This window comes from Rana temporaria, chromosome 9 (genome assembly GCF_905171775.1).
Source record: "Rana temporaria chromosome 9, aRanTem1.1, whole genome shotgun sequence".
In the NCBI taxonomy this organism is placed as follows: domain Eukaryota; kingdom Metazoa; phylum Chordata; class Amphibia; order Anura; family Ranidae; genus Rana; species Rana temporaria.
The window spans coordinates 167,559,810-167,703,988 of NC_053497.1; the positions used below are offsets into that span (position 1 = coordinate 167,559,810).

Below are 144,179 nucleotides of genomic sequence, written 5' to 3' on the forward strand. Positions count from 1 at the left end.
CCGTGAGAAAAAGTGGCGTTTGGGTACTTGCCACTGAGGTACTGCACATTCCACAAACTCACGGAAGGGGGCAGAATCTACCAACTGAAAAGGTAGCAGTTGAAGTGCTAGCAATTTTGCTAAGCTAGCATTCAACCGCTGGGCATGTGGATGGCTGGGAGCATACTTCTTTCGGCGCTGCAGCAGCTGGGGCAGGGAAATTTGTCTGGTACTATCAGTAGATTGCCCGCATGTACTACCACTACTACGTTGTGCAACACCTATTTCTACACCTTCGGTGCAGGCTTCAGAGAGGACTGGGGGTCTAGTGGGGTTGGAGGTCACAGAAGGGCAAGGGGAGGTCCGCTTTGGTCTTTGGTGTGGGTCTTTCTGGTATGCCTGCCAACGAGCTGCATGGCAGGTCGACATATTTCTGGACAAGCATGTGGTGCCCAAGCGGGTGATGTTTTGGCCACGCGAGATACGCTTGAGACATATGTTGCAAACAGCAAAGGTACTATATGATGGACATGTTTCAAAAAAGGCCCACACCAAAGAACTTTTGCTGTACCGTTGAGACACAGCAGCACCACGTAATGCAGTTGGTGTGCTGCCCTTAAGCTGACCCCTGGAGGGCATCCTGCCTCTTTGGAGATGTGCCTGTGCCTCGTCCTCCTCTTCCTCCTCCTCTCTCCTATCAGGCACCCAGGTAGAGTCAATGACCTCATCATCCCCTCCCTCCTCATCATCACTGTCGAAAACCTGGCAGTATGCTCCAGCTGGGGGAACATCACTCCCAGATTGTTGTCCCTCTCGGCCACCCCCTCTCCCTGGGCTCACATCAATGCCTTCCTCTATCTGTGTTCCGTCATCGGAGTCTTCAAAATGCTGCGCATCTTCATGTAGCATGTAACCAACACTGTGTTGAAACAGTTCGGGGGACTCTTCAGGAGGACACGGTGGGACTAGGGAAGGATTGTGTGATGCCATTGTGCTGAGGGAAGAGGACGCCTTGGCAGCTGCTTTGCCAGACAAACCATCATTGGTGTCAGTGGGAGTAAAAAAATTGCATTGTTGTCAGTGGGAGGAACAGTGCCCCCATTATTGGTGTCAGTGGGAAAAATAGTGCCCCATTATTGATGTTAGTGCCCTATTTTTGGTGTCAGTGGTAGGAATAGCACCCTGTAACGGTCACCACCGTTTATGACCTTCCATCCCAGTCACGACAGCTTATTGACACTCCAACCAACAGGACCCGATCCCATTTCATTTGCCCAGAATCAAGACGAGACACGTAGCTCTGTGCTTGTTCCAAATGTAATGATTTCTTTAATGATTTCTTCTCAGCTTTTTATATAGTACAACAGGTCACAGAATTTACAGGAACAATCAAACTGTCCCCCCCCCTCATCACACACTAAGGCTAATTACTAAACATTCTTTAATTAATAACAACAAAACCTTCACCCACTCCGTCTCCTAGGCAGACGTTTCGTCTCCGCATACAGAGACAGTGTTATCACACATAAACAGTTTTTAGCATGCATAATTATAGTTCTGAGAGCAGACCTGGGATTAACACCTGTCCATTACAACACCTTTATACAAGGACAATGGACTGTCTCCCAGGCCCTGACGCAATTAGCATGTCACTAGACTGAGTCATAGAATATTGACTGGTTGGGGTCACAATTAACCAACATCTTGTAGTCTCTCAAGATCCTGCAATATGAACTGTCCGTGATATCAAATCTCATGTAATACATGAATTATGATTCACTTGGCACTCCATGCCCAAAGGGCACAGAGTGGACTCAGACCCAAGAGTTATCAGTGACGCTGACACAGGAGTATCCCCCATCCTCACAAAGTCTTTGGGTGTCACGGGTCATTCCGTTACATCTCTCCACTTTCGGTGGGAGACTGACACAGGAGGAGACCCCGAACGGGTTGACTCCGAAGTCAGTCAGTAGATCCAGTCCTCCAATGCTGGTATCCATACCGTACCCCAAATAAATTGCTCCAAACAGAGCATTACTCACCCAGCCAACCTCTGTCTCTCTAAGAGAATCTGCCTGCCGCTGGGGAGAGGCCTGGACTGGCCCTTCTCCCTGGAGTCCTTTCAGCCGCTGGAGAGAAGACAGGGTGACTGGGCTCAGTCCATCATGTGGTTGGGGATCTGGGCCAACTGGCCACCATTCCTGGGGTATTCCAGTGGAGACTGAAGTCCCATCCACTGGTAGTAGAAAATCCCCTGATGCTTGCAAAGAAAAGCCGACATCCCCCTGTCTCTGTGACGCACCATTTTCTGGGGTTGTGTCAGTGGAGACCACAGTCCCATCCACTGCCCCAGGAACTCCCTCTTCTGCTAGGTGAGAGCAGAGACTTGTGGCACTCTGCTCCGTTGCCAGCCCTTCTGCTGGGTCGCTTTGAGTGGAGACCACAGTCCCATCCACTCCCACAGGAACTCCCTCTCCTGCTAGGTGAGAGCAGAGGCTGGTGGCGCTCTGCTCTGTTGCCAGCTCTTCTGCTGGGTCACTTTGGGGGGAGACCACAGTCCCATCCCCCGATGTCAGCTCAAGCTGCAGCCGTGTGCCGCAGCCAGTATCATCCTGCCCTGCTGCCAGGGATTCAGCTGGGGGTAAATGCTTTACCACCACAGCTTGTTGCTGGGGAGAGGGGCCAATTGCCCCGGCTCCCTGGAACTCCAATTCCATGGTGACTGGCATCTGTACCTCTCCCCTCTCTTCAGTTGGTGCTGCTGTGACTTCTGCTGCTGCAGCACCTCTTTGCTCTAGCCAAGTGGCATCCACAGCCGCTATAACCCGGTCTATGATCTCCGGTGGAGGATTAGGTCCATACTGTGCCAGTCCACGTCTAACAGCCCGGTCCCAAAACTCTTCATCGGGTGTCCTGTCTGTTATGCTGGGCCTCTCAGCTCTATCCATTTCGACAAGTTGTGCGATAATGTCCCTTCTCTTACGGTTGCTGGCCGATCTGCCCCGGCTCTCCAGTAAGTCCTTGAGGGAAGAGAGCTTCAGCCGCTCATACAGCGTCTCCATCGTCCTGTGTCCTTGTCGCCGTCCTTTAAGCGATGGAATTATCCCACTGCTGTGCCACCACTGTAACGGTCACCACCGTTTACGACCTTCCATCCCAGTCACGACAGCTTATCGACACTCCAACCAACAGGGCCCGATCCCATTTCATTTGCCCAGAATCAAGACGAGACACGTAGCTCTGTGCTTGTTCCAAATGTAATGATTTCTTTAATGATTTCTTCTCAGCTTTTTATATAGTACAACAGGTCTCGTGCACCATCATTGGTGTCAGTGAGAGGAATAGTGCCCCATCATTGGTATCAGTGGGAGGAATAGTGCCCCATCATTGGTGTCAGTGGATGGAATAGCACCCCACTATTGGTGTTAGTGGGAGGAATAGCACCCCACTATTGGTGTTAGTGGGAGGAATAGTGCCCCTTCATTAATATCAGTGGGAGGAATAGTGGGTCAGATAAAGGCATGTGAAGGGCCACATTTGACCCGTGGGCCGCAGTTTGGAGACCACTGCACTCGAATACCCCTAGTAGATCTCTGTATTTAGTTATTATATCCATGTTTATGTAGCACTACCCCCCCAGGAGCTGCTGAGTATTTTGGGCGGCATGTTACCTCTATTTCTCTTATCGTCCATGGACGGACACAGCTCCTTAAATCTTGACAAGTGGGTTATGTTCCCTGTTTACAGGAGAGGACTAGGCAGAAACATGTTAAATAGTTTGGGGCCTGTCGGTAGCCTCCTTCAAAGCGGTACTGTATGCCCAGTTCCACACCCTGGTTTTCCAGGGGAAATATTGTCCAGGTGGTAAAAATCTCTTGTCTCTGAAATCATTATATTCCTGTGCGCCACCTAGTCAGAGTCTCATCTGAGTTGGTGACAGAGATCCCCGACTCTTCGGTCCGGGAAGTTGTTTCTTCCTTCCAGTGGTCGGTGTTTACGACGGATGCCAGCTCACGGGTTGTGAACCTGGGGGGTTCACAAAACTGGGGGGTCCAGTTGGCCCTGAGTCGCTGGACTTGCGTGGACCTACGGCCACACCTCCCTGAATGTGTCTGATCTCGGTAGCTACCCAGGGTCGGGCCTGGCTAGTGCCTGGTGGGAGACCGCCTGGGAATACCAGGTGCTGTCTACTGTTCATTGTCCTACTATTTTAGGCGATCAGGCTATGCTTCTCCTTGTGGTCGACCGATCTGGTTTCAGCCGGACAACGCCACGGCCGTGGCTTCGGTCTACCATCAGGTATGCCGGCAGGCGGACTACTGGAGTCACCAGATGCTGGACCAGGGCTACTGGTCTTTGTGCTTGGGGTGTTTCGGCTCACTTGCAGGAGGTGAGCCTCACAGGGCATGGATCTCCTGGCCGCTCGTCTCCGCCGCAAGGGTGTCAAAGTTAGTGGCCAGGTCTAGTGATCTGGTACAGACGCGTCAGTCGCGCTGGTGGCCCTGTGGGGTCTGTATCTGTGATTTTTTGCCGTTCCTCGATGGTAGTTGCTTCCTCGGCCGCTCCACAGAGTGGAGGCTGAGGAGATCCCGATGATTCTAATTGCTCCAGATTGACCTCGGCGTCCTTGGTACGCTGATATCGGGCGCCTGGTAGCGGAGGTACCCTGGCGGTTGCCAGGGCAGCAGGTTCCTCTGTCTCAAGGTGCCATACTTCCTCCTGTTGTACAGTCACTGACTTGCTCAACATGGTTATTGGAAGCCAGACTTTAGGTGACCGGGGTCTGTCTGACTCAGTCATCTCAACAGGGCACCGTAGTCTTCTTCCGGAGGATCTACCGTCCAACCTCTCTTGGTGCAAAGGGATGGAGTGACGTCCGCGGACGTACTCAGTGTCCAGGGTCCTGCTGTTTTTAAAGCTTGGAGTGGATCTAAAAATTGCTTAAAGCACCGTTTGGGGGCAGATTTCAGCCTTGGCTGTGTTCTTTCAGTGGCCTTTTTGCGGCCCGTTCCCTGGTGGGTCCCCTTTTTTTGTGTGCAGGGGGTTTGTCCTATACTTTCCCCTCTTGGCCCATCTCTTCCCCCATGAGTTTTGACTCTGGTGCTCTCGGTTCTTCAGGAACCTTCCTTTTGGAAACCTTTACCTCTGTTAGAGGGGTTTCTGAGTTGGCGGTCTTGTCTTGCAAGCCGCCATGCTTGATCCTCCATAAGGATTAGGTGATGGTGCGCCCGCGACCTTCCCTTCTTCCAAAGGAGGTTTCGGCCTTTCATACTTTAGGCGTGGTACGCACTTTGCGGGTATACCAGCCTACTACGGCTCAGTTTCAGAGCTTCTGACTCTCTTTTGTGTTGGTGTCTGTTCCACAAAAGGGCCTGGCGGTCTCGTCGACCACCATTTTCTCGGTGGATAAGGCAGGCCGTCATACAGGCCTATGCTCCTAAGGGGCGGGCCCCCCTTTCCAGTCATGGCACTTTCGACCAGGGCAATTTGGTGCTTCCTGGGGTTTTTTTCCGACATCATGCGTCGGTCTCACAGGTGTGCGAGGCAGTGATTTGCTCGTCCATTCACGTTTTTTCCAGATTTTACATGGTTGCTGTGAGTGCACCTTATGATGTTTTTTTTCAGCCGCTAGTTTTTGCCGGCAGCTGTTTAAAGTTGCACCTCCTCCGTTGAGGAGCTCTGCTTGTTTTGGGGTGAAGTTAAAATTGGTTTTACTGATATATTTCCCACCCCTCGTTTTTTGACACTGCTTGGGGACGTCCCACTTGTCAAGATTTAAAGGAGCTGTGTCTGTCCATGGACGATAAGAGAAAATAGGATTTTTTGTACTCACCGTAAAATCCTTTTCTCTGAAGTCCATGGACGGACACAGCTCCCACCCCTCCTTTTTAGGTTTGTACTGCTTGTTACGAACTGAGGCTGCAAGCTGCAGTGAGGAGAGTTATGTCTGGAGGGACCGCCCCCTGGGCGGGGCTGTTCAACTCTGTTAATGTAACATGTATTTAACTATTTAACATGTTTCTGCCTAGTCCTCCTGTAAACAGGGAACATAACCCACTTGTCAAGATTTAAGGAGCTGTGTCCGTCCATGGACTTCAGAGAAAAGGATTTTACGGTGAGTACAAAAAAATCCTATTTTTCACGCCGTCCAGGGTAGTAGAAGAGAGTTGAAAAAGTTCAATGTCCACACTTTACACTTCTATTTTCTAAGATTTATTTGCAGAACTTGGTAAGAAATAAGAAGTGGTTGAAGGAGGTGGAAGGGTAATAGGTAGGTAGGTTGAGGTGCATGATCTCAATTAGGAAACACTCCTGCTTCCAGCAAACAGTTCTGGTCACCACTCTAGAGTGGGTATTGCTCACCTGGATAGGTCCCTCTCACTGGCCTAGCAGCCGGGATGGCTGGGATGGCTCACGGAATAAAGTACAGTCTCTGCCACAGACCTTCCTTTATGAGGAGACTTTCGATCCAGAATCCCCTGACACAGGATTCAGCACCCGGATCTCTCCAGACTAACTTCTGTAGAACTCAGATCTGACAGGCGATCACCATCAAGCCTCTCAGTATATGGTGCATCCTTCGATGAAGTCTCCAGGCCTCCTCCCGAGATACCAGCCTTTTGCATGGTCCTCTCCCGGATAGGTTCTCCCCTGGTTCACCTCATCAAGCGGCTTCCTCCCGCAGGACAGACAGCACAGGATCACCTTGAAAATGCAGACCCAATCTGACTACTGGGCCTGCTTAGACAGATCACAACCCGGACCAACGTGGTCCCGGAGCCAGGATTCAGGAGCACGCACCCCCGGCCAGGCCGGCCACGAGGTGGTGGAACGACAGACCGACGACCCCGGTCCAATGGTGTGTCCCTTAAGTACCCCTCCCCAGCATGCACAGCAGGATGACCACTCGTTCACTGCCGAGGGGGACACCCAATACACCCTGACTCTGCTGCTCCCACCCTTGGCCTGGGGTGGTAATAACACCCCCAGGCGAACAATAGTGGTTACAGCACAACCATGGCTAGAACAGAGGCTAAATTTACCACAATCATATTCGCCAATATAGTCAATTAACAACTCAGACCCCCTCAAAATTTAAAGCAGCACCTGCCTAACAGGAGCAGGGCGCTACATATACATCTTCACAAATCCATATAAACTGACACACACACACACACACACACACACACACACACAGTATATTACAGTATATTTGCATCTTCCAGATTGTATGTAGCCCACATCCCATCTTTATCTATATTTCTGGAGTCTCAGATGAAACAGTTCTACAGCCATAACTTTGTTATCTTCTATGTTTTCAATCAGCAGCACAAGGAAACCAGCACAGCTACAGAGAAACTCTCCCTAGTAACAAGTGATGAAAAAAGCAAACATTGTGATTGGCACATGCAGAAAAAATGCTCAACCAAGTGACACCCACTCTGCTGTATTTTATGATAATGACTTTGTTTCACTATACTTGCTATATCTTTGAGTGGCTGAGCATTACCAGCAGCACTTGCAGCAAGATGAAAGCAGTTTTATTTTTCTTCAGTACTGTATTACTTCTTCAGACTGACATCATCCATGGAGAATACAGAGCAGGTATGTACCTCCTGAATTTCTGTTTTTTTTTTCCTGTTTAACTAACAAAATAAATGTTGTACTAAACTGCAAAAGGGGCTTAGCAGCTGATCAATGTAGATTGCTTTTTCTAAAATGCTATACAACAAGATGTATTCTTTCAAAATCGTGCATGACTGTTGGCAATTAAACTGAAACTCTAGTTTTAAAAAAACGTTCCATTCAAGTCTATTCTTAACTCAGAAAAGTCCTTTCTCTTGCTCTCAGCCTCCTTCAATACTCCAAATATATTTTTTTCTTCCTGTTAGAGGGTGGCTACGTTCATTCTCTATGGTCCCAGTGTATGTAGGATTGTAGTCACCCTCTCTTGCTTGCTCCTGAGATGGGCTAGAAACTGTAGACCAGGGGTGCCCAACCAGTGGCCCGCGGAGCCCTCTGATGTGGCCCGCGACCTCCTACTCTGGGTTGGCTGGTTGGCAAGCCCAGATTGCAGGTTGCGGACCTGCCACCCAAGAGTATGAGTGTTGTAAATGAAGCCGGTGATAGAGGAAGCCATCAGCTTTTCAGAAAGTGCACCACACCTGCAGGATATAATAGACGTCTATGGCAAAGGGCAGGAGCAGCTTTTAAAGGAGAGGCACCATCTTTGATATTCCATGCTGGCCGTTTGCCGCATGTGCAGTATGGAGGTATATCTACTTTGACCATGCTGATGGTTCATTTGTACTTATCAGTGGTCTTGGGATTAATGCGGGATTAGTGGAGATTGTGGATCTATCTGTGATTTGAATCCTTTTCTTCAAAATCTTCTATAAGATGGGCCAGACTGGTCCTTTAGCCTATCGCCAGCATTCTCCAACACATGTCTTGGTACATGAGTTTTTGACATAGAATATCTTCCCCTCTCTATGGTACACCAATTTACTTCATACAAAGGTTCCTCTCCTTGATGCTGTTCCAAGAAATTTATTTTATACATTCCTTGAATGTTTCAATCTAGATTTTCAGTAGTGCGAGACAATCTCCGGAAGAAGCCAAATTATAGGGCGAAACATGTCGAGAAAATTGTCTATTTGCATTTATGACATTCTATTGAATATATGATGGATTTTTATATCTTTTCTATTTCTATATAAATAAAATGTATTTTTGATATAAATATTTGTATTGTGTTGCACTTTAAAAATCCAGTTTAATTTCCATACCCATTTATTCTTCAAATAAGGGATGTGGTGCCTACCTATAGTTGACAGGTAATTCAATAATTCTCCTTATGGCAAAGTGCAGCTAACCGGCGGAAAAAGCACAGGTACACTGCGCCACATTAGATCGCAGACCATCAGTGTAAAAGCAGTCTTAGGTCCCTTTCACGCGATCGATCCGACCCAATCGGACCCTCCATTCACCTCTATGGAGCGGCAGATGTAAACAGACTTTTATCCGTTTACACCAGCCTACCTCCAATCCGATCTGCTAAAAAAACAGAAGTGGATCTGCCCCGTTCTATCTGATTGGATCGGAGGGCCTATAGACTAGATTGGGCTATGTCTGTGTCTGCTTTGCATATGCAGACTGGACACAGACCTGTCATCTGCCCACTCCACTCATTGTGGCCCGCGACTGGTTACTAAGTCGCCTAAGTGGCCCGCGGCCTTCAAAAGGTTGGGCACCCCTGCTGTAGACTATGGGATTTGTAGTGTACATAGAGCAGTGCACGTGACCACAACCTATGTGTGTGTACTGCTCATTCCAAACAAATGGGAGTGAAGAGGGAAAGGATAAGTTCAGGAGCTCACAGGCATTACAATGAGGAAGAAAGACTTTAAAAAAAGCTTCATATAGTGGAGGATGTGTATAGATTATTTTTGGAGAATCAAGCCTCATACACACGATTCTATTTTTTTGTCCACCGAGCATCCAATTATTGTGACATGCTAGTCTCATGTCGAAAGTGAAGAGGTTACTCCCAATAACGGAATTTTTGTACGACCGAATACAGTGTCAGAAGTGATGTAATGTGTTGAATATTTCTGTATGTATTTTGTTTCTGAGCATGCGTACGAAAACCGTACTAATGAAACGAAAATCAGATGTTGAGATCACATCTGACAAAAAATGTAAAGTCTGCACATTCAGCTTTTGTCTGACGAAAATGTGAAATTGACTGTCGAAAGCACCTTACTAACGATCCGAAAATCGCCAGAAAGCTTGACGTACAAATTTTTCCATCCAGTTTTCGTATCGGCTGTACTGGCCTTAGACTCCATACACACCATTACATATTCTGCAGAATTTGGTCTTCAGATTTACCAAAATCATATAATATGAGGTCACACCTTAAAGTGGTTATACACCCTTTCAACACACTTTTTGCTACAGGTAAGCCTATAATAAGGCTTAGAAGAAAGGAGTCACCGCTCCAGGTGGATCTTGTGAGCAATTAGTGACCTCTCAGGAAACCAAGGTGCTGGCGATGCACAAGGCAAATGAAGAAGATTTGGGAGAAAATGGACAGCCGCACTCCAGATAAACTTCGGAAAGTTGTCTTTATTCAATAAAAGTAAACATACACAGCAAGACACAGCCACAGAAAGGGACAGCCGACATGTTTCGCACTACATTAGTGCTTAGTCATGGCTTACAATAAAGCTTACCAGTAGCTACCCAGGATATATCCTAAACCTGCACGGTTTAGGAGATGTCCCCTGTCCCCTGCATGTGCTGTTGCTTCAGTGAGTGTGCCGTTACCGGTGGCTCCAACGCGCATGTGTGGTAGTGACATCATCGCAGCTCTGGCCAATCACAGCGATGGAGCCGCGATACCGGAAATAACACCCGGGAGTGATGTCGCCGGCCGGTGCTCTGTACAGGCACCACAGCAAGGGCTTTGATCTCAGGTGAGTATTACATAATGAGCTAGTATGCTAAGCATACTAGCTCATTATGCCTTTGTCTTGCAGGTGTTAGTTTTTTTTTTTTTAAATGGGTTTACAACCACTTTAACCACTTGCTTACTGTGCACATAAACCCCCTTCCTGCCCAGGCGAAATTTCAGCTTCCAGCACTGCGTCGCTTTAACAAAACTGCGTCCTAAACAAAATTGACGTCCTTTTTTTCCCCACAAATAGAGCTTTCTTTTGGTGGTATTCGATCACCTTTGCGTTTTTTATTTTTTGCGCTTTAAACAAAAAAAGAGCGACAATTTTGAAAAAAAAAACACTATTTTTACTTTTTGCTATAATAAATATCCCCAATTTTTTTTTTTTTACTTTTTTTTTTCTCAGTTTAGGCCGATACATATTCTTCTACATATTTTTGGTAAAAGAAAAAAAACTGGTTTGCGCAAAAGTTATAGCGCCTACAAAATAGGGGACAGAATTATGATTTTTTTTTTCTAGTAATGGCGGCGATCTGCGATTTTTATTGAGACTGCAACATTATGGCAGACACATCGAACACTTTTGACACATTTTTTGGGATCATTCACATTTATACAGCGACCAGTGCTATAAATATGCACTGATTACTGTATAAATGTGACTGGCAGGGAAGGGGGCGAGGAAGGGGTTAAATGTATACCCTGTCTAGTGTTTCTAAAGCCCCATACACACGGTCACACTTTTTGCCAACCAACTTCAAAATCTGCAAGTTTTCTAATTTGTCTGACCGTGTGTACGCTCCATCGGACCAACTTTTTCGGGTTTTTATCCAACAAAAAGTTGGGTCTGCAAACGGACCAACTTTTCGGCAACAAAAGTCAGATGGTGCCTTGTCTGACTGTGTGTACAGCAATCCAACCAACTTTTGGACAAAGTGCAAATACGCATGCTCAGAACCAATGTTAAAAGCAACAAACAATAGCAGAAGTTAACCAAAGGGTGGCAGTAAAGAGCAGAAAATAGCAAAAAAAACATGTGATGTTAGGAAAGTTTTAGAAAAGTTTGCAGAAAAGTCTGACTGTGTGTATGCTATGGGTGTGGCCGGACAAATCAATTAGGAAAACAATCCAAGGGAAATTTTGTTGGATGTCTGACTGTGTGTATGAGCCATAACTGTGGGGGAAGTGACCGATCTGTGTCCCTATGTACAAGGGACACAGCATCGGTCTCCTCTCCCTGACAGGACGTGAATCTCTGTGATCGCAGGTGCCTGGCAGACATCGCGGCCGCCAGGCTAGCGCATCGGCACTGTAGTGATGCAGCGGGTGCGCTTGCGCGCCCCCCATGGGCCGGAGGAGCGGAGGATGTCTATAGACGAAATGGTTAAAGCCTCGTACACACGATCCGATTGTTGGCTGGGGATCGTCTGCTGACAGACTGTTGTGCTGAAATGCGACCGTTAGTACGCTCCTTCCGACATTTAATTGTTGTCCAACTTTCGGCCAACAAATGTTGGATGGCAGGCTAGTAAATTTTCGGCAGAAAAAAGTCGAAAGTACAAACACGCATGCTCGAAATCAATGCTCACCAAACACGAAATTAGCAGAAAGTGCCCAAAGGGTGGCGCTCAAGAGCTGAAATTCCTCTGAGTACATCACTACGTTCGTGTTTGTTGGCCGACAATTGTGCCGTTAAGCCTCATACACACGATCGGATTTTCATCGGACAAAGCCTAGGACTTTTGTCCGAAGGGCGTTGGCCAGGAACTTGTGTTGCCTACAAACGGCAAAGAATTGTCGGCCAACAAACGCAAACTATGTGGTTATTCAGCTCTTTAGCGCCACCCTTTGGGCAACTTCTACTAATGTTGTGTTATGGTTAGCATTGCTTCTGAGCATGCATGTTTGTACTTTGGAGTTTCGTCCGACGGACTTGTGTACACACGATCGGATAATCCGACAACGCACATTTGTTAAGTCCAGAGACCAAAATGAAAAAGAGGAATCACTGCTCTAAGATACTAATCAGAAAGTCTCCTCACCTGATCCAAAGCCAAGGGTGCTGGCAATGCATGGAATAATGCAAAATGAAGGAAAAAACGTTCTGGACAGCCGCACTCCAAAAATAAATTGCTTTTATTGTAAAATCAAAACAACATACAAAAAGCATGCCACAGCAGATGGGTTAAAAAGTTGCCGCGTTTCGGTGGCCTGGACATGGCTGAGTGAGGACGCTTGTACATTGAGCTCCCGGCCCGATCCCCCAATTACCGGCTAAAATTACCCACACACCGGCATGTACTCGGCCAAACGGTACAAAACCAGAGCGGCGGCAAAGGAGACACCGACTGGCAAGATCTCGGGCGAAATACAGAAGTATTTCAGGTCCTTGCAGGAGACCCCATCCGAGGCTGCTCTAACCACACCACGAGGCTCTCCACGTGGAGCTGAGGGAGAGGCCCGACCACCGGACTGTAGTGAGGCGATCGCCAGCGACACGCACATCGAGGCCCGATCACCGGAGAACCCTCTGGACGAGATGCCGACCCTGCAAATACTGGAGGCAGGGGGGATGGACCAGGATATCAGGGCGCTGTTGCAGGCCCTTCCGACCAGGTCCGACATTGAGGCCCTGATCCTGCGCCTGGAAGAGACGCACAGATGCGACATACAGGAGGTGCGGGGAGAGGTTTCCAACCTCACGGAGAGAGTGGTGTCAGGGGAAGAATCGGTGACCTCCCTGGAAGCTAGAGTGGCCGCACTCGAGCAGGCCCGAGACCACCATCATGAGGCTGCGGTGTCCCTCCAACTACACTTGGAAGACGTGGAGGACCGGAGCCGCCGCAACAACCTGCGGCTCCGGGGTGTTCCAGAAACGGCAGAAGTGGAGGATGTCGGGGCCCGAGTGATGGAGATATTCCGGGGAGTCCTTGGAGAACCGGAGGCCGTGATTGAACTGGATAGGGCGCACAGAGCGCTAGGCCCCAAGCCGACGGACCCGGACAGGCCCCGCGACATTATATGCCGGCTCCACCGGTATGTCCAACGAGAAGCCATTCTTCGCCAGGCCTGGGATCAGGAGGACGCGGAAGTGGACGGCACCCGCATCAGAATCATGCAAGACCTGTCCAGAGCTACACTTCGCCGCAGGGCGTTGCTGAGGCCCCTGCTGGATCTCGCCAGACAGACTGATCATACCTACCGTTGGGGATACCCCCTGGCCGTCACCTTCCGTAGGGATGCAGAGGCCTTCACGCTCCAGACGACGGCAGACCTTCCAGCACTCTTCCGCTTCATGGCGACGGATCCCATACCAGTGCCCGACTGGCTACAGCTCTTGCCTCGTCAGACCGGTCGCTCGGGGATAGCGGCTTACCGTGGTCCCTTGCAACCCAGACAGAGGAGAAACGGGCGGAGGCGCAACTAGGACCAAGACGCAGCTCCACGTGAGTAGGCCCTGGGCCGCACTTTCCTGATCCTGGATTCCCATGACTATCCCCTCTTGTTGGATCGCCAGATCCGCGCCCCTTGTTCTAGCCTACCCTAACGGCCCATCTTCATTAACGCTGCCCTGAAACCGTGGCCTTACACCCCTGGGAGAGTGTGCCCCACTCGAGTATTCTTTTGAGACTGGCCCCGCTCCCCCCCCGATCTGGCCCCGCTGGAGGGAGCCCCCAACGGATCTGCAGCTCTCATCATTGGGACTGACTGTCCCCCCCCCCCCTTTTTTTTCTTTTTTTTGTTACCCCCCCGGCGGGAGATGCTTGCCCCCTGCCTAATGCTGAAATGTTTGGGACTATGTGTGCGGTGGGGGGGGGGGGCACATGAGGGACATTGTGTGGTGCTATTGACTGTCCCGGCGGGATGTGCCTCCGAGAACGTGGGCGGTTCGGCTGACTGGGTTCCCGGGGGGGGGGGGGGTTGGGGGAATTCGGAGGCGGGATGGGGACACATGATCCACGGTCTGGGCGCTGAGGGCAAAGGTATTTGGTTTGGGAGTTAAAGTTGCTATAGGGGGGAAAGAGAGAACTACCATGCACCCCCTGGTCTTGGAGCATTGCCCTAGAGAGAAGGGTGTGTCGGCATTGGGGGAGAGGGGCGGGGGTGAAGGGATGTGTCATTTGTTGTCCCCCTTGTCGGGGACCTTCAGGAAGTTCATCATGCGGCCCGAGCCTAACAACCACAATGTGTGTACCTGTTGCTAAACTGCATAGCTGTTTATTTTCTTTGCCTAGTTAAGTTATTGTTTTACATATGATTGGACTGCCTATAGCCTGACCGGTTAGCCAGTCACGTTGCTGTTGGTATATCCATCTTGCCGAGGTGTGTTTTCCTTTTTACAACATCACTCTTGCATGCCGGGATTGGGTGGGGAGAGTCGGGAGCTCACCTCCTGGCTCTTTCTAGTCCCTACCCCACCTAGGATTGCGCTCAATTTTTGGGTTTTCCCGGAGAGCGTCTTAGCCGTTTTTTGGCTACTTTAGTTTACCCCAACTAGCTGCACACCCTAGTGTACGCTTCTTTTGTCCGTACTCATCTTTTTTCTCTTATCTTCCCTTGCTCTCTTCTTTTTTCTCTTCCCCCTATAGGGGACCCCCCTCTCCAACCCTCCCCGCTCTCTCCTTTCGCGCAGGCATGGACGAACTCACTGTGATTTCGCTAAACGTGAAGGGCCTCAACACACCCGAAAAACGGCGTATGCTGCTCCATGATATGAGACGCATGAAGGCTGATGTGGTGATGTTGCAAGAGACCCACTTTAAGGCAAGTAACCTGCCACTACTGAAAAATAGACACTTCCCCACAACCTATCACTCGCAATACACAGAGGCGAAATCTAGGGGGGTCTCTATCCTTGTGGCCTCGGGGGTCCCATGGAAACCCTTGGAGGTCTGCACGGATACAGAGGGACGATTCTTATTCTTAAAAGGCACAATAGGTGACAGGAAAGTGACCCTTGCTAACTTGTACAACCCCAACACCCAACAAGACGTCTTTTTAAAAAAAAAAATGGCTCAATTGCGGCGATTTGCGGAGGGCTTTCTGATAGTGGGGGGGGATTTGAACATACCACTGAACTCGCCTGAAGACACCTCATCTGGGAAATCCTCCACGCCCCGAGAGGTACGCAGAAGAATAGGAGATGTTCTCCACTCCCAGCAGCTAGTAGACGCTTGGCGCCTGCTCCATGTGGGAGAGAGGGACTACACCTTTTTCTCTAAGCCGCATCAAACTTACTCGCGGATAGACTATTTTCTGCTACCCCACGGACAGTTACAAGCAATTTGAGACATATCTATCGGATCGATCACCTGGTCCGACCACGCTCCGCTTACTTTGAAATGTACCATCTCTGACCCCTCGGGGGGACAGGGGTATGTATGGAGACTTAATGAGAGTCTCCTGCAGAACTCAGAGGTTTTGGCTGATGTGATCAGAGAACTAACACACTATTTCGAAACGAACACAACCCCGGACAGCACCGTGGGAGTGGTATGGGAGGCGCACAAAGCCGTGATTCGGGGGGTGCTCATAAAACATGGGGCGAGACTAAAACGCGAAAGATCCGCACAGTTGGCCACGCTCCTTGCTAAACTCCACTCGCTGGAGACGACACACAAACTGACTCCCACTAGACAACTTGGTGCGGAACTCGACTTAGTCCGATCACAGGTGACAGAGGTCCTACTTTTCAAAGCTAAATCTGCCCTTCAAATCTGTAGGCGAAAAACGTATGAATCGGGCAATAAATGCGGGAGACTTTTAGCAAATACACTTCGCACGCAGCGTCTCGCTACATACATCCCCTGTATCATGTCCAACACCGGTCAGAAACAATCCCTTCCCCAACAGATCACAAGGGAATTTAGGAACTTTTATGAATCCCTATACAATTTGGAGAAAATCCCAACCACCCGAGAGGCTGCTCGGGAGTACATTGCCTCGTCCCTCATGCCCTCCTTGACACCAGAGGTGAGGGAGAGCCTGGAGGAACCGATTGCCATGTCCGAGCTTCAACTCGCCCTGAAAAACGCAAAGACAGGGAAAGCCCCGGGACCTGACGGCCTGACCATTGCCTACTATAGGGCCCTCCTGCCTTTCCTTGGCCACCACATGATTAAGCTATATAATGACCTGGGCGCGGGGGAATCACTTCATGCTGCAACATTACAGGCCCAGATTTCGGTGATACCAAAGGAGGGCAAGGATCCGGCCCTCTGCGGGAGTTACCGCCCGATATCCCTCCTGAATGTGGACCTAAAACTGTTCACAAAAATCCTAGCGACCAGGCTGCAGAAACACCTTCTCCAATTGATTCACTTGGATCAGGTGGGTTTTGTCCCATCTAGAGAGGCGAGAGACAACACCACTAAAGTACTCAACCTCCTACATGTGGTAACAGACAGTAAGACGCCATGCTTGTTCCTGGGGACAGCAGCTCTCCCGCCTTAAAAACAGTTTTCACCTGAGCTGGACGGATGTAGCGTTGAAATATTTAGGGACGCGTATCCCACCTTCCTTCACGCAACTATTTAAGCTGAACTTTCCCCCTCTGTTAAGAGAAGTCCAGAAACTACTTGATCAATGGTCCAACGGCCTACATTCATGGGTGGGCCGCTGTAACATACTCAAGATGTCCGTGCTACCCAAATTCCTCTACCTTATGCAAGCCGTCCTGATCCGCATCCCAAGTAGCTATTTCAAACAAATACACTCGGCCTTCTCGCGCTTTCTTTGGGCCGGGAAGAGGGCGCGCATTCAAAGGTCGGTGCTCTCCCTGCCAAAAATTCGGGGTGGGTTGGCGCTGCCGGAGGTCCGGATCTATTACCAGGCAATACACCTGGGGAGATTGCTGGACTGGTGCCGTCACGGTGCTACCAAACTCTGGACACAAATAGAACAGGGACAGGGAGAGATACCAATACACAGAGCCCCTTGGTGCCTCGAGACACTGCCAACTAAGATCACACGACACGAAGTGGTAGGGAACACAATCAAGATATGCGCACGACTGTTCTCACAACACTCACTATCTGACCAGTCCTCACCCCTCAGACCAATTATTGGTCACCCTAATTTTGAACCGGGGCTGCGAGACAAGGTATTTCTTGACATCCGACGCGCAGGGCTTTTTCAGGCATCCCACTTTAGTGCTGCAAGAAGGTGGAAGTCAGTGACAGAACTTGCGGACCCCACCGGGATCTATGGATTTGACTTCATGAGAGCGAACCAACTGGGCCATTTCCTTTGCAGCCTCCCTCCTCCCCGGAGACTACAGACCCCCCTGACAACACTTGAGGAACTATGTGAGGAATCTGGGGTATTACCCCATACGCTATCACTGATGTACTCCATGCTAATCACTCCCCGTGAAGAATACCAGATTCTGGCTCTTGCAAAGTGGGAACGGGATTTGGGTATTCAGTTCTCGCCAGCTGAGAAACAAAATATAGTCAGATTCGCCCACAAGTCCTCCTTGTGTGCCAAAATCCAGGAGACAAATTACAAGATACTCATGCAGTGGTATAGAACCCCGGACCTTCTGAGTAAAATGTTCCCAGACTCCACAGCCATCTGCTGGAGATGTGGACAGGAGAGGGGCACGCTTCTTCACGTGTTTTGGTCATGCTCGCGGATCAGGGGATTCTGGGGAGAGGTGCGCCGCATTACCCAGAAATTTACAGAACGAACGACCCAGCGTTCTGCAAGGTCGTACAAAAATTCAATTGTGCGCCATCTTCTGGACGCGGCCAAGGCATGCGTACCCCTGCACTGGAAGTCCCCTCACCCGCCGACCATAGCTTTATGGCTCAGGAAGGTTGATGAAATAAGTCTGATGGAGGATCTGATCCTCTCGAGCCAGCAGAGGCAAGAAGCCTACACCAAAACTTGGCAAATCTGGCATGTTTTCAAATTCTCTGATGAGGGACAGAGTCTTAGGAACTCTGATTGACTCGGGCCTGAGGGCCACTTACGCCCCCCATAGGGCGCTTTGGGTAGTCCATGCTTGTGCGAAATCCCCCCCCTTCCTTTCTCTGCTACCCCTCTTACACCCACCGGCCCTTTCTGCTACTACCTGCTATATCCTACTATCTGGAAATAGGAAAATTGGGTGGAGTGACTGGGCCGTTTGGATCCAGCTACACTGGCTCGGTCATAAACGGAGTCAATGCAACCTTGGAAATTAATTGTTGGTAAAGGCCCCATTGGGCTGAGGGCTGGGGAGTCAGAGAGCTCCGGGCAGCTCTCCCGTCCGAGGCCGCGCGACCCCCTATTGGGGGTGGGCGGGCTTGGCGGGGGGTCAGCTGGGATGCTCATTATGTACTTAAACATATGTGTGTTGTAAATGTTTCTTGCCCCATGCTAATGTTGACGTGTTGACTGTAATGTAAGGGTCCGGCCGGACCGGTTTCTCTGTCATAAATAAAAAATTGAAAAAAAAGTTGACGCGTTTCACACCAAACTTTAGTGCCTATTCATAGCGTAAGCTACGTTTTTCCTTCATTTTGCAACACACATTTGTTGGCGGACAATTTTAAAGCATGTTATCCCACATTTGTCCGCAAAAAATCTAACAGCCTGCCATCACACAATTCCCCTCGGATAAGATCCAGGCACGTGCCCTTTTGACAAAAATCTGACGATCTGTTGGCCAACAATCCGATCGTGTGTACGTGGTGTGACGGTATGCGAGGTGCGATACATGATCATAGGTACATTTCACCTCGCATACGTTCCATTATAAGGGACTGAACTGGAATCCGGTCTGGGTTTTACAGCCTCTGGGCCTGGCTAGGGTTCCGGTCCGGATGTTTGGGTCCACTGGAGTCCACAATCAGCTGGACTTTAAAAGACCAGGAAGAGAGCACAACAGGGCTCTGACTTTGAGACTCAGGAAGGGACCTGAGTGAAGGGAGCGCTGAATGTTGGACTAAAGAAAGGTTTGCTTTACTGCATGTTTTGTGGGTGACGGGGACCAGCCCTGCACTGTATAGAGAGGAGACTAATTTGTTTAGTTAGCGCCGGACAGCAAGGATTTAATTTATTGTTTTCTTTATTTTTAACCTGCAAACCTTTTAAATAAAACCTGGCATCCGCCAGACTTAAAAAGAAAGTGCCTGCTTGCGGACTATCATTCAGAAAAGGTGATCCCCACGAGCTAATCTCCCACAGTGGCTAAAGTATTTAAATTTGTATGCAATCAGGCAGGCCCTTTCACTACATGGTTTTGGTAAATCTGAAGACAAAAATCTGCAGAAAATCTAATCGTGTGTATGGGGCTTTAACTACTTGCCGACCAGCCGCCGTATAACTGGTCGGCACGGCTGGGCGAGATCACGTAGCTATACGTCATCTCGCCGTTCACCCAATAGGGGAGCGTGCGCGCCGACCGTGTGCCCCTGATGCCGACGCGCATGCCCGGCAGGCGCGACGCTCGTTACAGAGCGAGAACCGGGAGCTGTGTGTGTAAACACACAGCTCCCGGTCCTGTCAGGGGGAGAAATGCCTGATCTTCTGTTCATACATTGAACAGCGATCAGTCATTTCCCCTAGTCATTCAACTCCCCCCCTTCAGTTAGAACACACCCAGGGAACATACTTAACCCCTTCCTCGCCCCTAGTGTTAACCCCTTCCCTACCAGTGGTATTTTTATAGTAATCAATGCATTTTTATAGCACTGATCGCTATAAAAATGCCAATGGTCCCAAAAATGTGTCAAAAGTGTCCGCCATAATGTAGCAGTACCGATAAAAATCGCTGATCGCCGCCATTACTAGTAAAGAAAAAATATTAATAAAAATGCCATAAAACTATCCCCTATTTTGTAAACGCTATAACTTTTGCGCAAACCAATCAATAAATGCTTATTGCAATTTTTTTTAATGAAAAATATGTAGAAGAATACGTATCGGCCTAAACTGAGGAAAAAAATTGTTTTTTTATACATTTTTGGGGGATATTTATTATAGCAAAAAGTTAAAAATATTCATTTTTTTCAAAATTGTCGCTCTATTATTGTTTATAGCACAAACTAAAAACTGCAGAGGTGATCAAATACCACCAAAAGAAAGCTCTATTTGTGGGGAAAAAAAGGACGGCAATTTTGTTTGGGAGCCACGACGTACGACCGCGCAATTGTCAGTTAAAACGATGCAGTGCCGCAAAAAGTGGCCTGGTCATTGACCAGCAATATGGTCCGGGGCTTAAGTGGTTAAAGTGCTTGGAACCCCCCCCCCCCCCCCCCAAAAAAAAACTGCAAGACAAAGGCACAATGAGCTAGTATGCGATGTATACTAGCTCCTTATGAAATACTCACCTTAGATCAAAGCCCCCGTAGTGGTCCCCGTACACAACTCCGGCCGGCGACATCGCAGGTTTAGGAGATATCGGGGGTAGCTACAGGTAAGCCTTACCTGTAGTAAACAGCGGTCTGTAAGGATTTCCAACCACTTTAAGACCCCATACACACTATTAGATTTTCTGAAGATTTTTGTCTTCAGATTTACCAAAATCATATAATATGAGGTCAAACCTTAAGCACTTCAATTTGTATGCAATCAGGCAGGCTCTTGCACTACATGGTTTTAGGTAAATCTGAAGACAAAAATCTGCAGAAAATCCAGTAATGTGTGTAGCGCCAGGTTACTTTCAGGTACCGGTGCTGTTTAAACTTTAAGGGGGATAAGAGAGTTAGTTAGCTCTTATCCAATTAATCATTTCAAATTGGGTCTCTGTCTTGGCTTGGCTCTGTGCTGTGGGCTCATTCTGTTGTTCCTGGGGTGCTGTTTCAGTGGAGTCGAGGTTTGGGTGCTCTCTCTCGGCAGCCAATCAGGAGGGTTGAGCCTCGCTGGGCATGCCGGGAGAGGGTATTTAAATGACAGACGCCTTTGGTTCTGGTTGTTCTGGAAGTGCATCACCCACCTTTAGGGTGTCTGCACCACGCGCCCCAGCGTTATGGCCTACCAGGCCAGGGTGCGCATGCCGCTCTCGGTTCTGGGACCACGTTGGTTCGGGACGTCTGAGCTGTGGCTGGGCCCCAGTGATCGACTGGGTCCCGACAATCCAACGGGGATCGAGGTAATCGGACACTGAAAGGCTGGACGTCGGTCGCCTGTCAGTCGGTAACCTAACTGCAAACTACCTGAAGTTGATTCAAGTCTATCGAGGAGGATTGTCTCCGTGATCTAAATTCTAGGGAAGGTCTGTGGCAGAGGCTTTTCCCTTCAAAGTTCCGAGTGATATTCTGGCTGCCAGGTCTGTGGCAGGTACACTAAACCCACTCTGGCTAGAGTGGCAAAGAAGACAAAGTGTTGTTGGAAGCAGGACTGTTTCCTATTGTTACGCCTGAACCTGCTATCTCTTCTCCTAATGCATCTTTACCCTTCACTGCAAGTTTTACTGTTTTACTCTGTTGGGTAAATAAAAGCATGAGAAAAAGACACCTGCTGTATGGACATTCCATTATTTTGGCTCTCATCAACTACCCTAGACGGCGGAGTCACAGAGGTAACATGCCACCCAAAATCTAACCAGCAGCTCCTTCGGGGGTGAGTGCTACATGTGGGGGCTCGTCCGGGATCGGCTGTTGCCTCTGACAACGGAACTGTGAAATTTTATTCTGCCATTGAGAGCCAGGAATTGTCGTGGTGTTGAACTGTGCGGTGAGGAAGGAGTTAACTTCAGGTAGTGAGAGTCTGGGCGCACGTGCAGCGGAGTGACGTGTGCCTGCAACGTGCCCAGAAAAGAACAAAAAGGAGGAGTTACCCACCCCTGCGTGATACGTAGGGCGAGTTTGGCGCCAAAGAGTGATTGCCCGCCCACGAGATAGGACCGTGCAACATGTCTGTGTCCCCCGACACCGTTCGAAAAATTGAGGCCTCTGATGTCTACTATTGGAGTCCACCTGATGCCTGCTGTCACCGGAGTTTCACTGGCTGACACCGGGAACCGAATGGGGACGCAGGGGCGGTTCGTGCTGTTTACTAACGGCAGCGTGGAGGCCCTTGGTTTGTCTTGTCCCCGATGTGCGGAGTTGGCTGTCCGACTCCTGCCCTTTGCTTGGTGCAAGAAGTGCCGGGAATATTTGTTCCGAGTGGAACAGCCAACGGAGTCTCCCCGCGAATACCGTGTCGGTTGGATCACCGGAACGGTGAACGTGGAAGAAGAGGTTCCCTGGCCTGCACCTACTACCACTACGACTGACACCGATGCTGTTACATCTACTACTGCTACAGTCACCATTTTATCAGTTGCCACTCCGATGGTTTCGCCTGAAGTAAGTGACTCCGATACAAAGAACTGTGTGCCTGCTTCGAAGGTGGATGCTGCCACCGAGACTGCAAGCATGGCGGTGGTTCCTGCTTGGCCCGCTTCGGGAAAAACGGGTACCGTGAAGGTCTCCCACGGCTGTGGTCGAGGCCTACCTACGCGCAGACCTGAACCGGACTCCAGGGAGAATGATGCCCCTGTCGAGGCCGCAACCAAGGATAAGGTCAGTACATCCACTATGGAAAGAGTGTATTTGCCTGCTGAGGAGTGTGACACCTCCGACCTGGACTCATCGTCCGATGTTGGGGATGACGGGTGGTTTGAACCGGATCTGCCTGAGCTACAATGGGGCAGAGGGTTCCCGTGCTGCAAAACCCTGCAGATCTAAAAGACACTCCAGGGATACCACGTCATGAGCGGATGTCCCACAACTAACTTGGGAAGTCACAGTGCCAAATGCTTGTGACCTTAAAGAGACTGTACCTATTCCAGCTGCATCCCCTGTGATAAAGAGGGCCCCGGATGCCCTTGTTATGCCGGGACTAGGACACCTCCGTACGCTGCCAAAGTTAGCCCGTCTTCAACGTATTGTCATGAAGAAGGTAGCCCTGGATTAGGGATGGGAGTTCCTGTATGTGCCTGCAGACCTGATGCAGGAAATTGAATCAAAGCGGGAGGAATGGTGCAAAGACGCCATCTGGGACTATCTAAATGTGCCAAAGCCTGCCCGCAGTACTGACTATTCCTTTATTCGTGTTTTCCACCGGTTTGAAGGTTGCATGAAGGATTGGAGTCCTGGCCGGTACATTTACCATGACAGAGTGGTCATAAAGAGCCCGAAAAAGTTGATCGGGTCTATTCAGTTACCACAGTGAATGACCAAGGGGACATTATCGCTCTGCCAGATCCCAGGTTTTACCTGTAGGCCTCATGCCTGCATTGTCACTTTAATTTGCTGCTTAAAGAAGTCAAGGACGGGAATGATCACCCTTTTCAGTTTGTTTTCATTTCCACCGGATCCACATTTGGGCCCAAATGTGCAGAACTTTGGGGGGGATGATATAGTTAGTAAGATTAGGGTCCCAACGGCTTCATCATACGCAAGAGAAGAAAGAAGAAAAGTTTCTTTCTCCTGTTACTTTAATTTGAGTATGGACTGCTTATACTGGTAGTACCAGCACACTGACCACTAGGGGTGTGCAATTTCTACCACTGCAGAAAGACAATCTTGTATATATTTTCTTTTAAAGCGGGAGTTCACCCGAAATTTTTTTTTTAACAATAGATTGGGCCTACTTACGGGAAGCAGAATCGGGTGTTTTGTTTAAAATCAATGCAGTACTTACTGTTTTACAGATAGATGTTCTCCGCCGCTTCCGGATATGGTCTTCGGGACTGGACATTCCTATTTGATTGACAGCCTTCCGACGGTCGCATACAGCACGTCACGAGTTGCCGAATGTCGGTGCGGCTCTATACGGAGCCTGTGCACCGACGTTCAGCTACTTTCGGAAACTGGTGACGCGATGTATGCGACGGTTGGAAGGCTGTCAATCAAATAGGAACGCCCAGTCCCGCAGCCCATACCCGGAAGCGGCGGAGAACATCTATCTGTAAAACGGTAAGTACTGCATTGATTTTAAACAAAACACCCGATTCTGCTTCCTGTAATTAGGTCCAATCTAGTGTTAAAAATAGATTTTTTTGGGTGAACCTCCACTTTAAGTTCATGCAGTTTGAGAAATTCTCAGCACTTATTTGAAATGTGTCTCTTTGGGAGGAGAGGAGGCTTCAGCTTTGCTGGGAAGGTGCAGTCTCATTTCACCCTCAGTGACTGTATGTGTATATTTTTGTGTGTGTTCTTCCATTTTGTTTTGCAGGTTGTTGATCATCTATCAAAACTGTCGGAGAATAGGGCAGGATAGATAGTCAGGAATGTTTAATATCATAAATGTATCACTTTTACTATTTACTATTCTTATATTTGTCTATTATTTTCTATTTCTTCTCTCTACTGTCAAAGCAGGTTCAGGTCATGTGTTCAGGCTTGAACACTAGTGGTTGCGGTTTGAAATTTAAGGGGGATAAAGGGATTTTTAATACAGCTTACCTGTAAAATCCTTTTCTTGGAGTACATCACGGGACACAGAGCGGCATATTCATTACTATGTGGGTTATATGGAGTACCTTCAGGTGATGGACACTGGCAATCTCAAACAGGAAGTGCCCCTCCCTATATAACCCCCTCCCATAGGAGGAGTACCTCAGTTTTGTAGCAAGCAGTATGCCTCCCAAAAATGGTCCCCATAAAAGGGGTGGGAGCTCTGTGTCCCGTGATGTACTCCAAGAAAAGGATTTTACAGGTAAGCTGTATTAAAAATCCCTTTTTCTTTCTCGTACATCACGGGACACAGAGCGGCATATTCATTACTATGTGGGATGTCCCAAAGCAATGCTTTACTGAGGGGAGGGAGAAATCTTCCCAAGACACAAGGATTTAATTCAGAGATACTCTCAAATAATAATAAATCCAACTTAGTCGAGAAAAATTAAACTTAAATTTAAATATAACTCAAGGGTGCCCCCGATTCTGAGGGTCTTAAATCGCAGCCTGCAGCACTGCCTGCCCAAAGGCTGTATCTGTATTCCTTCTTACGTCCAACTGGTAGAACTTTGTAAACGTGTGGATTGAAGACCAGGTTGCCGCCTTGCAAACTTGAGCCATAGAGATCTGGTGGTGTGCTGCCCAGGAGGTGCCCATGGCCCTAGTATCCTTTAATGATACCGGAGGAGGCAACCCTTTCAAGCCGTAGGCCTGAGTGATTAACTGTTTAATCTACCTCGAGATGGTGGATTTTGCAGCTGCCTGCCCCTTCTTGGGCCCATCTGGTAAAGTGAACAACACCTCTGTTTTCCGGATCTTCTCTGTAGCTTTAAGATAGGCCTTCATGGCCCTTACAATATCCAAGGTATGCAGCAACCCTTCCTTTCTGGAAGTAGGTTTAGGAAAGAAGGATGGTAATACCAATCCTGGTTTAGATGAAAACTGGATATAACCTTTGGTAGGAAGGAAGGATGAGGGCGGAGAACGACCCTGTCCTTATGCAAAATAAGATATGGTTCCTTACAGGATAAGGCTGCCAGTTCCGATACTCTTCTGGCGGAAACTATGGCGACCAAAAACACTAACTTCCTTGTCAGTAAAACCAAAGGAATTTCAGCCAACGGCTCAAAAGGTTGTTTCTGTAAACTTGACAGAACAAGATTTAAATCCCACGGGCAAAGCGGGGATTTAAATGGAGGATTAATACGTAAGACCCCTTGAATGAAGGTCTTAACCAGCGAGTGGGTGGCCAGCGGCCGCTGAAACCATACTGACAAAGCTGAATCTATCCTTTGATTGTGCTTAATGCCAGTCCTTTATCCACTCCTAGCTGGAGAAAACTTAATACTCTATCAATGGAAAACTTACGAGAAGCCATAGCTTGGACTCACACCAGTCTACATAGGCCTTCCAGACCCTGTAACAAATCACCCTAGAGACCGGTTTCCTGGCCCTGATTAGGGTAGAGATTACCTTCTGAGACAGACCTCTACCCCTGAGAATCAGGGATTCAGCCTCCAGGCCGTCAAATTTAGATGCCGTAAGGCCGGGTGGAGGATCGGACCTTGCGATAGCAGGTCTGGCCGTAGAGGAAGAGTCCAAGGGTCTCCCACTACCATCTTTAGGATTAGTGAATACCATGCCCTTCTGGGCCATGCTGGAGCTACCAGGATGACTGGTATGTGCTCCACCCTGATCCTGCGCAGCAGGCGGGGTAGTAACTGGAGCGGGGGAAATGCATAAAGAAGCTTGAACCGATGCCAAGGGCAAACCAACGCATCGGTTCCGCAGGCCCTGGGATCCCTTGTGCGGGACATGAACCTGTCTAGCTTCTTGTTTAGTCTCGATGCCATGATATCCACGTCCGGCACTCCCCATTTCTGGCAGAGTGTCTGAAAGACCTGTGGATGCAGAGACCACTCCCCCGGCAACAGAGTCTGGCGACTTAAGAAGTCCGCCTGTAGGTTGTCCACTCCGGGAATGAATATAGCCGATATGCAGGGCACATGGGCCTCTGCCCACAAGAGAATTAAGCTCACTTCTCTCTGAGCGGCTTGACTCTTGGTTCCCCCTTGGTGATTTATATACGCCACCGCCGTGGCACTGTCCGATTGTATTCTCACCGGGAACCCCTGTAGTTTGGACGTCCAAGCCCTGAGGGCTAGTCGAGCAGCTCTGAGCTCCAAGATATTGATGGGCAACTGCTTCTCTGCCGCTGCCCAAGTGCCCTGGCGAGTGCAACCATCCAAAACTGCTCCCCAGCCCATCAGGCTGGCATCTGTGGTTACTATCTTCCAGGTCACAGGACTGAAAGACTTTCCCTTCAGGAGATTCTGAGGGTTTAACCACCAAGATAGACTTTGCCGCACCTTTGGTGAGAGTGGCAAAGGAATTTCTAAGGCCTGAGGCCTCTTGCTCCATTCTGACAGGATGGCTGCCTGCAGGATGCGAGTGTGACTTTGAGCGTACGGAACCGCCTCGAATGTGGCCACCATCTTGCCTAGTAGCCGCATACATAGGCGAACAGTTGGCCTTCTCTTGCTTAGAACTATTCGTATTAGCTCCTTGATGGCCTTGACCTTTAATACGGGCAGAAACACCCTCTGTTGTTCTGTATCCAATCTCATACCGAGATATTCCAGCTGCCTTGTGGGCAGAAATGCTGACTTGTCTCAATTTAGGACCCAGCCGAACCTCTCGAGGTACTGGATAGTGAGGGCCACTGCTCGTTCCAGGCCAGGAGACGAGTGGTCTACGACCAAGAGGTCGTCCAGGTAAGCCAGGACCGAGACCCCTTGGGTCCTTAGATTGGCTAGTATTGGAGCTAGGACCTTCGTGAATACCCGGGGGGGCGTAGCCAACCCGAAGGGGAGCGCCACAAATTGGAAATGACGTTGAGCCACCGAGAAGCGTAGAAATACTTGATGTGGCTGAAAAATTGGCACATGAAGGTAAGCATCCCTTATGTCTATGGATGCCATGAAGTCGTCCTTCTGGAGCACGGCGACAGCTGACCGAATAGTTTCCATCCGGAATGAGCGGACCTTTAGGTACGCATTTACTCCCTTTAAGTCCAAAATTGGCCTGACATCGCCGTTGGGCTTTGGGATGATAAACAGGTTGGAGTAGAACCCCAATCCCTGTTCCCGGACTGGTACTTCTACTATCACCTTCTGGCATAGCAGATGATTCAATGCCGCCATCAATGCGGCTCTTTTCACAGGGTCGCCTGGTACTCTTGACTCCTGGTAATGAGGAGGAGGGAATTTTAGAAACTCTAATCTGTAACCTGCGGCCACAGTAGACCGGACCCATTTGTCGGGGATGTTGGCTTCCCAAACCTCTGCAAAGAGGTGAAGCCTTCCCCCCACCCTCATGGGTGGGGGCGCCCCTTCATAAGGCAGACTTAGGGGCTGGCTTAGCTGGTTTGCGATACCAAGGCTTCTTGCCGCCAGAGGCCTGTCCCTGCGATTTACTGTTAAAGTTTGATCGTACAGGAGGCCGTCGGTACTGCCTGGAATTTGAGGGCCCCGGAGCCGGAGAAAGTTGCCTTTTAAACGTAGGCCCCCGAAACTTCTTTTTGACTGGTAAAAGAGTACTCTTACCACTTGAGATAGTCTGAATGTATTTATCCAGATCTTCTCCGAAGAGTCGCCCTCCATGGAAGGGAAAACCTGCCAGAAGCTTTTTGCACGGGGGCTCGGCCGCCCAGTTCTTTAACCATAAGAGTCTTCTCATATGCACTAAAAATAGTGATAAACGAGACGCCTGCTGAATCCTTTATAGCATCCACCGCAAAGCATAGAGCTCTGGGTATATCAGATAGCTCCTCTGCCTGCTGGGCAGGGATGTCCTTAAGCATCTGTTTAGTCTGGTCCTTTAAAGCTTGACAGACTCCGATAGCAGCAACTGCTGGCTGTACCACTGCCCCTGCCGTAGCAAAGGAAGCTTTTAAAAGAGTTTCCAAACGTTTATCAACCGGGTCTTTAAACATTTGAATGTTTTCTACCGGGCAAGTTAGTGATTTATTCACACAAGAGATGGCAGCATCCACAGCTGGGAGCGCCCATCTTTTGGCAAACTTCTCTTCCAACGGGTAGATAACAGAAATTTTTTTAGGCGGCAGAAAAATTCTGTCTGGTCGTACCCAATCCTGGAAAATTAATTCCTCCAATAGAGGATGGACCGGAAAAACTGCGTTGTTCAAGGGCGCCTTTAAGGAGCCCAAAGAGGAAACTGCCGGACCCCGGAGCTCCGGTAAAGGCAACTTAAATGCTGAGTGAACCATGTCTGTCAAAGACTGGACCCACAGACTCTCCGCTTGGGAGGCTGAGAATGGTTCTTCAACAGTAGATTCCTCAATTTCTGAACCCTCTGGATTCTCGTCCAGTAGGTCCTCCTGAAAATCTAATTCCTCCGGCGAGAGAATTTCAGCATCTGAGGATACAAATTTAGGCGAAGGGGATCTAGTCCGTTTCTTGCCTGGTAAAGACTTAGCGAACATAGCCGCCAATCTTTCCTCTAGCCCTCCCAAAGAGGCAGCTAGCATTTCCTCTGTGACAAACACAGGGTTGGGTGGATCTGGGCCAGCCGCCGCACCAGACCCCCCTATTGGCTTAACCAAGGCGGCCACAACTTGGCTACTAGGTGGGGAGAGTACTGGCATAGCCTGACTCGTGTCCTCAGAATCCGAGGGGGAGCCCTTTTGTTTTTTGGCATTTTTTGTCCCTTTTGATCCTGAGCCTTTGGGAGCCATAGTACAATACCGAGGTACCCCTGCATGCAACAACTGACTGTTTGCAGCTAGGAATAGTTAAGAGGTTTAGGGAACAGCAGGATTACTAGTGTCCAAAAACCTCTGGTGAGGCCGAGTATGTTTATTCAAAAAATAAAGGGAAAAAATCTTTTTTTTTTTTTTTTTTTCAATATGATATTATGTTCCTTTAAAATAAAATGTATATATATATATTCTTTTTTTTTTTTTTTTTTTTTTTTTTTAACATACGGCCCCACCAAATCTCTTTTCCAGCCTCCAACCTGCTGCAAAGGGGAATTTTTGGCTTGATAGAAAGAAAATAGGCCAAGCCTAGGATGTACTACCCCTTTCCTGCCACCGGGGGTCACCGGAGTGCCGCTCTGCGTCCCCTCTCCTCCAGATCAGCTCAGACTGAGCCATGAACGCAGCCTGTCTGTTCTTAACAGACGCGAAGGCACGCCTCTTCCTGCGCTCTCCCCGCCCCTCCTCCTGAACGGCGCAAAACCGTCTATTTTGGCGTGCCCGCGCACGCGCCTGTCAGGAAGGAGAGAGGCACATGGAGACGCGCGCCAGGCGCCACAGAGGCAGGGAGAGAGGATCGTGCCGACGGCTGCAGGGCGGCAAATTTGAACCCCCGGACAGGTAGGACACATAACAGAGACTCTAAGGACTCAGTTTTTTGCCCAGAATAGGTCTCAAAAAGATGACCCTATCTGACCAGCAGGGCAGCAGGTAGCCAGCAAAGATTAACTTGGACAGGGGAACCAGAGATGGGGGGGGGAAATCAGATCATCCTGTCCACACACAGACATAGTGATCAAAGTGCCCATGCAGAGCATACTCAGGCTACCCCCCCTTTTGATCCCCCCTGGGGAGCCCGCTGTCGAACCAAGTTCCGCAAGCTCCCCACTTACCTGCTCCATGCCGCAGGACGTTTGCAAGCAAACACAGTCCAATCTTCTCCCATCTCCGTGGGTAGTGTAGTAGACCATCAGGCACTGGGGTCCTGGAAGGAACCGCTGTCCTGGACCTATATAGCACCCCGGCAAACAGGGTACTTTTGGCTTTGGAAAAAAGCTCCAAGTCCTGGGCCCAGGGTCCAGCCCTCCAGAGAGGGCATTATAGGCAAAACCCCACAGATGTTTGGGGCCCGGGCACTGTCCACTTCGGCACTGAGGCACTCTGGACAGATCCGGTTAGCCTGCCTTAAATCCTAAGGATATGGAGGCAAGCTATTCCGTGACCAACACCTAAGACACTGGCCAAAAAACTGAGGTACTCCTCCTATGGGAGGGGGTTATATAGGGAGGGGCACTTCCTGTTTGAGATTGCCAGTGTCCATCACCTGAAGGTACTCCATATAACCCACATAGTAATGAATATGCCGCTCTGTGTCCCGTGATGTACGAGAAAGAAAAGAGAGTTAGTTAGCTCTTATCCAATTAATCTTTTCAAATTGGGTCTCTGTCTTGGCTTGGCTTTGCTGTGGCTCATTCTGTTGTTCCTGGGGTGCTGTTTCCCCCCCGGGACAGTGGGTGGCAGCAGTGGAGTCGAGGTTTGGGTGCTCTCTCTCGGCGGCCAATCAGGAGGGTTGAGCCTCACTGGGCATGCCGGCAGAGGGTATTCAAATGACAGATGCCTTTGGTTCTGGTTGTTCTGGAAGTGCGTCACCCACCTTTAGGGTGTCTGCACCACGCGCCCCAGCGTTATGGCCTACCAGGCCGGGGTGCGCGTGCCACGCGGCGCTCCCGGTTCTGGGACCACGTGGGTTCGGGACGTCTGAGCTGTGGCTGGGCCCCAGTGATCGACTGGGTCCTGACAATCCAACGGGGATCGAGGTAACCGGACACTGAAAGGCTGGACGTCGGTCGCCTGTCAGTCGGTAACCTAACTGCAAACTACCTGAAGTTGATTCAAGTCTATCGAGGAGGATTGTCTCCGTGATCTAAATTCTAGGGAAGGTCTGTGGCAGAGGCTTTTCCCTTCAAAGTTCCGAGTGATATTCTGGCTGCCAGGTCTGTGGCAGAGGCCTTCCCAGGTACACTAAACCCACTCTGGCTAGAGTGGCAAAGAAGACAAAGTGTTGTTGGAAGCAGGACTGTTTCCTATTGTTACGCCTGAACCTGCTATCTCTTCTCCTAATGCATCTTTACCCTTCACTGCAAGTTTTACTGTTTTACTCTGTTGGGTAAATAAAAGCACGAGAAAAAGACACCTGCTGTATGGACATTCCATTATTACGGCTCTCATGAAGTCACAGAGGTAACATGCCATCCAAAATCGAACCAGCAGCTCCTTCGGGGGTGAGTGCTACATGTGTATGGGGCTTTAAGCACGATCGGATTATCGACAACAATTGTGTGATGGCAGGGTTTTGTCGGATAATCCAACAGTTTGTACGCATCATCGGACAATTGTCGGAATTTCCGACAACAAATGTTGGATAGCATGCTTTCAAATTTTCCGACAACAAATGTGTCTTGTCGGATTATCCGATCGTGTGTACACAAGTCCGTCTGAAAAAAATCCGAAGTACAAACACGCAAACTACGAACCAATGCTAGCCATAAGACAACATTAGCAGAAGTTGCCCAAAGGGTGGTGCTAAAGAGTTGAAAAACCACGTAGTTTCGTGTATGTTGGCTGAAAAAGTTCTGCCGTCTGTATGCAGAACAAGTTCACTGGCCAACGCCCTTCGCACAAAATTCCACGGATCTGTCAGATGGAAATCCGATCGTGTGTAAGAGGCTTTAAGGTTTGACCTCATATTATATGGTTTTGGTAAATCTGAAGAAAATCGAATTGTGAGTATGGGGTCTAAATCAGAAGGGGATTGTCGTTTGACAGACTGTTGTTCAAAGTGCTTACTGTTAGTACGCTCCTTTTGACAATTGTTTTCCAATTTTCAGCCAACAAATGGATTGGATGACAGGCTAGTACATTTTTGTCAGATTTTCGTATGGTCAGTACACAAATTCGTCACACAAAAGTCGAAAGTACAAACACGCATGCTCGGATTCAATGCTCACCAAACACAAAATTAGCAGAAGGGGCCCAAAGGGTGGCGCTCAAGAGCTGAAATGCCTCGTAGTACGTCACTACGTTCGTGTTTGTGGCACAAAAATGTGTGCAACGTTAGTATGCAATAAAAAATCCTGGCACACGCCCTTTTGACAAAAATCTGATAGTCGGTTGTCCAACAATCGTACCGAGTGTACGAGGCTTTAGGTTCCTTTCACACGGACAACCCGATCGGGCACACCTGTCAGTTTTTCAGGTGGACCCAATCGGACCGTCCATAATTCCCTATGGGGCAGTAGATGTCAGCAAACGTGTCCTCTGACACACCCGACATTCAATCCAATCTGCTAAAAACAGACAGGCATCTGATCTCCATCAATCCAGCTGGACGGAACAGATGACAGTCGGGTGGAAACGGACAGACGGTCTGTTTCCATCCAACCACCCCATAGAGGACAGCGGGGCTGTGACCGTGTCCGCTCTGCATAGAGGAATGGACACGATCCTGTCATCTGCCTGCTCAGCAGGGAAAGGCGCAGCGATCCCCTGCTGAGCAAGCTGATCAGCTTGACGGGGTCCACCCCATCTAAAAGGGGCCTTACAGTATAATTCAGACTCTGTTCACACCAGTGCGATTTGTCCTGCAAGTTGACAATTCCAAGTCACATAAATCGCACCCCATTGGCGACAAAAAAAAGGTTCCTGCACGGTTTCTGGCGATTTCATGTGCAACTTCCATTGACATCTCTGCATGAAATCACACTAACCTAATGTAGCACTACCCCCGAAAAAGCTGCTGGTTTGTTTGGGTGGCATATTACCTCGTGGCTCCTCCGCTGTCCTAGGGGTGTATGGTGAATGCAACAGTAATGGAATGTCACGACAGGTGTCTTTTTCTGTGCTCTTTATTACCCAGCCGCCGAGGAAGGCCGCGGCTCCGCGGAGCTAGGCCGAAGCCGCGGCCTTTCCTGATGCTGTGACTGCAGCGGAAATCTGCTCACAGGGGCGTACCTAGAGCATTTGGCACCCGGGGCGGATCCTATATGTGGCACCCCCCCCCCCCCCCACCTTAAAATGTGAAAACAAAACACCCCACTGTGCCCCCTGCATACCTCTGTATCCTTCAATATCTTTTTGTCACTACTGTGTACCCCCTCTCCACAACTGCACCTCTTGACCCCTTTACATTACACAGCACCCTGCACCCCTTTACATTACACAACCGTTGTACCCCTTTACATTGCACAGCACCTCTGGACCCCTTTACATTACACAGAACCCTGCACCTCTGGACCCCTTTACATTTCACAGCACCCCCTGAACCCCTTTACATTACATAGCACCCTGCACCTCTGAACCCCTTTACATTACACAGCACCCTGCACCTCTGAACCCCTGAACCCCTTTACATTACACAGCACCCTGCACCTCGGAACCCCTGTACATTACACAGCACCCTGCACCTCGGAACCCCTTTACATTGCACAGCACCCCCTAAACCCCTTTACATTACACAACCCTTGTACCCCTTTACATTACACAGAACCCTGCACCGCTGAACCCCTTTACATTACACAGCACTCTGCACCTCTGAACCCCTTTTCATTACACAGTACCCTGCACCTTTGAACCCCTTTACATTACACAGCACCCTGCAACCCTTTACATTACACAGTACCCTGCACCTCTGGACCCCTTTACATTGCACAGCACCCTCTGAACCCCTTTACATTACACAGCACTCCCTGAACCCCTTTACATTACACAGCCCTTATACCCCTTTACATTACACAGAACCCTGCACCTCTGGACCCCTTTACATTACACAGAACCCTGCAACTCTGAACCCCTTTACATTACACAGCACCCTGCAACCCTTTACATTACACAGTACCCTGAACCTTTGGACCCCTTTACATTGCACAGCACCCCCTGAACCCCTTTACATTACACAACACCCTGCACCTCTGAACCCCTTTTCATTACACAGTACCCTGCACCTTTGAACCCCTTTACATTACACAGTACCCTGCAACTCTGAACCCCTTTACATTACACAGCACCCTGCAACCCTTTACATTACACAGCCCTTGTATCCCTTGTGATAGGAAGTCAGGTAAATCTGGGGGTGTTGTCACAGATGGGAGATACATTTCTGCCTTGTTTAGAAAATTCAGCAATTACTATCGGGTGTCGGCTGCAGAAGTAGCCAGAAAGGTTTAAGGGCCCTTTCACACGTACGGACCGTATGTCCGCATTTTCATCCGTCCGTTTGCGGATGAAAACGGGACATACATGGGTCCCTACGTGATTACGGGTGTCAGCGGATGAACATCCGCTGACACCCGTAATTTGTCCGCCTCCGCAAACATCCGCATTTGCGGACGGAAGAAATTCTATTTTTCTTCCGTCTGCCGGATCGGATGAACACGGACATACGGTCCGTGTTCATCTGATCCCCCATAGGGGAGAGCGGAGGAAACACAGGGCGGTCCCTGCACAGTGTGCGGGGACCGCCCTGTCAGCTGCCAGCTCAGCGGGGATTTTACAGAGGATCCCCGCTGAGCTTTGCGGACACATGGAGCGGATCATTACTGATCCGCTCCGTGTGAAAGTGCCCTAAGGACGTTGGATAGCTTCAGCTGTTCAGAATGAGGAAATGAAGGCCTCTATAAATTGTCCAGAGGATTACTACTCAATGCTGCATCCTGAGGCTTGTTGAGTTAAGGAGAGCAGTGAGCTGAGGAAGACTTCTGAAGGTGAAGTTGTAGTTGATATCTTTGCTGTGTGATAAGAAAATCAAAAAGACTTGTTTTCTGCTGTATGACCAGCAGTGTCTGCCAAGCAGTAGGCTGTGCCAGACTCCATAGGTAGGTTCCTGTGTTGTGAAGGTAGACGGCCCAAGTGGCCAGGGTTTATTTTATGTTTTGTTTATGCTGTTTTGATGCTTGCACTTGTTTCCAGCAATATGGAAGAATAAACCATAAGACCCGGTTCACACTGGGGCGACTCGTCAGGCGACTCAGCCGGCTGACAAGTCGCGTCCCATTGTAGTGAATAGAACCGTTCTAATAGGAGCGACGCAAGTCGCTCCGACTTAGAAAAAGGTTCTTGTACGACTTCGGGGGCGACTTGCATTGACTTCTATACAGAAGTCATTTTGCAAGTCGGATCTGAAGTCGTCTTCAGGTTGCCTTGCCGAGTCGCCCCCAAAGTCGTGCCGCCCCTGTGTGAACCGGGTCTAACCCTTGTTTTTCAACCACCCACAGCTGCCTCTCTGTATAATTCAGTGTGTAGTGAACCCACTCAGGAGGTCACACACCCCGCTACCGAGCTAACCCCTTACACCCTTTACATTACACAGCACCCTGCACCTCTGAACCCCTTTACATTACATAGTACCCTGCACCTTTGAACCCCTTTACATTACACAGCACTCCCTGAACCCCTTTACATTACACAGCACCCTGCACCTTTGGACCCCTTTACATTACACAGCACCCTGTGAACCCCTTTACATTACACAGCCCTTGTACCCCTTTACATTACACAGTGCCCTGCACCTTTGAACCCCTTTACATTACACAGCACCCCCTGAACCCCTTTACATTACACAGCACTCCCTGTACCTCTTTACATTACACAGAACCCTGCACCTCTGGACCCCTTTACATTACACAGCACCCTGCACCTCTGAACCCTTTTACATTACACAGCACCCTGCACCCCTTTACATTACACAGCACCCTGCAACTTGGAACCCCTTTACATTACCCTGCACCTCGGAACCCCTTTACATTACACAGCACCCTGCACCTTGGAACCCCTTTACATTACACAGCACCCTGCACCTCGGAACCCCTTTACATTACACAGCAGACTGTACTAGTGCTCCCCCCCCCCATCATACAGGTGTCAGTGCTCCCCCTCCTCCATCATACAGGGGTCAGTGCTCCCCCTCCTCCATCAGTGTACATGCTCAGCCCCCCTCACACATGTATGCATTCAGCCATCCTAACATCAGTACGCATTCAGCCCCTTCCTCACATCCATACACACTCTGCCCCCTTCTTAAACCCGTACACACTCGGCTTCTTCCTCAAACCCATGCGCACTCAGCCCCCCTCACACGTGTAGGCACTAAGCCCCCTCACATCTGTACAGGGGCTTACCTAGAGCATTTGGCACCCGGGGCGGATCCTATATGTGGCACCCCCCACCTAAAATGTAAAAACACCCCACTGTGCCCCCTGCAAACTTCTGTATCCTTCAATATCTTTTTGCCACTACTGTGTACCCCTCTCCACCCCTTTATATTACACATCACCCTGCACCTCTGAAACCCTTTACATTACACAGCACCCTGTACCCCCCCTCCTCCATCATACGGGGGTCAGTGCTCCCCCTCCTCCATCATACGGGGGTCAGTGCTCCCCTCTCCTCCATCATACGGGGGTCAGTGCTCCCCTCTCCTCCATCATACGGGGGTCAGTGCTCCCCTCTCCTCCATCATACGGGGGTCAGTGCTCCCCCCCTCCATCATACGGGGGTGGGGGGTCAGTGCTCCCCCTCCTCCATCATACGGGGGTCAGTGCTCCCCTCTCCATTATACGGGGGTCAGTGCTCCCCCCTCCATCATACGGGGGTCAGTGCTCCCCCCTCCATCATACGGGGGTCAGTGCTCCCCCCTCCATCATACGGGAGTCAGTGCTCCCCCTCCATCATACGGGGGTCAGTGCTCCCCCCTCCATCATTCAGGGGTCAGTGCTCCTCCTCCATCATACGGGGGTCATTGCTCCCCCTCCTCCATCATACAGGGGTCAGTGCTCCCCCTCCTCCATCATACGGGGGTCAGTGCTCCCCCTCCTCCATCATACAGGGGTCAGTGCTCCCCCCCCCTCCATCATACGGGGGTCAGTGCACCCCCTCCATCATACGGGGGTCAGTGCTCCCCCTCCTCCATCATACGGGGGTCAGTGCTCCACCTCCTCCATCATACGGGGGGTCAGTGCTCCCCCTCCTCCATCATACGGGGGTCAGTGCTTCGCTCCCCTCCATCATACAGGGGTCAGTGCTCCCCCTCCTCCATCATACAGGGGTCAGTGCTCCCCCTCCTCCATCATACAGGGGTCAGTGCTCCCCCTCCTCCATCATACAGGGGTCAGTGCTCCCCCTCCTTCATCATACAGGGGTCAGTGCTCCCCCTCCTTCATCATACAGGGGTCAGTGCTCCCCCTCCTCCATCATACAGGGGTCAGTGCTCCTCCTCCTCCATCATACAGGGGTCAGTGCTCCCCCTCCTCCATCATACAGGGGTCAGTAATCCCCCTCCTCCATCATACAGGGGTCAGTGCTCCCCCCTCCTCCATCATACAGGGGTCAGTGCTCCTCCTCCTCCATCATACAGGGGTCAGTGCTCCCCCTCCTCCATCATACAGGGGTCAGTGCTCCCCCTCCATCATACAGGGGTCAGTGCTCCCCCTCCATCATACAGGGGTCAGTGCTCCCCCTCCTTCATCATACAGGGGTCAGTGCTCCCCCTCCTCCATCATACAGGGGTCAGTGCTCCCCCTCCATCATACAGGGGTCAGTGCTCCCCCTCCATCATACAGGGGTCAGTGCTCCCCCTCCATCATCATACAGGGGTCAGTGCTCCCCCTCCTTCATCATACAGGGGTCAGTGCTCCCCCTCCTTCATCATACAGGGGTCAGTGCTCCCCCTCCTCCATCATACGGGGGTCAGTGCTCCCCCTCCTCCATCATACAGGGGTCAGTGCTCCCCCCTCCTCCATCATACGGGGGTCAGTGCTCCCCCTCCTCCATCATATGGGGGTCAGTGCTCCCCCTCCTCCATCATACGGGGGTCAGTGCTCCCCCTCCTCCATCATACGGGGGTCAGTGCTCCCCTTCTCCATCATACGGGGGTCAGTGCTCCGCTCCCCTCCATCATACAGGGGTCAGTGCTCCCCCTCCTCCATCATACAGGGGTCAGTGCTCCCCCTCCTCCATCATACAGGGGTCAGTGCTCCCCTCCTCCATCATACAGGGGTCAGTGCTCCCCCTCCTCCATCATACAGGGGTCAGTGCTCCCCCTCCTTCATCATACAGGGGTCAGTGCTCCCCCTCCTCCATCATACAGGGGTCAGTGCTCCCCCTCCTCCATCATACAGGGGTCAGTGCTCCTCCTCCATCATACAGGGGTCAGTGCTCCCCCCTCCTCCATCATACAGGGGTCAGTAATCCCCCCCCTCCATCATACAGGGGTCAGTGCTCCTCCTCCTCCATCATACAGGGGTCAGTGCTCCTCCTCCTCCATCATACAGGGGTCAGTGCTCCTCCTCCATCATACAGGGGTCAGTGCTCCCCCTCCTCCATCATACAGGGGTCAGTGCTCCTCCTCCTCCATCATACAGGGGTCAGTAATCCCCCTCCTTCATCATACAGGGGTCAGTGCTCCCCCTCCTCCATCATACAGGGGACAGTGCTCCTCCTCCTCCATCATACAGGGGTCAGTGCTCCTCCTCCTCCATCATACAGGGGTCAGTGCTCCCCCCTCCTCCATCATACGGGGGTCAGTGCTCCCCCTCCTCCATCATACGGGGGTCAGTGCTCCCCCTCCTCCATCATACGGGGGTCAGTGCTCCCCCTCCTCCATCATACGGGGGTCAGTGCTCCCCCTCCTCCATCATACGGGGGTCAGTGCTCCCCCTCCTCCATCATACGGGGGTCAGTGCTCCCCCTCCTCCATCATACGGGGGTCAGTGCTCCCCCTCCTCCATCATACGGGGGTCAGTGCTCCCCTTCTCCATCATACGGGGGTCAGTGCTCCGCTCCCCTCCATCATACAGGGGTCAGTGCTCCCCCTCCTCCATCATACAGGGGTCAGTGCTCCCCCTCCTCCATCATACAGGGGTCAGTGCTCCCCCTCCTCCATCATACAGGGGTCAGTGCTCCCCCTCCTCCATCATACAGGGGTCAGTGCTCCCCCTCCTCCATCATACAGGGGTCAGTGCTCCCCCTCCATCATACAGGGGTCAGTGCTCCCCCTCCTCCATCATACAGGGGTCAGTGCTCCCCCTCCTTCATTATACAGGGGTCAGTGCTCCCCCTCCTCCATCATACAGGGGTCAGTGCTCCCCCTCCTCCATCATACAGGGGTCAGTGCTCCCCTCCTCCATCATACAGGGGTCAGTGCTCCCCCTCCTCCATCATACAGGGGTCAGTGCTCCCCCTCCTCCATCATACAGGGGTCAGTGCTCCCCCTCCTCCATCATACAGGGGTCAGTGCTCCCCCTCCTCCATCATACAGGGGTCAGTGCTCCCCCTCCATCATACAGGGGTCAGTGCTCCCCCTCCTCCATCATACAGGGGTCAGTGCTCCCCCTCCTTCATTATACAGGGGTCAGTGCTCCCCCTCCTCCATCATACAGGGGTCAGTGCTCCTCCTCCTCCATCATACAGGGGTCAGTGCTCCTCCTCCTCCATCAAACAGGGGTCAGTGCTCCCCCTCCTTCATCATACAGGGGTCAGTGCTGCCCCTCCTCCATCATACAGGGGTCAGTGCTCCCCCTCCTCCATCATACGGGGGTCAGTGCTCCCCCTCCTCCATCATACGGGGGTCAGTGCTCCCCCTCCTCCATCATACGGGGGTCAGTGCTCCCCCTCCTCCATCATTCGGGGGTCAGTGCTCCCCCTCCTCCATCATACGGGGGTCAGTGCTCCCCCTCCTCCATCATACGGGGGTCAGTGCTCCCCCTCCTCCATCATTCGGGGGTCAGTGCTCCCCCTCCTCCATCATACAGGGGTCAGTGCTCCCCCTCCTTCATCATACAGGGGTCAGTGCTCCCCCTCCTTCATCATACAGGGGTCAGTGCTCCCCCTCCTCCATCATACAGGGGTCAGTGCTCCCCCTCCTCCATCATACAGGGGTCAGTGCTCCTCCTCCATCATACAGGGGTCAGTAATCCCCCTCCTCCATCATACAGGGGTCAGTGCTCCTCCTCCTCCATCATACAGGGGTCAGTGCTCCTCCTCCTCCATCATACAGGGGTCAGTGCTCCTCCTCCATCATACAGGGGTCAGTGCTCCCCCTCCTCCATCATACATGGGTCAGTGCTCCCCCTCCTCCATCATACAGGGGTCAGTGCTCCTCCTCCTCCATCATACAGGGGTCAGTAATCCCCCTCCTCCATCATACAGGGGTCAGTGCTCCCCCTCCTCCATCATACAGGGGTCAGTGCTCCTCCTCCTCCATCATACAGGGGTCAGTGCTCCCCCTCCTCCATCATACAGGGGTCAGTGCTCCCCCTCCTCCATCATACAGGGGTCAGTGCTCCCCCTCCTTCATCATACGGGGGTCAGTGCTCCCCCTCCTCCATCATACTGGGGTCAGTGCTCCCCCTCCATCATACAGGGGTCAGTGCTCCCCCTCCTCCATCATACAGGGGTCAGTGCTCCCCCTCCTCCATCATTCAGGGGTCAGTGCTCCCCCTCCTCCATCATACAGGGGTCAGTGCTCCCCCCTCCTTCATCATACGGGGGTCAGTGCTCCCCCTCCTCCATCATACGGGGGTCAGTGCTCCCCCTCCTTCATCATACAGGGGTCAGTGCTCCCCCTCCTCCATCATACGGGGGTCAGTGCTCCCCCTCCTCCATCATACGGGGGTCAGTGCTCCCCCTCCTCCATCATACGGGGGTCAGTGCTCCTCCTCCTTCATCATACAGGGGTCAGTGCTCCCCCTCCTCCATCATACAGGGGTCAGTGCTCCCCCTCCTCCATCATACAGGGGACAGTGCTCCTCCTCCTCCATCATACAGGGGTCAGTGCTCCCCCTCCTTCATCATACAGGGGTCAGTGCTCCCCCTCCTCCATCATACGGGGGTCAGTGCTCCCCCTCCTCCATCATACGGGGGTCAGTGCTCCCCCTCCTCCATCATACAGGGGTCAGTGCTCCCCCTCCTTCATCATACAGGGGTCAGTGCTCCCCCTCCTCCATCATACGGGGGTCAGTGCTCCCCCTCCTCCATCATACGGGGTCAGTGCTCCCCCTCCTCCATCATACAGGGGTCAGTGCTCCTCCTCCTCCATCATACAGGGGTCAGTGCTCCCCCTCCTCCATCATACAGGGGTCAGTAATCCCCCTCCTCCATCATACAGGGGTCAGTGCTCCCCCCCTCCATCATACAGGGGTCAGTGCTCCTCCTCCTCCATCATACAGGGGTCAGTGCTCCCCCTCCTCCATCATACAGGGGTCAGTGCTCCCCCTCCATCATACAGGGGTCAGTGCTCCCCCTCCATCATACAGGGGTCAGTGCTCCCCCTCCTTCATCATACAGGGGTCAGTGCTCCCCCTCCTCCATCATACAGGGGTCAGTGCTCCCCCTCCATCATACAGGGGTCAGTGCTCCCCCTCCATCATCATACAGGGGTCAGTGCTCCCCCTCCTTCATCATACAGGGGTCAGTGCTCCCCCTCCTTCATCATACAGGGGTCAGTGCTCCCCCTCCTCCATCATACGGGGGTCAGTGCTCCCCCTCCTCCATCATACGGGGGTCAGTGCTCCCCCTCCTCCATCATACAGGGGTCAGTGCTCCCCCCCTCCTCCATCATACGGGGGTCAGTGCTCCCCCTCCTCCATCATATGGGGGTCAGTGCTCCCCCTCCTCCATCATACGGGGGTCAGTGCTCCCCCTCCTCCATCATACGGGGGTCAGTGCTCCCCTTCTCCATCATACGGGGGTCAGTGCTCCGCTCCCCTCCATCATACAGGGGTCAGTGCTCCCCCTCCTCCATCATACGGGGGTCAGTGCTCCCCTTCTCCATCATACGGGGGTCAGTGCTCCGCTCCCCTCCATCATACAGGGGTCAGTGCTCCCCCTCCTTCATCATACAGGGGTCAGTGCTCCCCCTCCTCCATCATACAGGGGTCAGTGCTCCTCCTCCTCCATCATACAGGGGTCAGTAATCCCCCTCCTTCATCATACAGGGGTCAGTGCTCCCCCCTCCTTCATCATACAGGGGTCAGTGCTCCCCCTCCTCCATCATACGGGGGTCAGTGCTCCCCCTCCTCCATTATACGGGGGTCAGTGCTCCCCCTCCTCCATCATACGGGGGTCAGTGCTCCCCCTCCTCCATCATACGGGGGTCAGTGCTCCCCCTCCTCCATCATTCGGGGGTCAGTGCTCCCCCTCCTCCATCATACGGGGGTCAGTGCTCCCCCTCCTCCATCATTCGGGGGTCAGTGCTCCCCCTCCTCCATCATACAGGGGTCAGTGCTCCCCCTCCTTCATCATACAGGGGTCAGTGCTCCCCCTCCTTCATCATACAGGGGTCAGTGCTCCCCCTCCTCCATCATACAGGGGTCAGTGCTCCCCCTCCTCCATCATACAGGGGTCAGTGCTCCTCCTCCATCATACAGGGGTCAGTAATCCCCCTCCTCCATCATACAGGGGTCAGTGCTCCTCCTCCTCCATCATACAGGGGTCAGTGCTCCTCCTTCATCATACAGGGGTCAGTGCTCCCCCTCCATCATACAGGGTTCAGTGCTCCCCCTCCATCATACAGGGGTCAGTGCTCCCCCTCCTTCATCATACAGGGGTCAGTGCTCCCCCTCCTCCATCATACAGGGGTCAGTGCTCCCCCTCCATCATACAGGGGTCAGTGCTCCCCCTCCATCATACAGGGGTCAGTGCTCCCCCCTCCTCCATCATACAGGGGTCAGTGCTCCCCCTCATACAGGGGTCAGTGCTCCCCCTCCTCCATCATACAGGGGTCAGTGCTCCCCCTCCTCCATCATACGGGGGTCAGTGCTCCCCCTCCTCCATCATACAGGGGTCAGTGCTCCCCCTCCATCATACGGGGGTCAGTGCTCCCCCTCCTCCATCATACAGGGGTCAGTGCTCCCCCTCCTTCATCATACGGGGGTCAGTGCTCCCCCTCCTCCATCATACAGGGGTCAGTGCTCCCCCTCCTTCATCATACAGGGGTCAGTGCTCCCCCTCCTCCATCATACAGGGGTCAGTGCTCCCCCTCCTCCATCATACAAGGGTCAGTGCTCCCCCTCCTCCTTCATACAGGGGTCAGTGCTCCCCCTCCTCCATCATACAGGGGTCAGTGCTCCCCCCTCTCCATCATACGGGGGTCAGTGCTCCCCCTCCTTCATCATACAGGGGTCAGTGCTCCCCCTCCTCCATCATTCAGGGGTCAGTGCTCCCCCTCCTCCATCATTCAGGGGTCAGTGCTCCCCCTCCTCCATCATACAGGGGTCAGTGCTCCCCCTCCTCCATCATACAGGGGTCAGTGCTCCCCCTCCTCCATCATACAGGGGTCAGTGCTCCCCCCTCCTCCATCATACAGGGGTCAGTGCTCCCCCCTCCTCCATCATACAGGGGTCAGTGCTCCCCCTCCTCCATCATACGGGGGTCAGTGCTCCCCCTCCTTCATCATACGGGGGTCAGTGCTCCCCCTCCTCCATCATACGGGGGTCAGTGCTCCCCCTCCTCCATCATACGGGGGTCAGTGCTCCCCCTCCTCCATCATACAGGGGTCAGTGCTCCCCCTCCTTCATCATACGGGGGTCAGTGCTCCCCCTCCTCCATCATACAGGGGTCAGTGCTCCCCCTCCTTCATCATACAGGGGTCAGTGCTCCCCCTCCTCCATCATACAGGGGTCAGTGCTCCCCCTCCTCCATCATTCAGGGGTCAGTGCTCCCCCTCCTCCATCATACAGGGGTCAGTGCTCCCCCCTCCTTCATCATACGGGGGTCAGTGCTCCCCCTCCTCCATCATACAGGGGTCAGTGCTCCCCCTCCTCCATCATACAGGGGTCAGCGCTCCCCCTCCTTCATCATACAGGGGTCAGTGCTCCCCCTCCTTCATCATACAGGGGTCAGTGCTCCCCCTCCTTCATCATACAGGGGTCAGTGCTCCCCCTCCTCCATCATACAGGGGTCAGTGCTCCCCCTCCTCCATCATACGGGGGTCAGTGCTCCCCCTCCTCCATCATACAGGGGTCAGTGCTCCCCCCTCCTTCATCATACGGGGGTCAGTGCTCCCCCTCCATCATACAGGGGTCAGTGCTCCCCCCTCCTCCATCATACAGGGGTCAGTGCTCCCCCTCCTCCATCATACGGGGGTCAGTGCTCCCCCTCCTCCATCATACAGGGGTCAGTGCTCCCCCTCCTCCATCATACAGGGGTCAGTGCTCCCCCTCCTCCATCATACGGGGGTCAGAGCTCCCCCCTCCTTCATCATACGGGGGTCAGTGCTCCCCCTCCATCATACAGGGGTCAGTGCTCCCCCCTCCTCCATCATACAGGGGTCAGTGCTCCCCCTCCTCCATCATACGGGGGTCAGTGCTCCCCCTCCTCCATCATACAGGGGTCAGTGCTCCCCTCCTTCATCATACAGGGGTCAGTGCTCCTCCTCCTCCATCATACAGGGGTCAGTGCTCCCCTCCTCCATCATACAGGGGTCAGTGCTCCCCTCCTCCATCATACAGGGGTCAGTGCTCCCCCTCCTCCATCATACGGGGGTCAGTGCTCCCCCCTCCATCATACGGGGGTCAGTGCTCCCCCTCCTCCATCATACAGGGGTCAGTGCTCCCCCTCCATCATACAGGGGTCAGTGCTCCCCCCTCCTTCATCATACAGGGGTCAGTGCTCCCCCTCCTCCATCATACAGGGGTCAGTGCTCCCCCTCCTCCATCATACAGGGGTCAGTGCTCCCCCTCCTCCATCATACAGGGGTCAGTGCTCCCCCTCCTCCATCATACAGGGGTCAGTGCTCCCCCTCCTCCATCATACGGGGGTCAGTGCTCCCCCTCCTCCATCATACGGGGGTCAGTGCTCCCCCTCCTTCATCATACAGGGGTCAGTGCTCCCCCTCCTCCATCATACAGGGGTCAGTGCTCCCCCTCCTCCATCATACAGGGGTCAGTGCTCCCCCTCCTCCTTCATACAGGGGTCAGTGCTCCCCCTCCTCCATCATACAGGGGTCAGTGCTCCCCCTCTCCATCATACGGGGGTCAGTGCTCCCCCTCCTCCATAATACAGGGGTCAGTGCTCCCCCCTCCTCCATCATACAGGGGTCAGTGCTCCCCCCTCCTCCATCATACAGGGGTCAGTGCTCCCCCTCCTCCATCATACAGGGGTCAGTGCTCCCCCTCCTCCATCATACAGGGGTCAGTGCTCCCCCTCCATCATACAGGGGTCAGTGCTCCCCCTCCTCCATCATACAGGGGTCAGTGCTCCCCCTCCTCCATCATACAGGGGTCAGTGCTCCCCCTCCATCATACAGGGGTCAGTGCTCCCCCCTCCTTCATCATACAGGGGTCAGTGCTCCCCCTCCTTCATCATACAGGGGTCAGTGCTCCTCCTCCTCCATCATACAGGGGTCAGTGCTCCCCCTCCTCCATCATACAGGGGTCAGTGCTCCCCCTCCTCCATCATACAGGGGTCAGTGCTCCTCCTCCTCCATCATACAGGGGTCAGTGCTCCCCCTCCTTCATCATACAGGGGTCAGTGCTCCCCCTCCTCCATCATACGGGGGTCAGTGCTCCCCCTCCTCCATCATACAGGGGTCAGTGCTCCCCCTCCTTCATCATACGGGGGTCAGTGCTCCCCCTCCTCCATCATACAGGGGTCAGTGCTCCCCCTCCTCCATCATATGGGGGTCAGTGCTCCCCCTCCTTCATCATACGGGGGTCAGTGCTCCCCCCTCCATCATACGGGGGTCAGTGCTCCCCCTCCTCCATCATACGGGGGTCAGTGCTCCCCCTCCATCATACAGGGGTCAGTGCTCCCCCTCCTCCATCATACAGGGGTCAGTGCTCCCCCTCCTCCATCATTCAGGGGTCAGTGCTCCCCCTCCTCCATCATACAGGGGTCAGTGCTCCCCCCTCCTTCATCATACGGGGGTCAGTGCTCCCCCTCCTCCATCATACAGGGGTCAGTGCTCCCCCTCCTCCATCATACAGGGGTCAGTGCTCCCCCTCCTTCATCATACAGGGGTCAGTGCTCCCCCTCCTTCATCATACAGGGGTCAGTGCTCCCCCTCCTTCATCATACAGGGGTCAGTGCTCCCCCTCCTCCATCATACAGGGGTCAGTGCTCCCCCTCCTCCATCATACAGGGGTCAGTGCTCCCCCTCCTTCATCATACAGGGGTCAGTGCTCCCCCTCCTCCATCATACAGGGGTCAGTGCTCCCCCTCCTCCATCATACAGGGGTCAGTGCTCCCCCCTCCTTCATCATACGGGGGTCAGTGCTCCCCCTCCATCATACAGGGGTCAGTGCTCCCCCCTCCTCCATCATACAGGGGTCAGTGCTCCCCCTCCTCCATCATACGGGGGTCAGTGCTCCCCCCTCCTCCATCATACAGGGGTCAGTGCTCCCCCTCCTTCATCATACAGGGGTCAGTGCTCCCCCTCCTCCATCATACAGGGGTCAGTGCTCCCCCTCCTCCATCATACAGGGGTCAGTGCTCCCCCTCCTCCATCATACAGGGGTCAGTGCTCCTCCTCCATCATACAGGGGTCAGTAATCCCCCTCCTCCATCATACAGGGGTCAGTGCTCCTCCTCCTCCATCATACAGGGGTCAGTGCTCCTCCTCCATCATACAGGGGTCAGTGCTCCCCCTCCATCATACAGGGTTCAGTGCTCCCCCTCCATCATACAGGGGTCAGTGCTCCCCCTCCATCATACAGGGGTCAGTGCTCCCCCTCCTCCATCATACAGGGGTCAGTGCTCCCCCTCCATCATACAGGGGTCAGTGCTCCCCCTCCATCATACAGGGGTCAGTGCTCCCCCCTCCTCCATCATACAGGGGTCAGTGCTCCCCCTCATACAGGGGTCAGTGCTCCCCCTCCTCCATCATACAGGGGTCAGTGCTCCCCCTCCTCCATCATACGGGGGTCAGTGCTCCCCCTCCTCCATCATACAGGGGTCAGTGCTCCCCCTCCTTCATCATACGGGGGTCAGTGCTCCCCCTCCTCCATCATACAGGGGTCAGTGCTCCCCCTCCTTCATCATACGGGGGTCAGTGCTCCCCCTCCTCCATCATACAGGGGTCAGTGCTCCCCCTCCTTCATCATACAGGGGTCAGTGCTCCCCCTCCTCCATCATACAGGGGTCAGTGCTCCCCCTCCTCCTTCATACAGGGGTCAGTGCTCCCCCTCCTCCATCATACAGGGGTCAGTGCTCCCCCTCCTCCATCATACAGGGGTCAGTGCTCCCCCTCCTCCATCATTCAGGGGTCAGTGCTCCCCCTCCTCCATCATTCAGGGGTCAGTGCTCCCCCTCCTCCATCATACAGGGGTCAGTGCTCCCCCTCCTCCATCATACAGGGGTCAGTGCTCCCCCTCCTCCATCATACATCGGTCAGTGCTCCCCCTCCTCCATCATACAGGGGTCAGTGCTCCCCCTCCTCCATCATACAGGGGTCAGTGCTCCCCCTCCTCCATCATACAGGGGTCAGTGCTCCCCCTCCTCCATCATACAGGGGTCAGTGCTCCCCCTCCTTCATCATACAGGGGTCAGTGCTCCCCCTCCTCCATCATACGGGGGTCAGTGCTCCCCCTCCTCCATCATACGGGGGTCAGTGCTCCCCCTCCTCCATCATACAGGGGTCAGTGCTCCCCCTCCTTCATCATACGGGGGTCAGTGCTCCCCCTCCTCCATCATACGGGGGTCAGTGCTCCCCCTCCTTCATCATACAGGGGTCAGTGCTCCCCCTCCTCCATCATACAGGGGTCAGTGCTCCCCCTCCTCCATCATTCAGGGGTCAGTGCTCCCCCTCCTCCATCATACAGGGGTCAGTGCTCCCCCCTCCTTCATCATACGGGGGTCAGTGCTCCCCCTCCTCCATCATACAGGGGTCAGTGCTCCCCCTCCTCCATCATACAGGGGTCAGTGCTCCCCCTCCTTCATCATACAGGGGTCAGTGCTCCCCCTCCTTCATCATACAGGGGTCAGTGCTCCCCCTCCTTCATCATACAGGGGTCAGTGCTCCCCCTCCTCCATCATACAGGGGTCAGTGCTCCCCCTCCTCCATCATACAGGGGTCAGTGCTCCCCCTCCTCCATCATACAGGGGTCAGTGCTCCCCCCTCCTTCATCATACGGGGGTCAGTGCTCCCCCTCCATCATACAGGGGTCAGTGCTCCCCCCTCCTCCATCATACAGGGGTCAGTGCTCCCCCTCCTCCATCATACGGGGGTCAGTGCTCCCCCTCCTCCATCATACAGGGGTCAGTGCTCCCCCTCCTCCATCATACAGGGGTCAGTGCTCCCCCTCCTCCATCATACGGGGGTCAGTGCTCCCCCCTCCTTCATCATACGGGGGTCAGTGCTCCCCCTCCATCATACAGGGGTCAGTGCTCCCCCCTCCTCCATCATACAGGGGTCAGTGCTCCCCCTCCTCCATCATACGGGGGTCAGTGCTCCCCCTCCTCCATCATACAGGGGTCAGTGCTCCCCCTCCTTCATCATACAGGGGTCAGTGCTCCTCCTCCTCCATCATACAGGGGTCAGTGCTCCCCTCCTCCATCATACAGGGGTCAGTGCTCCCCTCCTCCATCATACAGGGGTCAGTGCTCCCCCTCCTCCATCATACGGGGGTCAGTGCTCCCCCCTCCATCATACGGGGGTCAGTGCTCCCCCTCCTCCATCATACAGGGGTCAGTGCTCCCCCTCCATCATACAGGGGTCAGTGCTCCCCCCTCCTTCATCATACAGGGGTCAGTGCTCCCCCTCCTCCATCATACAGGGGTCAGTGCTCCCCCTCCTCCATCATACAGGGGTCAGTGCTCCCCCTCCTCCATCATACAGGGGTCAGTGCTCCCCCTCCTCCATCATACAGGGGTCAGTGCTCCCCCTCCTCCATCATACAGGGGTCAGTGCTCCCCCTCCTCCATCATACAGGGGTCAGTGCTCCCCCTCCTCCATCATACAGGGGTCAGTGCTCCCCCCTCCATCATACAGGGGTCAGTGCTCCCCCCTCCTTCATCATACAGGGGTCAGTGCTCCCCCTCCTTCATCATACAGGGGTCAGTGCTCCTCCTCCTCCATCATACAGGGGTCAGTGCTCCCCCTCCTCCATCATACAGGGGTCAGTGCTCCCCCTCCTCCATCATACAGGGGTCAGTGCTCCTCCTCCTCCATCATACAGGGGTCAGTGCTCCCCCTCCTCCATCATACAGGGGTCAGTGCTCCCCCTCCTTCATCATACAGGGGTCAGTGCTCCCCCTCCTCCATCATACGGGGGTCAGTGCTCCCCCTCCTCCATCATACGGGGGTCAGTGCTCCCCCTCCTTCATCATACGGGGGTCAGTGCTCCCCCTCCTCCATCATACAGGGGTCAGTGCTCCCCCTCCTCCATCATACGGGGGTCAGTGCTCCCCCTCCTTCATCATACGGGGGTCAGTGCTCCCCCTCCTCCATCATACGGGGGTCAGTGCTCCCCCCTCCATCATACGGGGGTCAGTGCTCCCCCTCCTCCATCATACGGGGGTCAGTGCTCCCCCTCCATCATACAGGGGTCAGTGCTCCCCCTCCTCCATCATACAGGGGTCAGTGCTCCCCCTCCTTCATCATTCAGGGGTCAGTGCTCCCCCTCCTCCATCATACAGGGGTCAGTGCTCCCCCCTCCTTCATCATACGGGGGTCAGTGCTCCCCCTCCTCCATCATACAGGGGTCAGTGCTCCCCCTCCTCCATCATACAGGGGTCAGTGCCCCCCCTCCTTCATCATACAGGGGTCAGTGCTCCCCCTCCTCCATCATACAGGGGTCAGTGCTCCTCCTCCTTCATCATACAGGGGTCAGTGCTCCCCCTCCTCCATCATACAGGGGTCAGTGCCCCCCCCCTCCATCATACAGGGGTCAGTGCCCCCCCCTCCATCATACGGGGGTCAGTGCTCCCCCTCCTCCATCATACGGGGCGGGGTCAGTGCTCCCCATCCAGCTAGTGTGTCTGTATGTGATACAGCTTGTTACTGTCCCCTCCTCGCAACCAGCTTGCGTGTTCGCCATGTCCCGCAGCTGCTGTCATCTAGTTGGAGCTCGTGTCTTCCTGTGTGTAGCCGATCGATCGGCGTGTGAGGGGTTAATCCGAGTCAGCTGTATGGAGCTCGTGAGCAGCTCTGCGCTCGGTTTCTTTTGTCTGAAACCGGCGCATGCGCAGTAGCGTCTTACACGTGATAGTGAGTGTCATGCTACATGCAGTGTTATGGTCTTTCTTTTCTTCCCCGGATTAGGTCTCCCCCCGGTGTTATGGGGTTCCCTGGGCCGTTTATCACATCAGATGTCAGGACTGTATAGTGTATCGGGGCTCTGAGCTTCGTTCATTAGTCCGGGCTGTGTGGGGGTTGGGGGACACACGGACAGATATGTGACACCATCCCGGTATAATATCTCCGCTCTTCATCCACAGAACCCGCTGATTATGTTATTGAAGGGAAGGATGAATGTCACTATATGAACGGCACTCAGAGGGTGAAGTTTCTGCGCAGATATTTCTACAATCAGGAGGAGATTGTCTACTTTGACAGCGATGTCGGATATTACATAGCGAAGACGGAGATCGGGAGACCCGATGCTGAATACTGGAACAAGAATAAGGACATCATAGAACAACTGAAGGCCTATGTGCAGACATTCTGTATACACAACTATGGAGTATCTGAGAATGTGGGGATCACAGGGAGGAGAGGTGAGTGTGTCCTATGGATGTGTATTATATACTGACATCAATGATTGTCTGACATTCTGTGTATACATAACTATGAGACATCTGAGAATGTAGGCATGGGGGGAGGGGGTCCTATGGATGTCTATCATACTGAGATGATGGTTTGCAGACATATTAAAGCAGAACTCCAGGCAGAAATATCAATCCGTCATTGTAAAGGTTCCGTCTTTTAGCAAAACCTACTTCTTTCCATGGATTGCTATCCAGGTAGCGATAAGATCCCCCTAATGGTTTGCAGCACTCTTTCCCCTTACAATGGTTGTAAAGTCAGAAGTTTTTTTTATCTAAATGCACTCTATACATGTAGCAGCCCCCCCTAATTACTCACCTGAGCCAGGGGTCAAGTCCTGGGGGAAAAAAGTGTGGGAACTCACCCAAGATTCCCCACCCACCTCAAAAATAAATTGCGTGTGTGTGTGTATATATATATATCACACACACACAGTGGCCCAGATTCAGGTAGAACCGCGCAATATTTGCGTGGGCAAAGGGCAACGATTTTTGCTCTGCGCCCACGCAAATATTTCGATTTGCCCGCGATTCACGGAGCAGTAGCTCCGTAAATTGCGCGGGCGCTATGCTAATTTGCCCTGCGTAAGGGCGCCTAATGTAAATGATCCCGCCGGGGGCGGGAATCATTTAAATTAGGCGCGCTCCCGCGCCGAGCGAACAGCGCATGCTCCGTCGGGAAACTTTCCCGACGTGCATTGCGGCAAATGACGTCGCAAGGACGTCATTTGCTTCTAAGTGAACGTGAATGGCGTCCAGCGCCATTCACGAATCACTTACGTAAACGACGTGAAATTTAAATTTCACGAGCGGGAAGGGCGGCTATACTTTAGCATTGGCTGCGCCTACTATGAGTAGGAGCAGCCTTACGCTAAAGTCGCCGTACGGAAACTCCGTACCTTGCGTGCGCAGGGCCCGTGCAACTTTTGTGAATCGGTGGTAGTATGCAATTTGCATACTATACGCCGATCACAATGGCCGCGCCCCCTAGCGGCCAACGCAAGAATGCAGCCTGAGATATGAAGGCATAAGGAGGCTTATGTCTGTCATATCCTAGGCTGCAGTCCGCGTAGCGATGTTCCTGAATCAGGGGCATTCGTTACGCGGGAGCAAAACAGCTATTGCGCCGCGCAACCTATGGTTGCGCGGGCGCAATAGCTTCTTGAATCTGGGCCAGTATATGTATGTTTTATGTACTACTTTTTTTAACGAAGAAGCTGCAATATTTATTGTGAAGAGCCAGTTTATGAGTCGAGGACACATCTAAAATTCACATGCATTAAACAAATAAATATAGCACAGAATGTATTGATTGTGGGGGCCTGGGCCGCTCACTCCTCATTGCCCATCAAATGCAGCCTGATCAGTGCCCATCAATGCAGCCTTGCCAGTGCCCATCAATGCAGATTGATCAGTGCCCATCAATTGCAGCCTGATCAGTGCCCACCAAATACAGCCTAGCCAGTGCCCACCAAATACGGCCTTACCAGTGCCCACCAATGCAGTCTTACCAGTGCCTATCAAATGCGGCCTTGCCAGTGTCCATCAAATGCAGCCCGATTAGTGTGCAGCAATGCAGCCTGATCTGTGTCTAGCAATAAAGCCTGGCATGTGTCTGAATCTGGGATTTGAATATCCCAGCGTGACCCCATCCTCCCCTCTCTGTCCACCTCCTCCTCCTCCAGTGGCAGCTGTAACAAAGTCCCGGCTCCTATAATTTACATCACACTGATTCAATTTGCCATTGGATCAGTGTTCCCCCATCACTAGAGCCAGGACTTTGTTACAGCTTCCACTGGAAGAGGAATAGGTGGACCGAGGTAGGGGAGGACGGGTGCACCTTGATGAGAATGGCGATCCTGCTGTGGAAAAAGTACAGGAAGGTCGTTCCCATGCGTTCCCGCAGGACTCGAGCCCTGGGTGTTCACACCCATGCGATCCAATTCCTGTCCAAATTTGCAGATCGCACTGCGATATGCAAACTGATTTGGGGGTGCCATTAAGTTCAGCTCGGCTCGGGTGTCCCCATAGCATGCTGCTTGCTGTGTGGGTCACTCAACAGGAGGGAGGGGCCAGGTTCACAGAAGAGGGACCCGACAAGAGGAGGATCCAGGCTGCTCTGTGCAAAACCATTACACGGAGCAGCATGTTTATTATTTTAATGTAAAACAAAGCAAGACTTTACAATCATTTTAACCTCCATTTCATAAGACCAGTGACTGTTATGCTCTCTATCCCCCTGGCCAACAGTTTTGTAACCTCCTCACTATAGAGCTTTAGACAGTGAGCAGTAAGGCCCCTTTCACACTGGGGCATCGGCGGTAAAGCACCGCTATTTTTAGTGGTGATTTATCGTCGTATTTGCGGGGGTATTTGGCCGCTAGCAGGGCGCTTTTAATCCCCGCTAGTGGCCTAAAAAGGGTTAAAACCACCCGCAAAGTGCGGTATAGCCGCGGTGCCCATTGATTTCAATGGGCAGTAGCAGTGGAGGAGCGGTATACACAGGGCTCCAAAGATGCTGCTAGCAGGACTTTTTTTTACCGTCCTGCTAGCGCACCGCTCCAGTGTGACTGTCCCTCTGTCCGCCCCACTGTCCCTCTGTCCACCCCACGGTCCCTCTGTCCACCCCACGGTCCCCCTGTCCATCCCCCCCCCGGTCCATTCCACGGTCCATCCCTTTGTCCATCCCACGGCCCCTCTGACTACTCTGCGGCCCCTCTGACTACTCTGCGGCCCCTCTGACTACTCTGCGGCCTCTACAGGGCTGTGGCAGGGAGAGAGCAAGCAGTAGTGGAATAGGTCAGCCATGAGGTGGTTGGTGTGCTCTGGCATGGATTAATGGCCATCACTCCTCAGGACTCTCTGCAGGGGGCACTCTGGTGGTACTATCTGTGTGCCTCCAGAGTGCCTTCTTACTTCCTCCCTTTAGTTTCTCCAGAGTGCCCCCTTACATCCTTCGGAGTGCCTCACCACCAAGGTGATGACAGACTTTTAGGAGGTGGTATGGCACTCCTCTCTCCACTAACTACCCCCTCCATACACTCCGCACTCCTCTCCTGTACATATGGCCCACCGCCATACACTCTGCATTACCACATTCTGCACTATATAAGTCATCCCCGACTCTCTTTAATAACACCCCCTTTAAGCCAATATTTAGCGCAATTTAAGACATGTCCACTGTTCACCACAACGCGCTTTGTGCAACATATTGTTGTTCTCCTTGATGCCTAGGGCCCACATTTGATCTTGCACACGGGCCCGCTGATTTCATACACCCCCGCCCCAAAAGTCGGCAAAAAAATATGGGTGTGTGTCCCTGAATGGCAGTTTGGAGATGTGGTCACCCTATTACTAATAATAACAAATAATAATAAAAATGTCATAAATCTATCCCCTATTTCTTTATCGTTACATCACGGGACACAGAGCGGCATTCATTACTATATGGGTTATATGGAGTACCTTCAGGTGATAGACACTGGCAATCTCAAACAGGAAATGCCCCTCCCTATATAACCCCCTCCCATAGGAGGAGTACCTCAGTTTTTACGCCAGTGTCTTAGGTGTTAGTCATGGTTTAGCTTGCCTCCGCATCCTTGGGATTAGGTGAGCTAACCGGTTCTGTCCAAAAAAGCCTCAGCGCTAAAGTGGTCAGTAACCGGACCCCAAACCCTTGGGGTATAGCCCATAATGCTTTTCTTTTTAGAGAGCTGGACCCTGGGCCCAGAACTTAGAAAACCTTTGGGTGCCTAATGTTTTCTGTTGCCAGGGTGCTATATGGGCCCAGGACAGTGGATCCTTCAAGGAAGAAGAAGGTTCCCAGGGCCTGAAGGTCTAGACATCCCCACCGAGATGGGGGAAGATTGGGCCTCTTGCTTGGCAAAGTCCTGCGGCATGGAGCAGGTAAGTGAGGGGAAAACTTGCGGAACTTGGTTCTTAGCAGGTTTTTTCTGGGGGGTCACAGGGGACATGCCTAAAGTTATGCACTGCATCTGGCAAACCAGTCACATATCATAAAGATAGGATGGCTCTATATGTATTATTCCCCATAAGATGTGACCTCCCTTGTAGTGTTGGAAAAGCATTGAGTGGGGCCTGTGTATAAAGTGTATGTGTGTGTCAGAGAGCTGTGCTTACCTGCAAGCCTCCAGGCGATGCTCCATTCAGTCTTCCTCCTCAGAGCCTGCAAAGCAGGCAAAACGCTGACCTCCTCGTGTGTTCCAGGCTGCGGCTGCAGTTTGCTGGAGCAGAGAGGTCCCTTCCTCCCAACCCCCCCCCCTGTCGGCGGGCGCGCGCGCGGCGCGCGTTCACGTATTATAGGCGCAATTGGCGCCGTTTAGCTGGGGGGAAGGGCGGGTCAGTGGCTTAAGGAAGGGGCGGCCCTTCCTTATGTGTTCCAGACAGCTCATTCATTACTTGGAACTAGGGGAGGAAAGACCAGAGCGAAGCACGGGGCGCCGAGGACACACAGTGGCCAGAAAGAATATTACAGTCTTCAGAAGATTGTTTTCAAGCTTAGGAATAGGCTGTTTCTTTTCCATCTCATAGTTTTTCTTGCAATACTACTCAGGGGGACAGAATGTTTTTTCTTTCCTAGATTTGAAAAAAAAAAAAAAAAAGAAAAAAGTGTCATCTAGGGGAGAGGAAGCATTTTTTTCCCCCAAACAGGTGTTTGGGCATTTAACTATTTATAAAGTCCCAGGTACCAATAAGTAGCAGGTGTACCTCGGTATTGTACCATGGCATCAAAAAACAGTCAGAGGGTACAAGAGGTGGGGATTCCCCCAGAGAGTCTGAGGTCTCGGACAAAGCTATGCCGCTGCTTTCCCCACAGGGAGCCTTGGGGCCATCGGGATCTGGGGCTGGAGCTGACGCGAGTCAGTCCAACCCTAAGATGGTCACGGAGGAGGTATTACTCACCTCTTTAAAAGAGATGCAGAAAAGCATGGGAAAAATGATAGCCGCAGCTATGCGGGGCAGTAAGCGGAATAGATCTCCGTCGCCCGAGCGCGGACCCTCAGAAGAGGAGGTCCTTTCCTCAGGGGAATTGGACGACCTCTTGGACAAGGACCAAGTAGGTTCAGGGATCGAGGATCCGGATACAGAGGAGTCTGGGGCAGTCTCCCTGAGGGAGAGCTGGTGGATTCAAGGATTGTCGGACTTGGTCCATAAGGCATTCAACTTGCCAGTACCAGATCTCCAGGTATCGACGGTTTCAGCTTTGGGCTCACTGAGGGCGCCTCAAAGCAATGCTGTGTTTCCGATCCATCCTCTATTAGAGGGAGTTTTGTTCCAAGATTGGAACAAGCCAGATAAGATCTTCTTACCACCTAAAAGATTCTCTGTCCTATATCCTATGGAAGATAAATTTTCCAAAAGATGGGCTACTCCTGCAGTGGACGCAGCCATCTCATGTGTTAACAAATCGTTAACATGCCCTGTAGAAAACATACAGGTGTTCAAGGATCCAGTTGATAAGCGCTTGGAAGCACTACTTAAGAACTCCTTCACTGCTGCAGGGGCAGTAGTACAGCCAGCTGTGGCCGCGATTGGGGTCGCTCAAGCATTATCGGATCAATTTAAGCAGATGCTTAAACTTATTCCTGCTCAGCAGGCAGAAGAATTTTCGGATGTCCCTAAGGCCATATGTTTTACGGTAGACGCAATCAAGGATTCTATCCAGCAAGCGTCACGTTTATCGTTATCCCTTATCCATATGAGAAGACTCTTATGGTTAAAAAGCTGGGAGGCTGAGCCCCCATGCAAGAAGCTCCTGGTAGGGTTCCCCTTCCATGGAGGACGACTCTTCAGAGAAGACCTAGATAAATACATTCAGACCATTTCAAGCGGCAAGAGTACTCTCTTGCCAACTAAGAAGAAGGTTCAGGGGCCTGCGTTTAAACGACAGTATTCCCCTGGGCAGGGGCCCTCTAATGCTAAGCAGTATCGACGGCCTCCTGCAAAAGCAAGCTTCGGCTTCAACAGCAGATCACAAGGACAGGCTGTTAGAGGCAAAAGGCAGTGGTTTCGCAAACCAGCAAAACCAGCCCCCAAGCCAACCTTATGAAGGGGCGCCCCCACCCACGAAGGTGGGGGGAAGGCTGCGACTCTTTTCAGAGATTTGGGAAGCCAGCATTCCCGACGAGTGGGTACGGTCTTCCGTGGCCACAGGCTACAAACTAGATTTCCTAAGGTTTCCTCCTCCTCATTTCCAGGAGTCGAGGATTCCAAACGATCCGGAGAAGGGAGCCGCATTAAGATCGGCATTAGATCATCTACTTTCCCAGGAAGTAATAGTAGAGGTACCAGTCCTGGAACAGGGGCTGGGCTTCTACTCCAACCTATTCATCATCCCAAAGGCCAATGGAGATGTCAGGCCAATTTTGGACCTAAAGATGGTAAATGCATACCTAAAGGTCCGCTCATTTCGGATGGAATCCGTGCGGTCAGCAGCTGCCACACTCCAAAGGGACGACTTCATGGCGTCCATAGACATAAAGGATGCCTACCTTCATGTTCCAATTTATCAGCCATATCAAAGATATCTACGCTTCATGGTGGCTTCACGTCATTTCCAATTCGTGGCGCTTCCCTTCGGGTTGGCTACGGCCCCCCGGGTGTTCACGAAGGTCCTAGCTCCAATCCTAGCCAAGCTAAGGATCCAAGGGGTCACGATCCTAGCATACCTGGACGACCTCCTAGTCATAGATCACTCGTCTCCCGGCTTGGAGCGAGCAGTGGCCCTCACGGTCCAATACCTCGAGAGGTTCGGCTGGGTCCTAAATCGAGAAAAGTCAGCTTTCCTGCCCACAAGGCAGTTGGAATATCTCGGCATGAGATTAGACACAGAACAACAAAGAGTGTTCCTACCTCTGAGGAAGGTCAAAGCCATCAAGGAGTTAATCCTACTGGTTCTAAGCAAAAAGGAACCGACTATTCGCCTAAGTATGAGGTTACTAGGCAAGATGGTGGCCACATTCGAGGCGGTACCATACGCCCAGAGCCACACTCGCATCCTGCAGGCAGCCATTCTGTCAGCATGGAGCAGAAGGCCACAGGCCTTGGATATCCCGTTGCCGCTCTCATCAAGAGTCCGACAAAGTCTGTGTTGGTGGTTAGACCCTCAGAATCTACTGAAGGGGAAGTCTTTCAGCCCAGTGGCTTGGAAGATAGTGACCACAGACGCCAGCCTGACGGGCTGGGGAGCAATTTTGGATGGTTGCACTCGCCAAGGTACTTGGGCAAAGCTAGAGAAGCAGTTGCCCATCAACATCTTGGAGCTCAGAGCTGCTCGACTAGCCCTCAGGGCTTGGACGTCAAAATTGCAGGGGTTCCCGGTGAGAATTCAATCAGACAATGCAACGGCCGTGGCATACATAAATCACCAAGGGGGAACCAGGAGTCAAGCCGCTCAGAGAGAGGTGAGCTTGATTCTCCTATGGGCAGAGGCTCATGTGCCCTGCATATCGGCAATATTTATTCCAGGAGTGGACAACTTTCAGGCGGACTTCTTAAGCCGCCAGACTCTATGGCCGGGGGAATGGTCTCTGCATCCACAAGTCTTTCAAGCACTCTGCCAAAGATGGGGAGTGCCGGACGTGGATATCATGGCATCGAGACTCAACAAGAAGCTAGACAGATTCATGTCCCGCTCAAGGGATCCGATGGCCTGCGGAACCGATGCGCTGGTTTGCCCTTGGCATCAGTTCAAACTGCTTTATGCGTTTCCCCCGCTCCAGTTACTACCCCGCCTGCTGCACAGGATCCGGGTGGAGCACATACCAGTTATCCTGGTAGCTCCAGCATGGCCCAGAAGGGCATGGTACTCACTAATCCTAAGGATGGTAGTGGGAGACCCTTGGACTCTGCCTCTAAGGCCAGACCTGCTATCGCAAGGTCCGATCCTCCACCCTGCCTTACGGCATCTAAATTTGACGGCCTGGAGGCTGAATCCCTGATTCTCAGGGGTAGAGGTCTGTCTCAGAAAGTAATCTCTACCCTAATCAGAGCCAGGAAACCGGTCTCTAGGGTGATTTATCACAGAGTCTGGAAGGCCTATGTAGGCTGGTGTGAGTCCAAGCTATGGCTTCCTCGCAAGTTCACCATCGATAGAGTTTTAAGTTTTCTCCAGCTAGGAGTGGATAAAGGATTGGCATTAAGCACAATCAAAGGACAGATTTCTGCTCTGTCAGTGTGGTTTCAGCGGCCGCTGGCCACCCACTCGCTGGTTCAGACCTTCCTTCAAGGGGTCTTACGTATTAAACCTCCTGTTAAATCCCCGCTTTGTCCGTGGGATTTAAATCTTGTTCTGTCAAGTTTACAGAAACAACCGTTTGAGCCGTTGGCTGAAATTCCTTTGGTTTTGCTGACAAGGAAGTTAGTATTTTTGGTTGCCATAGTTTCCGCAAGAAGAGTTTCGGAACTGGCGGCCTTATCCTGTAAGGAACCATATCTTATTTTTCATAAGGACAGGGTCGTTCTCCGCCCTCATCCTTCCTTCCTACCGAAGGTTATATCCAGTTTTCATTTGAACCAGGATTTGGTATTACCATCCTTCTTTCCTAAACCTACTTCCAGAAAGGAAGGGTTGCTGCATACCTTGGATATTGTCAGGGCCATGAAGGCCTATCTTAAAGCTACAAAGAAGATCCGGAAAACAGATGTGCTGTTCATTCTACCGGATGGGCCCAAGAAGGGGCAGGCAGCTGCAAAGTCCACCATTTCTAGGTGGATTAAGCAATTAATCACTCAGGCCTACGGCTTGAAGGGGTTGCCTCCTCCAGTATCATTAAAGGCTCATTCTACTAGAGCCATGGGCGCCTCCTGGGCAGCACACCACCAGATCTCTATGGCTCAAGTTTGCAAGGCGGCAACCTGGTCTTCTGTCCACACATTTACAAAATTCTACAAGTTGGACGTAAGAAGGAATACTGATACTGCCTTCGGGCAGGCAGTGCTGCAGGCTGCAGTTTGAGACCCTCGGATTCCGGGGGCTCCTCTTGTTTGAGTTAAATTTAAAATTTAAGATTATTTTTCTCAACTAAGTTGGATTTATTATGATTTGAGTATATCTCTAAATTAAATCCTTTTGTCTTGGAGATGTTCTCCCTCCCCTCATTGTAAGCATTGCTTTGGGACATCCCATATAGTAATGAATGCCGCTCTGTGTCCCGTGATGTAACGATAAAGAAAAAGAGATTTTTAATACAGCTTACCTGTAAAATCTTTTTCTTGGAGTACATCACGGGACACAGAGCTCCCACCCCTCTTTTGGGGACCATTTTGGGAGGGATACTGCTTGCTACAAAACTGAGGTACTCCTCCTATGGGAGGGGGTTATATAGGGAGGGGCATTTCCTGTTTGAGATTGCCAGTGTCTATCACCTGAAGGTACTCCATATAACCCATATAGTAATGAATGCCGCTCTGTGTCCCGTGATGTACTCCAAGAAAAAGATTTTACAGGTAAGCTGTATTAAAAATCTCTTTTTTGTAGACGCGATAATTTTTGCGCAAACCAACCAATATACGCTTATTGCGTTTTTTTTTGTTTTTTTTTTTTTATTATTTTTTGTTTTTTTAAATATGTAGAAGAATACATATTGGTCTAAGCTGAGGAAGAAATGAGTTTTTTATATATTTTTTGGGGATGTTTATTATAGCAAAAAGTTAAAAATATAGAATTTTTTTCAAAATTGGTGCTCCTTTTTTTTTTTTTTTGTTTATAACGCAAAAAATAAAAACGTCAGAGGTGATCAAATACCACCAAAAGAAAGCTCTATTTGTGGGGAAAAAAGGACATCAATTTTGTTTGGGTACAGTGCCAAATTGGAAAAAGGGGCCTGGTCAGGAAGGGGGTAAATCCTCCCGGGGCTGAAGTGGTTAAGCACACCGTTAAGCCCTTAATTAGCCTAGATGTTAACCCCTTCCCAGCCAGTGTCATTAGTATGATGAAAGTGTATAGTATTACCACTGATCACTGTATTACGCTCCATGCACACTGGAGCTGATAAACTGCAGTTTATTGGAATTTGGGTGTTTTTTAAATGCCCATAAACTCCACTCTATGTTAGCCTATGTGTCCATGCACACATGGAAGTTTTTCAGCTTTATTGAGCAGTGGAGTTTATGGGCTGTCTTCTGATATGGTCTGGTATGGATTTTAAGGGGAACCCCCTACACCGAAAAAACGCAGTGGGGGTCCCCCAAAATCCATACCAGAGCCTTATCCGAGCACGCAGCCAGGTTGGTCAGGAAAGGGGGTGGGGACCGGCGAGTGCCCCCCCAGACCATACCAAGCCACATGCCCTCAACATGGGGGGGTTTGTGCTTTGGGGCATGGGGGGCACTGCGCTTCCCACCCCTAAGCACCTTGTCCCCATGTTGATGAGGACAAGGGCCTATTCTCGACAACCCTGTTTGTACCCCTACCCATTTACCTGGGGGAAAATGTGTCAAAAATAAAACGAACTACAAACGTTTTTAAAGAAATTTATTAGACAGCTCTGATGGTCTCTACCGACTTTGGGGGTCTCTTCCGACTTCTCCGTGCTCTCCGACCTCTTCTGCCGGGCTCCTCCGCTATCTTCTGCCAGCTCTTTTACTAGTGTTGGCCCAGTCTTCTCCCCTCTTCTCTTCTTCCGATGTTGAAACAAAGCTCTCCCCTGCTGTAATGCCGGATGCGCAAAGACTTATATAGGCATGGAGCGTGGTCACCGGTTGATGTCGCCCCCTTATGACATCACTGTCTCATCATGCCCTGGGTGGTGACATCATAAGGGGGTGGGGTAACCGGGTGGCATCACCCGGTGACCACGCCCCATGCCTATATAAGTCGATGCGCAACCATGCACACGGCATTACAGCGGAAGAGAGTGTCATGTCAAGAAGACGACGATGTAGAAGACCGGGCCAAAGCTAGTAAAAGAGCTGGCAGAAGAAAGCAGAGGAGCCCAGCAGAAGAGGCCGGAGAGCACGGAGAAGTCGAAAGAGACCCCCGAAGTCGGAAGAGACCCCCAGAGCTGTCTAATAAATTACTTTAAAAACCTTAGTGTGTTTTATTTTTTACACATTTTTCCCCAGGTGAATGGGTAGGGATACGATGTACCCCATACTCATTCACATAGGGTGGTGGGCCGGGATCTGGGGACCCCCTTATTAAAAGGGGTTCCCAGATTCCGATAAGCCCCCCCGCCCATAGACCCTGACAACCAACGGCCGGGTTGTCGGGAAGAGGCCCTTGTCCTCATCAACATGGGGACAAGGTGCTTTGGGGTTGGGGGCGCAGGGCCCCCCTGCCCCAAAGCACCTACCCCCCCATGTTGAGGGCATGCAGCCTGGTACAGTTTAGGAGGGGGGGCGCTCGCTCGTCCCCATCCCCTTTCCTGACTGGCCGGGCTGCATGCTCGTATAAGGATCTGGTATGACTTTTGGGGGGACTCCCATGCCGTTTTTTTCAGCGTAGGGGGTTCCCCGTGCCATTTTTTTGCCGGGGTTCCCCCTTCATTCTCAGCACACAAGTCGCATCATGATGATCCGACTTGCGGTCGCGACTTCTATTCAAATCAATGTGCTCCCATAGAAATGCCTAACAAGGCTTAAAGGGGTTGTAAAGGTAAATGTTTTTTCACCTTAATGCATCCTATGCATTAAAGGGTCACTAAAGGAAAAAAAAATTTTTGCTGAAATGACTGTTTACAGGGTATAGAGACATAATAGTTAACTGATTCCTTTTAAAAATGATTACAAATAGATAAAAATCAATCCTATAATGTGCCTGCAGGTTAGTTTCACTTTTAAACTGGTTTCATGTTCCTGTGAACTAGAGAGACACACAGAACAAAAACAAACAAATCCAGGGCAGTTTTTTGTTTTTAAAATGAATCTGATTGGTTCTGTTAAGTTTTAGACACACAGTAATGACAGCTTAGACCACCGTGAAAAGCTCCCAGTACTGTGGTTATAAGGAGCCAGACAAGCAGGAAGTGTGGAGATCACAGCAGAATTGCAGCAACTTCAAAGGAAAAACGAACAATAAGGACATGAAACCAGGACTGCAGTAAGGTAAAGGAAGCTATTTAGCTAAAAAAAAATTCCTTTAGTGATCCTTTAAGGTGAAAAAACATCCGACGGTACCGGCCCCCCCCGAACCCCCGTTTTACTTACCTGACCCCTTGAAAGTCCCGCGCGCGTCCATGTGATCCTCTTCGGTTCCCAGCCTGGCCGTTGATTGGCTAGGCTGGACGGATTGATAGCAGCGCAGCCTTTAGCTGGCGCTACTGTCAATAACAGCGGATGACGCGGCGTGCCGGGGGCGGGGCCGAGTGATACAGTCGGCGGCTATGCCCGCCGCTGTATCATGGGAGCGCGCTCGCAAAAGATTACCACCATGCGAGCTCGCTCGATTGAAGGTGGAAAGCTTTTGCGAGGAGGAGGCGAGACAGCCGCCGAGGGACCCCAGAAGACAGGGTTAGGGGACACACTGTGCAAAACGAGCTGCACAGTGGAGGTAAGTATAACATGTTTGTTATTTAAAAAAAAAAAAAGTTTGCCTTTAGTGACCCTTTAACCACTTAAGACCCGGGCCATTATGCAGGTTAAGGACCTTGCCCCTTTTTGCGATTCCGCACTGTATCGCTTTAACTGACAATTGCGCGGTCGTGCAACGTGGCTCCCAAAAAAAATTGGTGTCCGTTTTTTCCCCACAAATAGAGCTTTCTTTTGGTGGTTATTGATCACCTCTGCGTTTTTTTTTTTTCGCGCTATAAACAAAAATAGAGCGACTGTAACGAGACCCTTGCTCGCTCGCTTCCGCTCTCTCGACACTCCTCTGCTACTATGGAGTCAGCTTGCAGATCGCAACATCTGATGGTTCGGTCATCCAAGGCTCCGGGATCCGAACTACAGCTGTGTGCCGTTCGGGATCCATAAGAACAAACACCAGGCAGGCTGTATGTAAGTTCAAACAGGAAGACTTTTATTGGAAGTACACAACACACTTTTAAACAGAATTTGGAACATCCCGCCCCCAACAACCGCTTTCCTATTGGTCAATTGTAAAGTACATGTAGTCCTCCTTCAGGTCCTCCTTAGCCATGCAAATGAGGACTTGAAAATGAGTCAGCAGGGATTGGTCCGATAGCTTGATTAGAAGGACTGTTATGTGTAATGAGACGGAAGCCCCAGGGGGTAATCAATGTACACAATAGCCAGACACAGAACAATGCTTTTCCTCCAGACCATGGAGACGTCTGGACGGGGGGGGGGGGTTAGCCTTAAGACAGGGCAGAAGACCCCCCACTGTGTAACAGATTTCAAAGAGATACACTTCAGCATTCCAAGGTCCATGACAGCGACAATTTTGAGAAAAATGCAATATGCAATATTTTTTACTTTTTGCTATAATAAATATCCCAAAAATATATATTTTTTTTCCTCAGTTTAGGCCTAAACGTATTCTTCTACTTATTTTTGGTAAAAAAAATCGCAATAAGCGTTTATTGATTGGTTTGCGCAAAAGTTATAGCGTTTACAAAATAGGGGATGGTTTTATGGCATTTTTATTAATTTTTAATGACTGCGACATTATGGCAGACACATCGGACACTTTTGACACATTTTTGGGACCATTGTCATTTTCACAGCGAAAAGTGCTATAAAAATGCACTGATTACTGTGAAAATGGCAGTGAAGGGGTTAACCACTAGGTGGCGCTAAGGGGTTAAGAGTGCCCTAAGGGAGTGATTCTTACTGTTGGGGGAGTGGCTGTAGGTGTGACATCACTGATCGTTGTTCCCTATTTCAGGGAACAGATGATCGGTGTCACTGCCACACAGAAGAACAGGGAAGGTGTGTTTACACTCACCTCTCCCCGTTCTTCAGCCCCTGTGACCCGATCGCAGGACACCGGTGGCGATTGGGTCCCGCGGGCACGGTCATGGAGCTTTGGACCACGGCTGGGCTCTTAAAGGCGACGTACAGGTACGTGCCTGTGCCATTCTGCCGACGTATATGTGCAGGAGGCGGTCCTTAAGTGGTTAATGCTCTTTTTACAGCGTTAACCCCAATTTTTTTTTTCATTTTTTGGCGGGGTTCCCCTTCACCCTCAGCACACAAGTCGCATCATGATGATCCGACTTGCGGTGCGACTTCTATTCAAATTAATGGGCTCCCATAGAAACGCCTAACAAGGCTTAATGCTCTTTTTACAGTGTTAACCCTCGTTTAACACCTTTTACCAGCATCTGGCATTTCTAGGACTGCTCTTGAACGCAATTTTATGGCGTTCAGAAAACAGCTCATAAACTCCACTGCTGATAAACGTCCAAAAATGTCCATGTGTGCATGAACATTAGTGGTGCAACGGATTGTCAACCACGTGATCCGTGGATTGAGATCCACGGCCTCGGCCATAGGAAAGGCCGTGGCTTTGGCCTAGCTCCGGAGCGGCAGCCATCTTGGTACACCTGGCGGCCGCGCGCTGACGTCGGGGCACGGGTCTGTCTGCCTGCTTGCGTGGGGAGATGTGGACATTACAGTGGGGGGGAGATGTGGATATTAGTAATATCCACATCTCCCCCCACTGTAATATCCACATCTCCCCCACTGATCCGAAAAATTATCCGATCCGTGACTCTGATCTGAGGAACGATCCGAACCGTGAGTTTTTTTTATCCGTTGCACCCCTAATGAACACATAGGACAACATAGAGTGGAGTTTATGGGCTTTTGGAAAAAATGCCCAAATTCCAAAAAACTGAAGTTTTGAGCTCCAGTGTGCATGGAGCCTAAGTGTCACTGGTGATGTCAGTTCCCCCCAGTGTCAGTTAGTGTCAGATTGACTACCGGAATATCACTGACCATTTTATAAAAAAAATTCCAGTATATATACCATTGTTTGTAGGCACTATAACTTTCACACAAACCAATTAATATACACTTATTCTGATTTTTTTATCAAACAATATGTAGCATATATTATAGAATATTTTGTTATTAATTATGTTTTATAGCAGAAAGTAAAAAAATATATTTATTTATTTTTCAATTTTTTTTTTTTTAGTTTATTTTGCAAAAAATAAAATCCAGTGGTGATCAAATGCCACCAAAAGAGAGCTATGTTTGTGTTTGGGCACAGTGTTGCATGACCACGGCATTGTCGGTTAACCACTTGCTTACTGGGCACTAGGGTTGTCCCGATACCACTTTTTTGAGACCGAGTACAAGTACCGATACTTTTTTTCAAGTATTCGCCGATACCGAATACCGATATTTGTTTTTAATGTCATGTGACAGTGGCGTTTTTTTTTTTTTACAGTGATTTTTTTTTTAAGGGGGGGGGGGTTGTAGTGGTATGTCAGTGTGTGTTTTTTTTTTTATTATTATTTACATTTTATTTTTTCAATCATTTATTGCAATTTTTTTTTCTTTTTTTAATCAGCCCTGTTGGGGGCGCTTTGGTGAGATATCGTGGGTCTTAACAGACCTCGGACATCTCCCCTTTAAGACAGAGAAAGGGACTAAGGACACATATTCCCCAGTCCCTTTCTCTGCAGCCTCAGCTGAAATGAATGGAGAGAAGCTTCTCTCCATTCATAAACTGAAGCATCGTAATCACAGGTTACGATGCTCAGTTATGTGAATGGACAGTCAGTGATCACTGACTCTGTCCATTCGGAAAAGGTAGGAGCCGGGTTTAGCGGCTTCTACCTCCGCTCTCCTTCCTGACAGATTGAGGGGGAGAGCAGCACGGAGGGTGGGAGAAGTTGGCTCGGGGGGAGAGCACGGCACGAGGGGAGAGAAGATGGCACGGGGGGAGCACAGCACGGATTTGGACAGAAGATGGCAGGGGGGAGAGAAGATGCCACGGGGGACAGCACGGGGGGAGAGAAGATGGCACAGGGGGGAGAGAAGATGGCACGGGGGGGAGAGAAGATGGCACGGGGGGAGCACAGCACGGATTTGGACAGAAGACGGCAGGGGGGAGAGAAGATGGCATGGGGGACGGCACAGGGGGAGAGAAGATGGTATGGGGGAGCACAGCACGGATTTGGACAGAAGATGGCACGGGGGGGGGAGAAGATGGCACGGAGGGAGCACAGCACAAAGGGGGATAGAAGACGGCAGGGGGGAGAGAAGATGGCACGGGGGAGCACAGCATGGAGTTGGATAGAAAACGGCACGGGGGGAGAGAAGATGGCACGGGGGAGAGCACAGCACAGAGTGGGAGAAGATGGCTCGGGGGGAGAGGAGATGGCACGGAGGGGGACAGAAGACAGCACGGGGGGAGCACAGCACGGAGGGGGACAAGGCGGCGCGGGGGACGAGAAGACAGCGCGGGGGACGAGAAGACAGCGCGGGGGAGAAGACAACACTAAGAAGACTTGTAACTCCCCCCACCACCCGACACCTGACTGCCCAGGTATTCTGGTGAAGCATCGAAGCATTTCCCCCGAGTACAAGTACTCGGGAAATGCTCGGTATCGGTACCGATACTGATACTAGTATCGGTATCGGGACATCCCTACTGGGCACTTAAACCCCCCTCCTGCCCAGACCAATTTTCAGCTTTCAGCGCTGTCACTCTTTGAATGACAATTGCGCGGTCATACAACACTGTACCCAAATGAATTTTATTATAATTTTTTCCCCACAAATAGAGCTTTATTTTGGTGGTATTTGATCACCACTACGGTTTTTATTCTTTGTTAAAAAAATGTAAATAGTCCGAATAAAAAATAAATAAAAATACAAAACCGGTTTATATTTTGTTATAGAATTTTGCAAACAGGTAATTTTTGTCCTTCATTGATGTAAGCTAATGAGGCTGCACTGATGGGCACTAATGGGCTGCATTGGTGGGCACTGATAGGCGGCACTGTTGGGAACTGAGAGGTGACAATGAAAGGTGGCACTGATGGGTGGCGCTGAAGGGCATTGATAGGTGGCACTGGTGGGCACTGAGAAGTGGCACTGATAGGTGGCAGTGATGGGCACTGATAGGTGGCAGTGATGGGCACTGATAGGTGGCAGTGATGGGCACTGATAGGTGGCAGTGATGGGCACTGATAGGTGGCAGTTGATGGGCACTGATAGGTGGCAGTTGATGGGCACTGATAGGTGGCAGTTGATGGGCACTGATCGGCACTGGTAGGTGACACTGATAGGCTGCACTGCTAGGTGGCACTGATTGGCACTGCTGGTGGGCACTTTTTTGCACTGGTGGGCACTGGCAGGCGATAATGGTGGGCACAGATGAGGCAAATGTGCCTCTTCCTCTTCGGGACCGATGTCCCTTGCACAAGAGCCGGTGATAGTTTTTTTTTTTTTTCTCTCACACTGTTTGAGGAAAAAAACGATTACCGAGGTTTTGTTTACTTAACGTGATCAGCTATCATTAGTAGCTGTCCTCTTCCCGGTCACCTGCCGGCACTCCTAGCCCCTCTCTCCTGCCAAGTTCCCCCAGAGCAAGCCGCTTGCAATGAGGGCACCCGAGCAGGCTCCCTCCCAAGCCATGACTCTGCATGTCCATTCACACATACAGAGCCACTGCTCAGCCCCACCCCCTATCTCCTCATTGGCTCACTGGCTGTGATTGACAGCAGTGGGAGCCAATGTCTGCTGTCTTAGCCAATACCAAGTGAGAGGTCCTGGAGAGCCGAGGCACTTGTGCACACCGCTGGAGGAAGATCAGGCTCAGGTAAGTATTGGGTAGGCTGGCAGGGCTGCTAGACAGAGAATTTTTTTTTGCCTTCATGCATACAATGCATGAAGGCAAAAAAACCTTCAGCCTTTACAGCTGAGAACTTTCACACAACGAAATGCAAATATTCAATCCAACTTCGCAAACTTTACACATCCATGAAGATTGCCATATCTGAAAAGCAATTTACACTCGGGTCACTTTTCGGAGATGTTTGATAGGTGATAAGAAGGCAATATGTCACCTCTTCACTGCTTGTTTTAGCCCCATAATTGGCACACCATTGCATATGCAACCACGTGCATTGTTTCAGCAAAAAGGTGCAACAAACAAAACACCATTAATTTCAATGGCCTCTGTTCACATAGCATTCTGTCTCCTGAAGCAAAATGCCTCTTGCTTATAAAAGTACATGAGCTTCTTTTTGGCAGATTACAAGAATTTTTGGCCCCATAGACTTCAATAGAAATGCCTGACTTGAGTGTTTTACGAGCATTTTGTCACTCATTTTCTGCTCCAGCAGCAGCTGTCCACCCCTTATTTCCTCTTCCTCTCCTCCCCCTGATGCTTTCCATTGGCTAAACAAAAATGCCTGAAGCTGTAATATGCTTCTAAAACTCTTTAAAAATGGGTGAAAAAAGCCAGTAAATTGCTACGCTTAGGTGTGAAAGGAGCCTAAATGGAGCAGTTCAAATCACAGCTCAACTACTTATTTTTACCACTTGCCAACCAGCACACTCACTTTTACGTCGGCAGAATGGCACGAACAGGCAAATGGGCGTACAGGTACGTCCCCTTAAACTTGCCGCCGTGTGGGCACGCGCGCCCCTGCCGTGAGCTCAGTGACAATGCCCCGCGGGACCCGCTGATTCGATGTCCTCAGGTGTCCCGCAATCGTGTCACAGAGCTGCAGAACAGGGGGATGCCTGTGTAAACAAGGCACCTCCCTGTTCTGCCTAGTGACAGGACACTGATCGTCTGCTTCCTCTCATCGGGAGCAGTGATCAGTGTCGTGTCACATGTAGCCCAGCCCCCACACAGTTAGAATCACTCCCTAGGACACACTTAACCCCTTCCTCACCCCTAGTGTTTAACCCCTTCCCTGCCAGTGTCATGTACATAGTAATCAGTGCATTTTTATAGCACTGATCGCTGTAAAAATGACAATGGTCCCAAAATAGCATCAAAAGTGTCCGATGTGTCCACCATAATGTCGCAATCACAATTAAAATCACTGATCGCCACCATTACTAGTAAAAAAATAAATACAAATATTAATAAAAAATTCCATAAAACCACCCCCTATTTTGTAAACGCTATAACTTTTGCGCAAAAATATGTAGAAGAATACGTATCAGCCTAAACTGAGGAAAAAAAATATTTTTTTTATATTTTTTTGGGGGGGATATTTATTATAGCAAAAAGTTTAAAAATATTGCTTTTTTTTCAAAATTGTCGCTCTACTTTTGTTTATAGCGCAAAAAATGTAAACCTCAGAGGTGATCAAAAACCACCAAAAGAAAGCTCTATTTGTGGGGAAAAAAGGACGTCAATTTTGTTTGGTTGCAACGTCGCACTGCGCAATTGTCAATTAAAGCGACGTAGTTTCCGAATCGCAAAAAGTGGCCCGGTCATTTGGCAGCCAAATCCTCCGATGCTGAAGTGGTTAACGACCAGCGAAGTACCCATACCTTGCTGGACTTTCAGTGGGTATACCGGTATGATACTGTTTTTTTAGAGCTGGCGGTCAGCTATTTTGTAATAGCAATCGGCGCAGCTAACTAGCCACTAGATTGATATTACAAGCAGCAGGATGTAATTTTCTTTTATTTGAAATAATTCAAATCAAAATTAATTAAAAACACCATTCTAGGTGTTTTAAATGCTTTCAAGGGCAGAAGACCAGATTCCTTCATAAAGTGGACCTGTCGCATGCCTATTGCTGTCACAAAGGATTTGTACGGATGAAACAAATACTCCATTTTCTTTTTACATGATTGGATAGTTGAAATAAACCTTCACTCCTTTTTTTGTGTGTGAACATTCTCAGCTTCTTTACTAAACTAACCTCATTGACATACCACTACCCCATATCACTGTTGGCCAGAGAAGTGAGACTTCCTATATATCGTTTATTTTCTGTTTTGTGGCTGACAATGACAGAACCATGTTGTCTCATTTTTGTGTTTATATGTATTTAACTGGTTCCCGACCACCCCATAGCAGATTTACTGCTACAGGGCAGCCACTGTGCATAGAATCACGTGTGTGTGTGTGTGTGTGTATATATATATATATATATATATATATATATATATATATATATATATATATATATATATATATATATATATATATATATATATATATATATATATATTATGGCTGTTACTGATCAATTTTTTTGTGTTCGATTAATCGATATTTTTTTTAATCGATTAATCGACTAATTTCGATTAATTATAATGCACATACAGATCCAACTACTTTTAGCTGATCTCCTCCTTGCAGGCTGATTCCCAGTGCAGCTAACCAACCACTGGAAAAATGGATAGCAGGATACAAAAAACACACAAAGGCAGCGCTCGATGGGAATAGCATTAAAACTTTTATAGTCTTCAAGTAGGTAACAAAATAAATATTGCACTGGAGATAAAATCGATGTAGCTACATAAACTGTAAAAATGGTGCGAGTAATACCAAACGGTAGCAAAAGCAGTCATAAAAACATGTAGCTAAGTATGATACTGGTATAAAAATGTGTACAACGATACCACTGCTGAATCCAGATGAGGAGAGGTTAACATCAGTCCGTCGGCATGTAGATTTCCCGTGAAGGAAACGATCACAAATCCCAGTGGATGGTTGTAGAATCCCAGGTTGATAGAGGGAAGTGCAACAGCCCTTGCGTGTGGCAGATAGTAAGGTCCCGCCGGCATGCAGATATGAAGGCACCGCAAAGGAGCCCTTCAGATGGACACGGCAAGCCCCGCCGGTGTCCGTGACATCACCAGATCTCCGACGGAACTCCCTGAAGGCCCGGAAGCCGGCGGAGAGGTGAGTACAAATCGAAATAATTTTGATCGATCAAAAAAAATTTGATCGATCAAAAAAATTAAAGATTAATCGATGAATTAATAGTTAATTTCCACAGCCCTAATTATATATATATATATATATATATATATATATATATATATATATATATATATATATATATATATATATATATATATATATATATATATATATATATATACACATACACACGTGATTCTGCACTTCCGTGTTGTGGGCACGAGCGTGCGCCACCGCCGGACCGCTCTCACTGTAATTTTACACAGCGGGAGCTGAGCAGCAGGTCCCACAGACCCGAGGCGATCATTCTGTACTCTAACAGAATGACAGTCTGCCTATGTACACAAGGCAGACTGTCATTCTGTGAGTACCGAAGACATGGATCCTGTGTTCCTGTGAAGCAGGAACACTGATCCATGTCTTCAAGTAAAAAAAGCACCTCCCTGCAGTTAGTAATCACTCCCTAGCCATACAGTTAACCCTTTGATCCCCTCTGATGTTAACCCCTTTCCTGCCAGTGTCTTTAGTACGGTGACAGTGCATATTTTTTAGCACTGATCACTGTATAATTGCACTGGTCCCCCCAAAAAAAGTGTCAAATGTTAGGTGTCCAATTTGTCTACTGCAATATTGCATATAAGTCGCTGATCACCACCATTACTAGTAAAAAATAAAATAAATAAAAATATCCCATAGTTTGTAGATGCTCAAAATTTTGTGCAAACCAATCAATATACACTTATGTAGCAGACTACATATTGGCCTAAATTGATGAAGAAATTTTTTTTTTTTTTATTGGATATGTTTTATAGCAGAAAGTAAGAAATAAATATTTTTTTTTTTCCAAAAAAAAAAAAAATCGCAGAGGTGATCAAATACCACCAAAAGAAATCTCTATTTGAGGGAAAGAAAGGCATACATTTTATTTGGCTACAGCGTCGCATGACCGCGCAATTGTCATTTAAAGAAACACAGTGCCGTATCGCAAAAAAATGGCCTGGTCAGGAAGGGGGGTAAACCTTCTGGAGCTGAAGTGGTTAAAGAACATCTATAGTCATGGAATAAATATTATATTTGACAATCCAATGTAGGATTATTTGAGAAATCTCCTTTCATGTTGTTAGTGCCGCCTGTCTGCTGGCCATCTCTTTCTACAACTTCCTGGATTCCCTGTATGCCTTGCAGCTTCTCCTCTGCTGTTTATTTTCAATTTCTATGGACTATATGTCCCATGGTACCTTGTTGACTGCAAGCAGTGATTCCTGTACTGACTCTGCCTCCTGAAACTCCTCCTCTCAGCACCTCTGTAGTTCCAAAAGGCAGGCACTGTGAGTACATTTCACCGAATTCAAGAAAGGAAATGTGTAGGGATCTGTTGCCCTCTACTGCCTGAATTTATAAATGGCTTTTATTTGTTAATTACCACAGCGTTAGTAGGTTACAGACAGGTTCTTCCAGTCCCTGCTAACGGGGCCAAAAAACCCTGATTGGAGGACTGTGATCAGGGTCTAGGATCAGGCTTCGAGGTCAGTGACTGTAGCAGTAGAAAGTTTCAGGAGTAGTCAGCTGTAAATTTACACCCTTAGTGCTCTCCAGCCCCACCATCAGCCTCCCCGTGCTCTCCACCCCTGTTCTTTTTGGCTCCCCCCAGTGCTCCCAAGCCCCCCAGCGCTCTCTGCTCCCCACCCCTGTGATCTCCACTCCCCCCTGCTCTTTTCCCCCACCCATGTGCTCTCCAACCCCGCCAGTGCTCTCCGCTCTCCCTTCTCTCCAGCTCCCACCCAGTGCTCTCACTTCCCCAGGATCAGAGGACAGGCTGACTGGGGGCAGAAAATGAGGACGGCTGAAGGTGCAGGTGGCCAGAGACTACTCCATCTCACAACAAACAGATCCTATGGAAGGAGCACTGTCCCCATCCAAAACGAGAACAGACCCTGCATGCTGATGGCGATCATGGATATCCTGCTGCCATGGAAGGTACCGTACCGAGCATCAACAACACACCTTCCCACAGACAGGGACTGGGACATGGGGCACAGGAGGGGATGTAAAGTCCTATGTGCTTTCATATCTGTCTTGTCTTTATATAATACACTCTTCAAATGTGCTTTAAAATGTATGGTTTTCCCTTTCATGAACAAGAAAATAATGACGCTATGCTGTTACGCTGGTATAATAATGCTGTGGGGCTGGTATGACATTTTTTCCAGGGCTGGTTTTTATTCCCAGTCGGCCCTGGTTTCGCTGTGTGCTAATGCCAGGTCGTGGTCCTCTGGATTTATCCAGAAGAGCAAGCAGAGATTGAGCAACAGATGAAGCAGGCAAGGAGCAAGCATAGGTGTAGTCGATGAACAAGCCCAAAGGTCAGTAACAAGTAGTGGCTGGATAGGATCAGATGGAATTGCAGTCGATGAACTAGCCAAGGGTTGATTACGATTGGTAGCAAAGATAAGGACAGGAGCAGATATGCAAGGAGCAAGATATCAGCTGGAGAATGCACAATAATCTGGCAAACAGAAAGTGCAGAGACATGGCTTAAAGTGATTTTAAATGTTCTTTAAAAAATAACAAACATGTCATACTTACCTGCTCTGTGCAGTGGTTTTGCACAGAGCACCCCCGATCCCCCTCTTCTGAAGTCCCCCGCCATAATGCCTGGCTGCTTGCTATGGGGCCACTTGTGCAGGCTTGCTTCTGAGCTGCACTGTGTGCATCTATTGACACACACATTGCAGCTTGGCCCTGCCCCCCACTCCATCACTGGATTTGATTGACAAAAGCAGGGGACAATGGGTCTTGCTACTCTCCCCGGCATCCTGGTAGGGAGAGCATGGAGAGAGCCGCTGCTCTTAGCCACAGCACTGGATTGAGATTTGGCTCAGGTAAGTATTTAGGGAGGGCTGGGGGGAGCTGCACCTTAAGGGTTTTTTACCTTAATGCATTAAGGTAAAAAAAACTTTAGTTTACAACCCCTTTAAAGGGGTTGTAAACTTTTGTGTTTTTTCACCTCATTGGATAGATTGATAGCGCAGCCATTGGCTCCCGCTGCTGATAATAAAATCTAACGACGCGGGCGCCGGGGGGCAGGGCAGAGTCATACAGTCGGCGGCTGTGGACGCCGAGTGTATGACACAGGAGCGTGCCTGCAAGGTAACCCCCTCAGGAGAGAGCTTCCCAGAGGGGTTATCTATTGTGAGGAGGAGCCAAGAGAGCCACCGTGAGACCCCAGAACAGGAAGATCGGGGCCACTCTGTGCAAAACAAACTGCACAGTGGAGGTAAGTATGACATGTTTATTTATTTTTAAACAGGAACCTTTACAACCACTTTAAATCAGGAAGTTCATAGGAAGAACAAAAGATTTGAGGTTCACCAGAAACAAAACACAAAGCAAGGTTGTCCATGGATTCAGACAGGGAGATGACCAGTAGTGATGGACGAACATCTGACGGTGGCGGTTCGCGAACGCTAACCGCAAACTTTCTCAAATGTTTGCGAACCGCAAGTTCGCGGCGGGCCCCATTGACTTTAATGGCAGACAAACATTAAAAACCTGCAGGTCATATTTGCAGCCACAAAATACATATTAGCTGTGCACAAATAGTCCTACAACATGGACACTGACCTACCAGAAGTATTAAGCGAAAAACTGGATACAGAAGTAAGTGTCGGCCATTACAGGCCCCAGAAATTAGCCCACAGGCGTTCACCTGACAGCAAACAACTTTGTATTCTGTGACTGGTGGTACATTAGGCATTCACCAGATAAATAAGTTCAGGCCCCAAAAATTAGGCATTCAACGGACATAAAAAGCCTTTTATGCCGCTGTATTTACATAAGACAGGGACCATGAATTGTTATGGGTGGTGGCGGATATTTGTGGCCTGTCATGAGGAATTTGAATCAAACATGGTCTACTGGTCACATGTGTTGAATTCCTCCGAGATCCATGCCTCATTCATTTTTATAAATGTGAGGTAGTCAACACTGTTGTGAGCTAGGCGAGTGCGCTTATCGGTCACGACCCCCCCTGCTGCGCTGAACGTCCTTTCGGACAGGACACTGGACGAGGGGCAAACCAACAGTTGCATTGCAAAGTGTGCAAGCTCTGGCCAGAGGTCAAGCCTGCCCACCCAGTAGTCCAGGGGTTCATAGTCCACATCGGCCGTTAACCCGCTGTCGATGGTTCGGCTGAAAGAATGATCTCATATCATTAGTGACCAAGACATCTTCAAACTGCCCTCTTCTTGCAGGCGCTGTTGGATTGGTACCCGCAATTGTTTCTCTGTGAGTGGAACTTCCTCTGCCAGCGCACGCAAAAGCAGAATGCAGCATTTCTCAAAGCAAGGCCTGGAAGTGCTGCATTCTGATAGCCTTCTGTGATGGTGGTAACATTTCCGTCATGTTTTGTTTGTACTGGGGGTCTAAGTACGTTGCCACCCAGTACTGGTCCTTGCCCTTTATGCTTTTTATACAGGGTTCCCTCTTAAAACACTGGAGCATGAAGGCCCCCATTTGCACTAAACTGGAAGCGCTGTACCGGCCTGCCTCCTGCTCATCATCCAGGATAATGTCGTCCTCGTTCTCCTCCCCTCATCCACAGACAACACCAGGGATCCCAGAAAGGTTTAAAGCATGCTCTTCTTGCTCCTCCTCATTCGCCCGGGCACCATCCTCCTCTGACTCCTCTTCAGACTCCTGTTGTTGACTTGTCTCAGGTGGAGTAGCCCCCCTAGGAATTCATCCAGCATTGCGACTTCCTCATCTTCCTCCTCCTCGACGGCTTGATCAATAACGCAATGCACGCTCCAGAAAGAAGGCGTAAGGTACGATGTCACTGATGGCGCCCTGGCTACGACTGACCAGTTTGGTGATCGCATCAAATGGCCGCAGAAGTCTGCATGAGTCGCGCATGAGCAGCCACTGGCATGGTAAAAAAAACAAGCTCCCCAGAACCTTTCCTGCCGCAGAGTTCGTACAGGTAGTCGTTAACTGCACGTTTCTGCTGGAGCAGCCTATAAAGCATTTACAAGGTTGAGTTCCATCGCGTCGGGCAGTCACAAATAAGACGTCTGATGGGCAGGTTGTGTCACCGCTAAATGTCAGCAAGGCGAGCCATGGCCGTGTAAGATCTTCTGAAATGGCCCCGAGATTTTCCTGGCCTGCCGCAAGACGTCCTGGACCCCAGGGTATTTGGCAACGAATTGCTGCATGACCAAGTTCAAGACGTGTGCCATGCATGGCACGTGTGTAATTTTGCCCTGTTTCAGCGCGCTCAGCAGATTGGCACCGTTGTCGCACACCACTTTACCAACTGTCAAATTGAGCGGTGTTAGCCACTGATCTGTCCTGGGAGCGCCAGATGTTACTGTACATGGTTGATGGCTCGCTCCTGATACATTAGGAGTCTGGTTTGTCCCTCCTGTGCAATGTAAGTTCGGCCTGCTTCTCCTCCCTATCTGCTGGTCCATCTCACCCTCTGAACTCCCCTCCTCTTCCTCTCTTGTGGGCACCCACGTGACATCTGTAGACACGTCATCATCAACGTCACTTTCCCCATAACTAAAAGTAGAGATCTCGGAGTAGGCAGCAACAGCGGGGACCAACCCCCTTGGGCTGATCTGGGTACTGTCGTCAGACTGCTGAGTGGCGGCTGTTGCTACCGCCTCTTCCTGATCCAATGCCAAGAATGGCTGCGCATCGGAAATGTCTTTCTGATGGATCGGAAAATAATTCCTGTGACACAAGCGGAGGGTATATGGTGGTGTTGGTGGTGAGCCACTCAACCAAGTCTGGTGCGTCCTTTGACATAATCGAACGCACCTTGTGCCACTTTCCACTTTGGCTCCGGCCTGGTGCTTCTGCCGTACCCCTTCCACCCCTGCATAAGGGCCTGCCTCTTCCTCTGCCTGTCATTTTTTAAATGACCCTGTGATAGACATGTGCAGGATAAAAAAAATTGTTTTGTTTAGTTTCGATTCGTTATTTAATTAAATTTGTTTAGTTAAGTTCGTTGCATTCATCACATTCGTTTTCGGGATTCATTCCGTATTCGAAAAAAATCCTACCGCATTCGAAATAATTCTAACACATTCGAAAACAAATCTAATAACATCTTCTGAAATTCGACTTTTGTATAGAATGAAATCGAATTACAATAGAAAAGAATAGAAAATAATAGAAAAGAAAAGCATAGAAAAACAATAGAACAGAATAGAAAAAAAATATAATATATTCTATTCTAATCTTTTCTATTCCAATTCGATTTCATTCGATATGAAATTCGAATTTTGGAAAATGTTTATATGTAATAAAAATTTGGATGTGGTAGTTTTTTCTAATTCAGTAGATTTTTTTCAAATGTGGTAGAATTTTTTCGAATGCAGTCGATTTTTTCTAATCTACTTAATTAAATTTTTCAAATTTGATTAACTTTTTAGGAATTCGGTCAAAATTGTTTCAAATTATATCATGAAACTAATCTTTTATAATCTTTTCTATTCAAATTCGATTTCATTCAATAAGAAATTCGATTTTTGTATAAATGAATTCAAATTCGAATAGAAACGATTAGAATGGAATAGAAAAGAAAAACAAGAGAATAGAATAAAATATAATATATATTATAATTGATTCTATTCTGTTCTATTGTTCTAGTTTATTAACTTTTCTATTATTTTCTATTCTATTCTAATCTTTTCTATTCCAATTCAATTTCATTCTATATGAAATTCGAATTTTGGAAAATGGTTATATGTAAAAAAAAAAAAATCGATTTTTTTTTTTTTGATTTTTTTTTTTCGATTCGATTTTTTTCAAATGCGGTAGAATTTTTTCGAATGCAGTAATTTTTTTTTCTAATCTAATAACATTTTTCAAATTTAATCGACTTTTTAGGAATTCGGTCAAAATGTTTTCAAATTCTAATATGAAACTTATCTTTTATAATCTTTTCTCTTCAAATTCGATTTCATTCAATAAGAAATTCGAATTTCGTATAAAATGAATTCAAATTTGAATAGAAAAGATTAGAATGGAATAGAAAAGAAAAACAAGAGAATAGAATAAAATATAATATACATTATAATTGATTCTATTCTGTTCTATTGTTTTTCTATTCTTTTATATTTTAGTTTCCATAAATTTTAATTATTTTCCAATCTATTATAGAATTCAAATTTATACTATTCGAATTTCGGAAGACTGTCATGTTCTATTTTATTACATTCTATTAACTTCTATTCTATTCTTTTTGATTCTATTGCTTTATTGTTTTATATTCTATTTTATTGTAGTTTTTAGAAAATCGATTTCTATTTTTTCAAATTCGATTCGAATTTGTTTTCAAATTCGATTCGAATTTCGCTCGTGTTTTTTCGAATCTGTTTAAATTCGTTAATTTTGTAATTCGGAAATTCAGATGCATACGAATTTCCGAATAATGCAAAATTTGTCGGAATTCGTAACGAAACGCACATGTCCACCCTGTGACAAAAGTCTCTAGAGAAGCGCAGTATATGTAGAAGAAGGTATATAACACCCCGCTTCAATCTGTCGTTTTGGGGGGCCGCTGGTTTATCGCACCAGTTATGAAACTTTTTTTTCAGGAAATTTTGTCAATGTGTGCAGCAGAGGTAATGCAGCGAAAGAGGCACAAATTCTGCAGTACCCAAATACACCACCAGTCACAATGCTGCACAATACAAATCCACTATAATATGCTTTCTATATTAGAAAGTATATTATAAGTGTATTACACCTATATACTGCACACCAAATAGTACACCTATACCAGTCATTGAAAGGACTTTTGTGGACCTGTCAGGTAACGATTTGTGTCACTACAGTCTGTCCCTGCTCCGCACACAGCAACCTATCCCTACACTGACAAAAAGTATATAAGTGTATTACACCCCTATATACTGTGAGTGCACACCTATACCAGTCCTTAAAAGGACTTTTGTGGACCTTTTGAGATAGCTATTTGATTGAATACAGCCTGTGCCTGCTCCACACACAGCAACCTCTCCCTACACTGACAAAAAGTATATCAGTGTATTACACCCCTATATACCGTGAGTGCACACCTATACCAGTCCTTAAAAGGACTTTTGTGGACCTTTTGAGATAGCTATTTGATTGAATACAGCCTGTGCCTGCTCCACACACAGCAACCTCTCCCTACACTGACAAAAAGCAGAATGAAAAATGGCCACCAGATCAGGTCTATTTATAAGGTAGGGGGTATGTCCATGTGCTAAAATGTCTCAATTGGCTGTCCTGTACCACCTGATGGATGTGTCATGGGTCAAAGTTCCTCTCAATGTAAAATGGCGGACCACCGCGAATAACGCCAGATGTCTGCCTGTTCGGCAAACCGCGAACGAGCAAAGTTCGCCGTGAAACGACTGCCGGGTGAATGGCCAGGCCATCTCAAAAGGTGGGTACTGCTCTGTCGTTTTTGATTTAACCTGTTTGGCTGGGAAGATGCTACTATGGTATTCCCTATACTGCAAGTTGGTATGAAGTTTGGAAGCGTACGCCTTGCTGTCCTGAGTCCAGTTTCTTTGTGGATCTTGATTGATGTGCTCTTTATATTGTCAGTTTTTTTTTCCACCTTTGGGATTGGTGAACCTGTTGCTAAGGACAAACATACAGTTGGCAGAATCAGAGCAAAGGACATGCTCATCAAAAAAAAAACTGTCAGGTTCTCTTTTCACCCTGTGCATCTGACTTCCAAGTATTCACCCATTTGATTCCCCCTCACCTTTCCCTGATTTTCTTTTATCTATGCTGATTCCTACAACCTGAGCAAATTCCATTTTTTGGGGGAGATTTCATTGTTGTCTTTCCAGGCTGAGGCTAACTGTCTTGGGGTTCTCAACACAATTTTCCTGCATCAGAGGAAAAAGATCTATTGAATGTTGAGCTGTAGCGCTTCAGTGGGTGGATATTGTCCCATTTGCTTTATGTTTTTGCCCTCACTTCAACTCAGCTTTGATTTGGACATTTGGCTATTCCTTTGTTTATTGGGTCTTATGTCATGCTGAAGTTCATAGCTAAAGGAAGAATCTGGGGATTTTTCCTCCGATATCGGAGTTCATGGGCATGATTTTTGAGACCTAAGACCTTAATAGTATTGCCTGAACTTTTCCATCTTCCAATCCAAGAATAGCTTTGGGTCCATTGTCTTTTTCATCAACGTGTGGAGTTACAACATGGGGCATTCTTGTTTGGTGCACCTGATTACACAGATTTATAAGGGGGCAAAAGGAGCAATTGCCTCAGGAGCCCCCTGCTAGAGGAGGCCCCAGACTTCATTGATAAAAGGTTCAACCCTCTGGCATTATATGTCATCAATTTAGAGAAGTAATTTTAATTTTTGTTTCTCCATGCCTGCTCCCAGTTACCTGGCCGGAGACCAGGGGGAACCGGAGGGGAACTTGGGAGGAAAGGAGTGTGGCCAGCCCTCTGAGAAGCAAGGGGGGTCATACATGTTAAGCTCCCCCCCCCCACCCCTTCCTCCCCCCCCCCCCCCCCCCCCCCCAAATCTTGTACAATGGAATTTTGACCTTCTCCTGGTCATAGAACAGCTCCTATATATTTTCTGTTTGGGCCTCTTCTGCCCATCTGCTCTTTCTGTCCTGAGGTGGTGCTCTATCAGGCGCACCTGCAAGTCGCACTTCCTCTTAGACTTTAGGGGTGCTGGTCTGGAGCCCGCCGGATATCTGTCCCCTATATCTTGTTTTATCTTATTCTATTCTCCCCAGCCCCACCCCCTCCCCCTGGTTCAGCATGTTCTGTACTTGTGTTACTTATTTTATTCTCTGTTCTTTTTGTTTGTACAGGCTTTTACATAAATCTAGAATTTCGTCTGGGAATCTAAGCTTTAATGATCGTCCATCCTTCCGGTCTACCAGGCAGGCGGGGAAGCCTCAGTTATACCATATTTCACGATTTTGCATTGATTCTAGTAGAGGTTTAATTACCTCCGACTTAAAGTTTCCTGTGACAGATCCGCAAAAATCTGGAGGGTCTTATCCTCATATTTTATTGATGGCTTTCCCCTCATATGTTTCCATATTAGACTTTTATCTTAAAAATTATGGAATCTTACAATTCTGTCTCTTCGGGCCTCCATTGATATGCTTTTTAGGTCTTCTAATCCTATGTACTCTTTCTATTTTTATTACATTTGTTTCTTCTCTGCCCAATATTGGGTTAAATATTTCCCGCTTTTTTTCTATTAAATCCTCTCCTTGTGTGGACTCTTGTAGGCCACATATTCTCAAGTTTTTTCGTCTATGTCGATTCTCCTGGTCCTCCAGTTTATATGCCAGCTCCCTTTATTCTGTTTTTAGGTCTTTCATTTCTCCTTTTATTTCTGTTATTGTTTTGTGTGTGGCTAGCCAGTCTCTTTTCTACAGTGGGGCAAAAAGTATTTAGTCAGCCACCAATTGTGCAAGTTCTCCCACTTAAAAAAGATGAGAGAGGCCTGCAATTGTCATTATAGGTATACCTAAACTATGAGAGACAAAATGTGGAAACAAATCCAGACAATCACATTGTCTGTCTGATTTTTAAAGAATTTATTTGCAAATTATGGTGGAAAATAAGTATTTGGTCAATATCAAAAGTTCTTCTCAATACTTTGTTATATATCCTTTGTTGGCAATGACAGAGATCAAACGTTTTCTGTAAGTCTTCACAAGGTTGTCACACACTGTTGTTGGTATGTTGGCCCATTTCTCCATGCAGATCTCCTCTAGAGCAGGGATGTTTTGGGGCTGTCTCTGGGCAACACAGACTTTCAACTCCCTCCAAAGGTTTTCTATGGGGTTGAGATCTGGAGACTGGCTAGGCCACTCCAGGACCTTAAAATGCTTCTTACGAAGCCACTTCTTCATTGTCCGGGCGGTGTGTTTGGGATCATTGTCATGCTGAAAGACCCAGCCATATTACATCTTCAATGCCCTTGCTGATGGGAGGAGATTTGCACTCAAAATCTCACGATACCTGGCCCCATTCATTCTTTCATGTACAGGGTTCAGTCGTCCTGTTCCCTTTGCAGAGAAACGGTCCCAAACCATGATTGTAACGGAACCCCAAATGGGACAGGGGTTAAAGCCGTTTAGGATATTCCATTCCCGAACACAAGGCAGCTACCGACACGCCACAGTCAGGCAAACAAACCCCACTAACGAGAGACACAGCTCTGTTTGAGGTTCCACAGGAATAGACACTTTATTGAGAAAAACAGCTCTTATATACAGTTTAAAGAGAAGGTAACCAGAACAGAAATTAACATGAGCTAATTAACTAATCATTTTCCAAGACTAGGTGACTCCAAGATTTGACCTTTCAAGGTAGATGTCCCGTCTCCTCTCACCTGCTATACAATACACATTATCATAAGTGTAAACACAGGACATCTTCATACAATACAGGGTCAATTAGCACAAGCCACAATGAAAGATCCTTAGAAATTAGTCTGGATTCAATTTACATTGCACAGACAGACAGGTGGGCTGCAGTCGATGGCATTAGCATCTAACAGTAGGTGTCCCCACATTATGAATGAGTCACTCTTTCAAATAACCTGTTGAGTTCAGAATCAACAACCGGTAAATAGTTCTCCACAGATATCCTGGAATATATTGTGGACAATAACCACACAACAGTCCCATCTCAGGTAGTCCAAGATATATTCTGAATGTCCATTATTTTCTGGCTCATGCTTTCTAAGAGCTTCTGGGTTCCAGGGGCCCTCCCGTTACAATGATGTTGCCACCTCCATGCTTCACAGTAGGTATGGTGTTCTTTGGTTGCAACTCAGCAATACCAGGAAGAAGGGGCTAATCTCTTTATCCTCTATGAGGCTTCTTTAATGATGGGGGAACTATGCTTTCTCTAAAGGACATCTCCCTCCCTCCATGATGGAGGCAACAATTATTATAATCCATAAAGAGGGAAAAGATCAACTTGATCCCTCTTCATATCGTCCAATATCACTACTTTGCACGGACGTAAAAATCCTTGCAAAGGTACTTGCAACGCGACTAAAGGGGTGCATCGAGAGCCTCATACACCCCGACCAGTCTGGGTTTATCCCTAATAGGTCGACAAGCCTGAACATAAGAAGGGTTTTCCTAAATATCCAGGCTCCCACTGATAATGAGGGCCCCAGGGCACTGTTGGCATTAGACGCTGCTAAAGCGTTTGAAAACCTTGGAGTGGAAGTATCTATGGCGGGTACTAGAAGGCTTTGGGTTCGGTCCGTCCTTCACCAGGTGGGTCAAGCTCCTATACAACAAACCATGTGCAAAAGTCAAGATAAATGGCGAAGTGTCAGATCTATTCGAATTGGAGAGGGGAACGAGACAAGGCTGTCCTTTGTCCCCACTCCTATTCGCATTGGCTATGGAACCCTTAGCTATAAAAGCCAGGCTTAAGGAAGGCACTTTGGGATTCAAAAGGGGCCTAGACGAAGACAGGATATCACTGTTTGCGGATGACATTCTCTTTTTTATAGGAGACGTTAACAACTCATTAGCCCCAGTAGTCCAAATGGTCAGGGAGTTCGGTAGGTTCTCAGGGTTAACTATTAACTGGGATAAGTCGGCTCTGCTCTCAATAGATACGGAGCAATTTACGACACCGGCCGATATGCCCCAGTTAAAAATCCTGACTACACTTAAATATTTGGGGATATGGATTACCCGTGATGTCAATGAATATATTGCTACAAACATGGCCCCCTTACTACTAAAGCTGAAGCAAAAAAAAAGCCATTTGGGGCCGTCTCCCTCTCTCCGCGGCCGGGAGATGCAGCCTAATTAAAATGATCTGGCTCCCTCAGATATTATACGTCCTCCACAACTCCCCGATCTGGATTAATCAGATATGGTTTAAAAGGGTGGAGACGTTGTTTCGTGAACTAATATGGAAAGGTGGGCAAGCCGGAATTGGGCTGCGGGACTATGCAGCTCCCGGTCGGGGAGGGAGGGATGGCGGTACCAAATCCGAGAATTTAGTTCTTGGCGTCCCAACTACAGCACATTGCAGGGTGTGGAATTACAGACCCAAGGAAAGAGTGCTTTAGACTGGTGTTAACAGGGGCCTCGCATAATACATTAGTTGAAGCTTTGGAGGCAAATTCATTTGCCTATAAGTGCCCGACCATAAACTTATTAAATAAGGTATGGAGGACAACAAAGGCCCTATTGGGATACCCTGGAATAACTGAGCTAGCCCCCCTTTGGAATAATAAAAACTTTCCAGAAATCATGGGAGTGGGAAAATGTTACATCTGGGAGAGACAGGGAATTATTCGACTCGTCCATCTATATGTGGGTAATACTATGAAGTATTTCTCAGACCTGAGACAAGAATTCAATATCCCAAATAAAACCTTCTTTAAATTCCTTCAGATCAGACATGCCGCCCAGACTCAGTTTAAGACTCAATCGCTAGATTGGACCCAGACCCCTATTCTTAACAAAATAGCCCAAAGAGATTCAACGAAAGGGTTCATCTCAGAATTATATAATAAATTGGGGGCCAGAGCCATAAATCAATCTGGTTTGCTTAAGAACAAAGAGAGATGGGAACGGGACCTGGGACCGATAACGCAGGAGCGGTGGAATAGGATCCTAAACAGAGGGGTTCTAGTATCCATTGCTCCAGCACAGAGAATGTCTCACCTGTTTTTATTACATCGGGTTTATTATACGCCCAAAAAAATGTTCCAACTAGGTTGGAAAACGAGAGACGAATGTCCCAGATGTAATGCCACAGGTGACCTGATCCACATGTTCTGGAGGTGTCCCAAGCTCTTCAGATATTGGACAGGGGTTATTAACGAACTTAATAATATTTTTAAGACCTTGCTAGAACTTGCCTCCTGGGAGACATGGAAGACCATAGAGTTCCCCGGGGAACACTGGAGGGCGTGTTGAGAGGCCTATTTCAGGCACGCAAATTAATTGCGCTACGCTGGCAGGCACACGACCCTCCATCTGTAAGGAACTGGATTGGAACCATCAATATGTTGATTGAGAGCGAGAGAGCGGTCTTCATTAAACAGGGTAACCATAAAAAATTAGAAAAAGTGTGGGGACTCTGGCTGAGACATACAGGACTCCCTCTGTAGTGATAAAAGATTGTCATCATTAGAAACTTCCCCCAATCACAGATGGCTGCAATTTTTCAACAGTCAAAAAAAAAAAAAAAATATATAAAAAAAAAAAAGATAAAGACTATGCTTTGAAAGAGGCAACTTCCCTCCCCCAGTTTGATTGGCCCGTTGAGAGGATACTAGAGATACATTGGGGGGAGTAGGGATGGGGTAGAGGTGGGGGGATGGGGGGGTTGAGGGAGGGCTGAGGAGGGGGACAGAGAGGGGTTGGGGGGAGGGGAGGAGATAAATAGTGGGGGTGGGAAGTGCTAAGATAATTCATTGTATTTATATCACGATTACTGTTGATGATGACTATGTACTTTGCTGTATGCATTACGCACCTTAATGCCACGACAATTAAATTTTGTAAACACTGTACTTTGGGAAAAAAATAAAACAAAATAAATGAGAAAAAAAAAATGATGGTGGAATGCCAGGGTCTTCCTTATGGACTGCTCCACTTATCTCTCGCTGGTTCCCGGGACACTTACTTCCCTCCCCCCCCTTCTTCCGGTTGTCGGACTATGGCCAGGTCCGGGTCTAAGTCCTGAGTGTTGAGCGGGAGACCCGGCCATGGTCTGACAACCGGAAGAAGGGGGGGAGGGAAGTGTCCCGAGACACTTGGAGGTGCTTGGAAATACCCGGCTGTATTCAGGGATTCCCAGGAGAAAGCAGAAGTGCCCGGAGATATTCAGCAGCGCTCTAAGACACCCAACGGTACTCCGAGATCCCCGGGGGGGAAAAGCCAAACCTGCAGGCTACATCGAGAGGGATCATGACTGGAGTGCTCGGGAACCAGCGAGAGATAAGTGGAGCAGTCCATAAGGAAGACCCCGGCATTCCCTTCCCCCATCATTAAAGAAGCTTCATAGAGGATAAAGAGATTAGCCCCTTCTTCCTGGTATTATTCGTGCCTATATGGACAAAAAGATCTGGGAAAAAGAGCTTTCTTCTTCTCCGTTGCTGCGACTCAGGCACTTCCCGGCCAGTCTCCGTTTCCTCAATCCCTGCTAGATGCCAGGGTAAGAGGGAGCAGTGGTGCAGAGAGCGGGCTGGACTAGGACTATAGTTTTATCACTCCATTAGAGGACACCTGGAACTCCTACCATGGGCTCCCAGTCGGCGCCATTCTTAGGCTCTTCCCTTTTAAGATGTTTGTTTTAACATGACTGTGTTGCAGAATGTTTTGCCATGTTAACAAGAGACAAGTGGGTGGGACAAGGAAAAAAGGTAAAAAATATTTGGAAAGTGCCAGACAACAGCCTCAACCCCATTGTAAAGAAGTGAAGTTAAGAGATGTATGGGTTTTTTTGTTTTTTGTATCATACTTACCTAGGTGGATGTAGCATTGGTCCGATGCTGCAACTGTCTCCAGGTGCACTCTACACTGAGAACCGAGCAATCGAACACTGAACGCTCGGTTCTCACAGATCGATGAGCAGAGAGCTGCTGCTGAGCGGCTCTCTGCTTGTCCCTTCTCGCTCACTGGAGTGCGGGCTGTGGAGGGAGTGGGAGCAGTTTGCACAGGCTCTAAGCGGCTTGCTGAGAGGCTGACCCAGTTGCTGGTCCAGGGATCTGAGGGATCCCGACTCCATGGTCATAAATACGCCCAAGCCTGGACCCACTGTAACGGGTCATAGGAGTGCAAAACGAACTGCACCCCTGTGATCCACTGGAGAAGTACAGCCAAACGTGTTTTGGCTGTACATCTCCTTTAATGAACAGCATTGATTTATCGCAGTGGGAAACATGAGATAGAAGCTCACTCCCTGATTGGGTCAAGGGTTGAATCTGACACTCCGCAATCTAGAGTAGGGTAAAACTTTGTTAGCAAGTTATACCAAAATTACAAGATTGGTCAAATTCAGGACAGCCATGGCCCTGGATTGGAATTTGGCCAGAATGACATAGCTGAGTGTCTACTGAAATAGTAGAGGACCATCCTTGCATGTCTTTCACCGAGTGTAGCAGTGAAGTTTACTCTTAACAAGTGTCTCGAGACTTCAGTAGTATCTTCGTTAAGGAAATTGTCCAGTTTGCAGCTATTGCCAAGCTCTGATATGATTCACTCCATCACCTTTCCAGGTGTTAATGTGTCTCTTAGAATATATTTGAGCATCATGGTCTCTAGTTGTTCTGGAGAAAGGTTTGTTCAGCAAATTGGCACTGATAAAGAGTTATCTGAGAATCAAGATGACCCATGAAAGACTAAGTGCTCTGTGCCTACTGGCTGTCTAGAGCAGTGTCCTCAAGATGATACAGTATTACATACAATAAACTTAACATTGTTCACTGTCCTAATTTCACCAACTGGTTTATAGTTTAGTCCGATATTGTACCTCATTTGGTCTGGGCCTGTCGTATATCAGGTTCATGCTTGGAGCGTTTTAGACAAACAGTGTGTGCCCACTGCAGGTTTTCAAAATTTGTGTGCAGAATCGGGGGGTATCGTGATTTGTCACAGGAACTTGATGGGTGATAACAGTATTTTGTTAAAACTTAATACTGTAGGGTTCATTTGAATGACATTATCTTTGATATCTTTCACCTCCGCCTTCAATCTGGTGTTGACTAGGTGCTGGCTGTGGTGGGGCGCGGTTTTGTTTGTGTGTTCACAATAGAACTTGTTTTTTAGATATATTGATATACATTAGAATTTAGGAAAGCTGCTTCCTTTACACACGCTCACTTTCAGCTTAAACTGAACCTTCACTTAAAAGTGAAAGTACAGCTCATCTGCCTCTCTCCCTGGGTGGCTTTTTCTAAGAAGTACCCACTCCCGCAATTCTCACATAGGAAAGAATTATGTCAGCTTGGCCCCAAAGCCATCGCCCAAACCCCTTCTTCCCCCCCCATTCAAAACCTCCTGTGGCACATCACATGGAGGAGGCTGCAGCACCAGTCTGCTAGCACTGTGCATATGCAGTTGGGAGCTGGCTGTGAAACACATCCAAGATGGCAATGCTAGGGATCCCAAGCCAGGCACAGTATCCATTCCAGTGAAGACAATGCTTGGCTCCATAGAGTCCAGTATTTGTAGCTGCTGATGTTTAATTTTTTAATAGTTGACTAAAGCTTTTCTTTAAAATTAGTTACTGGCAATTAAAGCCAGAACCTAACTTAAGAACTGGAACCAAGAAGGAGGTAGAAGAAAACAGGTGGCTTTATAGCCAACCAAATCACTTCTTCTAAAAATGGATACTCTTCTATATTTATCACACGTGATCTGGATGACTATAAAGTCATCCAATATCAGCAGGCCCGTGGATACACATCAGGTCCTAGGTGCTCGCCAATGTATCCTGGTGGGCAATTGGCCCTGGAGCTCCTAGATTTTGTGAAACTTTGTCCTTTGATCAATGATAATAGAATTCTAACAATGTTTCTGTATGTTTCAGTTAAACCAACTATCAGGATATCCCTAAGGCATGAAGATCCCCATTCAGAGTATCACATGCTGGCGTGTAATGTAAATGGTTTCTACCCATCTGAGATAGAAGTAAAATGGTACCGGAATGGTGTGGAGGAAACTGCTCAGGTTCAGTCTACAGACATCTTCCAAAATGGAGATTGGACCTTCCAGATCCTGGTGATGCTAGAGACAGAGATAACAAAAGGAGATACCTTCACCTGTGAAGTCCTTCACAGCAGCCTGGAGACACCAGCCAGAGTAGACTGGCGTAAGTTTATTTCCATTCTAAGTAAAGGAGATTCTGTTTTTGCTTATATCGTCCCTTTTCAGCTTTGCCCCTTTAATGCCCCCACACCAAATATTGCATATTATCAGAAAGCAGAGACCCTGGATAAAATAGTGTTGCAATTTTGTATGTGTTATGATATTAGCTCAGCAGTTTATAAAATATAATGTTGTGTTGAATAAACAAACCTTAAACACGTCAAGCCCTACAATTGCGCACGTCGGTGAAACAGCAAATTTCGGTACCCAAAATTGTCCATAGACAAAGCTTTAAAAGCCCCTACAGGTCATCAATTTAAAGTTAACCATGAATGATGGCTCTAGAAGTATTGCTCTCCCTCTGATATTCAGTATTTAATATGTGTAGCACAATCGCCGTTTTTGTACATAGGCACACCCGTTGCATACGTTTATGTTTGTGTGCATGTGGGGAGGAAGGGCTTTAAATGTATTTTTCTTTTAATTGATAGTACAATATAAATGACAGGTCTCCTTTAAGGGGGCATCAGTGGTCTATTATACCCTAAATGTAACCAATGGAGCTGATTAAGCACAGATTATGCTTAAAGTGATCATGTTATGAATGAATGAATGAATGAATGAATGAATGAAAAACTTATATAGCGCGGCACATGCGAACTGAATCGCCTCTGGGCGCTTGATGTTTCGTGTCTCATGACATCAAAAGAGCAGAGTTTTAATCTGTCTTCTGGAAGTCAGGTGGTTTTCCTCCAACCGAACGCTGGTTGGTAAAGCGTTCCATAGTCTCGGACCTTGAAAAGCAAACCTTCTTTCTCCTTTGGACTTGTATTTGGTTTTTCGCACCTTGACCAGATTTTGGTCAGTGGATCGCAGAACGCGATTAGAATTGTGAGGTTCTATCTTGTCGCAAAGATATTGCGAAACCTTCCCATGGATGCACTTATGTGTCAGGCAGAGTGCTTTAAATACAATTCTGTCTTTTACTGGCAACCAGTGAAGGGTTCTCAGCGAAGGTGAGATTGATTCCCATGTCCTTTTCCCAGTCACCAGTCTGGCGGCCGTATTCTGTACGACTTGCAGACGAGCGATTTGGTACTTTGGGAGCCCGAGGTAAAGGGCATTTGCATAGTCCAGTCTGGAATTCACGATTGTTCCCACCACGACTGCTACATCTTCTTTGGGGATAAATGGAATAAGTCTGCGTAGTAGGCGCAACAAATGGTGCGATCCGCTGACTACTGACCCTATTTGTGCGTCCATTGTCATGAAGGTGTCAAAAATGACTCCTAGACTTTTGACTTTGGAGCTAGGGGTGATGCTTTGGCCCAGAATGGGCGGCGGTGTCCAGGTTGTTGCCAGTTGACTCTTTCGGCTGGCGTGAAACATAAGAAGTTCTGTTTTGGAACTGTTGAGTTTAAGATAACTCTTAGTCATCCAGTTTTCTATCGAAGAGAGACATTTCTCTAAACTGAGATGATCCTTTTTGTTGCAGATGCGAAAATACAATTGCGTATCGTCTGCATAAGAGTGATAAAGTAGTTCTTGGCTACTGATAATATCAAAGAGAGGGCGAAGATAGATGTTGAACAGTTTTTCCGACGTGAAAGATCCCAGTTTCACTGTTTGTGATCGGTTTTCAAGAAAGGAGGAAAACCATGGTAAATCACCTTCTGCGATTCTGGCTACCTCGGCCAGTCGCATCAGTAACATTTTGTGGTCTACTGTGTCAAAGGCTGCGCTTAGGTCCAGCAGAACCAGGAGACAGGATTCTCCCTCGTCTGTGGCCTTGAGGGCATCGTCTCATATTTTGAGTAAGGCCGTTTCTGTCCCGTGTCCGGGACGGAAACCTGATTGAAATGGATCGAGTAGATTGTGGGTATCCAGATGCTGTTGCAGCTGTTGTACCACTATTTTCTCCATTATCTTGGAGAGAATATTTAGGCCTGTTATGGGGCGGCGGTGAGTTGGGTCCTTGGGATCCAAGTTAGGTTTTTTCAAGATGGGCTGGATTGTGCCCTCTTTCAGCAGGGATGGCACTATGCCTTCCTTAAATGACTGATTTATAAGCTGTGTGATGGGAGGCGCCAGAATGTCGGCGCATTCCTTCAGCAGCTTGGTGGGAATGATGTCATTGGGTGCTGTGCTGTTCCGCAACGCACCAATGATATTTTTGGTGGTATCGATGGAGATGGGTTCCAGAGTGAACTTAGTTGATTGTAGAAGGTTTCTGTTGGTGTTTTGTGGTTGATTGAAGAGGGGGCTGAGGGGGGTATTATTTTGCAGAATACTTACCCCGATTCTTTCGATTTTGTCAATGAAGAAATCCGATAGTTCATTACAGAACTCTTGGGTGTCTGAATTGGGGACTTCAAGACATCCCGGATTCATGGTCTGGGTGACCATCTTGAAGAGTTCTCGGGGGCGGTTCATGGCGCTGTTAATCGTCATAGAAAAATGATGTTTCTTGGCTTTGAAGATTTCTTTATGATATTGTGTTGTTATTGCCTTGTAGATGATGAGGTGATCTTCTGAAGGGCTTCTTTTCCAGGCGGCTTCCGCCCTTCTGCGCTCTTGCTTCAGTAGGGACAGCTGGTTGTTGAACCAGCCGGACTTTTTTTTCCCGATGCGGACTTTGCGTTTCGGTGCTACTAAGTCGGCTGATTGTAGCAGAGCTGCATTTATGGCATCCAGTGTATCTGAGGCTGTTAACCGAGGATGAATAGTTTCGATTCGGTTTCCCAAGGTAGATTTGAAGAGTTCCGAATGGAGCTTCTTCTGAGATCTAGCCCAGTGTATTGTCACCGGCTTGGGTGCTTTTATAACTGGTGGAATTTTGGAAATTATGAAACTAATTGCATGGTGGTCTGTCCATGGCAAAGGTTCATTTCCCAAAATGTTTATTTTCAGATTTTGTCTGAAAATTAGGTCGAGTGTGTGACCTGAAGCATGCGTGGGTCCGCATATAAGTTGCTGTAGTCCTAATCCTTCCAGGTAATCGATGCAGGCATCCGCAATGGGATCCTGTGAGGAGTTGGCCCACAGATTGAAGTCCCCGAGCAGCAAAAGATGTTTGCTGTTAAGGGTATAAGTGGATATGAACTCCGTTAATGATGGTAGAAGCTGCGATTTTGGCCCAGGTGGCCTATAGCAGAGGAGAATGTGAACAGTCTCCTGGGGGTTAGTTTGAAGTTGAAGAGTAAGGGTTTCCATAAATGGAAGAGGATTTTGAAGGACCGGCTTAGTGATTGCAATATGAAACTTATGGATCACCGCCAGGCCTCCTCCTCTTTGCCCTATTCTGTTTTCCGTTATAATTCGATAATTTTCTGGCACCAATTCTCCAAGAATGGTGTTGCAGTCGTCTGAAAGCCAGCTTTCTGTGATAAAGAGGCAGTCTAGATCGTTTTGTAGTAAGAAATCGTGGATTTCTGATCGGTGTTTTACTGCTGATCTTGTGTTGATCAAAGCACATGATATGTGCTTGAGCTGGGTTAAATGGTTGAAATTTTTGATGGTCGATCGTTGATCGAATCTCAAAAGTTGGTCTATTTTTAAGGCCTTTTTGGTGATGGCTGGTAATACTGTTGCGAATTGTCTCAGACCCCAAATCGTTTCTGCAGAGTATCGCAGTTTAACCATTGTTGCCAGTCACCGGGGGGGGGGGGGGATTAATTGCAATAGAGGGAAGATTCGCTGAATCCTCTCGCTTGGCCTTGGTCCAGAGGAAGGCAAAAAAAACCTGGCAGTGCTAAGCCAATTTGCTGCCGCAGGGAAAAAAATTCTTTTCTGATCCCTGAAACCCTGGATCAAGTACTGTTTGGAATGGGGGGGGGAAGGGGGGGAAGAAGGGTGTCACTGTAGCTGAGGAGTACCAAGATGGCCGCCGACCGGGCCACAGGCCTCAGGTTTGGGGGCTGTTTGGCTTGGTGGGTATGAGCTGGTTGTTAATCCAGGGGAGGATGGGATCCTCCAGGGATAGGGGGATGATCCCTGACAATTCGAGGAAAATTTCCAGGCTGTCAGTGCTCCTTTTTGCGGCTCGCCGCTAGGCCGCGGCTGAAGCCGCAGTCTTCCCTAATTGCGGCGGCCGCGAATAAGGCCTGGTCTGGCGCGGATGCGGGAAAGAGCCGCAGATCGCCAGAAAAAAGCGCTGCTATGCGCGGTGGGTGGCCGGGGTGATTATGGGTGACTGATTGGGGTGCATGCGGCTCTAAGAGAAGGTAAACAGCCGCAATTAGGATCGCTGGAGTGGCTGTCCTGAAAAGGACGGTCACTAGCGATTCCTGGGGGTGGAAAGATGGCCCTGAAAGACAGGGTCTTACCTGAAGAGAGGGGCCCACGAAGGGAAGGAAGGAGCCGGTCCTATGGGCTGCAAGTTGATTCATGCAGCAAAGATTGTAGGAGCCTGCCTGCCTGTCTGCGGTGTCTAGCTGGCTATCTGTCTGGTCCCTGGAGAGAGCAGACTCGTCGGGAAGCGTCCTACTCCCTCGCTGAACTGACACTGACTGATTATCCAGCTAAGCCTTGTCAGCTGTTGTTACTGAGGTTATACTTACCTATTCTATGCAGTGGTTTTGCACTGAGCAGCCCAGATGCTCTTCTCGGGTCCCTGGCCCCTCCCTGTTGAGTGCCCCTAGAGCAAGCAGCTTACTATTGCGGGCACCCTAGCTGAGCCACAGCTCTATGTATCCATTCAGATATGGCACCACAGTTTGGCCCCGCCCCTTCTCTCTCCTCATTGACTGACTTTGATTGGCGGCACCGGGAGCCAATGGCGCCGCTGATGTGTCTCAGCCAATCAGAAGGGAGAGTTCTGGATGGCCAAAGCACTCGTGGACATCGCTAGATCAAGAGGGGACTCGGGTAAGTATTTGAGGGGGCTGCTGCACACTGATGTTTTTTTTATCTTCATGCATAGGATGCATTAAGTGTTTGTTAACCTAAAAAAAAAAAGATCCTGTTCCTTTAAAGCATGTTATACAGCACAGTCCTTGTGCTGTGTCATTTGTTGGCCCCCTGTAACACCTGAAATACCTGGCTGATCCTGCCTGGTTCTGCTTTCCCCCTTGTAAACTGACCACGGTTAATCATGGCTGCTAAACCCTGACACAGTGGTCGGTTTACATGCCTCTGCCATCCACAGTGCTCCTGTCCTCCTCTGTGTTCTCCTTCATCCTCTCCCCCTTCCCTCCCTACCTGTCACATCCGCGTTTTTCCCTGCCCCCTCCCCTCCTGCTGCTGAAATTACAGTTCAATTTTTACAGTATCCTCTGTTTTATTCATGTAATCTGCTCCTGTATCTGTGCCTGCTATATACCAGCTATATACCTGATTACGGAGCACCAGTCGGTGCTCACGTGACCAGCCACCCTCTCAAAGTGTGCAGCACATCTAAACTTAGCCAAAAAATAATAATTTCCTTGTACCTTATAAACACCTCATATTTCTTTACAGACCCCCAGGAATCAGATTCAGCAAGAAAGAAGGTGGTAACTGGAATTGTGGGATTTGTGCTGGGAGCCATACTTATCATTGCCGGTGTGTTTGTCTATATGAGAGGTCGCAAAGGTAACTACAAATTCACTTGTTGTTTTGCCAATAAGAAATGGGATTTTGATCATGTTAGTGAACATTTTTATTCTTTTTACAGCTCAGTTGTTATTCCGTGGACCACAGACTGAGCGTAAGTTTTCCGCATTATATTTCTAAAATCCCATTTAGAAAATGCATTTTAATTTAATACCCTTATAATTATTAGAAACAGCTCCTTCAGGATCAACACACCTTGAAAAATAGTGATTTAAAGGGGTTGTAAAGGTACAATTTTTTTCCCCTAAATAGCTTCCTTTACCTTAGTGCAGTCCTCCTTCACTTACCTCATCCTTCCATTTTGCTTTAAATGTCCTTATTTCTTCTGAGAAATCCTCACTTCCTGTTCTTCTTCTGTCTGTAACTCCACACAGTAATGCAAGGCTTTCTCCCTGGTGTGGGGTGTCGTGCTCGCCCCCTCCCTTGGACTACGGGAGAGTCAGGACGCCCACTAACACACAGCTCCTTTCTCTATCTGCAATGTAGAGAGCGTCCCGACTCTCCTGTAGTCCAAGGGAGGGGGCGAGCACGACACTCCACGCCAGGAAAAAAGCCTTGCATTACTGTGTGGAGTTAAAGACAGAAGAACAGGAAGTGAGGATTTCTCAGAAGAAATAAGGACATTTAAAAGCAAAATGGAAGGATGAGGTAGGTGAAGGAGGACTGCACTAAGGTAAAGGAAGCTATTTAGGAAAAAAAATTGTACCTTTACAACCCCTTTAATAAGCCACACAATTCATAACAGAGCCTCATCTATAGCAGGTTCTGAGTCCCCTTGATTCCTGGGATATTTTCATCATAGATCCAAGGAGTCTTTGGGGGTTTTCTTTATCGTTACATCACGGGACACAGAGCGGCATTCATTACTATATGGGTTATATGGAGTACCTTCAGGTGTAGACACTGGCAATCTTCAAACAGGAAATGCCCCTCCCTATATAACCCCCTCCCATAGGAGGAGTACCTCAGTTTTTTTACGCCAGTGTCTTAGGTGTTAGTCATGGTTTAGCTTGCCTCCGCATCCTTGGGATTAGGTGAGCTACCGGTTCTGTCCAAAAAAGCCTGCGCGCTAAAGTGGTCAGTAACCGGACCCCAAACCCTTGGGGTATAGCCCATAATGCTTTCTTTTTAAGAGAGCTGGACCCTGGGCCCAGAACTTAGAAAACCTTTGGGGCGCCTAATGTTTCTGTTTGCCAGGGTGCTGTATGGGCCCAGGACAGTGGATCCTTCATGAAAGAAGAAGGTTCCCAGGGCCTGAAGGTCTAGACATCCCCACGGAGATGGGGGAAGATTGGACCTCTTGCTTGGCAAAGTCCTGCGGCATGGAGCAGGTAAGTAAGGGGAAAAACCTGCGGGGCTTGGCTCTTAGCAAGTTTTTTCTGGGAGGTCACAGGGGACATGCCTAAGGTTATGCATTGCATCTGGCAAACCAGTCACATATCATGAAGATAGGATGGCTCTATATGTTATATTTCCCCTTAAGAAGTGACCTCCCTGGTAGTGTTGGAAAAGCTGTGAGTGGGGCCTTGTATATACAAATGTATGTGTGTGTCAGAGAGCTATGCTTACCTGCAAGCCTCCAGGCGATGCTCTATCCAGTCCTCTCCCTCATGCCTGCAAGGCAGGCAAAACGCTGACCTCCTCGTGTGTTCCAGGCCTGCGGCTGCAGGAACAGAGAGGCCCTTCCTCCCAACCCCCCCCCCCGTCAACGGGCGCGCGCGCGGTGCGCGTGCACGTGTTATAGACGCATTTGGCGCCGTTTTAGCTGGGGGGGAAGGGCGGGTCAGTGGTTTAAAGGAAGGGGCGGCCCTTCCTTAGATGCCACAGCTCATTCATTCTCTGGCTTAAGGGAGGAAGGACTGGAGTAAAGCACGGGGCGCTGAGGACACACAGTGGCCAGAAAGAATACTACAGTCTTCAGAAGATTGTGGTTAGCCTAGGAATAGGCTGGTTTTCTTTTCCATCTCATAGTCTTTTCTTTGGCAATACTACTCAGGGGGATAGAATGTTTTTTCTTGCCTAGATTGAAAAAAAAAAAAAAAAGAAAAGTTTTTCTTTGAAAAAAAAAAAAAAAAAAAAAGTGTCATCTGGGGTAGAGGAAACATTTTTTTCCCCCAAACAGGTGTTTGGGCATTTAACTATTTATAAGTCCCAGGTACCAATAAGTAGCAGGTGTACCTCGGTATTGTACCATGGCATCAAAATCAGAGGGTACAAAAGGTGGGGATTCCCCCGCAGAATCTGAGGTCTCGGATAGAGCTATGCCGCTGCTTTCCCCACAGGGAGCCTTTGGGCCATCGGGGTCTGGGGCTAGAGCTGACGCGAGTCAACCCAACCCTAAGGTGGTCACGGAGGAGGTATTACTCACCTCTTTAAAAGACATGCGGAGAAGCATGGGAGAAATGATAGCCGCAGCCATGCGGGGTAGTAAACGGAATAGATCTCCGTCACCCGTGCGCGGACCCTCGGAAGAGGAGGTCCTTTCCTCTGGGGAATTGGACAACCTCTTGGACAAGGACCAAGTAGGTTCAGGGATCGAAGATCCAGATACAGAGGAGTCTGTGGCAGCCTCCCTGAGGGAGAGCTGGTGGATCCAAGGCTTGACGGACTTGGTCCACAGGGCATTCAACCTGCCTGTACCAGATCTCCAGGTATCGACGGTTTCAGCTTTGGGCTCACTGAGGGCGCCTCAAAGCAGTGCTGTGTTTCCAATCCATCCTCTACTGGAGGGAGTCTTGTTCCAAGAGTGGAACAAACCAGACAAGGTTTTCTTTCCACCTAAAAGATTTTCTGTTTTATATCCTATGGAAGAAAAGTTTTCCAAGAGATGGGCTTCTCCTGCTGTAGACGCAGCCATCTCATGTGTTAACAAATCGTTAACATGTCCTGTAGAAAACGTACAGGTTTTCAAGGATCCAGTTGATAGACGCTTGGAAGCCCTACTTAAGAACTCCTTCACTTCTGCAGGGGCAGTAGTACAGCCAGCCGTGGCTGCGATTGGAGTCGCTCAAGCTTTATCGGATCAATTCAAGCAGATGCTTGAACTTATTCCTGCCGAGCAGGCAGAAGAATTCTCGGATGTCCCTAAGGCCATATGTTTTACGGTAGACGCAATCAAGGATTCTATCCAACAAGCGTCACGTTTATCATTATCCCTTATCCATATGAGAAGACTCTTATGGTTAAAAAGCTGGGAGGCAGAGCCCCCATGCAAGAAGCTCCTGGCAGGGTTTCCCTTCCATGGAGGACGGCTCTTCGGAGAGGACCTAGATAAATACATTCAGACCATTTCAAGCGGCAAGAGTACTCTCTTGCCAACTAAGAAGAAGGTTCAGGGACCTGCGTTTAAACGACAGTCCTCCCCTGGGCAGGGGCCCTCTAATGCCAAGCAGTATCGACGGCCTCCTGCAAGAACAAACTTCGGCTTCAACAGCAGATCACAAGGACAGGCTGGTAGGGGCAAGAGACAGTGGTTTCGCAAGCCAGCAAAACCAGCCCCCAAGTCTACCTCATGAAGGGGCGCCCCCACCCACGAAGGTGGGGGGAAGGCTGCGACTCTTTTCGGAGATTTGGGAAGCCAGCATTCCCGACGAGTGGGTACGGTCTTCCGTGGCCACAGGCTACAAGCTAGAATTCCTAAGGTTTCCTCCTCCTCATTTCCAGGAGTCGAGGATTCCAAACGATCTGGAGAAAGGAGCCGCATTAAGATCGGCTCTAGATCAACTACTTTCCCAGGAAGTAATAGTAGAGGTACCAGTCCTGGAACAGGGGCTGGGTTTCTACTCCAACCTATTCATCATCCCAAAGCCCAATGGAGATGTCAGGCCAATTTTGGACCTAAAGATGGTAAATGCATACTTAAAAGTCCGCTCTTTTCGGATGGAATCCGTGCGGTCAGCAGCTGCCACACTCCAAAGGGACGACTTCATGGCGTCCATAGACATAAAGGATGCCTACCTTCATGTTCCAATTTATCAGCCACATCAAAGATATCTACGCTTTATGGTGGCTTCGCGTCATTTCCAATTCGTGGCGCTTCCCTTCGGGTTGGCTACGGCCCCCCGGGTGTTCACGAAGGTTCTAGCTCCAATCCTAGCCAAGCTAAGGATCCAAGGGGTCACGATCCTAGCATACCTGGACGACCTCCTAGTCATAGACCACTCGTCTCCCGGCTTGGAACGAGCAGTGGCCCTCACGGTCCAATACCTCGAGAGGTTCGGCTGGGTCCTAAATCGAGAAAAGTCAGCATTCCAGCCCACAAGGCAGTTGGAATATCTCGGCATGAGATTAGACACGGAACAACAAAGGGTGTTCCTACCTCTGAGGAAGGTCAAAGCCATCAAGGAATTAATCCTACTGGTTCTAAGCAAGAAAGAACCGACTATTCGCCTATGTATGAGACTACTAGGCAAGATGGTGGCTACTTTCGAGGCGGTGCCATACGCCCAGAGCCACACTCGCATCCTGCAGGCAGCCATCCTGTCAGCATGGAGCCGAAGGCCACAGGCCTTGGATATCCCGTTGCCACTCTCATCAAGAGTCCGGCAAAGTCTGTGTTGGTGGTTAGACCCTCAGAATCTACTGAAGGGAAAGTCTTTCAGCCCAGTGGCTTGGAAGATAGTGACCACAGACGCCAGCCTGACGGGCTGGGGAGCGATTGTGGATGGTTCCACTCGCCAAGGTATTTGGGCAAAGCCAGAGAAGCTTTTACCCATCAACATCTTGGAGCTCAGAGCTGTTCGACTAGCCCTCAGGGCTTGGACGTCGAAATTGCAGGGGTTCCCGGTGAGAATTCAATCAGACAATGCCACGGCAGTGGCATACATAAATCACCAAGGGGGAACCAGGAGTCAGGCCGCTCAGAGAGAAGTGAGCTTGATTCTCCTATGGGCAGAGGCTCATGTGCCCTGCATATCGGCAATATTCATTCCCGGAGTGGACAACTTTCAGGCGGACTTCTTAAGCCGCCAGACTCTATGGCCGGGGGAATGGTCTCTGCATCCACAAGTCTTTCAAGCACTCTGCCAAAGATGGGGAGTGCCGGACGTGGATATCATGGCATCGAGACTCAACAAGAAGCTAGACAGGTTCATGTCCCGCTCAAGGGATCCGATGGCCTGCGGAACCGATGCTCTGGTTTGCCCTTGGCATCAGTTCAAGCTTCTTTATGCGTTTCCCCCGCTCCAGTTACTACCCCGCCTGCTGCGCAGGATCAGGGTGGAGCACATACCAGTCATCCTGGTAGCTCCAGCATGGCCCAGAAGGGCTTGGTACTCACTAATCCTAAGGATGGTAGTGGGAAACCCTTGGACTCTGCCTCTAAGGCCAGACCTGCTATCGCAAGGTCCGATCCTCCACCCTGCCTTACGGCATCTAAATTTGACGGCCTGGAAGCTGAATCCTTGATTCTCAGGGGTAGAGGTCTGTCTCAGAAGGTAATCTCTACCCTAATCAGAGCCAGGAAACCGGTCTCTAGGGTGATTTATCACAGGGTCTGGAAGGCCTATGTAGGCTGGTGCGAGTCCAAGCTATGGCTTCCTCGCAAGTTCACCATAGATAGAGTTTTAAGTTTTCTCCAGCTAGGAGTGGATAAAGGATTGGCATTAAGCACAATCAAAGGACAGATTTCTGCCCTGTCAGTGTGGTTTCAGCGGCCGCTGGCCACCCACTCGCTGGTTAAGACCTTCCTTCAAGGGGTCTTACGTATTAAACCTCCAGTTAAATCCCCGCTTTGTCCGTGGGATTTAAATCTTGTTCTGTCGAGTTTACAGAAACAACCGTTTGAGCCGTTGGCTGAAGTTCCTTTGGTTCTACTGACAAGGAAGTTGGTATTTTTGGTTGCCATAGTTTCCGCAAGGAGAGTTTCGGAACTGGCAGCCTTATCCTGTAAGGAACCATATCTTATATTTCATAAGGACAAGGTCGTTCTCCGCCCTCATCCATCCTTCTTACCGAAGGTCATATCCAGTTTTCATTTAAACCAGGATTTGGTATTACCATCCTTCTTCCCTAAACCTACTTCCAGAAAGGAAGGGTTGCTGCATACCTTGGATATTGTCAGGGCCATGAAGGCCTATCTTAAGGCTACAGAGAAGATCCGGAAAACAGATGTGCTGTTTATTCTACCGGATGGGCCCAAGAAGGGGCAGGCAGCTGCAAAGTCCACCATTTCTAGGTGGATTAAGCAATTGATCACTCAGGCCTACGGCTTGAAAGGGTTGCCTCCTCCAGTATCATTAAAGGCTCATTCTACTAGAGCCATGGGTGCCTCCTGGGCAGCACACCACCAGATCTCTATGGCTCAAGTTTGCAAGGCGGCAACCTGGTCTTCTGTCCACACATTTACAAAATTCTACAAGTTGGACGTAAGAAGGAATACTGATACTGCCTTCGGGCAGGCAGTGCTGCAGGCTGCAGTTTGAGACCCTCGGATTCCGGGGGCTCCTCTTTTTTTGAGTTAAATTTAAAATTTAAGATTATTTTTCTCAACTAAGTTGGATTTATTATGATTTGAGTATATCTCTAAATTAAATCCTTTTGTCTTGGAGATGTTCTCCCTCCCCTCATTGTAAGCATTGCTTTGGGACATCCCATATAGTAATGAATGCCGCTCTGTGTCCCGTGATGTAACGATAAAGAAAAAGAGATTTTTAATACAGCTTACCTGTAAAATCTTTTTCTTGGAGTACATCACGGGACACAGAGCTCCCACCCCTCTTTTGAGGACCATTTTGGGAGGCATACTGCTTGCTACAAAACTGAGGTACTCCTCCTATGGGAGGGGGTTATATAGGGAGGGGCATTTCCTGTTTGAAGATTGCCAGTGTCTACACCTGAAGGTACTCCATATAACCCATATAGTAATGAATGCCGCTCTGTGTCCCGTGATGTACTCCAAGAAAAAGATTTTACAGGTAAGCTGTATTAAAAATCTCTTTTTCTTTCATAACATGAGATTTAACGAGCAGAGAACTGGAGGGGGGTTGTAAAATGGCTGGAGGGCAGCTGAAAGAAGGCGGAAAGGTGCAGAGACAGATGAGGAAGTTCAAATCTTACTGCGCACACACAGTGCTGTGTTCAAATTGCATATGTGTGGCTGTAGGACCGTAAGCCCCTGCTGCCTTACATTCCCCTCTGTTGTACTATGCATGCACTGCACATCACCCTGAACACACAGTCCCCACCTGGAAACATGGTGGTGACAGCAGAAACAGGGAAGCTGGTCAGAGTTAGATGGGAAGATATATAAAGCCAAAAACAGGGAAATCGTAGAAGAAAACCTGTTATGCCACGTACACGCGATCGGTTCATCCGATGAAAACGGACCGATGGATTTTTTCATCAGATATCCGATGAAACTGACTTTCATCCGTCTTGCCTACACACCATCAGTTAAAAATCCAGATCGTGTGACGTAAAACACTACGACGTGCTGAGAAAAATGAAGTTCAATGCTTTCGAGCATGCGTCGACTTGATTCTGAGCATGCGTGGATTTTTGACTGATGGATTTCCCCACAAACGATCGTTTTTTTCTATCGTTTTTTTAACCATCAGAACATTTTAAAACGGGTTCTTTTTTTTTTTCACCGTTGGGAAAAAAAACGATGGGGCCCACACACCATCAGACTGTTATTATCAGACAAACTGATCGTGTGTACAGGGCATAAGAGTCTGCAAAAGACTTGAGACTGGGGTGGAGGTTCACCTTCCAGCAGGACAACGACCCTAAACATACAGCCAGAGCTACAATGGAATGGTTTAGATCAAAGCATATTCATGTGTTATAATGTCAAAGTCCAGACCTAAATCCAATTGAGAATCTGTGGCAAGACTTGAAAATTGCTGTTCACAGACATTCTCAATCCAATCTGACTGAGCTTGAGATATTTTGCAAAGAAGAATGGGCAGAAATGTCCCTCTCTAGATGTGCAAAGCTGGTAGAGACACCCCCAAAAAGACTTGCAGCTGTAATTGCAGAGAAAGGAGGTTCTACAAAGTATTGACTCCGGGGGGCGCCATACAAATGTACCCCCCACACTTTTCACACATTTATTTGTAAACAAAATTGAAAATCATTTATAATTTTACTTCCACTTCACAATTATGTGCCTCTTTGTGTTGGTCTATCACATAAAATCCTAATAATATACATTTATGATTTTGGTTGTAACATTACAAAATGTGGAAAATGTAAAGGAATATGAATACTTTTTCAGGACACTATATGCATGCACGCACGGCCCCTGCTGCCATACATCCCCCTCTGTTGTACTATGCATACACTGTCCCTCCTGCCATACATTCCCCTCGGTTGTACTATGCATACACTGTCCCTCCTGCCATACATTCCCCTCGGTTGTACTATGCATACACTGTCCCTCCTGCCATACATTCCCCTCTGTTGTACTATGCATGCAAGGCCCCTGCTGCCATACATTCCCCTCGGTTGTACTATGCATACACTGTCCCTCCTGCCATACATTCCCCTCGGTTGTACTATGCATACACTGTCCCTCCTGCCATACATTCCCCTTGGTTGTACTATGCATGCAAGGCCCCTGCTGCCATACATTCTCCTCGGTTGTACTATGCATACACTGTCCCTCCTGCCATACATTCCCCTCGGTTGTACTATGCATACACTGTCCCTCCTGCCATACATTCCCCTCGGTTGTACTATGCATACACTGTCCCTCCTGCCATACATTCCCCTCGGTTGTACTATGCATACACTGTCCCTCCTGCCATACATTCCCCTCGGTTGTACTATGCATACACTGTCCCGCCTGCCATACATTCCCCTCGGTTGTACTATGCATACACTGTCCCGCCTGCCATATATTCCCCTCTGTTGTACTATGCATACACTGTCCCTCCTGCCATACATTCCCCTCTGTTGTACTATGCATGCAAGGCCCCTGCTGCCATACATTCCCCTCGGTTGTACTATGCATGCACGGCCCCTGCTGCCATACAGCTCCCTCTGTTGTACAATGCATGAAGGGCCCCTGCTGCCATACTAGGCATGCATGTGATTTGCCTTTACCAAGAGTGGGTAAGTGGCAGAATTACCAGAAAGTAAAAGGGTGCTGGCTTCAGCTGCTCTCAGTTAACAAAATGTTTCATTGTATCAAAAGCAGATTTTTAGAAATGAAGTGGAGAAATCAAATTACAGACATTTTTACATGCTGCTTGTTATTTATCTGAAATTTATCAAATTTAACTAAAGTTCCTCTTTAATCTTTAACCACCAGTAGGTTTTACCCCCTTCATAACCAGGGCCTTTTTTTGCTATTCAGCACTGCACTACTTTAACTGGCAATTGCGCGCTCATGCAACACTGTACCCAAATGACATTTTATATTCTTTTTATCACACAAATAGAGCTTACTTTTTGGTGGTATTTGACCGAAAAATCTTAAAAGAAACACCAGTATTTTCATTAATTTAGGCCAAAATGTATTCTGCTCCCTCCCTCCAGATTTTTTATCTGTTTTACAATAAAGACAACCGTTGTTGTTTAACTGTTTAATTTTTTTTTCTACCAAGTAAACACTTCTTGGTTAAACTTGCATTCATAACATTGTGAAATGTTATCTCCTTGGATCAAGGAAGAACAACTGTACCCATCCTATCCAGTGCAGCCTCTCCGTCTCCTGTGACGTCACATCTGCTCCTGCGGTTCACAGTGGTTCTTCCCACAGCCCGCACACAGCACTAACAACACCTGCTGCTACAGCGCAATGTCTGTGAGATGCACCCGAGGAGCCTAACTAAGCACCAAATGAGCCTTATTTTAACTTTTCTTTAAGAGTGTTTTTATTTTTTTTGTAAAATAATTTTTTATTGAGTTTTCAAAACACGTATACAATAACAGGCCACATACGTGACCAACATTGACCGGTTAAAACACAGAGACCGGTGTACAAAACCAGAACAAGACAAAACTAAAGGGAAGGAAAAAAAAAAGGGGGGGGGAGAAGGAATGGGGGGACAGAAATGCTCGCATTAAACCCCGTCAGCGTTCGCTGAACGGGCTAGGATGGATAGAAATGAGATATGGGTCAGAGCACAACCGATCCCCCCCATATAATATACATAAGACTCTTCCGCCTACACCCAGCTTCAGTGCCAAATCAAATGATGTATGGCCCCATTCCCTCCTAAGGAGCCCATCCATAGCAATAGCTTACCCCAAGATCCTCCACAAACTTGAACTGTCACCCCTATGCGTGTGGATCATATTTCTCCACAATTCCCTTCTTCAGGATTCCCCAATCACTGTAGCTGCTAGACACTAAACTTCTCCATCAAAGTAGCTTAGTCTGACACCGTATCTGTGGAGGCCATCCAACCCCCCCACACCTTATCGAACTTGGTCAATGCCCCTCTACTCAAGTATGTGGCTTTGTAAAATGGGATGGCTTTGTTGACTAATACCTTCCAGGCTGTCACCGTCGGAGCAGAGGAACTTTTCCAAGAAAGAATAATTTGTTTCTTAGCATAGAAGAGCACAAGAATGAGAAGAGTCCTTATAGCCCTAGTCGTAGCTAGGGGTGCAACCAAAAGTAGCAAACACACCTCCACAGTCATCGGGATCAAAATAGTAGTGACCGACCGGATGCAATCCACCACTGCCTGCCAGTATGCCTGAATCTGGGGGCATTCCCAAAAAACATGCATAAAATCGGCAGTAGGCATGGAGCACCGCCAGCAAGCCAATCCCTGACCCCTGAACATTCTAGCCAGTCTGGCAGGAGTCAGGTACACCCTATGTAGGAACTTGTAGTGTATAAGTCTGTCTCTTGTAGAGACTAAGCCCTGGAAAGCCGCCCCCCAGACATCATCCCAGTCGTCCCTGTCCAATCCCGCGGTCACCGAGTCCCAAGCACGCCTACAAGGCGACAGCAACCCGGTAGTCTCAGGAAAAGGGTCTTTATAGAGGCTGGAAACCTCCTTGGGAAGTGATTCACTACGAGCCAGTGATTCCAGGTCCCCAGACTCCAGAACCAAAGGATTCCCTCCGAACTGGGCCTAAAAACGCATGGCGCAATTGTAGGTATATAAAAAAAATTAGTATTAGGTAGGTCATATCGCGTTTTCAAGTCATCAAACGTCCTCAGGGTACCATTCACTACAACGTGGCTTAAGGTCTTAATCCCATAGGCCGTCCATACCACCAGGTCCGGGTAGTCCAAAAAGTGGACCAAGTTGGGGTTTCTCCATAGGGGCACATGAGGGGAGAAGGTAGCACGATCAGTGGGTCTCAATGCTTGTGCCACGACCCATGCTCTGATCACTGACCTCATGGAAGGCGTTAAGGGGTACGGGGCCCTCGGGCCCCTGTAGACTAACCGGGAGAGTGCCTCATAGGAGCCCACGCAGGCAGCTTCCAGCGACACCGCAGCATCATCCGGAGCAGAAGTCAGCCAACGGTGTGCTACCGTCAACTGGCCGGCCAAGAAATATTTAGAAAAATTGGACACCACCAGGCCCCCCTCCCCCCATGGCTGTTGAAGGATGGTCAACTTAAGGCAGGGTGAACTACCCTGCCACAAGAAGGAGGAGATCATACCATCTATAGCCCTAAAAACCGACTTCGGTATCCACACCGGGGCGTTCCTGAGTGTATAAAGCAGGAGAGGAAGGATCTTCATTTTAATAAGATTAACCCTACCTATGAGGGACAGGGGGAGATTTTTCCAGGAGTTCAATTTCTTGGAGACGACATTCAGCAATGGGGACACATTAAGGTCAATAAAGTTCGACACGGAGTTCGTAATCTGCAACCCCAAGTACCTAATCTGGGTCACCCACTGTAGGGGGTTTGAGGGGTCGGCCCCGCCAGGGGACACATGGGAACGGAGTGGGAGGATTTTGGATTTGGTCCAGTTAACTTTGAGACCGGATACCTCAGTAAATTTGCCCATCAGTGACAGTGCGGCATGTAAAGAAGGACCAGTATCCCCAAGAAACAGAACCAGGTCGTCCGCATAAAGAGTCACCGACTCAGTCAAAGTGCCCACCCTGATACCCTGGATTAGGGGCGAAGATCTCAACGCAATCGCCAGGGGTTCCATCACCAGGGCAAACGGGCCCGGTGACAGGGGACAGCCCTGCCTGGTGCCTCTGGATACCGGAAAGGCGTCCGACACTTCGCCATTCAGACGAATTGCCGCCACTGGTCTATCATACAGAAATGATATCCATTTAAGAAATAAGAGTGTTTTTAAACCTTTATAATAAACTGTGCATTCAATTACTACCAGTACATTTAGGTTGGCGCTTCCTGTTTCTCTTCCCTCCATTGCATTCACAGATTTGGCTTTTCTCTGAGGACAGCTGCCTCCGTTTCTCATTGGACTTATGGACTTTCCCCCTCCCCTCTCCCTTTTCTCATAGTAGTGTTACCCCACTGTAGCTTATCTGTCTTAGTCCCATCTATCCACGTGCCCACCGATAAGAACTGTTACTATCGACAGGGCTGTATACTAATATATAGTATATAATTTTATATATACTGTATATTATATACTATATATGCTGTATGCTTGTTATTTTGTTTGTTGCACCAGCTTTTTATCTTCTTGTTCCATCGGCTGGACATTTGAGGACTAGGCCCTTAAAAAATAGAAGAAACCATATCCTGTAAGCGGCCTAGGTGTGACGCAAAATTAGACATTTGGAGAATTTATACCTCAGGCCAGGACTTTCTTTCATCATTACCCAATCCACAATAATCTGCTATTAAAGCGGTTGTAAACCCGCATATACAATTTTTTTTTTTTTACACCTGCAAGGCAAAAGCCATATAGAGCTAGTATGCACCGTATACTAGCTCATTATGAAATGCCTACCTCGGAACAAGGAGAAGGGAACTTACCTGGTCCACGCCGAGCGAGATGTCATCTTGACTCGGCGTGTCTTCCGGGTATTGCCGCTCCAGCGCTGTGATTGGCTGGAGCGGCGATGTCGTCACTCCCGCACATGCGCGCGGGAGATTTCATTCCGGCAAGGGCCGGCGGGATCCCCCCTGCGCATGCGTCGCTGCAATCAGCGGCGCATTGCGAGGGGAATATCTCAGTACCGTACAGGTTTAGGAGATATTCTTTATACCGGTACAGCTTCCATAATATAGGTCCTCCTTAACACTAGATTTGCTTTAAAGTGGTTGAAAACCCCACATTTTGACTTTTACCTACAGTTAAGCCTATAATAAGGCTTACCTGTAGGTAAAAGTCAAAAAGTGGGGTTTACAACCACTTTAAAGCAAATCTAGTGTTAAGGAGGACCTATATTATGGAAGCTGTACCCAAAAGAGGCAAACAAAGGACTAGTTGCTACAGTTGCCTGTGGTCTCCCTGCAGCTGATCTTTTCACCATTATTGACTTATCGGGTCTTGTTCTGCGCTGTCACTCTGTGTGGAGGGGGCCATCTTGATAGAGGAGCAGAGCTTTGCTTCTTAATGTCAGAGTAGTCCCCCTGACTGGTAATCAAATAACTGCTGGCGAAATATTCAAAAAGCAACAGGAGGGGTTGAGGAATCGCAGATCTACAGAATGAATGAAGGTGGCAGATCCTTGCACTGTAGGTCCTCAGGTACAGATTCCTCTCCAGCAAGGAGAACAGTGAGCAACACAGTAATGACATCACCAAGTATCGCTCCAAATCTCCTGAGAATAACAGTCAGAGGCAGCAGTGCAGATGATCTCACACTGCAGATATACAGCAATGAAGCTCCAGTTACAGAAGAACCTAGGCATGGACGGTGCATTGCTATTTCTTAGAAGGAATTCAAGGCAAAGGGTACATTTTCAGCGCACTACTTAGGCTCAGTTAACATTTCTGTATCTTTCTATTAAAATAGAAAATCATCACTTTTTAAAGTTCAGGTTCACTATAAAATAGACAGCCACGACTGCAACCTACACCTTTGTGACATGAAACTGGTCATTTATCACTGCTGGATTATATATTCACCTATATATGAATAAAGTGATTGATGAGCGCAAAATAGTGGTATAATAAAATAAAATAACAGTGAAACGTCCAATTGGAGAAAATAACACTAATAAAATATGATCTCCAAAGTGATGCAAAAAGTGTAACGAATAGTGCCAAGTAGGCACAATGGATCTACAAAATCCAATGTGTAAATGATACTAATAATGAAGAAATAATAAAAAAATGTGTAAAAAACCAATTGTGACAACAGTTCATATGTGACAGTTCATGAATCACAGGAGTGAATGACAATTCCAAACGGTGACTGTGTATCCAAGCAGAGTGATGAGAGGATCCACATAAGCAGCTGAGCTCACAATGTGCTTACCTCACACACATGCAATGACAGCATGGTATCTCCACAGATGAAATCTGACACGAGAAACGAATCCTCCTCACCTCTCCTATAGTGACACCGACTGGAGGTCTGTGGATGGTAGAGACGGCGTCCTTCTGGTTATGTCTGCAACTCCGGACTTCACCAAAATGGAGGCTCCGTGTGCAAGTGCGCTTAGGATGGTCCCAAAAATAAACGGAAAGAATCTCCAATAGTGAAGTATTGTAAAACCAATTTAATGTCGTCCACAAAGTAAAATAACAAGAGGTTCAGCTAGACAGAGCCTGACTATTATCCAATATCACTATTGGAGATTCTTTCCGTTTATTTTTGGGACCATCCTAAGCGCACTTGCACACGGAGCCTCCATTTTGGTGAAGTCCGGAGTTGCAGACATAACCAGAAGGACGCCGTCTCTACCATCCACAGACCTCCAGTCGGTGTCACTATAGGAGAGGTGAGGAGGATTCGTTTCTCGTGTCAGATTTCATCTGTGGAGATACCATGCTGTCATTGCATGTGTGTGAGGTAAGCACATTGTGAGCTCAGCTGCTTATGTGGATCCTCTCATCACTCTGCTTGGATACACAGTCACCGTTTGGAATTGTCATTCACTCCTGTGATTCATGAACTGTCACATATGAACTGTTGTCACAATTGGTTTTTTACACATTTTTTTATTATTTCTTCATTATTAGTATCATTTACACATTGGATTTTGTAGATCCATTGTGCCTACTTGGCACTATTCGTTACACTTTTTGCATCACTTTGGAGATCATATTTTATTAGTGTTATTTTCTCCAATTGGACGTTTCACTGTTATTTTATTTTATTATACCACTATTTTGCGCTCATCAATCACTTTATTCATATTATTCATTTGTTGTTATTGCAATTTTAGATTTGAGCAGCATTAAGTTTATTGTATCATTCTTAGTACTTCATTTTCCACCCTGCACATTTGGGCACTGCTAGCGCTTTAGTTTCCCCTTTCATATTTACCCATTCACCTATATATGTTGCTCTTCTTATGACTTTTTTACTAATGCCAATATTTTGTGTTCTATTACTTTTTCAGATTTCATACACACATAACGGAGAGAAGTTGCCGATTTTAACTGCTTACTGTACAAATTCTAAAGCCATCCTGTTTGAGGTCTCAGTCCACTATGCTATCTAAAGCCTTGCGTATAATCAATTAATAAATAAGAAATCTGTAACGTAAATGATCTTAGTATATGGAAGTGACAGATGAAGGAGTTTTCATGGCCTAAGTGTAAAATCCATCATTGCCAATGCTCTTGGAATTGTACAGAAAAACACTTGTAATTCAGATGCATTAGTTTTGGTATTTTGTGTATTCAGGAAACCTTTTTAATACTGCTTGGGAGTGGGATGTAAAGTCTTATGCCGCGTACACACAACCATTTTTCGCGATGTAAAAAATGTAATTGTTTTTTAATGGCATTAAAAACGATCGTGTGTGGGCCCCAGAGCATTTTTCGCAGGCATTAAAAATTTAGAACATGCTCTAAATTTTCGCTTCGTTTTTAATGTTGTCGTTTTTAACGTCGTAAAAAATGGTCGTGTGTGGGCTTTAACAATGTGAAAAAAACTAGGATGCTCAGAAGCAAGTTATGAGACGGGATCGCTCGTTCTGGTAAAACTATCGTTTGTAATGGAGACACATTCATCACGCTGTAACAGACTAAAAAGAACGAAGACTGAAAAGTGCAAATCAGCAAAAGCAGCCCCAAGAGTGGCGCCATCCGAATGGAACTTCCCCTTTATAGTGCCGTCATACTTGTTGTACGTCACTACGCTTTGCTAGAGCATTTTTTTCACGATTGTGTGTAGGCAAGGCCGGGTTGAAAAAAAAAACGTTGTTTTTTCTAGACCATTAAAAATGGTCGTGTGTACGCGGCATTAGTGTGTATTCTATAGACTTGGTCAACTTTTAAAATGGAAATGTGTCCATGTGGGTTGCAATAAAATGGATAGCTTTATCTTCCACAAGCAATAATGAGTTCAGATATGTTCTGGCACATGTCCAAGCCTGCCTGAGCTCTTCCGCTGGGAAGCTGTCAAAGCCGATAGCCAATCATAAGTGGCGGAGGCATACTCTGCCCCACAGCATGTCCCTTGCATATGTGTCTCTGCCGCCTAAGATTGGCTGATTCCCGGAAGGCACAGCGTGCAGGATGCGTGTCAATTGCCTAAGGTGAATGACATAAAAGAAGAGTAGGGACCAAAAAAAGGTACGAAAACCCCAATAATTCTGCAGGATGGGAGGAGGGGTGGAATAAAAGGAACTTGAGGAAGAGGGTGAAGGTCCGCTTTAAGCCTTTTAAATGTTGCTTGTTACATCATTTACTTTTCTTTCAAATGTTCTTTCTAGATTATCAATAAAGACTAATTGAATTATTTAAAAAAAAATGGCACCCATCATTACAGGGTGCACCAAATTACATGTTATCATTGTCTTACCTGTCATTTACACTACTATGAATACAGCCTGTGAGAATCGGGATCTCACTGCAGTGGTCCAACACACCCCTCTGCTGAGTCAGACTGTTAGCTCTGCAGTCAACAGAGTGTGAACTTTGGTCATTGTAGAGCTCTCCATCTGACTCAGTAGGGGGGTGTCAGACTGCTTTTCATACAGATAGAGCAGCAGTCCTCAGCTGCAGATTACTGGTGGGGGCAGGCTGTTTTCATGGCACTAGGGCATTTATACAATAAAATGACAAGGAAAATATTGAAAACTTATCATTTGGTGCATCCTGTAATGGTGGGTGCCATTTTATAAAAGAGTTCAACTGGGCTTTAAGGCTACATTTAAATGGCAGTTTAGCAGCAGTTTGTTTGCTGCATTCAGAGGTGACTAAACGCCACCCTTGGACACAGCAACATTTTGTACTATGGCTGCCTACAAAAAAAGCTGATTAGCTACGACCAGTTTGTGTGCAGCCAAAAGTCTGCAGAAAAGCCAACCTTGGATGCATATTGTCTGCATCTGGGGTCGGCGGAGGCTGAACAGCAGCAGCGCCAGCCGTAGACTTGGACACAGTACAAATCTGGTACTTACCACTGTCAGCTGCAACTGTTCTCACACAGTGTGTGCAGGCAGCGTTTACAACCACCAGTAAGATTCTACTGGTGAAGTGGGGTTCACCGCTCTAAGGGAATCCCAAATGCAAACGTGGATAAGTCCAGGTAGATATGGGTGCTGGCAATGCACTAGGCAATGGAAAGTGGCAACAGACGCATGGACGACCGCACACCAACAAACTCTTGAGTTGTCTTTATTGAAGGAACATAAGCAAACACTGCAAATACACAGCAAGAATCATAAACAGCCGACGCGTTTCACACTTAGTTAGTGCTTATTCTACTGGTTTCTTGACAGTGGCGGCCCTGGCAATTGCTAAACTGCCATGTGAATGTAGCCTAAGTAATGTCAAAAATCTCTATGGGATTGATGGACTGATTTTTTTGGGGTGCCTTGTTTGTGTTTAGGCAATATAATAGGCAGGCATACCCCACTTTTAAGTACACAATTGGGATTATTTACTATCGATGGAAAGCGCAAAATCAGGTTCACTTCTCCATATAAACCAATGAGCTTCTAACCCCAGCTTGTTCAATTAAGCCTGGTAATTAAACCTGGAGGTCATTGGTTTTTATGCAGAAATGACCCTTTCCAGCTCTAGTAAATAAACCCCATTGTGTAAAAGTGGGGTGTGCCTGTATGCATAATAATTTTCTGTTTAGGTCACACCCTGCTTGGTGCATCCATATGTTTATTTTTATGTTGTGTGTTTTGTAGTTTACAGTCTGATTTCACTCTTGCTTAAAGAAATCAAATGAGCATAAAGCAGTTTTTTTGTAAAGATTCAATAAAATGCTTTTGGTTTGGATCAATAAAGTTCTGAATAAACAGCCTAGCAGTTTGGAAAGTCTTTATTTTAATTTAACACTGATCAAATTAATATTGGTTTATTATTTTTTATGGTCACTTGCATTAAAAAGAAACATGTCATGATAAAATGACGGTCATTGTCAATGCTGAATGTTTTTGCAAGATGCAAACTCATTCTCCTGATTTAGCTGCACAATTGTTCCAGACAGTGGCCCGGATTCAGATACCAGTTACGACGGCGTATCTCCGGATACGCTGTCGTAACTCTGAGTGTGCGGGGTCGTATCTATGCGCCTGATTCATAGAATCAGTTACGCATAGATTTCCCTAAGAACCGACCGGCGTAAGTGTCTTAAACCGTCGTATCTTAGGCTGCATATTTACGCTGGCCGCTAGGTGGCGCTTCTGTATATTTACGTGAGGAATATGCAAATTAGGTAGATATGCCAATTCAGAAACGTACGTCCGCCCGGCGCATTTTTTTACGTCATTTACTTTGGGCTTTTTCCGGCGTAAAGTTACCCCTGCTATATGAGGCGTATCCTATGTTAAATATGGACGTCGTTCCCGCGTCGAATTTTGAAAATTCGTTCTGTGATGACTGATCGTGGTAAACGGCCTTTCACAGCAACCCTTTACCACATAATCAGTTGTGTCCAATCACAGCTGATCATAGTGTACAGTATCTGACAAAAGTGAGAACACCCCTCACATTTTTTTAAATATTTTATTTTATCTTTTCATGTGACAACACTGAAGAAATTAAATGTTGCTACAATGTAAAGTAGTGAATGTACAGTTTGTATAACGGTGGAAATTTGCTCTCCCCTTAAAATAACTCAACACACAGCCATTAATTTCTAAACTGCAGGCAACAAAAGTGAGCACCCCTAAGTAAAAATTTCCAAATTGGGTCCAATTAGCCATTTTCCCTCCCAGTGTCTTGTGACTCGTTGGACCCCTTTCACACTGAGGAGTTTTTCAGGCGGTATAGCGCTAAAAATAGCGCTGCTATCCCACCTGAAAAACTCCTGCCCAGCAACCTCAATGTGAAAGCCAGAGGGTTTTCACACTAAGGCGATGCGCTGGCGGGAGAGAATTTTTTTTTCCTGTCAGCAGCATCTTTGGAGCGGTGTGTATACCGCTCCTTCACCGCTCCTTTCCATTTAAAACAATGGGAAACCGCGGCAATACCGCCCGCAAGGCGCATTGCGGGCGGTATTAACCATTTATCGTCCGCTAGCGGGGGTTAATACCAGCCCGCTTTCGGCCGAATCCTGCGGCAAATCCGACGGTATAGCGCCGCTATACCGCCACCGCGGCTTCCGCCCCAGTGTGAAAGGGGCCTAAGTGTTACAAGGTCTCAGGCGTGAATGGGGAGCAGGTGTGTTAAATTTGGTGTCATCGCTTTCAATCGCTCATACTGGTCACTGGAAGTTCAACATGGTACCTCATGGCAAAAAACAATTGTTGCTCTACATAAAGATGGCCTAGGCCGGGGATAAGCAATTAGCGGACCTCCAGCTGTTGCCAAACTACAAGTCCCATCATGCCTCTGCCTCTGGGTGTCATGCTTGATGCTGTCAGAGTCTCCCTATGCCTCATGGGACTTGTAGTTTGGCAACATCTGGAGGTCCGCTAATTGCTTATCCCTGGCCTAGGCCATAGGTGCTCAACTTGTGTCCCTCCAGCTGTTGCGGAACTACAACTCCCATCATGCCTCTGCCTTTGTGAGTCATGCTTTTACCTGTCAGCAGCTTGTAATGCCTCATGGGACTTGTAGTTCTGCAACAGCTGGAGGGCCACAGGTTAGGGTTGCCACCTCATCCCTTTAAAAAGGAACACATCTGAATTACACAGATTCTGAGGCTAATTTAATGCAGATAAGGCACCAAGTGAGTTTAATTACCACCTTAATCAGCCACAGAACCTGTGTAATTCAGATGTGTTCCTTTTTAAAGGGATGAGGTGGCAACCCTACCACAGGTTGAGCACCCATGGCCTAGGCTGTAAGAAGATTGCCAAGACCCTGAAACTGAGCTGCAGCACGGTGGCCAAGACCATACAGGAGTTTAACAGGACAAGTTATGGCCACACCATGGTTGACCAAAGAAGTTGGGTGCCCGTGCTCAGCGTCATATCCAGAGGTTGTCTTTGGGAAATAGACGTATGAGTGCTGCCAGCATTGCTGCGGAGGTTGAAGGGGTGGGGGGGTCAGCCTGTCAGTGCTCAGACTAGGGCCGAAACAACTAATCAATTAATCAACAACTAATTTGATTATGAAATTAATCTATTGCAATTTTCATAATCGATTAATCGGCCAGTAACATAATGGGGTTAAAAAAACTAAAATTAGCCCTTTATAGTACTAAAAGAGCAAATCGCTACTGTAAATATTACTTTCACTGTCCCACAGTAAAAAAATAAACCCCTTACAGTAGCGATTATTTGCTCTTTTTGTACTTATTTTTGTTTTGTTTTTTAACCCCATTATGTTACTAAACATCTCAGGCCGGGGGTCACACCTCTGTGTGTTTTTTGGTGCTTTTTGTAGAAACACACTAAAGTTCATTTAGATGTTTTCCTATGGGACACGTTCACATCCATGATTTTTTTTCAGCTGCTGCATATTTGGAAAGGGCAAGGACTTTTTAACGCAAAACGGTGCTATTTTGTTTTTTTTGTTTCAATTTACTTCAATGGAGAAGCTGCAGAAAACCATGTAATGTGTTTTTGCGGCAATTTGTGTTTTGTAATCTGCCCAACAACAAATTGGCCCAAAAAAATGTAAAAATGCATTTTTTTTAAGGCTATTATCAGATTAATCGAAACAATAATCAGCCAACTAATCGATTATGAAAATAATCGTTAGTTGTAGCCCTAGCTCAGACCATACGCCGCACACTGCATCAAATTAATCTGCATGGCTGTCATCCCAGAAAGAAGCCTCTTTTAAAGATGATGCACAAGAAAACCTGCAAACAGTTTGCTGAAGACAAGCAGACCTGTGGTCTGATGAGACCAAGATAAACTTGGTGTCAGATGGTGTCAAGTGTGTGTGGCGGCAACCAGGTGAGGAGTACAAAGACAAGTGTGTCTTGCCTACAGTCAAGAATGGTGGTGGAGTGTCATGGTCTGTGGCTGTATGAGTGCTGCCGGCACTGGGGAACTACAGGTCATTGAGGGAACCATGAATGCCAACATGTACTGTGACATACTGAAGCAGAGCATGATCCCCTTTCTTCGAAGACTGGGCCGCAGGGCAGTATTGCAACATGTTAACGACCCCAAACACACCTCCAAGATGACCACTGCATTGCTAAATAAGCTGAGGGTAAAGGTGATGGACTGGCCAAGTATGTCTCCAGACCTAAACCTTATTATGCATCTGTGGGACATCCTCAAACGGAAGGTGGAGGAGCACAAGGTCTCTAACATCCACCAGCTCTGTGATGTCATCATGGAGGAGGGGAAGAGGACTCCGGTGGCAACCTGTGAAGCTCTGGTGAATGCCATGCCCAAGCGGGTTAAGGCAGTGCTGGAAATAATAGTGGCCACACAAAATATTGACACTTTAGGCCCAATTTGGACATTTTCACTTAGGGGTGTACTCACTTTTGTTGCCAGCGGTTTAGACATTAACCTTCCTGGCAATATTTCTGAGTGTGGCTCGAGGTTAAATTTCAGTACCATTAGCCACACTCGGGATTGCATTGAAGGATCCTGGTGCAGGTTACTTACCTTGTCCCCTGGATCCTGTGATGTCCCCCCGCTGTGCCCATGGGCTGTGTCCTCTGCCCGATTCCTCTGTGCGCCAGGCTCCGTTCCCTGCGAGTGTCTCGACGCATGGGGACGGATCCTAGCGGCAAATTCAAAAATGACAAGATTCATAAAACATACAGTGCACTGTAATCTTACAGATTACATTACTGTATGAAATTATTTCATATCCCATTTGTCCCTATTGCTTTGTCCAGTGCCCTGCCTGCAGTTTTATATTATATATACTGTTCTTTCTGCCTATATAAAACGCCAAATTTCTATGCAAAACAATTGTACCGCTTTGAGACGCAAAAATCAGACAAAATCATACCGCCAAGGAGGTTAATGGCTGTGTGTTATTTTGAGGGGACAGCAAAGCTTTACATTGTAGAAAAGTGTAATTTCTTCAGTGTTGTCACATGAAAAGAAAAGATACAATAAAATATTTACAAAAATGTGAGGAGTGTACTCACTTTTGTGAGATACTGTAAACAGAGTTTACAGTTGCCTGACAAGGGACATGTAGACTGCATTCACATCTGAGCGACAAAACGCCCGACGCCGGACGCTTCTGCCGCTAGAGGGGAGAATTCCCATTGCTGTCTATGGAGATGGTTCACATCTCATAGACGCCGAACGCCTGTCGCCTGAAAAAAAGTCCCGGACCCTTTTTTTCAAGCGACATAGGCGTTTTCCCATTGACAGCAATGGGAAGACTTAGAAAAAAAAAAAAAAAAGGTTTCACATTAGCGGCAAAATACGCCGCTACCGCCGATCGCGGCTGTCGCTCAGATGTGAATGCAGCCTTATACTGTTAATCAGGACACTAATTATCTGTGCTGCATATCAGTGCCCATCTGTGCTGCCTCATCAGTGCAGCCCATCCATGCCCATCAGTTCAGCCACAACAGTGCACATCAGTGAAGGAGAAAAATTACTACATTTTATAACAGAAACAAAAAATGCTAAAAATTTCAGTACAGTGTTGCATGACCGCGCAATTGTCATTCAAAGCACGATAGCGCTGAAAGCTCGACATTGGTCTGGGCAGGAATGGGTTATAAGTGTCCAGTAAGCAAGTGGTTAATTAAAAATTATATATAAAAAGTCTGTAATTCAGGGTAAATAAAAGATTAGAGTAACCAAGGGTACACAAACATCCCAAAGCCCTTCCAGTGCACTCTCATTTGCAGGAAGTGATGTATGCTAATTTCTTTATCGTACATCACGGGACACAGAGCGGCATTCATTACTATATGGGTTATATGGAGTACCTTCAGGTGTAGACACTGGCAATCTCAAACAGGAAATGCCCCTCCCTATATAACCCCCTCCCATAGGAGGAGTACCTCAGTTTTTACGCCAGTGTCTTAGGTGTTAGTCATGGTTTAGCTTGCCTCCGCATCCTTGGGATTAGGTGAGCTACCGGTTCTGTCCAAAAAAGCCTCAGCGCTAAAGTGGTCAGTAACCGGACCCCAAACCCTTGGGGTATAGCCCATAATGCTTTTCTTTTTAGAGAGCTGGACCCTGGGCCCAGAACTTAGAAACCTTTGCGTACCTAAAGTTTTCTGTTGCCAGGGTGCTATATGGGCCCAGGACAGTGGATCCTTCATAGGAACCCAGGGCCTGAAGGTCTAGACATCCCCACGGAGATGGGGGAAGATTGGGCCTCTTGCTTGGCAAAGTCCTGCGGCATGGAGCAGGTAAGTGAGGGGAAAACTTGCGGAACTTGGTTCTTAGCAGGTTTTTTTCTGGGGGGTCACAGGGGACATGCCTAAAGTTATGCACTGCATCTGGCAAACTAGTCACATATCATAAAGATAGGATGGCTCTCTATGTATTATTCCCCATAAGATGTGACCTCCCTTGTAGTGTTGGAAAAGCATTGAGTGGGGCCTGTGTTATATAAAAATATATGTGTGTGTCAGAGAGCTTTGCTTACCTGCAGGCCTCCAGGCGATGCTCCATTCAGTCTTCCTCCTCAGAGCCTGCAAGCAGGCAAAACGCTGGCCTCCTCATGGTTCCAGGCTGCAGTTTGCTGGAACAGAGAGGTCCCTTCCTCCCAAAATCCCCCCCCCCTCCCCCTGTCGGGAGGGGCATTTCCTGTTTGAGGTTGCTGGGGGGGAAGGGCGGGTCAGTGGCTTAAAGGAAGGGGCGGCCCTTCCTTGTTTGTTCCATCAATACTTTGGAACTGAGGAGAAAGACCAGAGCGGCAGCACGGGGCGCCGAGGACACACAGTGGCCAGAAAGGATATTGCAGTCTTCAGAGGACTGTTTTGTCAAGCCTAGAAATAGGCTGTTTCTTTTCCATCTCATAGTTTTTCTTTGCAATACTACTCAGGGGGACAGAATGTTTTTTCTTTCCTGGATTTGAAACAAAAACGAAAAAAAAAAAAAAAAAAAAAAAAAGTCATCTAGGGGAGAGGAAGCATTTTTTTATCCCCCAAACAGGTGTTTGGACAATTAACTTTTATAGTTCCAAATACCAATAGGTAGCAGGTGTACCTCGGTATTGTACCATGGTATGCCGCTGTTTTCCCTACAGGGAGCCTTGGGGCCATCGGGATCTGGGGCTGGAGCTGACGCGGGTCAGTCCAACCCTAAGATGGTCACGGAGGAGGTATTACTCACCTCTTTAAAAGAGATGCAGAAAAGCATGGGAAAAATGATATCCGCAGCTATGCGGGGCAGTAAGCGGAATAGATCTCCGTCGCCCGAGCGCGGACCCTCAGAAGAGGAGGTCCTTTCCTCAGGGGAATTGGACGACCTCTTGGACACGGACCAAGTAGGTTCAGGGATCGAAGACCCGGATACAGAGGAGTCTGGGGCAGTCTCCCTGAGGGAGAGCTGGTGGATTCAAGGATTGTCGGACTTGGTCCATAGGACATTCAACTTGCCAGTACCAGATCTCCAGGTATCGACGGTTTCAGCTTTGGGCTCACTGAGGGCGCCTCAAAGCAATGCTGTGTTTCCGATCCATCCTCTATTAGAGGGAATTTTGTTCCAAGATTGGAACAAGCCAGATAAGATCTTCTTACCACCTAAAAGGTTCTCTGTCCTATATCCTATGGAAGAAAAATTTTCCAAAAGATGGGCTACTCCTGCAGTGGACGCAGCCATCTCATGTGTTAACAGATCGTTAACATGCCCTGTAGAAAACATACAGGTGTTCAAGGATCCAGTTGATAAGCGCTTGGAAGCACTACTTAAGAACTCCTTCACTACTGCAGGGGCAGTAGTACAGCCAGCTGTGGCTGCGATTGGGGTCGCTCAAGCATTATCGGATCAATTTAAGCAGATGCTTAAACTTATTCCGGCCCAGCAGGCAGAAAAATTTTCGGATGTCCCTAAGGCCATATGTTTTACGGTAGACGCAATCAAGGATTCTATCCAGCAAGCGTCACGTTTATCGTTATCCCTTATCCATATGAGAAGACTCTTATGGTTAAAAAGCTGGGAGGCTGAGCCCCCATGCAAGAAGCTCCTGGTAGGGTTCCCCTTCCATGGAGGACGACTCTTCGGAGAAGACCTAGATAAATACATTCAGACCATTTCAAACGGCAAGAGTACTCTCTTGCCAACTAAGAAGAAGGTTCAGGGACCTGCGTTTAAACGACAGTATTCCCCTGGGCAGGGGCCCTCTAATGCCAAGCAGTATCGACGGCCTCCTGCAAAAGCAAACTTCGGCTTCAACAGCAGATCACAAGGACAGGCTGTTAGAGGCAAAAGGCAGTGGTTTCGCAAACCAGCAAGACCAGCCCCCAAGCCAACCTTATGAAGGGGCGCCCCCACCCACGAAGGTGGGGGGAAGGCTGCGACTCTTTACAGAGATTTGGGAAGCCAGCATTCCCGACGAGTGGGTACGGTCTTCCGTGGCCACAGGCTACAAATTAGATTTCCTAAGGTTTCCTCCTCCTCATTTCCAGAAGTCGAGGATTCCAAACGATCCGGAAAAGGGAGCCGCATTAAGATCGGCATTAGATCATCTACTTTCCCAGGAAGTAATAGTAGAGGTACCAGTCCTGGAACAGGGGCTGGGTTTCTACTCCAACCTATTCATCATCCCAAAATCCAATGGAGATGTCAGGCCAATTTTGGACCTAAAGATGGTAAATGCATATCTAAAGATCCGCTCATTTCGGATGGAATCCGTGCGGTCAGCAGCTGCCACACTCCAGAAGGACGACTTCATGGCGTCCATAGACATAAAGGATGCCTACCTTCATGTTCCAATTTATCAGCCACATCAAAGATATCTACGCTTCATGGTGGCTTCGCGTCACTTCCAATTCGTGGCGCTTCCCTTCGGGTTGGCTACGGCCCCCCGGGTGTTCACGAAGGTCCTAGCTCCAATCCTAGCCAAACTAAGGATCCAAGGGGTCACGATCCTAGCATACCTGGACGACCTCCTAGTCATAGATCACTCGTCTCCCGGCTTGGAGCGAGCAGTGGCCCTCACGGTCCAATACCTCGAGAGGTTCGGCTGGGTCCTAAATCGAGAAAAGTCAGCTTTCCAGCCCACAAAGCAGTTGGAATATCTCGGCATGAGATTAGACACAGAACAACAAGGAGTGTTCCTACCTCTGAGGAAGGTAAAAGCCATCAAGGAATTAATCCTACTGGTTCTAAGCAAGAAAGAACCGACTATTCGCCTATGTATGAGGTTACTAGGCAAGATGGTGGCCACATTCGAGGCGGTACCATACGCCCAGAGCCACACTCGCATCCTACAGGCAGCCATCCTGTCAGCATGGAGCAGAAGGCCACAGGCCTTGGATATCCCGTTGCCACTCTCATCAAGAGTCCGGCAAAGTCTGTGTTGGTGGTTAGACCCTCAGAATCTACTGAAGGGGAGGTCTTTCAGCCCAGTGGCTTGGAAGATAGTGACCACAGACGCCAGCCTGACGGGCTGGGGAGCAATTTTGGATGGTTGCACTCGCCAAGGTACTTGGGCAAAGCCAGAGAAGCAGTTGCCCATCAACATCTTGGAGCTCAGAGCTGCTCGACTAGCCCTCAGGGCTTGGACGTCAAAATTGCAGGGGTTCCCGGTGAGAATTCAATCAGACAATGCCACGGCCGTGGCACACATAAATCACCAAGGGGGAACCAGGAGTCAAGCCGCTCAGAGAGAGGTGAGCTTGATTCTTCTATGGGCAGAGGCTCATGTGCCCTGCATATCGGCAATATTCATTCCAGGAGTGGACAACTTTCAGGCGGACTTCTTAAGCCGCCAGACTCTATGGCCGGGGGAATGGTCTCTGCATCCACTAGTCTTTCAAGCACTCTGCCAAAGATGGGGAGTGCCGGACGTGGATATCATGGCATCGAGACTCAACAAGAAACTAGACAGGTTCATGTCCCGCTCAAGGGATCCGATGGCCTGCGGAACCGATGCGTTGGTTTGCCCTTGGCATCAGTTCAAACTTCTTTATGCGTTTCCCCCGCTCCAGTTACTACCCCGCCTGCTGCGCAGGATCCGGGTGGAGCACATACCAGTCATCCTGGTAGCTCCAGCATGGCCCAGAAGGGCATGGTACTCACTAATCTTAAGGATGGTAGTGGGAGACCCTTGGACTCTTCCTCTACGGCCAGACCTGCTATCGCAAGGTCCGATCCTCCACCCTGCCTTACGGCATCTAAATTTGACGGCCTGGAAGCTGAATCCCTGATTCTCAGGGGTAGAGGTCTGTCTCAGAAAGTAATCTCTACCCTAATCAGAGCCAGGAAACCGGTCTCTAGGGTGATTTATTACAGGGTCTGGAAGGCCTATGTAGGCTGGTGTGAGTCCAAGCGATGGCTTTCTCGCAAATTTACCATCGATAGAGTATTAAGTTTTCTCCAGCTAGGAGTGGATAAAGGATTGGCATTAAGCACAATCAAAGGACAGATTTCTGCTCTGTCAGTGTGGTTTCAGCGGCCGCTGGCCACCCACTCGCTGGTTAAGACCTTCCTTCAAGGGGTCTTACGTATTAGACCTCCAGTTAAATCCCCGCTTTGTCCGTGGGATTTAAATCTTGTTCTGTCAAGTTTACAGAAACAACCGTTTGAGCCGTTGGCTGATATTCCTTTGGTTCTACTGACAAGGAAGTTAGTATTTTTGGTTGCCATAGTTTCCGCAAGAAGAGTTTCGGAGCTGGCAGCCTTATCCTGTAAGGAACCATATCTTGTTTTTCATAAGGACAGGGTCGTTCTCCGCCCTCATCCTTCCTTCCTTCCGAAGGTCATATCCAGTTTTCATTTGAACCAGGATTTGGTATTACCATCCTTCTTCCCTAAACCTACTTCCAGAAAGGAAGGGTTGCTGCATACCTTGGATATTGTCAGGGCCATGAAGGCCTATCTTAAAGCTACAAAGAAGATCCGGAAGACAGATGTGCTGTTCATTCTACCGGATGGGCCCAAGAAGGGGCAGGCAGCTGCAAAGTCCACCATTTCTAGGTGGATTAAGCAATTAATCACTCAGGCCTACGGCTTGAAAGGGTTGCCTCCTCCAGTATCATTAAAGGCTCATTCTACTAGAGCCATGGGGGCCTCCTGGGCAGCACACCACCAGATCTCTATGGCTCAAGTTTGCAAGGCGGCAACCTGGTCTTCTGTCCACACGTTTACAAAATTCTACAAGTTGGACGTAAGAAGGAATACTGATACTGCCTTCGGGCAGGCAGTGCTGCAGGCTGCAGTTTGAGACCCTCGGATTCCGGGGGCTCCTCTTGTTCGAGTTAAATTTAAAAATTTTATTTTTCTCAACTAAGTTGGATTTATTATGATTTGAATATATCTCTAAATTAAATCCTTTTGTCTTGGAGATGTTCTCCCTCCCCTCATTGTAAGCATTGCTTTGGGACATCCCATATAGTAATGAATGCCGCTCTGTGTCCCGTGATGTACGATAAAGAAAAAAGAGATTTTTAATACAGCTTACCTGTAAAATCTTTTTCTTGGAGTACATCACGGGACACAGAGCTCCCACCCCTCTTTTTTGAGGACCATTTTGGGAGGCATACTGCTTGCTACAAAACTGAGGTACTCCTCCTATGGGAGGGGGTTATATAGGGAGGGGCATTTCCTGTTTGAGATTGCCAGTGTCTACACCTGAAGGTACTCCATATAACCCATATAGTAATGAATGCCGCTCTGTGTCCCGTGATGTACTCCAAGAAAAAGATTTTACAGGTAAGCTGTATTAAAAATCTCTTTTTTGCTCACCTGGGTGGTGTTTTCACCTCAAAATCGGTTAGCTTCATTCATTGAAGCTTTGAAAAAGTATTATATAGAGCAAGACAATGGTACGAAAAACAGTAAGGCAATTCAACTGCCCAAACTCTTGGGGTCTGCACCTCATGTGTGATCAGCCCCACCTACAACCCTAGGGAGGACATGGTCCAGGCACCACACGTGAGCCAGCCAAAAAAAAGCCCATTAACCACTTAACCCCCGGACCAATATGCTGCCTAAAGACCCAAGGTGTTTTTACAGTTCCGGACTGCGTTGCTTTAACAGACAATTGCGCGGTCGTGCGACGTGGGTCCCAAACAAAATTGGCATCCTTTTTCCCCACAAATAGAGCTTTCTTTTGGTGGTATTTTATCACATCTGCGGTTTTTAGTTTTTGCGCTATAAACAAAAATAGAGCGACAATTTTGAAAAAAATTCAATATTTTTTACTTTTTGCTATAATAAATATCCACCAAAAACATATATACATTTTTTTTCCCTCAGTTTAGGCCAATACGTTATTCTTCTACCTATTTTTGGTAAAAAAAAATCGCAATAATCGTTTATCGGTTGGTTTGCGCAAAATTTATAGCGTTTACAAAATAGGGGATAGTTTTATTGCATTTTTTTTTTTTACTACTAATGGCGGCGATCAGCGATTTTTTTCGTGACTGCGACATTATGGCGGACACTTCGGACAATTTTGACACATTTTTGGGACCATTGTCATTTTCACAGCAAAAAATGCATTTAAATTGCATTGTTTATTGTGAAAATGACAGTTGCAGTTTGGGAGTTAAACACAGGGGGCGCTGTAACATTTAGGGTACATCTAGTGTGTGTTTACTACTGTAGGGGGGTGTGGCTGTAGGTGTGACATCATCGATCGAGTCTCCCTAATAAAAGGGATCACTCGATCGATGCGCCGCCACAGTAAAGCACTGGGAAGCCGTGTTTACACACGGCTCTCCCCGTTCTTCAGCTCCGGGGAGCGATCGCGACGGATCGGCTATAAACGAATAGCCGCGCCCTCGTCCCGGATCGCTCCTGAAGCCACGGGGACCGCTGCATGTACCGGGGGGGGGGGGGGTCCCGATCGGACCCCCGACCCACGTCAAGCAGAGGACGTATATATACGTTGATGTGCCTGCCTGTGCCATTCTGCTGACGTATATGTACATGAGGCGGTCCTTAAGTGGTTAAGGCCCAAAAATAAGAATGCAGCAAGTAGGGAGAATAAAAGAGAGAAAGGGAGGAATAAGGGGAGAAGGGGTTCCCGCAGGGTGCAACCATACATCCACAGCTGAGAACTGCTTCAGAATCATCAAGTCAAATACAAAGAGCGGTCCAGGTTCAGATTGTCATTATATATGATCCACAGTTCCCAAACCTTCAGATATTGAGCGTGCTTGACATTCAGAATGGAGGTGAGTTTTGACCTCCGTTAAATGAAGATACTGCTCACACCAAACCTTGGCCAGCATCTGACAGGAAGACAAAGCCCACCCACTTCCACTGGTGTTTAGACAAAGCCACTATAGCAGGGCTTGCAAACTCAATATCACTGTGGGCCGTATCAGCATTATGATTGCCCTCAAAAGGGCCGGTTGTATCTGTAAGATTAGATGTCCAGTGCATCCTTCCCCCTTACATTAGATGTCAAAAGCCCCCCCACCATCAGAAGTTGTGTCCCCCCACTCTCCCTTACATCACAGTGCACCCCCCTTTCCTTATGCTGCTGCTGGGAAGAAGCTGGATGCATTGTTTGAAAGCAGAAAGTAAGGGTCTGGAGTAGGACCAGAGGAGGGCTGGAGCTCTCCTGCAGCTGCAGGAGAGGTGCGAGGGCCACATGAAATGGCCTGGAGGGCCGGATTCGGCCCGCGGGCCTTGTGTTTGACACCTGTGCACTATAGTCTTATGTAGCAGAGCCAGTGCCGATCCTGACCTCTCTGGGGCCCTAAGCACAATTCTGCTAAGGGGCCCTCTATCTGACCCGTGATACCGTGAGCTATGTAAACCATTTGCCATTGCCACATAACATTCAGGTTTTTTTTTACCACATGACATTCAGGGTTTTTTTTTTTTTACCACATAACATTCAGTTGTTTTTTTTACCACATAACATTCAGCGTTTTTTTTTACCACATAACATTTTTTTTTACCACATAACATTCAGTTTTTTTTTTACCACATAACATTTTTTTTTACCACATAACATTCAGGTTTTTTTTACCACATAACATTCATGTTTTTTTTTACCACATAACATTCAGGGTTTTTTTTTTACCACATAACATTTAGGCCTCGTACACACGACCGAACATGTCTGCTGAAACTGGTCCGCGGACCAGTTTCCGCAGACATGTTCGGTCGTCTGTACCGGATTCCCGGCCTAGCGGACAGGTTTCCAGCGGACAAATGTTTCTTAGCATGCTAAGAAACATGTCCGCTGGAAGCCTGTCCGTCGGACATGTTCGGGCGTCTGTACGACTCACCGGACATGTCCGCTCGGCCGAAAGCCCTCGCATGCGTCAAAGTGATTCGACGCATGCGTGGAAGCATTGACCTTCCAGGGTCGCGCACGTCGCCACCACGTCACCGTGTTCGCTGTCCGCGGAGATTTTGGTCTGATGGTGTGTACACACATCAGACCAAAATCCGGCAGCGGACATGTCCGATGAAAACGATCCGGCGGACCGTTTTCATCGGATTGTCCGACCGTGTGTACAAGGCCTCAGGGTTTTTTTTTTACCACATAACATTCAGGGTTTTTTTTTACCACATAACATTCATGTTTTTTTTTACCACATAACATTCAGGGTTTTTTTTTTTACCACATAACATTCAGGTTTTTTTTTTACCACATAACATTCAGGGTTTTTTTTTACCACATAACATTCAGTTTTTTTTTTTTTACCACATAACATTCAGTTTTTTTTTTACCACATAACATTCAGTTTTTTTTTACCACATAACATTCAGGGTTTTTTTTTACCACATAACATTCATGTTTTTTTTTACCACATAACATTCAGGGTTTTTTTTTTACCACATAACATTCAGGTTTTTTTTTTTTTTACCACATAACATTCAGGGTTTTTTTTTTACCACATAACATTCAGGGTTTTTTTTTTACCACATAACATTCAGGGTTTTTTTTATTTTTTACCACATAACATTCAGGCCTCGTACACACAACCAAACATGTCTGCTGAAACTGGTCCGCGGACCAGTTTCCGCGGACATTTTCGGTCGTCTGTACCGGATTCCCGGCCTAGCGGACAGGTTTCCAGCGGACAAATGTTTCTTAGCATGCTAAGAAACATGTCCGCTGGAAGCCTGTCCGTCGGACATGTTCGGTCGTCTGTACGACTCACCGGACATGTCCGCTCGGCCGAAAGCCCTCGCATGCGTCAAAGTGATTCGACGCATGCATGGAAGCATTGACCTTCCAGGGTCGCGCACGTCGCTGCGTCATCGTCGCGACCACGTCACCGTGTTCGCTGTCCGCGGGGATTTTGGTCTGATGGTGTGTACGCACATCAGACCAAAATCCGGCAGCGGACATGTCCGATGAAAACAGTCCGGCGGACCGTTTTCATCGGATTGTCCGACCGTGTGTACAAGGCCTCAGGGTTTTTTTTTTACCACATAACATTCAGGGTTTTTTTTTTACCACATAACATTCAGGGTGTTTTTTTTTACCACATAACATTCAGGGTTTTTTTTTTACCACATAACATTCAGGGTTTTTTTTTTACCACATAACATTCAGGGTTTTTTTTTTTACCACATAACATTCAGGGTTTTTTTTTTACCACATAACATTCAGGGTTTTTTTTTTTAGCATAACATTCAGGGTTTTTTTTTACCACATAACATTCAGGGGTTTTTTTTACCACATAACATTCAGGGTTTTTTTTTAACCACATAACATTCAGGGTTTTTTTTACCACATAACATTCAGGGTTTTTTTTTACCACATAACATTCAGGTTTTTTTTTACCACATAACATTCAGGTTTTTTTTTTACCACATAACATTCAGTTTTTTTTTTTTACCACATAACATTCAGGTTTTTTTTTACCACATAACATTCAGGGTTTTTTTTCCCCCACATAACATTCAGGGTTTTTTTTTACCACATAACATTCAGGGTTTTTTTTTTACCACATAACATTCAGGGTTTTTTTTTACCACATAACATTCAGTTTTTTTTTTACACACATAACATTCACCTCCTAGTCCTACCTTTTCCAAAATGCATTGGCAGGGAAAATAAAATCTGACAGTCACCACAGCTGTGCCGCTCTCCTCTCCTCAGAGTGACTGACTCCACCTCCCCAGGAGCAGGGAGCTTCAGCACTTAGCCGCTCATGGACTACAGCTCCCATAAGCATTAGCGGCGGCCGTCTCACTGACGTCACCTGACGTCTGACTCACTACTGCTACATTGTCAATGTTCAGCGCCGCGGGCGGATACTCGGACAGCCTCCGCGGCGGCCATTGTTCCGGTTAGGAATCGCCAAAGCAAATAGAAACTCCATGCTTCCCAGCGGGGCCCTGAGTAAATCCAGGGGCCCTATGCAGCTTGCGTAGTCTGCGTATAGGGTGGATCGGCCCTGAGCAGAGCCTCCCGCGGATTACACAGTAAGGGCATGTTCAGCACAGTTCTGATCATGGTGTACACTTGAGTCCAGAATCAGATCACCTTAGGGCAAGTCCACCAAATGTGAAGGTAGCCTGTTCTCTACAACCTCAAAAGCTCATTGGAAACACAATAGGGACTAACCAGGATATGCGATCAGGAGACATATACCAACTAGAGAGTAACTTAAAGCGGGGGTTCACCTTTAGAGGGCACTTTTTCCCCTTAGATTCCTGCTCGTTTTCTCTAGGGGAATCGGCTATTCGTTTTAAAATATGTGCAGTACTTACCCGTTTACGAGATGCATCCTCTCCGTCGCTTCCGGGTATGGGCTTCGGGAATGGGCGTTCCTTCTTGATTGACAGTCTTCCGAGAGGCTTCCGACGGTCGCATCCATCGCGTCACGATTTTCCGAAAGAAGCCGAACGTCGGTGCGCAGGCGCAGTATAGAGCCGCACCGACGTTCGGCTTCTTTCGGCTACGAGTGACGCGATGGATGCGACCGTCGGAAGCCTCTCGGAAGAATGTCAATCAAGAAGGAACGCCCGCTCCCGAAGACCCATACCCGGAAGCGACGGAAGAAGATGCAGCTCGAAAACGGGTAAGTACTGCTCATATTTTAATACAAATAGCCGATTCCCCTAGACCGAACGAGCGAGGATATTTTGAGGACATTTAGGGGCAGATTCTCGTAGAATAGAGTAAATTTGGGCGAGCGTAACGTATCTCATTTACGTTACGCCGCCGCAAGTTTTTCAGGCAAGTGCTTTATTCAGAAAGAACTTGCCTGTAAAGTTGCAGCGGCGTAGCGTAAATCACCCGGCGTAAGCCCGCCTAATTCAAATTCGGCGGGTAAGGGGCGTGTAGCATTTAAATGAAGCGTGTTCCCGCGCCGTCCATAAAATATCCCAGGGTGCATTGCTCCAAATGACGTCGCAAGGACATCATTGGTTTCGACGTGAACGTAAATGGCGTCCAGCCCCATTCACAGGCGACTTACGCAAACGACGTAACTTTTCAAATTTCGACGCGGGAACGACGGCCATACTTAACATTGGTTGCGCCGCATAGACCCAGGGGCAACTTTACGCTGGGAAAAGCCTAACGTAAACGCCGTAACTTTACTGCGTCGGCCGCGCGTACGTTCGGGAATTCGCGTATCTAGCTAATTTGCATACTCGACGGGGAAATCGACGGAAGCGTCACCTAGCGGGCAAAAAAAAATTGCAGCTAATATCCGACGGCGTAAGAGGCTTGTCGGATCTAATGGACCTGTCGGATCTAATGGATATCTATGCGTAACTGATTCTAAGAATACGACGGCCCAGATTAGGACTTATGATGGCGTACATGGCACTGCGCCGTCGTAAGCCCTTTGAGAATCTGGGCCTTAGAAGCCAGCCAAATACTGTGTCCCAGGTATGTTCAAGTGAATGCTTCCTGTTGGTGAATAATTATTCGTATCAACTGCACATGCCAATATGCTTTGGGATGGAAGTTTTACAACTCCACCGCAGCTTTGGTTCATAGGTGACTTCAAAGATTTTTGTGGATTGACCCCAAGGAGACAATGCAAATGAAGATTTTGTCTGGCATATTCATAGAGGAAACTGCTGCATGGAACATTGTCATAGAACATCCAGTGCACACACATCCTATATTTCCTATGTCTATGGGTATAGGTAAAAATTACAATAAAAATATATTCTCAGAAATACATGTGAACCCCAGGTGAGGTGCTATTTCTGATTAAGAGGGTACTTGTGGTTGTTAATGTAAAATCAATTATTACAGTTTTGGCTCTTTTGGGGAATAAATATGAAGTCTGTGTTAAATGCTTCATATATGTTCTATAGGGCTGTAGAGAGCCTAAATAATGACATCCCCATGACCCGCAGATGCTGCGTAGAGTTGCCCATTAAGTTACATTAGAAGGGCTGGCTGTGCGATGAGAGTTGAGTAAAGCACCCGCATGTGCGCTGACATTTTCTCCAAATAAAGGATATGCTTACCGGGTACACTCACCTCTTATAATGCATGCCAATGTTCATAGCAACAGCAGGTCCTGATTATTTAATTATACAGGCTCTGCATGCTGTACAGCCCCTGTATGGCCATATGCAGAGGCGTTGCTAGGCGGGTGCGGGCCACACCCGGGTGACACCCGCCAGAGGGGTGACACTGATGGGTAGCAGCACCTAACACCGCCCGCTGCCCTGATTAGCGATGCCTTGCGCTGCTGTATACCTCAGCGGCGCGGACCGAAGCCACCTCCTCCTCTCTGTTTACATCCACAGAGGAGGAGGAGCCTGCGCTCAAGGGGCACACATAGTGTGTATCTGTCAGCTCTGTTCTGAGGTATGTAAGGGGGGGGGGCGACTATACTGCTGGGGGGGTCTGCACTGAGGGGGGTCTGTACTGGGGGGGTCTGCACTAGGGGGTGTTTGTACTGAGGGGGTCTGCAACACGTTGTCCAGGACCAGGATTTTGTAACCTCCCAGTCTCTGGGAGCGCGTTGCACAGACCTTTCTGCAAGGCCTCCCGAAGAGCTTTCATCCTCTGCTCCCTCTGTGACGGCAAGATAATGTCCGCAACCTTACCCTTGTAACGTGGATCAAGGAGGGTTGCCAGCCAGTAATGATCCCTCTCCTTGATACCACGAACACAAGGATCCTTCCGCAGACTTTGCAGGATCAGGGAGGCCATGCAGCGTAGGTTTGCTGAGGCATTCGGTGCAGAGTCCTCTGGGTCACTCCCAGCCACGTACAAGTCCATGTGTTTCTTGGGACTGTAATTGATCCCTTGAAGACTGCTGCTGCTGATGCTGAGTGCTAGGCTCCACCTCCATGCTGACACAATCATCCTCCTCCTCCACCTCTTCCTATGTGATAGGCGGGCCAGCAGGAACACTGTCTGGATAAAGGAGGCCTTGAGAGGTAACAAAGTCCTCCTCTTCCTCCCTCTGTTCTGCCTCAAGTGCCCTGTCCATTATTCCACGCAGCGTGTGCTCCAACAGGTGGACAAGAGGGACAGTGTCACTAATGCATGCACTGTCACTGCTCCCCATCCTTGTGGCCTCCTCAAATGGTAACAGGACAGTGCATGCATCCCTGATCATGGCCCACTGGTGTGGGGAAAAAAAAACAAGCTCCCCTGATCCTGTCCTGATGCCATATTGGCGCAGATACTCATTGATGGCCCTCTACTGTGTGTGCAGCCGCTGCAGCATGGCCAACGTAGAGTTCCACCTGGTGGGCATGTCACAGATTAGGCGGTTCTTAGGCAGGTTGTATTCCTTTTGGAGGTCAGCCAGCTGAGCACTAGCATTATATGACCGGCGGAAATGCACACAGAGTTTCCTGGCCTGCCTCAGGACCTCCTGTAAGCCCGGGTACCTGCCCAAGGACCGCTACACCACCAAGTTAAGGACGTGAGCCAAACAGGGCACATGGGTCAGTTGTCCCTGTCGGAGGGCGGAGAGGAGCTTGGTGCCATTGTCGCAAACTACCTTTCCTGGCTTAAGCTGGCATGGCGTCAACCACCTCTGAGCCTGCCCCTGCAGAGCTGACAGAACCTCTGCCCCAGTGTGGCTCCTGTCCCCCAAGAACACCAGCTCAAGCACCGCATGGCATCTCTTTGCCTGCGTACTTGCATAGCCTACGGAGCACCGCTGGTTCTGAGGACAAAGCACAGGAAGAGGCCATGGAGGAAAAAGAACAAGAGGGGGGTGGAGGAGAGAGGTGTGTCAGAATCACCAGTAGTAGCATTTTGGAGGCGTGGTGGCAGAACAACCTCCAACACTACTGCATCTGACATTGGTGTACCGATAGCAGATTGCCCGCAAGTACTTGGCTGTGACACACCTAATTATACACCTTCATTCCTTTCAGTGCAGGTTTCAGAGAGGACTGAATGTATAGTGGGGTTGGAGATCCCAGCTGATGAGGAGCAAGGAGAGGTCCGCTTTGTTCTTTGGTGTGGGTCTTTTAGGTACGTTTGCCAACAAATTGCATGGCAGGTCGACATATGTCTGGTCAAGCATGTGGTGCCCAAGCGGGTGATGTTTTGGCCATGCGAGATACGCTTGAGACATATGTTGCAAATAGCAGCGGTGCACTCGTCTCAAAAAAGACCCACACCAAAGAACTTTTGGAATAATGCGGAGAGACAGCAGCACCCTGCACATGCGGAGCTCTGCGGTGTGATGCAGTTGGTGTGCTGCCCTTAAGCTGGCCCCTGGATGGCATCCTGCCTCGTTGGAGATGTGCCTCCTCCTCCTTCTCCTCCTCTCTCCAATCAGGCACCCATGTAGAGTCATTGATCTCATCATCCCCTCCCTCCTCATTACTGGAGCAAGCCTGGCAGTATGCTGCAGCTGGGGGAACATGACTGCTAGATTGATGTCCTTCTTAGGCACCCCCTCCATCTGGACTCACATTACTGCCTTCCTCTAGCTGGGTACCATCATCGGAGCCTTAAAAACGCTGCTCATCCTCCTGCAGCCGAAAAAAAGGACAATGGTGTCCCACGGCCACGTGCTAATGAAGATGCACTGTGTCCACGACCAGCACTGTTGCCTCTAGACACAGAGCCTGCTTTCCCTCTTTTATTGGCTTGTGACTGTCTTCCCCTCCTTGTTGTCCTTCCAGACATACTAATGGCCTGCAGGGAGATGTAGCTGCACAAAGCTGGGATGTATATATATATATACTTATTATACTGCAGCTAGCAGAATCAACTGCCTGCCTGTAGTATTATTAGTATGAGAACACCAGCAATTGTCTTCAGTTAGCTTTAGTTGCACACTGTGCAGAGGACACAGTACACTAACTGAAAATACTGCAGCTCCCTGCCTGTGGTATTAGTATGAGAACACCAGCAATTTTACTCAGGTAAGCTTTAGGTGCACACTGTGCAAAGGACACTAAATCAAAATACTGTAGGTCCCTGGATGTATTTGTATGAGAATACCAGCAATTGTATTCAAGTAAGCTTTAGGTGCACACTGTGCAATGGACACTAATTCAAAATACTGCAGGTCCCTGCCTGTATTTGTATTAGAACACCAGCAATTATATTCAGGTAAGTTTTAGGTGCACACTGTGCAAAAGACACTAAATCAAAATACTGCAGGTCCCTGCCTGTATTTGTATGAGAACACCAGCAATTGTATTCAGGTAAGCTTTAGGTGCACACTGTGCAAAGGACACTGAATCAAAATACTGCAGGTCCCTGCCTGTATTTGTATTAGAACACCAGCAATTATATTCAGGTACGCTTTAGGTGCACACTATGCAAAGGACACAAAATCAAAATACTGCAGGTCCCTGCCTGTATTTGTATGAGAACACCAGCAATTGTATTCAGGTAAGCTTTAGGTGCACACTGTGCAAAGGACACTGAATCAAAATACTGCAGCTCCCTGCCTGTATTTGTATGAGAATACCAGCAACTGTATTCAGGTAAGCTTTAGGTGTACACTGTGCAAAGGACACAGTACACTAAGTGAAAATACTGCAGCTAGCACAATCACCTGCCTGTCTGTCAGTATGTTAGGAAGATAATACAGGAACAGATCTAGCTAAACTGAATACAGTGTATAAATATATATACAACACCTGGGATGCATATATATCCTCTACACACTGTAACTGAAGCTAACTGACTCGCCTGCCTGCTCTATCTAACTCAAATTAAATGACACTGTCTCTCTCTGTCTGTCTTTAACAACCGCCGTAACACACTACACAAGGCCGCCACGCAGGCGACCTTATATAGTGTGGGGCGTGTACTAAACCCCCTGAGACATAATTGGCCACTTGAATTTGGCGCGAACGGCCCATAAAGTTTGTAATTTGACGATCAATCGAGCGGCCGATGTTCGAGTCCAACTTACGTTCGACTTGAACTCGAAGCTCATCCCTACTCCTATGTAATTTAATGAAGTTTACAGTAAACCTGAACTCTGTGCTGCGATGCTTCACCCAGCAACAAGTGACATCGGAGAGATTAAATCCTTAATTGGTTCCTGAAATCAATCTGCTCAGTAGCTTGGCTGGAAATATGATCTGTTTATGATACTTATTCTTCGGCTCTGTGCCAGGGACTTTTTCCTCGGAAATCACCTTCCTCCTAGCAAGCCGCAGTCCCATAGAAAAATGCTGCTTTCAGTCCAGTATTGCACAATTGCAGAACCGAAAGCATTGGGCTTGTGTGTTTTATGTGGCCACGGATCTGTAATCACAGTAATTGCATAGAAACAAAAAAAAAATGTACTTCCCCTTCATCACATACAGAATATTATATACCTGCATAGACTGCATAAACAAACCATTGCACAGCTAGATCTGTGTGCAAATCGTATTTATTTAGCACTCCACCTCAATCATGAGCTATCATCAAATTATGATTAAGGTAATTATCTTTTCTGGAAAAAATATTCTGCTTTAGGCCCCGTACACATGAGAGGATCGATCCGCTGGAATTGATCCGCGGACCGGTTTCAGCGGATAGATCCCCTGGTGTGTACGATCCAGCGGATATTTTTCCGCAGATTTTTTTCCCCGGGGATGGATTTCCAGCGGATCAAAATTTCTTAACATGCTAAGAAATCGATCCGCTGGAATCCAGTCCAACGGATTGATCCGCTGGTCTGTACAGACTCACCGGATCAATCCGTCCGAATCCATCCCTCGCATGCGTCTAATGATTCGACGCATGCGTGGAAGTCCTTATATCACAGCGTAGCGCACGTCGCCGCGTCATCATCGCGGCGACGGAGCAACACATCACCGCGGAGGGAATTCCGCAGGGATTTTGATCTCATGGTTAGTACAACCATGAGATCAAAATCCGCCAGAGGATTTATCCGTGGAAACGGTCCTCCGGACCGTTTCCGCGGATCGATCCTCTCGTGTGTACTAGGCCTTAGATATCTTTCCTTTCAATAATGTTGGCAGCAAATCCCGTTTTATTGGACGAACCAGTAAAATATAGGACAAGTGTTAACACAAATGATGATTATGGATAATCAAAAAAGAGAGAGGAAAATGGATATTTAGGTGAAAAATAAAGTCACATGAACCATATTTTATAACAATATATAAATCTTTATTTGTACATAAACCTCAACATTAACAAACTAGATATATATAAAATAGATATCATAAAATAAGAGAAGGGTCCTTTAAATATGTACACAATGTCCTACAAATAAAAGGACTCTTCAGTATATGCGTCTAAAAAGAAACACATAACTGTAATTATCACATAGTATGTTTTCCCAGTATACTGTGGCCGTTATCCAGCCCAACAGCGCATAAATCAATATACCTCAAATAGAGTAATCATTTAGCATATTTTTACACCCTTATTGTGAATTAAAGCAATATAAAGAGATACATCTCGGTTCCCCATCTGCAGGTGCTAACAGAAGTGCCAAAGGTCTACAGGGGAATTAGTCCAATAAACAAGCACAATAACACAGAACCAAAAAAATCCACCCAAAGGTGCATCACACTTATTGATTGTTGATAGTGATGAGACCAAAAAACAAAGAATTGCATGTCAAGAGAGTTTTTATTTCTGTAGTAATGCCTCGTTTCCACTGAGCGGATCGGTTCGGTACGGATCGGTTCGGTACGGTTCGCTTTTTTGGGTGTTTCCATTATGTGCCATAAAAGCGAACCGTACCGGACCATTCTGGGTCCTGCTTCAGATGTGGGGCCATAGAGAATGGAACGGTTCCATTAGGGCGGACCTACAAATACATCTCACTGATTGGTGGACGTGCTAGGCTTTTTTTCTAAACCTTGCATGGTCCCGGATGGTCCGATTTGCAGTGGAAATGCTCTGCAGAATAGACCGGACCATTCTAACCCGTTCCATTTTAAGCGACCCGAACCGATCCGCTCAGTGGAAACGAGGCACAAGGGGCCAAATTCTCAAAAAACGCTGCCTAACTTAACTTTCAGCAGTTAAGTTACACAGGCGTTAAATTTCTACCTAAGTGCCCGATCCACAAAGCACTTACCTAGAAATTACACGCCGTGTAACCCAAGTGCCTCCGTCGCAAGGCGGTCGTCTGCTCGAGGGGGCGATTCCTATTCAAATGAGGCGCGCTCCCGCGCCGGACGTTCGGCGCATGCGTGTGACTTCATTTTTCCCGACGTGCATCGCGCGAACGTACTTTACGCCGGGCTTTGTGGATCGCGACGGGACAATAAAGTTGCGTAGAAAAAAAAAAAATACGCGCCGGGAATTTTTTTTCGAAATTTTAAAAAAAACGCGCCGATCGAAAAAAAGGTTTGTTTTTACAAGGTCTAAACAGTTTAGGCCTTGTAAAAGCATCCCTAATTTTACGTATGCAAAACATAACTTACGCAGAAAACACAAAGCTAAAAAGCTTTGTGGATCTGCCTAAGTCCTCATTTGCATACGCAAAGTGGCATTTTGACTCGAAATGCCCCCAGCGGCGGATGCGGTACTGCATCCTAAGATCCGACAGTGTAAGTGTCTTACAGATGTCGGATCTTCTGACTATCTTTGGAAAAATCCTTCTGAGGATCGTTTCCAAAGATAGCCACAGGGATACGCAGGCTGAACAGCAGTTCCGCCTGCGTATCTCCTTTGAAGATTTGGCCCAAGATTCTTTCCAAAATATTCTGGGTATCCCTCGTTGTCACTTCTTACTGCAGCTTTTCAGATGGGTTCTACAGGTTCCAGGGCCACCTGCTAGTCAGTGTACCCAAATGAAAATGTAAAATGAATATTTGTATATGAGAAAGGAAAAAATGAATAAAGAGATAAAAAAAAAAAAAAAAAAAGAAAATGCTTCCCCTGTCATGGAAAAGATTATGGGCCAGATTCACGTAGAAGTGCGGCGGCGTAACGTATCGTAGATACGTTACACCGCCGTAAGTTTTTAGCGCAAGTGCCTGATTCACCAAGCACTTGCGTGAAAACTTACGCCGGCGTAAGCCCGCGTAATTCAAAGGGGCGTGTGCCATTTAAATTAGGCGCGCTCCCGCGCCGGACCTACTGCGCATGCTCCCTTTTGAATTTCCCACCGTGCTTTGCGCGAAGTGACGTCATTTTTTCGAACGGCGACGTGCGTAGCGTATTTCCGTATTCCCGGACGTCTTACGCAAGAAGGAAACATTTTTAAATTTCGACGCGGGAACGATGGCCATACTTTATACAGCACATACGTGTGCTGTTTAAAGTTAGGGCACCTAAAACGACGACTAACTTTGCGACGGGAAACTAGACTAGCAGCGACGTAGCGAACGCAAAAAACCGTCGTGGATCGCCGTAACTACTAATTTGCATACCCGCGGTATTGCATCCTAAGATCCGACAGTGTAAAACAATTACACCTGTCGGATCTAAGGGCTATCTATGCGTAACTGATTCTATGAATCAGTCGCATAGATACTCTGAGAGATACGACAGAGTATCTGAGATACTCCGTCGTATCTCTGCTGTAAATCTGGCCCATTATCACTAGAGTTGAGCGAACCCGAATAATACGGACTTTGGGTTTTTCCCGAACCCGGACCCGAACCCGAATAATTGGAAAAAGTTTGGGTCCGGGATCGGAGTTCGGGGAAAAAAAATGCGTGGAGGTCCCCGCAAATTCAATAACCAGACCCTTTTGGTCTGGTATGGATATTAAGGGGAACCCCGCCGTCAATTTAAAAAAAAAATGATGTGCGGTTCCCCCTAAATATCCATAACCAGACCCGTTATCCGAGCATGTTGACCTGGCCGGCCGCAGAAAAGAGGGGGGGACAGAGTGCGCCCCCCCCCCCCTCCTGAACCGCACCAGGCCACATGCCCTTAACATGGGGAGGATGTCCCCATGTTGATGGGGACAAGGGTCTCATCCCCACAACCCTTGCCCGGTGGTTGTGGGGGTATGCAGGCGGGAGGCTTATCAGAATCTGGAAGACCCTTTTAACAAAGGGGACCCCCAGATCCTGACCCCCCCCCTGTGTGAAATGGTAATGGAGTACACTGTACCCCTACCATTTCACGAAGGAAGTGTAAATTCTTGTAAAAAAAATAAAAAACACACACACACACACCGTAGAATAAAGTCCTTTATTAATAAAAAAAGAAAAAGAAAAAAACTCCAGCGGTGATAATCCACTCGTTCCCGACTTCCAGCTTCAACGTTGTCCTGATCCAGCGACGGCTGCGGGTTATCTGCAGCAATGAGAAGATCCAGTATATACTGTATATATATATATATATATATATATATATATATATATATATATATATATATATATATTTATATATATATATATATATATATATATATATATATATATAATCTCATAAAGTACACTCTAACTTCTGTTTCAAGATAAAACAGTGTTGTTTCTCCCATATATATATATATATATATATATATATATATATATATAGAGCCACAAATACTGTACAATGGTTGAGCAGTGCAGCTTAAAAGGGCAGTGGGTATCAGCTGCCACCTGAAGCTGTAAAAAAAGTTAATCTATAACCCCCCCACCACCAAGTTTAGCAGTCTAAGCCCCACTTTGTCTAAGCTCTTTGCACTGCAAGCACTCCCAATTATAATGTAGCGGACATTTTCTGGCCTGGGTTGTCCCAAAGTGGTAGATTTCCCTCCATTATTATTTTTTTTTTCTGTATGTTTGTTTTTACGCTTTTTTATTTGCATGTCTATTTTATTTAAAAAAAACTGCACAAAGCAAGCATGTCTGCAATTTCTCTGCTGTGCCAGCATAGCCCATCTCCTCCTAGGCACTTTGCAGCTATTTTAATTATATCATATATATATATATTTTTTATTGTATTTCATTATAGTCAGTGCTGCAGGAAAAAACAAACATACAGCTATAGGCTGCCCATCCTTCCACAATGCAGGGGAATGGGTAAGTAGCTGCAAATGGAGGGGGAATATATTGTCAGGGGAAAAGGCAGACACCAGCAAAAATTAGGACTATCTGCCCATTTCCAAAATATAGATTTATGTTTTTAGGGTAGGTATCTTTTACTTTTTATTTTATTTTGTTGATAAACAGAAAAAGTTTTTTTGTGCTCAGTGTGATTACTTTATACCCAGAGCTGCACCTATTTCACATCCAAATACAAATACAAAGATGAACAAAAAATATATACACATAGAACAGGTGCACTACCAGATGGATAATTAAATGATGCTAAAAAACTGAGTGTGAACAATCCAAAGGTTCAAAATGGATTACATATAAAGTACACTGCCAACGATGATTTGATTAGCGATAAAAAAAACAAATATATGTGACTAATCAAAAGTCCAATATAAACAGTACAGGGAACAGTAAAGAAAAAAATAAAAAATAAAGTCCATCCACTAAATATTAAAGCGGGGGTTCACCCTATAAACCCCCCAAAAAAAAAAATGTTTTGTTCTACCATAAAATCAGGCATTGTAGCGCGAGCTACAGTATGCCTGTCCCGATTTTTTTTTCCCCGTACTCACCGTTTACTCGTACATCGAAGATACCGACTCCCCTCGGGGAATGGGCGTGCCTATGGAGACGGAGGATGATTGACGGCCGGCTCTGGCGCGTCACGCTTCTCCGGAAATAGCCGAAATAGGCTTGGCTCTTCACGGCGCCTGCGCATAGCCTGTGCGCAGGCGCCGTGAAGAGCCGAGACCTACTCCGGCTGTCTTCGGGGAGAGTGACGTGCCAGGGCCGGCCGTCAATCATCCTCCCTCTCCATAGGCACGCCCATTCCCCGCGGGAGCCGAAATCTACAATGTACGATTACAAGGTGAGTCCGGGGGGAAAAAAATCGGGACAGGCATACTGTAGCTCGCGCTACAATGCCTGTCTCGATGGTAAAATCATGTCAGTGAGGGTGAACTACCGCTTTAACTACTTGACCTCTGGAAAATGTACTCCCTTCATGCCCAGGCCATTTTTTGCGATATTGCACTGCTTTATTCTAACTGACAATTGCACGTTCATGCAACACTGTACCCAAATACAATTTATGTCATTTTTTCCCCACAAATAGAGCTTTATTTTGGTGGTATTTGATCACCACAGCGGTTTTTATTTTTTGCGCTATAAAAAGACCAACAATAAAAAAAAAAAAATATATATATATATATATATATATATATATATATATATATATATATATACACACACATACTGTATATACTGGAGTTTTTATTTATTTATTTTTTTAATACTAGTAATGGCGGTGATCAGCAACATATAGCAGGACTGCAATATTGCATCAAACAATTGGATACTAACTGACACTAATACAGTGATCAGTGCTGAAAATATACACTGTCACTGTAATACTGACACTGGCTGAGAAAGGGTTAAACACCTGGGGAAATCAAAGGGTTAACTGTGTCCCGAGACAGTGTTTTTGTGTAAACTGTGTGCAGCTTTTACTAAGGGAATTGATGGATTTTATTCCCTGCTTTGCACTTTCCCATTGTCAGAAAGTAGCTTCATTCTGTATCTCTGCCTGACAATAAGTGGGTGCCAGCGGACATCCATTGCCCGGTACCCACAGATCGGCTTCTGCTGTGATCACCCACACTTTGCTGGTGCTGGAGCCGGAGTCAGCGCCGTTTTAATTGCATTGTGCAGTTACAAGAAAAAACGTTGTAAGTAGTTTTTTAGCCTTTGATCAATACATTGTTATGGTACACTATCGGAGGCTCATTTCTTCTTGCTGAGCCATCTCTCAAGGAGCAGGAGAAGGATAACACAGTGTCGCTCTGTGTCTCCTTATTGGATGATCCATGGCGGCTCTATTTATTTATGCAGCTTCATGCTACATTAGACCTCCTATAATTTAGGGTCTGTTTTTCCGGTAAGAGGCTGGATGTGCTGAGGTGGTGGGCTCACTGATCACATTGAGTTGGGCTTTGTTAAACATTGATGGACACTTGCTGTGAACACTGAGGCCCCGTACACACGAGAGGATCCATCCGCTGGAATTGATCCGCGGACCAGCTCCAGCGGATAGATCCCCTGGTGTGTACAATCCAGCGGATCTGTTTCCGCAGATTTTTATCCCCTGGGATGGATTTCCAGCGGATAAAAATTTGAAGACATGCTTTCAAATCTATCCGCTTGAATCCATCCCAACGGATTGATCCGCTGGTCTGTACAGACTCACCGGATCAATCCGTCCGAATGAATCCCCCGCATGCGTCGTAATGATTCGACGCATGCGTGGAATTCCTTATATGACAGCGTCGCGCACGTCGCCGCGTCATCATCGCGGCGAAGGCGCGACACGTCATCGCGATGGGATTTCGGCGCGGATTTCGATCCGATGGTGAGTACACTCCATCGGATCAAAATCCTCGCAAATCCTCGAGAGGATTTATCCGCGGAAACGGTCCGGTGGACCGTATTCGCGGATAAATCCTCTCGTGTGTACGGGGCCTTAGAATCAGTTTTGTTCACTTGATCACAAGATCCAACCTTGTGGACTTTATATAGTACATTAGTTTCCCATTACCTATTGTAGCTCCTGTGTACTTATCAGTACATGTGCTATGGTAAATTTAGTGGGATGAGAGACTTATTTGCTCTCATCTGTGTTTGATTTAGCTAAATTCGGCTGTCGCCAACCCTGAACTGTTCTGTGAGTAATTTTGTTCTCCAGAGATGCCGTTTCATATCTGGATGGTAGGTGGCGCCAGAGGGGTCCAGGCGGAGCAGCTTCTTCCCAGCAGCCAATTAGAGGAGTTTTCCTTCGCGGAGCATGCTGGGGAGGGGTATTTCTGTGGCGGAGGCCATTGCCCGGGGTTCTTCACGTGTTGCAGGTGCAGCACCCACCTTTAGGGTGTGCGCACATCACAGGCCCCGGCGATATGGCCTACCAGGCCGGGGCGCACATGCTACGCGGAGTTCCTGACTCTGGGCCCTCATGGCCCGGAGCATCTGATGCTGTAAAGGGGCCCCAGTGACCTACTGGGTCCCCCACCTCTATTGAGAAGATCCCAAGCGAGTTGTACTGTTTGGTGGGGAGTCGGTCTGAGGTGAACCCGGAGGCAGGTGATCCAACAGGGCTTAGAGGAACCATTGGGGATCTGGGTGACCGGACACTGACAGGTTGTATGCGGCAAACTGTCAGTCGGTAGCCCCGAATTATACACTGGGAGAATTCGCTCTACTATCCAAACAGGCCTGTGGCAGAGGTCTCATCCTAAAATCTCAATTCTATTAGAGCCAAGTCTGTGGCAGAGACTTGTTCCTTCTCAGAAGTTCTAAGTGACGCTCTGGCTGCCAGGCCTGTGAGAGAGGTCTGTCCAGGGGCACTTTACCCACTCCGGCTGGAGTGGCAACGTGACAATTGTAATTATTGGAGGCAGGACTGCTTCCCTATCCATAGCCTGGGTCTGCAAAGTTTATTCTTCTTTCATCAACCTATGCTGTCTAACTCAAGTTAACTGCTGGTCGTGTTGGACCAGAAATAAAGCATTGAAAAACGTCAACCAACTGTCTGGACATTCCGTTACTCTTCTCATCTCCATCATCACCCCTAGACACATCACAGAGGTAACTTAAAAATGCCATCCCAAATCTAACCAGTGGCTCCTCCGGGGGTAGCGCTACACTATATATCACTGTACTTCACTACTTACAGTGGGTATAGAAAATAATCACAGCCCCCCCTTAAAATAATCACATTG

General features: G+C 48.2%; 1 protein-coding gene across 1 annotated transcript; it reads left to right on the forward strand.

Moving 5' to 3' along the window:
• Positions 1-7,397: 7,397 nt before the first annotated feature.
• LOC120914612 (H-2 class II histocompatibility antigen, E-S beta chain-like) lies at positions 7,398-111,393 on the forward strand. Its single transcript, XM_040325295.1, has 6 exons — positions 7,398-7,584; positions 51,020-51,298; positions 89,706-89,987; positions 95,441-95,554; positions 95,637-95,669; positions 111,001-111,393. Exons 1-6 carry the CDS (start codon positions 7,398-7,400, stop codon positions 111,015-111,017), a joined length of 912 nt encoding a protein of 303 aa, XP_040181229.1. The 3' UTR covers positions 111,018-111,393.
• The last annotated feature ends 32,786 nt before the right edge of the window (positions 111,394-144,179 follow it).

What these genes read in the sequence shown, in the direction of transcription:
- LOC120914612 (XM_040325295.1), top strand. Translation starts at nt 7,398, where the DNA reads ATGCTCAACCAAGTGACACCCACTCTGCTGTATTTTATGATAATGACT. An exon ending in CCATGGAGAATACAGAGCAG is followed by an intron (nt 7,585 to 51,019) that starts GTATGTACCTCC and finishes CTTCATCCACAG; the next exon opens with AACCCGCTGATTATGTTATT. An exon ending in CTATATGAGAGGTCGCAAAG is followed by an intron (nt 95,555 to 95,636) that starts GTAACTACAAAT and finishes TTCTTTTTACAG; the next exon opens with CTCAGTTGTTATTCCGTGGA.